General features: G+C 33.3%; 13 protein-coding genes across 32 annotated transcripts in view; 6 read left to right on the plus strand and 7 right to left on the minus strand.

The window, feature by feature from the left end:
• Positions 1–15,089: 15,089 nt before the first annotated feature.
• Positions 15,090–23,367, plus strand: LOC107912392 (sister-chromatid cohesion protein 3). Of its 2 annotated transcripts, none has more exons than XM_041106048.1 (21): positions 15,090–15,339; positions 15,439–15,667; positions 15,949–16,061; positions 16,306–16,398; positions 16,820–16,983; positions 17,077–17,313; positions 17,426–17,570; positions 17,657–17,835; positions 17,937–18,082; positions 18,171–18,289; positions 19,322–19,495; positions 19,666–19,827; positions 19,895–20,095; positions 20,180–20,317; positions 20,403–20,606; positions 20,687–20,831; positions 21,070–21,176; positions 21,330–21,467; positions 22,069–22,331; positions 22,420–22,544; positions 22,823–23,367. In XM_041106048.1, exons 1-21 carry the CDS (start codon positions 15,292–15,294, stop codon positions 23,059–23,061), a joined length of 3,369 nt encoding a protein of 1,122 aa, XP_040961982.1. In that variant the 5' UTR covers positions 15,090–15,291; the 3' UTR covers positions 23,062–23,367. The 2 variants fall into 2 exon arrangements, with proteins under 2 accessions (XP_040961982.1, XP_040961981.1); XM_041106047.1 differs by having other exon boundaries at positions 15,112–15,339; positions 16,306–16,431.
• A 635-nt stretch (positions 23,368–24,002) lies between these two features.
• On the plus strand, positions 24,003–29,018 carry LOC107912390 (protein tas). 3 transcript variants are annotated; one of them, XM_016840544.2, is made up of 12 exons: positions 24,008–24,464; positions 24,564–24,663; positions 24,757–24,865; positions 25,289–25,377; positions 26,318–26,374; positions 26,585–26,693; positions 26,773–26,877; positions 26,961–27,025; positions 27,516–27,619; positions 27,726–27,790; positions 28,186–28,240; positions 28,707–29,018. In XM_016840544.2, exons 1-12 carry the CDS (start codon positions 24,407–24,409, stop codon positions 28,865–28,867), a joined length of 1,077 nt encoding a protein of 358 aa, XP_016696033.1. In that variant the 5' UTR covers positions 24,008–24,406; the 3' UTR covers positions 28,868–29,018. The 3 variants fall into 3 exon arrangements, with proteins under 3 accessions (XP_040961984.1, XP_016696033.1, XP_016696035.1); XM_016840546.2 differs by having other exon boundaries at positions 24,009–24,464; positions 26,773–26,874; XM_041106050.1 differs by lacking the exon at positions 27,726–27,790 and having other exon boundaries at positions 24,003–24,464; positions 26,773–26,874.
• A 1,741-nt stretch (positions 29,019–30,759) lies between these two features.
• LOC107912395 (serine/threonine-protein phosphatase BSL1) lies at positions 30,760–37,912 on the plus strand. Of its 3 annotated transcripts, XM_041106051.1 has the most exons (22): positions 30,760–30,855; positions 30,965–31,367; positions 31,470–31,530; positions 31,649–31,727; positions 31,828–31,907; positions 31,997–32,091; positions 32,521–32,620; positions 32,721–32,790; positions 33,136–33,237; positions 33,356–33,437; positions 33,526–33,678; positions 34,550–34,736; positions 34,842–35,040; positions 35,119–35,283; positions 35,354–35,592; positions 36,045–36,129; positions 36,228–36,326; positions 36,403–36,602; positions 36,685–36,760; positions 36,953–37,088; positions 37,172–37,311; positions 37,404–37,912. In XM_041106051.1, exons 2-22 carry the CDS (start codon positions 31,091–31,093, stop codon positions 37,485–37,487), a joined length of 2,709 nt encoding a protein of 902 aa, XP_040961985.1. In that variant the 5' UTR covers positions 30,760–30,855; positions 30,965–31,090; the 3' UTR covers positions 37,488–37,912. The 3 variants fall into 3 exon arrangements, 2 of the variants coding, with proteins under 2 accessions (XP_040961985.1, XP_040961986.1); XR_001688141.2 differs by having other exon boundaries at positions 30,766–31,367; positions 37,150–37,311; positions 37,404–37,432; XM_041106052.1 differs by lacking the exons at positions 37,172–37,311; positions 37,404–37,912 and having other exon boundaries at positions 30,765–31,367; positions 36,940–36,975.
• A 4,464-nt stretch (positions 37,913–42,376) lies between these two features.
• On the plus strand, positions 42,377–44,832 carry LOC107912396 (gibberellin receptor GID1B). Its single transcript, XM_016840558.2, has 2 exons — positions 42,377–43,001; positions 43,413–44,832. The coding sequence occupies exons 1-2, from the start codon at positions 42,963–42,965 to the stop codon at positions 44,406–44,408; spliced, it is 1,035 nt and encodes a 344-aa protein (XP_016696047.1). The 5' UTR covers positions 42,377–42,962; the 3' UTR covers positions 44,409–44,832.
• Positions 44,833–48,073: 3,241 nt separating this feature from the next.
• On the minus strand, positions 48,074–50,493 carry LOC107912397 (histidine-containing phosphotransfer protein 5). 2 transcript variants are annotated; one of them, XM_041106053.1, is made up of 7 exons: positions 50,301–50,481; positions 49,822–49,952; positions 49,631–49,702; positions 49,377–49,448; positions 48,540–48,612; positions 48,288–48,362; positions 48,074–48,200 (listed from the first exon to the last, which is right to left on the minus strand). In XM_041106053.1, the coding sequence occupies exons 1-6, from the start codon at positions 50,361–50,363 to the stop codon at positions 48,312–48,314; spliced, it is 462 nt and encodes a 153-aa protein (XP_040961987.1). In that variant the 5' UTR covers positions 50,364–50,481; the 3' UTR covers positions 48,074–48,200; positions 48,288–48,311. The 2 variants fall into 2 exon arrangements, with proteins under 2 accessions (XP_040961987.1, XP_016696049.1); XM_016840560.2 differs by having other exon boundaries at positions 48,074–48,362; positions 50,301–50,493.
• Positions 50,494–54,583: 4,090 nt separating this feature from the next.
• Positions 54,584–57,114, minus strand: LOC107912398 (receptor-like cytosolic serine/threonine-protein kinase RBK2). The gene is made up of 7 exons (XM_016840562.2): positions 56,392–57,114; positions 56,057–56,308; positions 55,822–55,976; positions 55,649–55,728; positions 55,428–55,563; positions 55,200–55,349; positions 54,584–55,101 (listed from the first exon to the last, which is right to left on the minus strand). The coding sequence occupies exons 1-7, from the start codon at positions 56,759–56,761 to the stop codon at positions 54,973–54,975; spliced, it is 1,272 nt and encodes a 423-aa protein (XP_016696051.1). The 5' UTR covers positions 56,762–57,114; the 3' UTR covers positions 54,584–54,972.
• Positions 57,115–63,798: 6,684 nt separating this feature from the next.
• On the plus strand, positions 63,799–66,906 carry LOC107912399 (probable LRR receptor-like serine/threonine-protein kinase RKF3). The gene has a single exon (XM_016840563.2). It carries the CDS (start codon positions 63,895–63,897, stop codon positions 65,800–65,802), a length of 1,908 nt encoding a protein of 635 aa, XP_016696052.2. The 5' UTR covers positions 63,799–63,894; the 3' UTR covers positions 65,803–66,906.
• Positions 66,907–67,466: 560 nt separating this feature from the next.
• On the minus strand, positions 67,467–70,525 carry LOC107912400 (uncharacterized). Its single transcript, XM_016840564.2, has 4 exons — positions 69,270–70,525; positions 68,204–68,411; positions 67,998–68,127; positions 67,467–67,891 (listed from the first exon to the last, which is right to left on the minus strand). Exons 1-4 carry the CDS (start codon positions 70,226–70,228, stop codon positions 67,617–67,619), a joined length of 1,572 nt encoding a protein of 523 aa, XP_016696053.1. The 5' UTR covers positions 70,229–70,525; the 3' UTR covers positions 67,467–67,616.
• Positions 70,526–73,236: 2,711 nt separating this feature from the next.
• LOC107910947 (putative E3 ubiquitin-protein ligase RF298) lies at positions 73,237–91,850 on the minus strand. The gene is made up of 6 exons (XM_016838860.1): positions 91,831–91,850; positions 78,083–78,641; positions 77,869–78,035; positions 74,366–74,480; positions 74,050–74,244; positions 73,237–73,368 (listed from the first exon to the last, which is right to left on the minus strand). Exons 1-6 carry the CDS (start codon positions 91,848–91,850, stop codon positions 73,237–73,239), a joined length of 1,188 nt encoding a protein of 395 aa, XP_016694349.1.
• A 5,472-nt stretch (positions 91,851–97,322) lies between these two features.
• On the minus strand, positions 97,323–114,654 carry LOC107912401 (piezo-type mechanosensitive ion channel homolog). Of its 5 annotated transcripts, none has more exons than XM_041106054.1 (22): positions 114,469–114,654; positions 113,462–114,340; positions 112,612–112,692; positions 112,067–112,226; positions 111,819–111,976; positions 110,528–110,684; positions 110,218–110,404; positions 109,513–109,628; positions 108,770–108,854; positions 108,446–108,661; positions 108,025–108,343; positions 107,625–107,753; positions 107,327–107,500; positions 106,972–107,205; positions 104,933–106,474; positions 102,064–104,546; positions 101,522–101,917; positions 100,184–100,342; positions 98,761–99,252; positions 98,235–98,391; positions 97,998–98,142; positions 97,323–97,888 (listed from the first exon to the last, which is right to left on the minus strand). In XM_041106054.1, the coding sequence occupies exons 2-22, from the start codon at positions 113,508–113,510 to the stop codon at positions 97,753–97,755; spliced, it is 7,575 nt and encodes a 2,524-aa protein (XP_040961988.1). In that variant the 5' UTR covers positions 113,511–114,340; positions 114,469–114,654; the 3' UTR covers positions 97,323–97,752. The 5 variants fall into 5 exon arrangements, with proteins under 5 accessions (XP_040961988.1, XP_040961989.1, XP_040961990.1 ...); XM_041106055.1 differs by having other exon boundaries at positions 108,169–108,343; positions 114,469–114,651; XM_041106056.1 differs by lacking the exons at positions 112,067–112,226; positions 112,612–112,692; positions 113,462–114,340; positions 114,469–114,654 and adding an exon at positions 111,563–111,684 and having other exon boundaries at positions 111,819–111,959.
• A 773-nt stretch (positions 114,655–115,427) lies between these two features.
• LOC107912404 (probable galacturonosyltransferase-like 4) lies at positions 115,428–116,849 on the plus strand. Its single transcript, XM_016840573.2, has one exon. It carries the CDS (start codon positions 115,616–115,618, stop codon positions 116,660–116,662), a length of 1,047 nt encoding a protein of 348 aa, XP_016696062.1. The 5' UTR covers positions 115,428–115,615; the 3' UTR covers positions 116,663–116,849.
• Positions 116,850–117,253: 404 nt separating this feature from the next.
• On the minus strand, positions 117,254–122,556 carry LOC107912403 (RNA demethylase ALKBH10B). Its single transcript, XM_016840572.2, has 7 exons — positions 121,778–122,556; positions 119,807–119,937; positions 119,602–119,719; positions 119,044–119,151; positions 118,785–118,900; positions 118,498–118,652; positions 117,254–118,026 (listed from the first exon to the last, which is right to left on the minus strand). The coding sequence occupies exons 1-7, from the start codon at positions 122,328–122,330 to the stop codon at positions 117,534–117,536; spliced, it is 1,674 nt and encodes a 557-aa protein (XP_016696061.1). The 5' UTR covers positions 122,331–122,556; the 3' UTR covers positions 117,254–117,533.
• An 11,878-nt stretch (positions 122,557–134,434) lies between these two features.
• LOC107912405 (E3 ubiquitin-protein ligase SP1) overlaps positions 134,435–143,243 on the minus strand; it is a 12,508-nt gene continuing 3,699 nt past the window's right edge. The window contains exons 8-13 of one of the 10 annotated variants that reach the window (XM_041106065.1): positions 138,662–138,772; positions 138,485–138,528; positions 138,289–138,394; positions 137,294–137,390; positions 136,978–137,089; positions 136,531–136,883 (exon numbers count right to left, since the gene is read on the minus strand). In XM_041106065.1, the coding sequence (XP_040961999.1) occupies positions 137,384–137,390; positions 138,289–138,394; positions 138,485–138,528; positions 138,662–138,772 (268 nt within the window). In that variant the 3' untranslated portion in view covers positions 136,531–136,883; positions 136,978–137,089; positions 137,294–137,383. Of the gene's footprint in view, positions 135,424–136,278; positions 138,395–138,484; positions 138,529–138,661; positions 138,773–143,243 lie in introns of those variants that run through there. The other 9 variants (XM_041106061.1, XM_041106059.1, XM_041106062.1 and 6 more) reach the window with 9 other exon arrangements.

Raw genomic sequence — 143,243 nt, forward strand, 5'->3', positions numbered from 1 at the left:
ACTGTTTGAGCTTAAAACCTAAGGGAAAAACCATTTTTGAACTCAAAGTGTTTGACTCTTGATTGGTAAGCAATTTAAAGTCCTTTTCTTGTAATTTTATGTTTTTAAGATTATGAGAACTTGATTTAGCTAGCCCATGTACCGGATTGAATGGATTAATTGTATAGATCAATACTTGAATCAAACCATAGATAATCAAGGAAAAACCAAAATTATCGATTAGTCCTTGAAGATTCAACTTGTTTAGTGTTTTGTCCAGGCAAGTTTATATGGTATTTATTTATAAGTTGTTGTGTATTTGATTTGTAATTATATATGCGTTTGGTTGTGAATTGGTTCAAATTTGAGTTTTGGACTAAATTGAAAAGTAATGTTAATATGTGTAATAGATGGCCGTGTGAATTTAGTAAATGTTAGAATATGATTAGCATGCCAATATGGTCTTGTGTGTGCTTGTATGAGATTGATTACAAATGTTACTGAGGTCCAACATCTGTTGTGGATTCTCATATATATATATGACACAAGTTTAGCTTGGACAAGTAACCTAATATCATTTTTAAAGGTTTAGCTCGAACGAGTGACTTGACATATATACATATTTAGCTTGTACGAGCAACTGGTGCGGTGTAGATACTTGTGTATTAGAGTCCGTTTACTACGGTTCATCGGGTGAAATAGTTTTTATAAAACGAGAAATTAAAATGAGTTAAAATGAACTTGATGTTCAAATATAAAAATGTTGAACTGAATAATGTATTGGAATCATGACTTTGATATGTATGTGATTGAACCATTCCTTGATAGAATGGGTTTTGAGATTAGTTGTTTAAAATCATATGAATTGACATGATAAATAATTGAGATATCATATGGTTTGATTATATGTTAAAACTCACATTGTTGATGTTGTGATTTGTCATGTCTAGCCAAACTATGTCAAATTGTGATAGATTATTATATTTTATTGAATGATAAGGTAAGTTTTGTTTAATGCTTATGAACTTCCTAAGCATTTTATATACTTACCTAGTTTATTTTCCTTTCTTCTTGTAGATCGTCACCTTGCGGAACATGTTAAATCGGATCATCTTGAAGCTCACACTATCCCAAAATTAATAGTTATTCGGTCATTTTAAGTCAAAGGTTGTGGCATTTATTGTAACACCCCTAACCCGTATTCGACGCCAGAACAAGGTTATGGAGCATTACCGGACTTATAACTCAAACAATCATATATTTCATATTCATTTCTCATTCCAAACAAAATTCATTCAAATTCATTCATATAGTCCCTAATATGAGCCCTAGAGGCCTTAAATAGACATTAAAAATGGTTCGGGACTAAACCGAGTACTTAAGAAATTTTTAAGAAAACATGAAAAAAATTTTAAAGTGCAGGGGACACACGTCAGTGTGGCTAGGCTGTGTGTCTTAGGCCGTGTGGGCATTCGAAGTGGGATCACACGACCGTGTCTCAGCCCGTGTCCAACCCCGTGTAACTCACTAACTTAGGTCACACGGCCAACCCATACGCCCGTGTACCCTTCAAAATGGCCTCACATGCCCATGTGCCAAGCTATGTACTAGGCCGTTCGAAAACTGGAGGGTATACTGACTTGTGCCACACGGCCAAGCCACACGCCCGTGTGCTAAGCCGTGTGAAGCTACTGACTTGATTTCTATAGAAGTATCAGGGGACACACGGCCGTGTCACCTGGCCGTGTGTCACACACAGCTGAGACACACACTCGTGTCTTTGCCCATGTGAACAAAAATATGTCATTTTCCAAGCCATATTCCTCATCCACATTGGTACCAACCTATACACATATATTTACACATAACCATGGCATAAATAAGCACTCAGAACCAACCAATATCAAGTTTATATCATATACTATCCATACATACAACATGATACCCATAATTACATCCATTGACCATTTATAACCTAACAAAATATGCTTCCAAAATGTGCCTAGATGGTCATCACCTATATGAGGCATTGTGCCTAAAACTTAGCATGCATACTACATCTCAATTTCAACCATTTGGTACCGAAAATACCAAATCACAAACAAAGCATTCACCTAACCACTTTACACCACATATCATAAGGCCATTTACATAACAAAACATATAACATATTCAAGTCAAATCAAATGACTAAATACACAACAAAACATATAGACCACATTAGCCAAAATACCTATACATGTCATTTAACCCAAAATATAAAGTCCAAAATACCAAAATAAGAGTTTGATAGTGCAACGCGATCTCTGACAACTTCCAAACTGAGCGAGATTTCGAATCACTATAAAACACGAAAATTGAAACGGAGTAAGCAATTAAGCATAGTAAGTTCGTATGACTAATAAATACAACTTACCAAACTATCCACAATTTAGGTAAACAAAAATAAAAACATTGTAACACCCCTTACCCGTATCCGTCGCCGGAATAGGATACGAGGTATTACCAGATTTTACTGATTTTTTTTAAAACTCAATATAACCCCTTTATAAATATCTAATCCTCCCTGCAAATTTTAAACCGAGACCAAGCCAACACAACCAATTCATTTCAACATATTTTCAAGATAGATTTATTGTATTCATAAGATAATCTCATCACATGCCAAAACCAAAATTTGTTAGCCATACCAATGGCTAACCATACATTCATTCCACATTAACATCTACTTTACTAGCTTATACATGCCATTGATTTCCAAAATAAGTTTCTTTATGTACCGAGATCTTGAGGTTGATAGTGTGATGCTTCTCCGACCAAATCTGACCTCCGAGCTCTTAACACTACAAAACAAGGGAAAAAGAAACAGGATAAGCACTTTGTGCTTAGTAAGCTCATGTAACAAGAATTATACTTACCTAATATTTTCTATACAATGTAATAAACATTCATACACCCATTCCATACATTATTCCCCTATCATGCACAAACTCAACATTCAAATTAGTCCAATAATTTTCATGTATCAATAATTTATACCATGATTGATGAGCTCATCAATACCATGATTTCCATTTCCTTGTTATTTTTCCATATTTACCCCGTTGAACTACTTGGAATTTCGATGGGTTTTCAGAGGTACACTTTAGTGTACAATTTCAGGTCCGTCAATTCATATTCATGTGCGCACATTTCCATTTCAGATAGCACACTCCCGCGAACCTCATCCTTACAGCGGGATTACCAGTCCAGGCTAAATCCCCTGTAATATAAACTCACAGAGTATTGTCGGGATTACCAGTACAGGCTAAATCCCCTGCAATGACAATTACTCTAATGAGCTTGGATCTGAATTACCAGTCCAGGCTAAATTCAGACCCTAATTCGGATTACCCGTCCGGGCTAAATCCATTTTCCACATATTCTTCGAGAGGGCTATATCAGGATAGGATCACCCGTCCGGGCTAGATCCTTTTTATCGTCAATTCTTTTTCAGAGATCCATCGAATTTTCCTTTCATTCAACCGGGATTTAGTTCCTCTTTTCATCAAGTATATCAATACTATATCAATTATCATACAATAAACATACAACTCATATTCACAACAATAACAAACATTTCAAGCATTTAAGAATATAATTCAAGTTACACGAACTTACCTCGATACTTGTTCGTAAATAAAAATCTACTAATCCCAAACTTTTTCTTTTCCTCGATCTAGCTTCGTATTTGAATTTTTCAGATCTAAATAAATAAATTTAATCATTAATCTAATACATTTCATGTTCATATGTAACATTCTCTAAAATTCCATTATTATTTATAGTGCATTCAAAGTTGTCTTACTGAGTCACAGTCACTAAATTATTTATATCTTGAGCTATAGAACTCCAAATTAAGATCTGTTAATTTTCTCTAAAACTAGACTCGCATATCTTCTTACCATAAAATTTTCATAATTTTTGGCCTAGCCAATAAGTACATTTTATTCTTTAAAGTTTCCTCTGTTTCACTTGTTGACAGTTCCGACCCCTCTTAACTAAAAATTAATTATCTCATTGTATAGAATCCGGATGATGTTTTCGTTTGTTTCTTCTGAAAATAGACTCATTAATTATTCTAACCATATAAAGTATAACTCATAATAATTTTTGTATAATTTTTAATGATTTTTCCAAAGTCAGAACAGGGGAACCCGAATTCATTCTGACATTGTCTCACAAAACCTATTATATCTCATGATTTACAATTCCATTGCTTACACCATTTCTTTTATAAGAAACTAGACTCAATAAAATTTAATTTAATATTTTATTCATCCTCTAATTCAATTTATACAATTTTTGGTGATTTTTCAAAGTTAACCTACTGCTGTTGTCCAAACTGTTTTAGTGCATGAGGTTAATTACCATTTTTCCCTAAACCTTCAATAAATGATAATTTCATCCTTACTCAATTAACCTCTCAATTGAGCTGATTTTTCCTAAATTAACACATTATTCCATCACTTTAAACTACTTTATAACCATTGGAAATCATAATTTTAACATTAGACTTTAATTCCAAACTTTTTCACAATTAGGTCCTACAAATCAATTTCTATTGAAATCACCTAATAAAATCATCTCATAAACAAATTAAAGCTTCACTTTCATCCTATTTCATCATAAGCTTCCAGCACATATTCATAGCAACTTTCCATTTCATTCATAAAATCAAAAGCTAATGAATTTAGTAATAGGACCTAGTTGTAAAAGTCTTAGAAACACAAAGATTACAAGAAAAAGGCAAGCCTTAACTCACTTGGTGCAAAAATTATGAAAAACCAGCTTGAAGAAACCCTTGGGACGTTTTTGGCTTATGAGAATGCAGAAAATATGAAGAGAATTCTAGATATTCCACTTTAGTCCTAACTTTTAAAGTAATTTTTGCAATATTCCAATTTTACCCTTAATTCTTCAATTCTCCTGATTTTTCTCAACGTATGCCGCCCAAAATATCTTATTTTGGGACTATTTGCAATTTATGTTACTCCTTATTTAACAATTGAGCTATTTAATCCTTCTAGTAACTTTTACACCTTTTCAATTTAGTTTTTTTTACGTAATTGACTATCCAAACATTAAAATTTTCTAACGAATTTTTTATACCATATTACTAATATTTCATAATTATTTATAAAATTATTTTTGACTCGGTTTTACGAGATCAAAGTCTCGATACCTTATTTTTACCTAATTTCTTCAATAATTTCTTTTTCTAACTAACCACTAAATCGGTAAAATTTTTCTATCGATATTTTCATACGATTTTCCTATCATATCAATATTCATGCAAAAATATTAAAATAAATTTATCTTTAAATCGGATTTGTGGTTACGAAACCACTATTCCGATAACTTTGAATTTGGGCCATTACAAACATAGATGCAACTTAATTTGGCCCAAAACCTATCACACAATCACAATCATGTTAGCCATGTATTTATATATAAAATATAAATCACTTCTCGTATTTCACATATGTAACACCCCTACCCCGTATCCGTTGCCGAAATAGGGTTTAAGTGTATTACTAGAGTTTACCGATCAGACTCAAATATTTCATATTACTTCACATTCATATCAGAAATTAGTTATAAATTTATCATATCGTCACTTATATAAGTCCTCGAGACCCAAAACACACATTATAAACAAGTCGGGACTAAATCAGAAACTCAGAGAATTTTTAGCAAAATCTCAAAATTTTTCTAAGGTACAAGGGACAGACACCCGTATGGCCAAGCCGTGTGGCTCACACGGCTAAGTGACACACCTGTGTGTCAGGTCGTGTAGCGTTTGAAGTAGAGCACACAACAGTGTCCCCAGCCCGTGTAACTCTCTGACTTGCAATTCTTCTAGATGTAGGAGTCACACGGCCAAGTCACACGCCCACGTGCCAGGCTGTGTGAAAATTTCTGAGCATTCTATTTTAAATTTTTAATTTGCAGGGGACACACAGCTAGAACACACACTCATGTGCTAGGCGGTGTATCACACACAGCTGAGACACACGCCCGTGTCTCTGTCTGTGTGGACAAAATAAGGCCATTTCCAAGCCTTATTCTTCACCCAATGGCTAATTTCAACCAACATTAAATTTCCATCAATGGTAACATTTAACCTATACATGTCATTATTACCAAAATTAGTTTACTATTTATATATATACCGAAAAGTCTGGGGGATAGTGTGATGTAGCTCCGAACAACTTCCAACCTTTACGAGCCTCCAAGTACTATAAAATAGATGAAATAAGACAGAGTAAGCACTTAATGCTTAGTAAGTACGTACAACAAGAAATTAACTTACCATTCATTTACTTATATAATAAACACGCATAATACATCTAAAGATATTTAGCAATTAGCCTAACACATATAACCTCAACAAACATATTAGTCATGTATTTCATGTGAATAACAAGAACAAGGATGAGCTCATCAAGTATTGAGTTTCCAAGTATTTTATGCATATACAGATAACAGTTTCATTTTGATTTCACATGTTCTCATGTCAGAATTTCACTCGTTGAATCATTTGAAATCTCGATGGATACTTGGGTAGTACACCTGAAGTGTACAATACTATAAATCCACCAATTCATACCCGGGAGTGCTTTTATGAGCACTTAAACAGAAAGCTCTCTCTCAAGCACTATAACGGGAAGTTCATTGAGCCTTATAATGGGAAGCTTATCCAGACAATATAAAGGGAAGCTCACAAAGAGCCTATAACGGGTAGCTCCAAATAGCAATTAACGGGTTGCTCCGAAGAGCAATTAATGGGAAGCGCCGGATAGCCATATAATGAGAAGTTCAAGCGAGCACTAACGAGATGCTCACAAAGAGCCTTTTATCAGGAAGCTCATGAAGAGCCATATAACGGGACACTCATAAGAGCTGGGGTGTGCCCACAACACATGTAGGGTCACAACCAATCGAGATGCTTCGAAGAGCATTTAACGGGAAACTCGCAAGAACACTATAACGGGAAGCTTAAGAGGGCTTGTAACAGGATGTTCTTTCGAGCTATGGTACGTCTACAACATATGCAGGAACACTACCATTTTAGGAATCAAAACCCTATATCTATCGAATCTCATTATCCAAACGAGACATATTTATTTATTAGGGATTTTCAGTTATGAGATCAATTACATACACATATATGACATTTACACAATTCACATATTCAACACTCAATATAAGCATATAAATATACACAATTAAGTTACACGAATTTACCTCGACAATTGTGAGTGACTTGTAAACTACTAATCTGATATTTTTTCTTTTCCACGATCTAACTCCGTTTTTTATCTATCTGGATCTATACGAGTAAATTTAACATCAATTTAATATAATTTAAATTCAATTCGATCCAAGTCACATCTTAGGCAAAATTATCATTTTGCCCTTATAGTTTTAATTACTGACGATTTCATCCCTAGGCTTGGAAAATGAAATTCATGCAATTTAAATCCTTATCCCAAGCCTAGATATTTTCATATATATCAATAACAACCCATGAATTCCATGAAATTTTAGAATTTTCCATGAATTCAACAACTTTTCAATTTAATCCCTAAATCATGATTTCATCCAAAATCCTTTAATAAAATACCTTTAAATATCCTTCAACATTTCAATTTCATCTTATAATACTTATCAATGGTATCTTCCAAAACTTTCAATAAAATCAAAAACTAATGAAATGGTTAGTTGGACCTAATTGTAAAAGTCCCAAAACATAAAAATTTCAAGGAAAGAGCAAGAATTAAACTCACATGAAGAAAATATTGAAAAACCAGCTTAAACCCTCTTCAATGGCTATTTCAGAACCGAAAAATGATGATGAAAATGTCTAGAATTTCAATTTCCCTTTTATTTCACTTAAATTTAGTAAAATTTACAATTTTGCCCTTGTTTCACATCAATTCTTGATTTTTCTATGCTTATGCCGCCTCTCAGCCATCCCATGTGGGTCCAATTACCCTTTTAGTCCTCCTTTATTTACTATTTAGGCTATTTAATCACTATTTCTTTAATTAGCAAGTTTTGCACCTTTTTTAATTTAGTCTTTTTAAATTAGTTAACTACCAAAACGTTAAAATTTTCTAACGAAACTTTAATACTACCTTAATGATACACGTAAATATTTATAAAAATATTTACGGCTCAGTTAATAGGATTGAGATCTCGATACCTCTTTTCTAAATCACTTAACCTAATAAAGCCTTATAAAATATAAATTACAAATTCAAAAATATTTTAAAAACCACATTTGGCTCGTAAATATTAAATAATAAAAATTTACGAGCTTATTTATCAGATTTTATGGTCTCGAACCACTATTTTCGACATTACTGAAAATCGGGCTGTTACAACATAAATATCTGTACTAGTTCGAATCGAACTCATGTAACCTCAAATCATCATTGTGCTTGTTAAACCACTTGGAATACTATCGGATACTCGGGTATCTTGCACACTAAGTTCCAATACATGGTCAAAACCACCTCTATCTCATATCTCATATAGATGCTCACTCTCGAGCCATCACTAGGTCTGCTCACACAAGCTTTCAATCAATACATAACTACACGGCGTTGTTTACACAAGTTGTAAAGTAACCGCAACACATGCCAGAAACTCAACCACCGGTAGGACGTACGAGACCAGCTCCCAAAACACGGTAACCCCTAATGATATGTCATTTGTATCCTATCTATTCTTAAGGTTCAACCAAGATCCTTATGTTGTCGAAACTTCGTCGAATATTTTTGTGGAGTCGTATCATCACAATTATAATAATAAAACATTTAAAACACATTTAATTTAATGCTTATTAACATACGAACTTACCTCGAATTAATATGGAGAAAACTTGATCAATTAGTCCACTACTTTGTCTTTTCCCTGATTTAAATCCGAAGGTTGCTTTTCTCGATCTATATAATCAAATTTAACTAATTTAATTTACATTTTACTCAAATTAATCCAAAATTCATATTATGGAAAAATTACAATTTTACCCCTATACTTTTGACTTCTTTACAATTTAGTCCCTAGGCTCATAAAATGAAATTCATGCAATTTCATCCACATATATGCCTAGCCAAATTTACTATTGCTTATAGAATCCCACACACTCCACAAATTCACACATTTAACACACAATTTTCATATTTCACAATTTAACCTCTAATTGGTAATTTCATTAAAATTCCTTTAAAAAAAGTTGTTTATTTAACAATAAAGATTCATTTCTTCCATTAAACTTAAAAAAAAAGCAAGAATTCTCTCATGGAAAAACCATATACTTTCAACCATTTTGCAAATGAATCCCCTAATTAGCTAGGTTAAGCAACAACGATTCCCAAAACATAAAAATCAACAAAAACAAACATCAAATTCACTTACATGCAAGGGATTATTTGGCTGAAATTTTCAAGCTCTCAAAGCTCCCTTTTTGCTAGAAATTTCGGTGGAAGAAGAAACATTAAAGACTTCTTTACAATTTAGTCCCTAGGCTCGTAAAATGAAATTCATGCAATTTCATCCACATATATGCCTAGCCAAATTTACTATATGCTTATAGAATCCCACACACTCCACAAATTTACACATTTAACACACAATTTTCATATTTCACAATTTAACCTCTAATTGGTAATTTCATTAAAATTCCTTTAAAAAAAGTTGTTTATTTAACAATAAAGATTCATTTTCTTCCATTAAACTTCAAAAAAAAAACAAGAATTCTGTAACACCCCTTACCCGCATTCCTGATCGGAACAGAGTATGAGGTATTACTAAATTTTTAAAAAAAAATCGAGAGCATTTACTGCTTATTTTTGCTTAAACCTCCTGCAAGTTTTCAAACACAATTCATTATTCCAACCAAGTTCAGTTGTATAAACATACACAATTTAACCATTAATAAACACTACATTTTAAATCGAGCCATAACATATATTTACATGGTGACGCCCCATTACATAAGTCGTCTATACATGCCATAATTTCTGGAATACTAGTAGCAAAATACCTAAACGTGGATGATAGTGTAGATGATTGTCTGACTCCGTCCCAATTACGAGTTGATGGAAATCGCTATAATCCAGGGAAAAATAAAAATGAGTAAGCATAAGCATATAGCTTAGTAAGTAAACATATGACAAACAAATAAATTTCTCACATGACTACACCATAGTATAAATTTATTCACAAATAAATTTCATTGTTTGTGTAATTTCCAGCAAGCTAGTTTTCTGCGTCATGACCACTAATTTATTTTTATCCGGAGCTACAGGGCTCCAAATTGAATCCTGTAAATTTTCCCTAAAACTATACCCATATATCTTTCTATTATAAAATTTTCAGAATTTTTTGTTGAGTCAATTAGTACATTTTATTCTTTAAATCTTCCCCTGTTTCACTGCCCGACAGTCCTGACCTCCCCTTACAAAAATTCACATAACTCTCTGTAAAAGTTTCAAACAATGTTCTAGTTTGTTTCTATTAAAAATAGACTAAAAAAGGAATCCGGACATATAGATTTCAAGCCATAATTATTTTTTTAGAATTTTTGGTGATTTTCCAAAATTGGAACAGGGGATTTCGAAATCAATCCAGCCCTGTCTCAGTAAAATTCAAATATCTCCAAAAATACAACTCGTTTCCTTGCTCTATTTCTTTCATATGAAAATAGACTCATTCAGCTTCAATTTCATATATTATTTAACCTCTAATTCATTTTCCACCATTTATGGTGATTTTTTGTAGTTGCCCAACTGCTGCCATTTAAAACAGTTTTGCATTCAAATTGTCTCTTTTTGTATTTTTGATTTTCCGCCCATCTTATACATGGGTTGATTAAGTATCAAACTCAATATCCCTCCCATAAACTTGTCCACCACATATATGAATATTCACCTTCCCAATTTACTCGTTGAACACTCGGAATGTTAACCGTTATCGGTGGATTCCGCACTTAGCAACCACCAATAAATGAGGGAATCAGCACACAGCAATCCCTTGGGGGAATCAGCACTTAGCAACCCCCTTCACATTTCAGATGCGGTGGAATCAGCACTTAGCAACTACCAATGAATAGGGGAATCAGCACTTAGCAACCACTCGGGGGAATCAGCACTTAGCAACCCCCTTTCACATTTAAAATACGGTGGAATCAGCACTTAGCAACCTCCAATGAATCGGGGAATCAACACACAGCAACCCCTTTATATGCAATATGCTTCGGCCTATTCCGAGTGTTTAACCAAAAACCGTGTTTTGCAACCCCTTACCACATTTCCCAATTTAACAACATTTTTGGAATCTTGCCAAACATTTATTTTATATTCAAATAAATCTCAACACAAATCAAATAATATCAAAATAATACATTAAGTCACATGTTTACTTACCTCGGTGCAAAATATCGTAATTTTGTAATTCACTCCACTATCTTTTCTTTTCCTCGTTTAAGATAATCATCCCATCTCTCTTGATCTATAATAGCAAATTTAACTCGTTTAATGTTCACATTTATTAAAATAAACCTCCACCAAACTTTTTGAATATTTACAATTTTGCCCCCAAACTTTTACATATTTACACTTTTGTCCCTAAGCTCGGAAATTAAACTTCATCACTTATTCTTAGGTTTTATGACATGCTGAACATTTTCCCTTCTATGGCAACATCAAATTCTCACTATAACACATACTTTTGAACATTAACTATTTTTACCGATTATGTCAATTTACCCGTTTTCGTTTAAAATCGCTTAGCAAAAGTTGTTTAACATAATTTCTAGCTTCATATTCCACCATAAAATAGCAAAATAAACACATTTCACCTATGGGTATTTTTCCAAATATGAACCCTAACACGAATTATTGATAGAATAAGCTAAATTAAGTTACCGGGACTCCAAAAACGTAAAGAACATTAAAAACGGGGCTTGGAATCACTTACTATTGAGCTTGAAAGCTTAAAAACCCTAACTATGGCTTCCCCCTTGCTGATTTCGTTCACCATGAAGAAGATGAGCACATTTTGCCATCTTTTTTCCTTTTTAATTCTTTTTATTACTAAATGACTAAAATGCCCCCATTTAAAAAAAATCTATTTCACCCATTTCTTATGTCTATTTTTGTCCATCAATTAACTAATGGTCTAATTACCATATAAGGACCCCCAATTTATAATTTCATAACAATTAGACACTTCTAACATGTAGAACTCAACTTTTGCACTTTTTACAATTTAGTCCTTTTGACTAAATTGAGTGCCCAAACGTCGAAATTTTCAAACGAAATTTTTACAAAATTTTTCCGTAAAATTTTAGACCATGAAAATATAATAATAATCATATTTTCTCTCGTCAGATTTGTGGTCCCGAAACCACTATTCCGACTAGACCCAGAATCGGGCTGTTACAAATTCTCTCATGGAAAAACCATATACTTTCAACCATTTTGCAAATGAATCCCCTAATTAGCTAGGTTAAGCAACAACGATTCCTAAAACATAAAAATCAACAAAAACAAACATCAAATTCACTTACATGCAAGGGGTTATTTGGCTGAAATTTTCAAGCTCTCAAAGCTCCCTTTTTGCTAGAAATTTCGGTGGAAGAAAAAACATTAAAGATGATAACTTTAATGTTTTATTTATTTATTCATAAATTACCTAATTACAAATTTACCCTTACCTAACTTTAAAAATAACAAAATTGCCAAGCCATGCTCATCCACTATCACTTTTAATGGTAAATTTACCATATAAGGACCTCCACTTTAAATTTCTATAGCTATTTAACACTTTTAGCTAATAGAACACAACTTTTGCACTTTATGCGATTTAGTCCTTTTTCACAAATTAAGCATACAAACGGTAAATTTTCTTAACAAAAATTTTATACTATCATATTATCATGCTGTATATATTAAAATAATATTAAAATAAAATTATTGACTTCGAATTTGTGGTCCCAAAACCACTATTCCGATTTCACTGAAAACGAGCCGTTACATGTATATAATATGTAGGTGACATGAGTGTAGTTTAGTATGTGAATGTGTTTAATTGTGGCAAGTTTGTTTTAATCACTACCTATTATATTGAATTGATAAATTGGATTGTCTATGGTGTTAGACATATATGTGCTTCTATGCAAAGTATGTGATGTTCTATAACTACAAGAATGATATATGGAATGGTATGAAATGAGATAGAAATGGCAGCTTGTTTGATAGGTGTATGAAATGAAAATGGATTTAAACATTAGTAACTTGAAACATGCTTGGAAAATGTTACTTAATTTTTATGGTTGATGGTTAAACCTAAGGCTTATATGCCATAGATGTGCATAAGGTTCATAAGTTTAAGCAAATGAAGTGGAAAGATAAGTTTCAAAATGGTATGGCATAAGTATAGTTAGGAAATTTCATGACTTGATTATTAGGTTGAAATAACATTGAAATGTTTAGGTTTAATTGATGAATAAGTGTTGTTTATCATATAAGATGTTGAATTTGAAAGTCTAAGCTTGTTTAGCATGATTTGGTAAGTTTTCAATCAAGTAAATGTGATAATTTGTGAACTTATTAAAGGGTTGTTATTGTAAGCTTTGAAATAAGTACCAAATAGTCTATTTTTGCCAAAAATAGGGGCCACGTCTTGACGACCAACCTTTCTTGTTGCAACGTCAACTGATAGTAATTGACGTCATGATGCCGAGTGGCCTGAGGTTGCGATATGACATACTGTTTTGGCGACTTCACGATGTTGGCCCTAAATTTCTAAAACTTTGCAATTTGGTCGTATTTCGTGCTTGGATTGACAAAAGAGCTTTCGTAAGCTTGATTTAGACTTGGAATTGATAGTTTAACATGATTTGAATGTGATTGACACTTAATTGCACTGTAGTTACTCTGACAACAAATGTGGCATATTTTAGCTCGGACTCGATGATCAGGTTGGATGAGGGGTGTTGTAGCTATATAGGTCCCCGGGCATTTTTCTAAATTAAAAACTCAATAGTTGTTGAACTTTTACAATTTAGTCCATGAGTTTTAATTAACTATTTTCTCGGATAATTTATTTAACCGATCATTTTCATATTTTCATATGAACTTCGTAAATATTCCTATTTTTTATTTATAGACTTGGTTTATGGAAATGAAGTTCCGAAATGCGTTTTCCGACATCACTAGAAATTGAGCCGTTACATCTATAATGGTAAACATTAAAAAAAATAGAACTACTATAATGTAAACATTGAGAAATGTAAAGATAAATATATATAAAAATCCAACAAATAAAAAAACATATAAATTATTAAATGTTAAAATGAAAATAATATAAATATATATTTTAATTTAAAAATAATAATATAGACGAACCTAAAATTGACTTGAGTTAAATATTTACAAATATTGGTGGATTTGACAGAATTTAGACTCATATTTTGGATCAAACCAAATTTAAATAAGTATAAAATATATTAATATTATACTTAGTTCTAACCCAACCCCAATCTAACCATAAATACCTCTAATTGCATCCCTCGGGATTTCACTAGTAGTTTGAACTTAATTATTCCCTATATAGACAAATAGATGCGTAAGAAATCAAACCTAACAGCATGATCCAAATGCTGAGAAAAGAAAAGGAAAATCGATTTAAGAAACGAAGGGAAAAATAATACAACATTTTGATAATTACGTTCCTAAGATGACTTATTATGGTTTAATTTTAACAAAAGGGAAAATTAAATTATGGAATTTTCAGATGTTTTAAGAATTTTTTAAAGAATTATTATGAAAAAAATTAAAAGTATTAAAATGATTATTTAGGGATCAAATTAATTATTAATTATTAAAATTAACGCATTATTTCATAATTTCGTTAAAAGTAACCTAAATTAACAGATAATGATTAGAACGTAACAATCTGATATTATTATATAATATTTATGGAATTTACTCTTAAATTATGTGATAATTAATTTAATATTTAATGTGCCACATTTTTATGTTGATGAACATATTTGTGCCATTTCTTAGAAATATGGGCACCAAAGAACTATTATGTATTTTATGATTTAAGTATACAACCTCTAAATTTTTCTCTAAACCCAAACCTCAGAATCAGGAAATTCTTCATTTTTGCATTGGCGCCTATCATTCTCTCTCTATCTGCACTCAAATTTCCCGGTCAACTCCTCTTGGAAGTTACTCAAAATCACAAGCCATGGATGACGTCGTGCCTCTAGCCTCCGAAATTACCACTCGCCATTCGGTATTTCTCTACTCCCCTTCACTGTCTGTTTCTCCGCTTGTAATTTCCGTTCGTTTAGTATATCAACTAACCTAATTTTGGTGAAATTTGTGTGCACAGAAGAGGGCTAGGGTTCATGCTCTAGACGGTGGAGATGAGCCCAGCAAGGCAAACGGTAATGATAGGGAGAATCAAGAAAGGAGCAGCGACGGCAGTGATAGGAGCCCCAACCCAGGGGAAAGGGAGGGTTCACCAGATGATTTTGAAGAAATTCGTCCTAAAACTAAGCGACCTCGACCTGCTGAGGGGACTTCTGATGTCCCCAACAGATCTGAAGAGAGATTAATTGGTAATTGACTTTGAAATTTCTTTTGTTTTGGAATATTTTAATTTATATGCCCATATTGGAGATTTATAGAGTTATGAATGAAGCTTCATTATCTCAGTTTTTGTTGGCTCTACATGTTCTGCATATTTCACTATTTTTTCCATAAAATTCCTCCATTTAAGTACTATATTACAGTATAGTGTCTTCCTATGAAGAGTGTTTTCCTTGTGGCTATTTGGCCTACATCTTTTAATTTGGGGATGTGCCTATTAATATTTTTGTTTGGATGTGATTTTCATTAGAGGTTATCAAAGGTAATGGTAAACATATTTCTCAAGCTGTCAAGCAGTGGGTTGAGCGATACGAGAAGAATCCGAAACCTGCTATGGTTGAACTCTTAATGATGCTTTTTGAGGTAATTCTTGTAGAATTACGAGTAATGCTCATTAGAGAGTGGAAAACAAATAAAATAGTGAAATTCCTGACAGAGTACCGACTACCCACAATATTGTTTTACAACCTTATTGGAAAATTCTCACCTGACCCTGATACTTCTTAGTTCTCTGAATCACTAAATCGCATCATTTGGATTTTTCAACTGCATGCCTTTTTCTCAGTTTGGAGTTTTTGGCTGAAACTAAATATTTTTGATTCCACAGGCATGCGGGGCAAAGTATTACATCAGGGAAGAGTATCTGGATGAGACTGATGTTGATGATGTTGTGGTTGCTCTTGTCAACCTTGCTAGAAAAGTATCCTGTCCATATATATATATATTTGTTTATGTAATGTTTCCCATTTTTCTTCTTTGGAGGGAGGGGGATCAGTTTTTTTTTACGGAGGTTCACTGATAACAACCTGATATAGTAGCAGTATACTTTTCTGTAGCTGTAATCTGTGTAAAATGCACATATTAAGTGCTCTGTTTTTCAGAAACTTTTATGACTAGAATATTTTTATCTGCTTAATAGGTTCAAAAATTTCCAGAATACCTCTATATAAATCATTTTCCGTTTTAAAAGCATATCCTTATTCCGTTGTTTCTTGAACTCCGCATTGGTTAAAAGTATTTAATAGTTCATAGCCATCTTTTTCAAAACAACTTAATAACTCATTTAAAGTTCTAGCATCCGAAATTTCAATGTAATGTGTTGGTTTAACTATGAACTTCAGGGGGAAATTGAAGATTATCAGGGTTCAAAAAAGAAGGAATTCAAGAATTTCAAGGAGAATCTTGTTTCATTCTGGGACACTTTGGTTATTGAGTGCCAGAATGGGCCTTTGTTTGATAAAGATTTGTTTGACAAGTGTATGGATTATATAATTGCACTGTCGTGGTTAGTACATTACCATTGTGAGTATTTTATTTTGTGCTGCACTATAAGGTGACTTATTATTATATATTTTTGCCTGGTATTGACACTGAGCAGCACACCACCAAGAGTTTATCGTCTAGTTGCTTCCCTGATGGGTCTCCAGCTAGTCACATCTTTCATTTCTGTTGCAAAGAGGCTTGCTGTACAGCGTGATACTACTCAAAGACAGTTAAATGCTGAAAGGAAGAAAAGAGTTGATGGGCCTCGTGTGGAGTCACTAAATAACAGGTTATCAGCAACTCATGAGCAGAAACTTGTAATAGATGAGATGATGCGCAAAATCTTCACTGGGTAGGGCTTTTATTTATTTTATTTTTAATAAATTTAAGTATCACTTGATAAATTCATGTTTGATAACAAATTTCTTTTGTATCTAACATGTTCCATATTATGCTTTTTGAAGGTTGTTTGTGCATCGATATAGAGATGTTGATCCTAATATTCGAATGTCATGCATACAGTCACTGGGTGTTTGGATTTTGTCATATCCTACATTGTTCTTGCAGGATCTATACTTAAAGTATCTTGGATGGACTCTAAATGACAAAGTACAATTTGCTATTTGAGTTATAGGTTCTTACTTGATTTTTATTCTCACTACATTCTTCATAATACAATGTTATCGTTTCTGAAGAGTGCTGGAGTAAGAAAAGCTGCTGTCCTTGCGTTACAAAATCTCTATGAGGTGGAGGATAATGTGCCCACTCTTAGTCTTTTTACTGAAAGGTTTTCTAACCGGATGATTGAGCTTGCTGATGATGTTGATGTTTCTGTGGCTGTATGTGCCATAGGGCTTGTAAAACAATTACTTAGGTAACCTATATATTTGCTTTTAATATTTTTCCTGGATTTTGTTGCTAATTCTATTATGGAGATGTCTGTCCACTGAAATTGAATCTTTCTGTGTTTTGCAGGCATCAGCTTATACCTGATGATGATTTGGGTCCTTTGTATGATCTACTCATTGATGATCCACCAGAAATCAGGCGTGCAATAGGAGAATTAGTATATGACCACTTAATTGCGCAAAAATTTAATAGTTCCCAACCTGGCCCAAAAGGTTTTTGTTCATCTTTAGATTTAAATATCCATTGTTGACAAATGATTGTATCAATTACTGCTCATTCTTAAATGTCCTTCCTTTCTAGGCAATGAGAGTGAGATTCATCTTGGAAGAATGTTGCAGATATTACGGGAGTTTTCAACGGATCCCATTTTAAGTATATATGTTATCGATGATGTCTGGGAGTACATGAAGGCCATGAAGGTACGTTATAATTTTCCTAAAATTTGGGACGGGGAGAATGAGGTATTAGGAGGAAGGTTTGTACTTATGTTACTTGGAATTGGGTTTGAGTATTGGAACCGGGTATGTTCAATTTTTTCTAAGCTTTTCCATGTGTTTGAAGAGTCCTTGGAGGTCATATCCTCTATTCATATCCAGATATGCGTATGACTCTTTTGTTGGACACATGTGCTTCAAGAAAAATGGGGAGTTGTAGCAACATAGGTTCAAACCTACTTAATCTGAGTGATGGGCAGGGGCAAAGCCAGAAATTGTTTTTGGGGGGGCCGGAATTAAATTGTATATTTTTACGATAGTAAAAATGCAATTTCACCATTTTAATATCTATATATTTATAATTTTTAAATGATTAAATCAAAATTTTATCATTTTCAGGGGGGCCAAAATTAAATTGTATATTTTTACGATAGTAAAAATGCGATTTCACCATTTTAATATCTATATCTTTATGATTTTTAAAAGATCAAATTAAAATGCAATTTCACCATTTTAATATCTATATCTTTGCTACTTTAAATTTTTATAAATTTGCTGGATACTGGAGGCATAGGCACAAAATGGAAAATATTGATTTCCTAAGGCTGGGTATGAGAAGCAATAAGGCCTGTTGGGTAGTCTATTTGTTGCCTGGAGTGTTTATGAGGAAGAAAAATGGAAGTAATGCTTATAATTTAACAAAGAACTCGAAAGTTTCATCTGTACAAATTTATATGTTTCAAGGATATATTTTGTCCTTGTGGTGCATGTGAATGTTTGAGTTGTCCTATTTTGATATTTTAAAATGCCAAGTTTTTCTGATTGTTATTATGGTGAAAAACTAGTTAGATGGAATATTTTGGGAGTGTACTTACTGATTTTGCTTCCATCCCTACCTCTATAAATCTGGTCTACATGCTTCTGAGGAACAACTGCATATAACTTTAAAGACATTGATATTCCATAATTATATACGATCTATCATAGTTAATTTTGCAATTTGGCTTTTGCTTACAGGATTGGAAGTGTATCATCTCCATGCTTTTGGATGAGAATCCATTAATAGAGCTAACAGATGAAGACGCAACAAACCTGACTAGGCTTCTTTTTGCTTCTGTCAGAAAGGCTGTCGGAGAGAGGATTGTTCCTGCTTCTGATAATCGGAAACAATATTTCAGTAAAGCTCAAAAAGTATCTGATTTCTTTGTTTCATATTTCTTATTCTGATTCCTCACCTCATATAAGGATTTATTTACAATATTATGTTCTTATTTTGCATTATTAGTTGGTGATTTCTCTGCTCTGTATTGCCACTCATGAAGAAGACTAAAACTCAAACCATCTTTTTTCTTAAATATTAGGAAGCAATTGAAAACAATAGGCGGGATTTAACTATTGCCATGATGAAGAACTACCCATTACTTCTACGTAAATTCATGGCTGACAAGGCAAAAATTTCATCATTGGTTGAGATTATTGTATATATGAACCTTGAGCTTTATTCTCTGAAGAGACAGGAGCAGGTAGGTGATAAAGTTTTCTTGTTAGAGTCTAACAATTAAACACTAGCTGATGTGCTTTTCCTTTCAGAATTTCAGAACTACTCTTCTGCTCATCAAAGATGCATTTTTCAAGCATGGTGAGAAGGATGCATTGAGATCTTGTGTAAAGGCTATTAAATTCTGTTCCACTGAGAGTAGAGGAGAGCTGCAAGATTTTGCTCGTAACAAACTAAAGGAGCTTGAGGATGAGCTTCTTGATAAGCTTAAATCTGCAACTAAAGAAGTGATCGTATGTGTTTCCATCTGAGCCTTTTGTTCTTGGTTGTGGCCTTGATCACTAAATGTATAAGGCTGACAACTTTTAAATTTGCAGGATGGAGAGGATGAGTATTCTCTTCTTGTGAATTTAAAAAGATTGTACGAGCTTCAATTGTCAAGGCCTATATCAATTGATGAACTCTATGGAGATAGTATCACAATCTTGCACAGCTTCAGAAATTTGGATGATGAAGTAAGTTGGATGAGCGAAATTTAAAAATTGTTTAGTTTTTTATGTCCATCGCATTTGTTCTTAATCACTTCTCATTCTCATTTAGGTTGTTAGTTTTCTGCTGCTGAATATGTACTTGGATGTAGCCTGGTCTCTGCACTCTATTATAAACAGTGAAACTGTCTCTGAAGGATCCTTATCATCTCTCCTGTCTAAACGTGATACCTTGTTGGAGGAACTCGAGTATTTTCTCAATGCTCCTCCTGAAGTTGGGGAAGGGAGCAAATCAGGAAATCAGCTAGCCTGCAGGGTAATCTTTTTTCCTTAATATATGAATTTAAAAAAATCCCTGAGATTGTTTTCTCTAATGAAGTTTATGTAATGACCCAGGTTTGTACTATATTAGCAGATGTCTGGTGTCTGTTTAGGAAGACAAATTTTTCGTCAACAAAGCTTGAAAGATTAGGATATTGTCCTGATGTTTCTATACTTCAGAAGTTCTGGACCCTTTGTGAGAAGCAGCTGAAAATTTCAGGTGGGCAAATTCTTTCTTTCTTTTTCTGAGCTCAAGCTTTGAAATACTTAACATGCTACTATTGGGGGAATCACCATCTGGTTGAACCAATTGGAGCCAAGTAACCTTTATGTGCTTTCTGCATATTGTTTGCTTGCACCCTTTAGATGTTGGTTGCATATTTTGACGAGAATTCATTCAAATTTCACACTGCTGTTAATTTGCAAATTTTAGTTAAGCCTTGCATGTATATATTCAGATGACACAGAAGATGAAGATGTTAACAAAGAGTATATAGAGGAGACAAATAGAGATACAGTCATGATTGCTGCTGCAAAGTTGATTGCTAGTGATACAATCCCAAAGGTACCTGTACGCTACAGAATTTGATGTCTATTTCTTGCTTTCTAGGCAATTTTTTTCTTGTTTCAAATTATTGTTCTCTCTGAAGTCTGCTTAAAATTTTGCTTGCAATACCTTTCTTTTCTTAATTTAGATAAGCCTCAAATTTTACTGCAGGATTATCTTGCTCCTGAGATAATTTCTCATTTTGTGATGCATGGAGCTGGCATTGCAGAGATTGTTAAGAGCCTGATTACAGTTCTGAGGAAGAAAGATGATAATGTCTCTGAAATCTTTCTAGAAGCTTTGAAAAGGGTAGAATTCTTGACTTCAATTGTTTTGGTGAAATTTAGTTGATGATGCCACCTATCACGTGCTAATCTACAAATTCATTCTTTTTTGCTGCATGGGTTAATTTCAACATGTCCTGAAAAATACTTATTTGCATGTTGAACTTCCGCTGGAATTTTGTTTATATTTTTTCGTCTTGAGTTAAGCACTATGTGCTGAATGGCTGAGGTTCAACATTGAAACGAACTGGCCACTTGTTAGGTGTAATGACTAATAGGGCCTTTTATATAGGTTGTTTGAGACTATATTTACATAGAAAAGAGTGAAATAATTTATGATTGAAAATTTCTATTTTGCTCCAATATAAGAATATGTTTGTCATATTTATTGGAAATAATTAAAGTGGAATGAAACTGGAAAAGCTATTAATTGGAGTTTCGTGTGTTGTCCTCTTAAATTAATGATCTGTTCTTCAGAATTTGTAGAAATGGTATGACGGTTATAGAGCGGTAGGGCCATATTCTTTGACAAACCTAAAACTGAAATTTGGTGGAAACATTGTTATATTTCTGTCTCTGTTTGTGTATCCCTTTTAAGTTCACCCTTTTTTTTTTCTTTTCACCAGGCCTTTCTTCGACATCTGGAACTTTCAAGAAGTGATGATGAATCCATAAAAAGCGAGTCTTTTCAGGAGTGTAAGAATTTGGCTGCTCGGCTTGCTGGAATATTTGTTGGTGCTGCTCGGAACAAACACAGACCTGAGATTTTAAAGATTGTTAAGGAAGGCATTGAGTATGCTTTTGAAGACACTCCAAAGCACCTGTCTTTTCTGGAAGCTTCTGTGCTACATTTTGCGTCAAGACTTCCTGCACCTGACATACGAGACGTGTAAGAATTTCTCTGAATTCAATGTAAAACATTTTATTTCATTCTTTGAACAGGGACTGACCATAGTGCGTCACTTATTATTTTATAGTCTGAAAGATGTCCAGAAGAGGACAGAGAATGTAAATGCAGAAGAGGATCCAAGTGGGTGGCGCCCTTATAATACATTTTACGAGAGTTTGCTGGAAAAGTGTGCAAAGAATGAAGGGATCCAAGGTACTAGTGAGCTTCATTTCAATCATTCCCTGGATCATTTTTATGCGAAGTATAAATTGGCAATAGGTGGAGGCGGTCCAACTTTAATACAAGACCACTAGATATGCAATAATTAAGAAATGCGGGATAAAACCCCTTAACAAAATACATGTTCCCAAGCATTTAGGTTTTATTCTTGTGTCTTTATATATATATATATATCTGATATAAATTCTGTTGAGTACTGAGTCTGTTCTCTGGAATTTGAGTTAAGAGCTAATCACGCTGTTGTGTTGCAGATGAGAAGGAATGGACAACTACAAGACAAAGGGGTCGTCCTAGGAAGCGGCAAAATATTGAGGGGAGGAGACTTTTTGATGAGCATGGTTCAAGTGATGAAGAGGATTCAATTAACACATCAGACCAGGAAGATGCTCAGGTTGAGGGAGATGAGGAAGATGATAATGCTCCTCTGATTCATTCACTTAAGTCCACTTCTAAGTTGAGGTCATTGCGAGTCTCAAGACAGGAAAACTGAGGCAATTGAAGGTCTGGATCATCTGCAAGAGGTACAGATTATTAGCCACTTCACGTGGGTGAGGTATGAAATGTATTTTCTAGTTCCCATGCATGACTTGGAGATTGGTCCTTCGATGAAAGATTTTAGAGTGTGAATTGCAAGTGGATTGTGGAAGACGATCATAACTTAAGGATTTATGTAGTCGAACTAGATTGGGATATCATAGAATTCAAATGTAAGTTTCTGTTAGGAATGTAATATCAGGATGTTTTTACCCCTGTTAGGTTATTGTCATTGCTAATAAAAAACTCGGAGTTCCGCTCATGTGACTATAATAGTTAGGTTTTCATGCATGCACATACAATGCAAGGTCTACAAAATTTCCGATGTGCTACAGCAAGCAAAGTCCAGCGGTGGCCTATGGATTCAGCCAGGTTTTCAGCTTCTTTTGCTGGAGGTTAATCGAACCGTGAGAATTGCTTACATCCATCTATATATATATTCTTCCCTTTTGTTGGGTCATCCTGAAGAAAAACAAAAGTTTGCTCTACAATACATTCAATGAATTGAATGATGAAATTTGTTTATATGTAATAACTAGAAAGAACAAAAAGAAAGATCCATTTTTGTTGACATGGGACTAAAAAAAGAGCCGAAACGATACGGTGCTCTGGTCTAAAATCAACCATTATGTAAATTCCAAATCGGGAAGCGTTTAGGCTTTTGGGGTCTTGGCAGCTTGACATGACAAATAACAATTGATGATGGTGGGTTAGGTTAATGATGTTTGAAACTTGAATATTTTTGGAACACGTTTCACCAATTTCACTAATGGAAACACATCCTCTCAAATGCCCAGATAAACGAGGTTGTTCATCATCATCATAATTATCATCAACCCATTTAGCATAATAAAAAGAGACATTAAATGTATATAAAAATGAAATTCCACAAAACTGAAGAAGACTTGCTGCTCTCATCATCAAATTTAGTTGACTTCGATGTCAAAAAATTCCTTGAAAATCAAGATTTTGGCAGATATATAAGAAATGAAATGGGTGCTTAACGTGAATAGTTGCTTCTTCCATAATTAAAACTACAAGTCGATGTTGCTGCAGCCTCTGGCAATATGAGATGGGGGATTAAATGCCAGAGGTGCAGGGTTCAATTGCCCTGCATCTCCAAGTGGGTTTTTAATTTTACCCTTTTTAACGTATTATCAGCTGTATTTAAATTCTCAGTACGACCCAAAATCGAAGTTCGTTGCAGAGCCTGGAAAGCCTCCGTTATTCTCTAATATATATCGTTAAACGGAACATCCTTCCCGCCATTTTCACCGGGGGTTTTCTTGACATTAGGAGCAATGTCCGTTCCTCTCTTCAACCTTGCTCCTAATTTGACAGTTTCAAGACTCTGTTTAGGTTTGTCTATCCCTATTCTGTCTTCTGCATACCACCATATATCCACCAATTCAGAACTTTAATCCTCTCTCCATTTCTCTTTTGGTTTTTTATCCTCAGGAACAATGACTTTTGGGGAGCAAAACTCTCTTCCTCAGACATTACGTCTTCTAGACCAAGCTTTTGACGCCGGAATCAACTTCTTCGACTCCGCCGAAATGTACGGTGTCCCCCATGCTTCATCTCAAACCCTTTCTGAGTTTTCGGCATTCTTTTGGTTATTTATGTTCATTTTCTATCTTGTAAAGTATAGGTACCCAGTTCCTCAGCGTGCTGAGACTCAAGGGAAAAGTGAAGAATACTTTGGCCAGTGGGTTAGAAAGAGGAAAATATCCCGTGACCGTGTTGTCATTGCTACCAAGGTTACCTCTATTTCCTGCCTTATCAGATGTTACTTAGTGCTTCATGTCTTCTATTAATCATTGCCCATTCCACATTTGTACTCATCTTAGGTCTATGTTCTATTCGAGTGTGAGTGCAATTCAAACAGGTAATTTTGGGTTCATTAAAGTAGTAGTAAGAACTTCAATTAATGGGTCTGCATGCGGAAATCTTTCCTAAGTTAAATAAAACATTTCAAAAGGCAGAATAACTTTGACAAGGATTGCAGTGATTTAGTTCTGAAATTTTTAGCTGGCGTTGTGTGGACTTATGATGGTTCTCTTGGGGAACAAGACTTCCAAATCATGTATTTTCCTAACGCTACATGTGTCTTACTAGTTTTTGCCACACATTTTGAAGTTTTGCTTTTGAATATTTTATGATAAGAAGAGGTTATGAGACAGGTTGCTGGGCCATCTGGGCAAATGAGTTGGATTAGAGATGGACCAAAGTGTTTAGATGCCAAGAATATTACTGAGGCAGTAGATGGCAGGTTAGTCCCATATGTCATGGATTTTGTGTCATCAGTTGCACCAGAAATGTCTCCAGGTTGTTCCCTCTTTGAAATCATTTTGCCATGTAATGAGTGTATTATCATGTATAGCACGGGGAGCTCTATTCTTCAAATCCTAACCATCTTTGCATGTTAGGGCATGCGTTGAGTTTTAGGCCTAGTCTTAAAAGCTATGTTGCTCTGACTCTTCATTTTTTCCTTGAAGTACCCATGTCTGGCATATATTTGGGTATGGGTATGGAAATACAACTCTCCAAATATATTAACTTGGAAAAGATTGAGCAGACTTGTGTCGCAAACATACTCATATGAGTCATATCTGACACTCACTTGGATGTCCGAGTAACATAACTTAAAAAGTTTGTAACTTTGTTTCCTTCAAAATATTCCTTTTGTATTCTGAATAGTCAATTTTTTACTTGTTGAATGTGTAACCATTAATTTATAATAGTTACAATTACCCCTCTGAATCTGGCTTTTCTTTTTTGTTTTCCTAAAAAAGTGTCTAACTTGGAATCAATAGATGGTCAAACTTTTAGTGACTGAAAGTTGTCTTAGTAATGTATATATAGCTTATTATGGTTGCAAATATACCTATTTGAATTTGGTTTTCTTCAATGCCTCGTTAGAAGTCCGGGAACTATATTGCTCGGTTTTTGCAGATTGCATAAATAGCACATACGCATACAGCTTGAGTTACTTGGAAATTGTTATCTACTTAACCAACATCATATTCTGTATCACCATGAGTGCATAACACTAACACAAATGGATTTCTAGTATGAATATATATATATGTGCACTACCCATGAATACTGCAAATTGATTTCTAGGAGAATAATGGAGTGAGTGCCTGTGTCTGTGTGTGGGGATTTTGTATTCCTTTATGCTCTAATATCTTCATGTCTGGGTTTCACAGTTTAAAGCGTCTGCAGATGGACCACATTGATCTCTATCAAATCCACTGGCCTGACCGGTTTGTATATAGATCTTATCCTTTGTTTATTTCCCTGGGGGACAGTTTGGGGTTGTGGAGTTGCCATTTTTAGACAGTGTGTAAACAGAGAACAGATAAGTGACTTTTGTAGATATTGTAACAAATACTTTAGGTTTTCTTTCTTTTCTAGTTTCTTCCTCTATAATACAGGAGCCGTCATTTTAAAGTGCTTCATAGTTGTGTGTCCAGCTATGTTCCCATGTTTGGAGAAACCGAGTATGATCCAGTCCGACAATTCTCATCTGTCCCAATTGAGGAGCAACTTGATGCTCTTGGCAGAGCTGTTGATGCTGGTAAGGTAAGTGATACATGATGTGTGTTTGCCTTTACAAAATCTCACCATTGGAATTTAGTAAAACTTTTGTTTTGACTTGCAGATCAGATATATTGGACTCAGTAACGAAACGCCATATGGTGTCATGAAGTTCCTTCATTTTGCAGAAAACAATGTTTGCTACCCTAAGATTATAAGCGTGCAGGTTGTCTGTGCATTTATGGTTAAAAGCAATATGCCCTCTGTATCTCTGATTTGTATAGGTGGAGCTGATAAGCTTATATTTTTCAGAATTCATATAGCTTGCTCTGCCGAACTTTTGATTCTGGAATGGCTGAGTGCTGTCATCATGAGAGGTACACTCTGAATTTAATGTTTTTAAATTAGAATTATGGATTATTTTTAAATTTTAACTGCATCATGTATAGGATTTCAATAAAAAAATTTCATTATCTTAGAATTGTCAATCTCTTGAAATCATCTGGATAATTTATGCATTCTATGTTCTTGCATCATATCCATTTTTGTTCTGGAATAAATAATCATTCTGATCAGGATATATGATGATATGTCATAGGTACAGAATTTACATCCACCATGATATGGTATTTGCATAAGCGATTTATAGCTACTGCTCATAGTTGAAGTGCTGTAGGATTCTTTTTTTTTGCTGCTCACCATGCAAAAAGCATATATACTTATACCAGTCTTTGCTAAAAAGTTTGGGTTATATTCTAAAGAAGTTACCTTTGTTAACTCTTTTAGTTAGTTTTACTACATATGTAGATTAATGGAAAAGGTTTTTGCGTGTTTGTTTCGTTCTTATACTCCCTCAATATTTTATAGGATCTACTTGTTGGGCTACAGTCCACTTGCAATGGGCATACTTTCAGGGAAGTATTTTGCTTCAGATGGTGCTCCTTCCGATGCTCGGTTAAATCTTTTCAAAGGTTGATTAACAACTCTTGTTTTAAATTTCATTCTTTAGGGTACTTTCAGAATTATCATTGAGCTTCTTCTTTTTTTCTCTTTCTTAATCTCATTTCTGCTTTCTAGGGAGGTATTCAGAGGGTGAATCCCGATACAGCCTGGCCCGAAACACTTTAAAATTAGCTACAATGGTAAACAAAATATTGTGAGGTTTTGAACTTAGAGATTATTCCATGGCACTGTTTTTTGTACATGGAATGGAAAAATAAAATGCATATTCACATTTTGTAGTGAGTTTATTGTATGATTATTGATTCAAATGAGTTAAATGGATGACATCTATCAAGAAGGATATTGAAGGATGTTCCAAATCATGTGAACATCCTGGCAAATCAGTGTATTTGGTGGATATGTAGGTTGTCAGATAAACTTTATTGTTTGACATGGAAACCTTTTTGCATCAAAGCATACAGTTCTTTGTTTTAAGTTTTACTTTTACATGTAATTCATCTCTCTTGAGCTTAATTTTTATTTGAATTTTTGAATAAGAATTGATACTTATAATTCCATTTCCCTGTCTTTGCAGGAGTACCTTGGTATTGCAGAAAAATATGGTCTTCATCCTGTATCACTTGCAATCGGTATGTAGTTGCTACACATGCATGCACATGTTGACGTTTGCTCTCTATTGGCCAAGTAATTATGTCCATCGAATTACATGTATCCATTTGTCGGCAAGAGCTCGCTAGGATCACATACTCTGAAATTAGGTGATCCTTAATGATTCTGAAAAGTATGGTTAGATCGAAAATGACGTTTTGTTCCTCTCCCATGTTTCAAAGGCCATAACAAATCTCAAAAGTTGGAAATTTTAAGCTAGTTTTGCTATCAAGCCGTAAGGCTGGAATTCAATGAATTTACGAGTTTAAATACATACTCTTTAGTGCAAATAGCAGAAGGTTTGAGCATGGAATTAAGCAGCTTCTGTAGAGAGCTGTGATCTATTAAATATCTTAATGTTTCAAAATCAGCTAGTATGCTTTTTGCTTTTGATTTCTGTTTTACCTTAGCCATTATTGATTTTCAAGCTTTTTTTTTTTGTGGTAGCCTTTGTTTTGAATCATCCTCTGGTGGCAAGTACTGTGTTTGGGGTGACCAAATCATGGCAGCTTGAGGAAGTCATCAGTGCATGCAATGTTGAACTAACATCTGAGATAATTGCAGACATTAACAAAGTTCATGCAAAGTTTCCAAATCCATGTCCCTGATCAATATATACATGTTTTTATTTCTTTCTGATTTTGAAGGTTCTAAAATTAGGTAGAATGACAGACGCACTTTTCATATGTAAAACACTATTCCAGGAGACACTATATAAATGGCAAGTTTTGAAATATAGGTTACAATATATTTTTGGCATTTGGATGCTCTGTTGGCTATAGAGGTTGTTAGTTATAGGGTTTTTGAATATTTATTTTGATTCTATATTTAAAATACGATTTTGGAGTGTCAACTTGATTACAACATAGGGTTTGTTACACCCTATACAATACTACAAATGCAATCACTACAGTTTTGTACCAACCCATAAATAAACCAAAAGTAGTTTAAAAGAAATACCTTTATTCTTAGAAATTGTGATATTCATAAATCACAATGGGTGAAAATAAAATAATGTCATCACACGAAGTGTTATGTATAAATTTTAAGCTTATATGTTGAAAATGCAAAAAAGTTAATTAACTTTATGCATTCACCTAATTAAAATAAACAATTAAGCCTCTCAGTTAAAATATTTAAAAAATAATAAAAAAAATAAAAATGAGAAATTATAAATTATAAAATATAAAAAAATTAAATGTTAAATATTTTAAAATATTTGAAAAATATGAACTTATAAAAATGATAAATAAATATAAAAATTATAAAATCAATAAAACATATTTTAAATATTTTAAATTTTATAAAAAAAATTAAAATCCTATAAAAACCATAAGATTATAAGAAGTATTAAAATTGGTATAAACTTATAAAAAATCATAAAAATTTGAACTGAACAAAGATTAGTCGGTTGGATCAATTAGACCAAAATTGACAAAAGTATCGATTTGAAGAAAGTCATTAGACCTATTGACCTGGAATAGTTGAACCGGTTTTTTTTTGATGTTTTATTTAATTGAGTTAGACAAAACAATCGAATTGAAAAATCAATGGCCTGGTTGGTTCGACCACCGGTCCGATTATGAAAATATTGGTTAGAATATGGCATTCTGATATATGCTAAGAGTTGGATAATGAAATTTTGGTATGATAAAAATATTAAAAATAAAAAACTAGTTCAACCGCTCGGTTTCCAAGTCAATCGGTCTAATAGATTTTCCTAGACTAGTACCCTTGATTTTGGGCTAACTGGTTTAGTTCAAGTTTTTATGTTTTTTTAATAATTTTTTATAAGTTTATAAGTTCAATTTTAATATTTTTATAATTTTTATAATTCTTTACAATTTTTTTATTTTTAAGAATTCTAATACCTTTTTAATTTTAAATATTTTAAATAAGTTTATTAATTTTATAATTTTTTTATAAATTAGTAACTTTAATAAATTTATATCAATTTTAATATTTTTAAAATATAATATATTTATTTTATTTATTTTCTAATTTTAATGATTTTTAATCATTTTTATGGAAAAATATTAGATTAAACCTGAAGACACCAGATGTCATCATTTGATTGGTATGTCAATTTATTTTAGTGGTCAACATGACTAATGACAAAAAAAACATTAATAGAGGGATTTATTTGATTATTTTAATTAACAACAAAAGTTTAATTGAGTGCGTATTTAATATAAGGACTTAATTGATTTTTTTTTACATTTTTTAAGGATTTTTTGAGATGTAAACCTAAATTTTATATTTTAGAATGTAATGATGAATAACAAAATGGGTTATTGATGAATACAGAGTAGTTTTTAATAAGTAGATTGGTTTTTTTTAGAAATAAATATTTTTTTTATAAAAGTATTAAGTAAAAATTTAAATGACACGTTTTGTATTTTTTAATTTAATGAATTTGATTCAATAAGTATTTTATATTATTATAGTAAATAATGAATACACCGTTATTGTAAAAAAAAAAACGCCCATTCACTATTATATGTGGCGCGGGCAAGGAGAAGGAGATTTCTTCAGAACAGAGCACCATTTTTGTACGAAGGCAGCCACCACCGTCCACTTATTAGAAAAAAAAAACGTATAATTATCTTCCACACTCAAATTGTATCTCAATTTTAATTAAAATTAAAGAAAGAAAATAGGTTATCCAAGGACGGAATTCCGATCTTTTGGGTTCTTTTCTACAGGAACAATTGATTGATTAATTTCTTAAAGAAAGAAAAAAAGTGGACGAGAATGAGGGTCCCCAGCAAGAAATCTGGGCCCACAATGGAGCTCCGATTTTTGTATTATCGATTCTTTTGTGAGTGTTTATGATACTAGATCTGAGGATTGAACGTGTGAATATTGTTTGCATTGCAAGTGAGGGGTGGGGTGGGGTAGGGATGGGCTCGAAACCGTGGCAATCTCCGGCTCCTACTTATCGGACTTTGGAGACTTTTTGGGACACCGATGAAGATGCGCCTGGTCCCAGATGTGGTCACACCCTTACCGCCGTCGCTGCCACCAAGACACAGGGTCCTAGGCTTATTCTCTTCGGTGTTGCCACCGCCATTGAGGGTGGCGCTTCCTCTTCTTCTCTCGGAATCAGTTAATATATCTCCCCACAACCCTGTTGCTACTTTGTCTATGGATGTTTAAAAATCTCAAATACATTAGTTTTCCTTCTTTCTTTTTTTTTTCTGTGTTTAGGATTGGCTGGTGTAACCAATTCAGTGCATTCTTACGATGTTCTTACCAAAAAGTGGACAAGGTTATTATTTCCCTGATTCTTCCTTCTCTTTATTAGTTTTTTTTAATTATTTTTAAAAAAAAAATCCGAGCTGGAAATTTAAAATGATATTTTGGACGGTTTAAATTGAATTATGCAGAATACGACCAGCTGGTGACCCGCCTTCTCCCAGGGCTGCACATGCGGCAACTGTTGTTGGCACCATGGTCGTATTTCAGGTACCTACACTGCAAAATGAACTCTAAAGAATACTGCCTTTGTATCATTTGTTTTTTTGGTTTATTTTCTTTTAACTTGTTATTTATTTCTGTTGGGTAGGGTGGGATAGGTCCAGCTGGGCATTCTACTGATGATCTTTATGTGCTTGATCTAACTAATTATAAGTTTAAGTGGCATAGGTGAGTTTAAGTTCTATTTCTCATTGTAATTTGTTGTTTCTTCATAATAATCTGTTTTTTTCCCCCTTTTGGTGGTTTTCTTTGTCTAGAATGGTTGTGCAAGGGCAGGGTCCTGGACCACGCTATGGCCATGTCATGGATTTGGTTTCCCAGAGATATCTTATTACTGTAAGCGGAAATGATGGTACGAACATTCATTTTCTAGCTTTATCCCGTCCATCTTTTACTGTATTTCATTTTTGTAGAAGAGACTAGGATACGTTGTGCTTGGAATACTTGGTATGAAGAATCGGGAATGAAGCTATATGTCTTGGTCAACTTGTTCTCTCTGTTGATTACTCTTCAATCGTCTATAGTTATAGGCAACATCCTCACATTACTAAACCCTTTTTGGAAGTACTGGATGAAACACAGTTGCTTTATATTAGTATTCAATAAGATTGCGGTTTAGTATAAAAAAGACTTACATACATTACTTGTCTTGTTTTTCGGCAACTGAGATTGAAGCATGGTCAATTGTGTGCATTTTCATGTTTGTCTGGTGATTTTTCTCTTGCTCTTCTTTGTTTGTTTGCATTGAAATCTGAACAACAGTTCTTTTATTTCTAAACAGGAAAAAGAGTTCTTTCCGATGCCTGGGCTTTGGATACTGGCCAGAAACCATATATATGGCAGAAGCTAAATACTGAAGGTGATAGACCTTCTGCTAGGATGTAAGTTCATTTATTGTTAACAATATACACATTCGATTAATGTGTGTATATTTCAACAATCTGTGTTTTAAGTATTTGCATTATTTGTTCCACTCTCTAGGTATGCAACCGCTAATGCTCGCTCAGATGGTATGTTTTTGCTTTGTGGTGGAAGAGATTCTTCTGGGACGGTACGATCTACCCTCATGTAATATGTGCTTTATGCCCACCCTTTGGCGGTAAAACAGATGCTCTCTCTTACTTTTGGTTGGTTTAACTGTTGATGTCAAATGTCTTCTGGATCGAGCATATTCATTACCGTGTGCTAAATGTTTAGCATAAGTTGTGATGTTTAAGTTTTGTTATTTTAAATAGCATATATCCATGTGACTATTAGACTGAATAATCTAATTTCTTCTCTTATTAACATTCTATACCAAACTATAATTAGGCACTGAACAGTCTTTCTAGGTGGTGAGTGGGCTCTCAGTGTGAGATGTTGTTTTTCAGTTGATGGATTAAATTTTCCTCTACAGCCTATGGCAGATGCATATGGACTGCTTATGCATAGGAATGGTCAATGGGAGTGGACTCTTGCTCCTGGAGCGGCCCCTTCACCAAGGTATCAGCATGCTGCGGTAAGTAGATGCCACAGCTCTTGAATACGGTAGCTATAAATGTAAGACACAAGTTTTGTGGGCTTGCAACATTTTTTTTGTTTTATAAACAACCAACATGATTTTTACATGCTACTAGGTTTTCGTTGGTGTGCAATTGCATGTTACCGGGGGTGCTCTTAGAGGAGGACGTGCAGTAGAAGGGGAGGCAGCTATTGCAGGTAAACTTTTGATTGTCATCTCAAAATTATTGCCCACATTTTGAGTTTGATGTATCTCAATTTTATTTATATTCGCTCTGTTCTGTAGTACTGGATACTGCTGCTGGAGAGTGGTTGGATAGGAATGGGCTTGCTAAGGGACATGTTGAATATGATGCTTCTTTGGAACTTATGCGTCGTTGTCGCCATGCATCTGCATCTGTTGGTGCTCGAATATATGTTCATGGTGGTCTTAGAGGAGGTAAAGATAGTAAAATCTATCTGAAAAGCAGCATGCATGGACCTGTCTTAGTAAATGGGTTTTGTTTTGACTAATTAAGGTACTAGTAAAAGAGCAATTAAAGTTTAAGTTTTAGAAGTTTGACCTCATTGATTGTTGCAGTTGTAGATGATAAAACTAGAATAAATACATATGAAGAAGGCTTCATATATAGGCTCTATTGCTATAGTGGTCATTTTTTGGATTGCCATACAGCTAAGAAGTTAAGAGGCCACTGATATTTTCTGCTTTTGATTGGTATATATTACCTTAGTGTGTATGAATACAAAGGATCATATTATAAGTATGTGTTTCAATGTGAATTCAATTGCTTTTTCATGCCTTTTGTTTTCATTGGGTTGCTGCAACAACTGGATTTGAAAATTTACATTTGTGCAGGAAACCTTTAAAGAATAGTTTCTTCGGGTTTTGTCAGTTCCATCACTGGAGCAATTAGCTTTTGTTGGTTTGCTACAGAAGGAACTGCTATGGGCAGTATGGGAAACAGAGCACAGGAAGACATTGGTCTGTCTTCCTTTGGCTCGTAGGTACTAAGAACTTCATTATAGATTTATTCTTAGACCAAAGGAATGCATGCTTGTCTGCATACTTAAAAGAAATATTTGTATCTGAAACTATGCACACATTTGTCTTACAGCTATATGACATCTCTCCTCTTTTTAGTGAGTGATGATGCCCTACCTTGCTTTTGAATTTATTTCAGACTGACAGTTATAAAAATCGAATTGTTTATGCTATCTTACCTGTTCATTTTCATTTTTTTTTGGGGGGGTTTACACTGTTAATTTCCTTTTTTGGATGAATATGTCCTTAATCATTTAATTTTTTGCAGATACACTGTTGGATGATTTCCTAGTAGCAGAATATTCACCATTCCAGTCTGACATTAATTCTCCTGTATTAACCCCTGAGAGAGTCTTAAATTTTTCCGGCCCCGGGTTCAATAATGAATCTAATTTCACTTCATTTGAGACAACTTCAGATGATGTTCCAGATTTCCCTTCTGCTGGGGGCATGATGTATGACTTAATAATTCTTCTCTCCCCCTCTCTCTCTCATGCATGTGCGCATGCTAATATAGACACCATGGGATTATTTGTTTATGATGGATCTTTATCATATAGTATGGATGAATATTCAATGGAGAGACTGAATGAGGCTTCTGCTGCTGAAGCTGAGGCAGCAAACGCTGTATGGCAAGCTGCACAGGCTGCATCTGCTGTTCCTTCAGTAGCATCTGTATCTGATGAAAACTCACATGCTGTCGAAACAGCTTCAGATGCTAGTGAAATTGAAGCTGATGTTCGCATTCATTATAGAGCTGTATGTATATTCCAAGTCGTATTTTTGAATGGTCCTCTAGTTGTCTAACCACAGTATTCTAATGGTTTTCTTCTACAGGTTGTGGTTGCTAAAGAAGCTGTGGGCAACCTCGGTGGGATGATTCGGCAACTATCTTTGGATCAGTTTGAAAATGAGAGCAGACGGATGATTCCTTCTAGTGATCTGTCCTATCCTGCGAAAAAGTTTTATAGACAAAAGTCTCCTCAAGGCTTACATAAGAAAGCAAGCATATTATTTGCTTTTCATTTTAGCTTTTTTTTAAAAGTAGACTAATTTTATATTTCTCTTGCAGGTTATTTATACACTGCTTAGGCCCCGTAATTGGAAAGCTCCAGCTAATAGGAGGTTTTTCTTGGATTCTTACGAAGTGGGCGAGCTTTGTTTTGCTGCTGAACAGATTTTTATGCGAGAACCCTCAGTCCTTCAGTTGAAAGCTCCTATAAAAGTCTTTGGTGACCTTCATGGACAATTTGGTGATTTGATGCGTCTATTTGATGAATATGGGTTTCCTTCAACTGCAGGAGATATTACGTAATTTTGATAGCTTTGCTGCTCATTCAAGTTAGATAATTCCTTGTCAACTATCATAGTTGAAACTTTAGGCCTATAACGATTACTTGGACTCAGAATATCTAACTAACATATATATATATATAAAAGGTAGTTAAAATGTTATAAAATCTTATAAAAGATAGTTAAAACAGGGCTACTTTGATCATTTTCAGGGCAGAGTGGTGTGTCAAAACCCTACCCCGACCCAAGCTTGAAAATTTAATTGAAAACCCGACTCACTCCCGAACCCGATTTTCAACAAAAAGAACACCCGTATAGGATTGGATCAGGTCGGAACCTGTCAGGCTCTGATTATTTTGTCATCCTTAGTTAGATATAGGTACTTCAAGAAAAATGAAGAGTTGGAGCAACATAGCTAGTTCTAAACTTTTTTCCCCAAAATTGCTTAATCCTTGTGTTTTATATTTTAGGTACATTGATTATCTGTTTTTAGGAGACTATGTTGATCGAGGACAGCACAGCTTGGAGACAATAACATTGCTTCTTGCTCTTAAGGCAATCTTCTGGACCTATAAGCCTTAGTTTGACTGTAGATGTAAACCTTCTGCTATTTCTTAATGAATTCAATTGTCTTGTTTGTGATGATTATGCAGATAGAACATCCTGAAAATGTTCACTTGATTCGCGGAAACCATGAGGCTTCTGACATAAATGCACTCTTTGGTTTCCGTATTGAATGCATCGAGAGAATGGTCTGAACGAGTGTTCAATACAAGGATTAATTAACTTTTTATCCATAGAAAAATGTGCTTATTTGTCTACTTTTAGGGGGAGAATGATGGTATATGGGCATGGACACGGTTTAATCAACTATTCAATTGTATTCCACTTGCTGCTCTTATTGAAAAGAAAATTATCTGCATGCATGGTGGCATAGGAAGATCAATACATGCAGTTGAACAGATAGAGAAACTTGAGCGGCCAATAACAATGGATGCAGGATCCATTGTTTTAATGGACCTATTATGGTATTCCTTCTCTGAATGTACTAAGTTCAATTGATATATATATTTCTCGAGACTAATTTTGGCTATCCTTTTGCCTATTTAGGTCTGATCCAACTGAAAATGATAGTGTAGAAGGTTTGAGACCTAATGCCAGAGGCCCCGGTCTTGTCACTTTTGGGGTATGCATCTTTTTGGCTTTATGTGTAAAATAGTTTATCAGTTCTTATATTTAATGCATCAATCGGAAATGGAGAAAAGGCAAGGAAACCATTGTGCATTTGATTGAATCTATTATGACATTTCATATCATGCTAGATATCTTTTATTATACATGCACACGAACCTACATTGATTTCAGTCGGCACATGCAGCCTGATCGTGTGGCGGACTTCTGTAAAAAAAACAGGCTACAACTTATTATAAGGGCTCATGAATGTGTAATGGATGGGTTCGAGCGATTTGCTCACGGTCAATTGATTACTCTTTTTTCTGCAACAAACTATTGTGGTAAGTAAACCACATTGAGTAATATATCTTGTCGGTCTGGTATTTTATGCTGCCTAATCAGGTGTATATGTAATAACAACCAGGTACTGCAAACAATGCTGGAGCTATATTAGTAGTTGGTAGAGGATTGGTTGTAGTCCCAAAGTTGATCCATCCTTTGCCACCTCCCATTCATTCTCCAGAGGCATCGCCGGAGCGTGTTGGAGATGATGCATGGATGCAGGTACTTTTTATAAACTTCAGTGCATAAAGCAATACCTTCAAACTGCATGTACATCAATAATACATACATAAAATGATTATATTGCACTACAGGAGCTGAATATCCAAAGACCACCAACACCAACTAGAGGTCGTCCTCAACCTGAGGTGGATCGGAACTCACTTGCACATATATGAATGATGTCAGAACCTGATGACTTTCTGTAATTTACGAGAGTAAAGATCGATGCTTGGGTAATGAGAGTTTCAAGAAGTATAATATCAAACCACTTCCGTACACCATGTATTCGTATTCATGTTGGCAGTAGACAAGTGAAGAAGATGAGTAGAAGCTCTAGGTTTGAACCGGTAAATGTAATATACATGCATATAGTTTTATTAGTTCATCAAAGGGTTGGTATAACATCTTTTTTTCGTTGTGCAATAATACAGGTAATTTAGTCAGGGTTGGGCCAAATTATTATTATTATTTATCATAACCTAAATGGTGATTCATCTAGGGCTTTCAATTGCAGGAAGCAAATTTTGATTCTTGATTTTAACATCGTGACGCTGTTAGTGTAAACAATAAAATCATTTTATTCTATGTAAGTTTGTCATTACATTGATGAGTTCATTCTGTCAATGTTACTTGCTTTTTCTCCCTCATTCCACCTTCTATATTATTGAATTTGACTTGTGAACCCATTCAATTTCAACTAATCCTTAACTAAACCATCCATCTCTGATGGGATTGTCCTTTCGCTTTTCACACCATTAATTAACTTCACTTTTGCCTTTCATGGGAACCCGTTCTTTGTGCTTCCTTCCACCTTCTAACTCATCACCTTCCTTTCCCAACTCCTTCATTATTAGTTTTAGTGTCACCTTACCATTAAAGTTAAAAGGTTGTTCTGAAAATTTTAATATAAAAATATTTTGAAGATTATGAAATATTCATTACAAAAGTAACATTATAAAGTAAAAGATTTAATAAAAGAAAATATTTTTCAAGAAATCAAAAAGTCGAAAAGTTTTCTTTTTTAAGTTCTAGTCAAAATTTAAATTAAAAAGTTATTAATCTCATTATAGTTTTTTTTATACAATACCTAAAATTATCTATAGTCTCTCCCTAACTGCTTCAGCGCATTCGAACCTATGTCGTCCTCTATTAACAACAATATCGATGCCAATCGAGCTAAGACTCAATCGACGATTACCAATTTTTTTTAAACCATCATTGAATTGGATATTAAAATTCTTAATTTATAACTCAAAAGAAGAAATAGGACATATTCTTAACTAACAATATACATTTCTTTTAAAAAAAAATTGACATTGGAAGCTTTCAAGTTTTTTATTTATGGGATAAGAATTCAATGTTGGTTTGAACAATATATAAAAAAAAAAGGGTGAGAGTGCATGTGAAGCCTTTTTGTACATTGAACACTTACCCACATATAAATACACTGTACTTCTTCACAGTGTTAGGTATTCAACCTTTTTTGCTTTCTTTTGGGGATATAACTTCTTAATCATCCACTTGCTACTTGTTTGACTATCAATTAATCAATTTGTTTTATATATTAAATGTTTAAAGTTGGTACCACTACCAAACACATATATTTTCATTATTCCACATTTTTGTTTTCTTTAATATATAAACAATATTTAATTTTTGTTACACATATATTATACTCTTTATTTTGGGTTTCTTTTAAAAAAGAAAAAAATTAAAAAAATCAATTTTAAATTTAATCAAAATTCAGTTGTACTATGTAAAAAAAAAAAGGATTAAAATGTGAAGAGAGATTTAAGATTAGTAGGTTTTTAGATAAGTGGTACTGGTCATGCCTACACATATGCTATTATAATTATTTATTATTGCTTAAGTCTTTCAATGGGCGAAAGATGTTTGATTTCTGTTTTGACATGTTTCATGACTTTGTTATAATTTTAGTTATCATTTTTAATATATCAATGAAAATGCTATTTTGCTTTCAAGCGTATAAAAAATAAAATTTTATTATTTATATTAAATTATGACACATTTACGACTTAGGAGGATACTATGTTCCAACGCACTTAAACCTACGTCTTTCTGTATTGACAACAATATTTATACCAATCGAGTTAAAACCCAATCGATTGGTAAAAAGATTATTTAATAAAAATTGTATTCATGTCACCAAATATAAGTATGTTATAATATTCTAAATTTATAATATATAATTTTGATGATATGTAGAATAAATTTATTTCAAGTAATAATTAAGGGTGGGTTTGGATAGGCGGTGGGGTGCGGTGCGTTTAGTTTACTTTTTGTCTCACGCTACTGTATCGTTATAGTATCTAATCTCATCGTTATCGTTATTTTTACAGTAACAGTAGATAAACACGCTGTCCATCTAAACCCACACCAAACCTCTTTATATTTGTTTCTTTCTAGAAATCTTGTTGTAAGAAAAGTTTATTAGACCTTTAAAACAAACTTAGCAATACTAGACATTGTATGACTATAGAAAACATATACGATATAGAAAGATAAGTAAAACATGAGAAACACGTACAAACATAGATAAAAAAACCATTCCTTAATCATAAGTGAAAGGAGAATAAAACCTTAGCAGTAACGCGACTAGCATCACTCGAATCTAAATTATACCTGAAACGGTAAATACTTTAATTATCATACCATGCGGATCCTAATTATTCTTGGTACCATAACTAATTATATTAATTTGATGGGAATTGAATAGAGAGAAGCAGCCGAAAGGTGTTCCTAGATGCTGCTAGTTTGTTGACCTAACGCAGAAGCGGCCAAAATACTGGTGGGTCGCTCTTTAATTTAACTTTGAACCGTAGAGGGCGACACCCGGTCTAAAGCTATGCTACACGATAATACATATTATTACAAACCAAAAGCAAGTATGTTTGGTACGGGGTGTGCGTCGCACATGTTTCAGCCACTTTCCTATAACGACACTTATAATTAATTAATGTCTTTGTTATTACCAGAATTAACCCCTGTTTCGTTAGGTTTTTTCATAATCAGAAAACATCAATACTTCTTTTTCTTTAAATATATATTTTAAATTAATGTTTTACGTTAAAAATTATTAGTTAGTTGTAATTGTAAAATTGTCTGTTTGTGTTTTGGATGGATTATTGACTTTTGGTTGAATAGCCAATATTGAAGAAGATAGCCTACACACGTAACACATGTCAATTAAAATATTTAACATCAATTGAATGTGTTTGGTTAGCACGCATTCTCCTTTTATTATTATTTTTTTACAGTTTTATGATCATATAAACAGAAAAATAATACAATATTAAATCAATTGAATTAAATATTTATTATGTTTAATTTTGAATATTCTTCTCATCGTTTCGTCGCCATGAATATTTTAAATAAAATGTTGCATTTTTCGCTGCATACACAACGTCAAGGCAACAAGGGGAAAACCCCAATAAAGCCTTTCTTATTAATATTATTGTTATTCGCCACTAAACTCCCAATGCGCCTTTGAAAATTGAACCATGTAAATCATACAACCAGCTAAATTAACCAATAAAATAAAATATAGATAAATGTCACATAAATCTCGTTCTAAATCCATATATGCTTATATTCTATTCATTACTGTACAATTTATTAAATAAGAAAATAAAAATAATATTATATCCGTTAATTTTAATTTGATTCAATTCGATTTAATCATAAAAAATTAATTATACTTAAAAAATTAGCAAGTACTCCCACTTAGAGAGAAACCGAGAAAAATAGATGTTTTAATTATTAGATATTTTAATATTTAATTTATCGCAATGAAATTGGAAGCAGAATCCGATTGGGTGAGGAGCCTCATCTGCCTTGCAACTTTAAAGTACAAAGAAGCGTTGTCTCGCTTCCAATAATAAAGTAGCCGGCGGTTTCTTTCTCGTTTGTTTTGTCAACAGTCGTTTTAAGCTAACCGACATCATAGCTGGGAATTGGGATCTTTTACATCAAACAATACCAACGGCCAAGATTCACCGTCAGGATCCACTCGAGTGATGATAGATAGCTCACGGGAGAAAATCTACCAATCAATCAAAGCTCCAAAGTGAACACGTGGTCCGGAAAATAAGAAACCAGTGCGGGTGACGGTTCCACTCAAATTATTATTTAAAAAAAAATATTGGCTCTTTCATCATCATCGTATCAACTTGTTTCAGGAAGGAGAGCTTTGAGGGAAGTGTCTACGTGGGGCCCTCAAATAATGTTAGATCCATGGGCATGCCACGTGTCTCTATCCCCCCACGCTTGATAGATATACACACCTCCCATGGAAATACGACAAAATCCAAAGCCCACACATTAGATGAGATGACATCAGAAAGGAGGCAAAAAAAGAAAAGAAAAATCCAAAAAAGATAATTAATAATAGTAAAATAAATAAATAAAAAGCAAAAGCCTCCTTCCTTCCCAGGCTGACAAAAAACATTCCGCCACGCGCTTTTCACTACTGGACAAAACACGGTTCGCTCTCAGTGGCTGTTTCGTGGTTTTGATCGTGATGTTGAGGGTACTTTCGGGATTTTTCCCATTTTGGGCAAAAAACAATTTGTCGCCACGTACCTTGGCGTCGGCCGCACGCAGGAAACTCTTGTCCCCTTCTTTTCATTTGTTTTTATTTGCGAAAATTTTCCCTTCATTACAGCTATTCCCACTTCTAGGTTTAATACTACCACCATTGCCCCTTTTTTTTCCCATCAATTTCTCATTGTTTATTATATAAATTTATACATAAATTTTAGTTTATAAAATTATATACATTAAATTTTGCTTTTTGTTCAAATATATAAAATTTATTTTTAAATATATCCAAAGAAAGAAAGGAGGGACGATAGGCATAGCCTCATAAAAAATGTATTTCGACTTTCATACTCATAAAAAACATCATTGGAAAAACAAACAATAAATTATTAATAAATCTAAAAAAAATAATATAAAATAAGTTTAGTTTATAGAAGAAAGCAAATTTGAGAAGGTTAGGACCCTACATAAACAGTTAAAATCGGCCGCCCCATTTTGTCGTCTCTTTCGTCTCCGTCCTCCGATTCTTTTTATTTTTTTTCTCCTTTGACCCTCCAAAAATATTTCCCCCCCTCTCTCTCTTTTTCTTATTTACTTTCTTTAAGTCGTGTATATATATATTTGCTTTTTCTCTCTTTTATTTCCCGTCTTTTTCTTCTATTTTCTTGGTGGTTTCGTGCTTCAGAAAGGAAGTGTCTCTTCTTGTTTAGAAAAAAAAAAACCCCGAAGAACGAGGAATCAATCAAAAAGAGAAGAGAGGTGTCACGGTCATAACGAATGCACATGTGCTTAGTTTTCTTGAGGCTTTTGTATTCGCTCTTTGCTTCTCCCCTTTGAATCTGCTTCTGCTTTTAGAAAATTTCCTGAATTCTCATCTTCTAGCCTCGTGACAGACTAATACAAAGAAAAGACACCCAAGAGCAGAGAAGGAAGGACAATACACCTATGCGGTCTTGCTTTAGTTTCTTGCTACTATGAGGCTGTCTTTGTGAAGATTGGTTTTGTTTCTTCGGTGGGTTCTTTTTCTTGCATCTTTTTTCCCTTCTTTGTTTTCCGTCTTGGGGGTGTTCTGAGTCTGGTTTGTTTGAGCCATGGCTGGTAGCAATGAAGTCAACCTCAATGAATCCAAGGTATTTTCTTTCGTTTTCTTTTTGGATAGACAATTGGGGTCCATTTCGAAAATTAACTGGTGATTTTGTTTGTTTCAGCAGTAATTTTTTTCCCCTACTAAGTAGATGCTATGGGAGATTTGACTTCCATTTCTTGGAAGCGATAACTTTTTTGTTAAAAAAATTCTCTGTTTATGATTTGATCTTTCTTTTCAGGAGTGATGTTGGGTTAAACCAAATTTTGTCTAATTATGAGCTATGGATTAATTCGTGGGATTGTGCTGATTTTATGATTTCTTCGGAAACGTTCATGTTGGGATTTCATTTATTTTCTCTTCCTTGTAGTACGATCTGTCTTTTCTCAGTTTCCAAATTGATAGTCAAAACTTCTGATCGCTTGAAAATTTGGATTTTATGTAATTTCTTTTGCAGAGGGTTGTACCGTTGAATACCTGGGTCCTCATTTCTAATTTCAAGCTATCGTACAATCTACAGCGCCGTCCAGATGGAACCTTCAACAGAGACTTATCGGAGTTCCTTGACCGTCGAGTACCTGCCAATATCAACCCAGTCGATGGGGTCTTCTCCTTCGATCATGTCGACGGAGCCACCGGCCTTCTTAACCGGGTTTATCAGCCATCTCCTAAAAACGAGGCTCAATGGGGCATCGTCGACCTCGAGAAACCTTTGAGCACAACCGAGGTCGTTCCGGTCATAGTCTTCTTCCACGGCGGGAGTTTCACTCATTCCTCCGCTAACAGCGCCATCTATGACACCTTTTGTCGTCGCCTCGTCAGCATTTGCAAAGCCGTCGTTGTGTCCGTGAACTATCGTCGATCGCCCGAACACCGATACCCTTGTGCGTACGACGATGGTTGGGCGGCTCTAAAGTGGGTTAAATCAAGAACTTGGCTTCAAAGTGGAAAGGACTCTAAAGTGCACGTATACTTGGCCGGCGATAGTTCTGGTGGCAACATAGCTCACCATGTTGCGGTGAGAGCAGCAGAGGCTGACGTTGAGGTACTAGGCAACATTCTGCTTCACCCAATGTTCGGTGGGCAGATGAGAACGGAATCCGAAAAGAGATTGGACGGCAAGTACTTCGTGACGCTCCACGACCGCGATTGGTATTGGCGAGCTTATCTACCGGAAGGCGAAGATCGAGATCATCCGGCTTGTAACCCGTTCGGGCCAAGAGGTCGAACCCTCGAAGGTCTCAAGTTCCCGAAAAGTCTGGTAGTCGTGGCGGGTTTGGATCTGATTCAAGATTGGCAATTGGCATACGTTGAAGGACTTAAAAAATCGGGTCAAGAGGTGAAACTCCTTTTCTTAGAGAAAGCCACCATCGGCTTCTATTTCTTGCCTAACAACGATCACTTCTATTGCCTCATGGAGGAGATGAACAACTTCGTTCATTCTAACTGTTAATACCACTCACCCTGCCTAGTTATATAACCTCCACTTAACCATACGTAACAAAAGTTCCTTTCCCCCTTAAATTTTTTTTTTATCAATGGTGTGTAGTTATAAGCTTGTTTTGTGTTCTTACTTGAGTACTACGTTTCGTTTTTTGCGGTGGCGGTGGCCGATGAGCACCAACCAGATACAAGGAAAAGGGCCTTACTCCAGTTAGCTTCCTGCCTCAAATAACGGGAAGAGAGAAGTGTAGGGGGGGGGGGGTTATTGTGTTAATTGGTAAATTCTTAAAAGCACTAATTTCAGAACAAGGAATGGAATTTCTTTTTTCTTTTTTATATATGTGTATGTGTTGTCTTGTAATGAAGTTGTATGTTGATGTTATACTTGTACTGTGTGTTCGAAAGGTAATATATAAAAGATTTTGTTCTGTTAACATTGCTTTCTGGTCTGGGTATCAACAACATGTCTTTTAACGAACATCCAATGTTTGAGGAAATGCTGAGCCATTCAATACTTACACTGCGGATCATTGTTATGATAGTTGGCACCAAGGGTGATCTTATAGTATCTATGAAATCAATTTGTACACTAGAAGATAAATCAAGTTCATGATTTTCATCTACTATACTTTCCATATTTACTCTTTACACAGTCATATACACGCCATTCAATTATAATATTTGTCATCATACCCATTCTTTTTAATATTCTATTTAACGCGATTTTATAATAATTGTTAATATAAAAAATTACTCTTCAATTTTTTTTAAATAGTTGGAAATATATATATTTAAAGCTTAGTTGGAAAAATGTAAAGAAAGCGTGCAAAAAGATGGGGGCGTGTAGCGTGGCGGACCACATAGGCAGGCAATTTTTTTTTTCTTTGTCAGTACTCTGAAGCCCAAGACCAAAACAAACCCCAACCAATCAAAAACTTTTGGAATCATTAGTTAAAATAAAAAAAATATTTTTTTTTGTAAATGAGATGAGTGGATTATAAGTCCAAATCGTGTTTTAGCCAACTTTCCACCTTGTTTTTTTTTTTAATTTGGAATTTTCTTTTTTCTTTTTAAGGGACATCTGTCCTTGCTTTTGTTAAATAATAGGTGTAATAAATATAGTTATGGTATTTTTTTTATGTTTAAGATTTGAAGCTGTTCACATATTTTGTTTTGTTTTATTTGTTTTTACGTAATACAGAATATAAAATGTTAGTTTGGTTTGAAAGAGGAATACGGTTTGGTTTTCCGATGGGTAGAAAGTAAAAAAAGTCTTCAAAATAGTGGTTGAAAATTTTGGAGCCACTCTAAAGGGACCACCTTTTTTTTTGTGATAAATAAATATTTAAAATAAAGAATAAAAATGTTGGATTGCTTTTAAAGGGTGGTTTAATGGGGGAGCAGTAAGTGGTAGGAACAGCTAAGCCTTGGATAAGGACATAGAACTTGGAACCTGTCTCTTTTTTTTTTTTTAATATATATATAATTCGGAAATGATGTTATTAATATATCTAAATTAAAAAAAATAAAAAAAATCATAATTGATTAACTTAAAAATTTATATACAAATACAATTATTATTTGTCGTTAGTTTTTGCAGCTTCCCATCAGTAAAACAAAACACAAATCAGATGTATTCATTATTTAAGAGTTTTGTTGTTTTGCGTTTTCTTGTTTAGATAAGATTAAACATTTATAAATGCCCAATGTTCATTAATTTTGTTTTGTTGTTCTTCGTTGTCTTATTGTGAAGCTGTCTCATTGTAAATTAGCTGTTTACTTTTTTGTCTTTTATACATAATCCTTTAATACGACATGGTGGAGTGTTTCTCAACCCCCCCGCTCCCTTTTTAAAAATGATTTTCGGACAAAAATCCTTAATCTACTCGCTATATTTCCATTGCCTCACATAATTCTATTTTTTAAAAATTGGTAAATATCAAAACTGTATATTCTGTATAAATAAATAATTATATTAATTTAATATAAAATATATTTATTTATCTAAATGTGTATAATTGAATTCAAATTTCATGTATATAGTTGCACCGAATTAAAATATTTATATCAAATTATAAATTTAATATTTATTCCTTTAAAAAATAATTTATTTTAGACAGTAATTGCTTGCGGACTTTAAGCTTTGCCCCCATTCACGCTAGTCCTTATTATATTAGTACTCTTAATTATTGTTGTTATTATTTTGTTTAGCCTAACACACGCTAAGGTCTAAATTGACTATTCCCTACTCTCTTCAACTCCATCCATTTGAGGGACCATTTTATTCCATTTAAATATAAATGTCATTTTCAATTTTTTGGTCAGTCCAAGATATAATGATGTCATTTTCAGATTTAAAAATTAAATTTATGAGAACTCATGTGATTTAAATTATAATAAAATTTAAATCGAAAATATTAAAAGTTATTATAAAAATTCAGTTTCAATCTTGGTATACTAATTAAATTGTAATGACAAATAACCCCTCCAATAAAAAGTAACAGTGGGCGATAGGTAGAGGACAAGAAGAATAAAAACATGAGAAAAATACAAAAAAATAAAAGGCTGACAATTATAGCTAAAGCCCGAAAAGTAGAATGGAAAGGATTTACATTTATATAAGATAAAAAAAAACACGTGGTTGAAAAAAATTATGCGAAAGTGAAAGGTTGGCAACCACTTAGACTCATATAATTAATAAATAAATAAATAAAAACCAAGTTTTTGTGCTTATGATACATTCAAATGTAAAAGAGAAATTACAAGAAAGGGAAATTGTTAGAAAGATATTTAATTACGAAGATGGGGGGTGGAGCCTACAATGAGTATCCCGTATCTGACAACGTACCTACCATTTGGTATTTCTATCTACCTAGTATTATTACTAGTTCTTTTATGGACTTTAAATAGGAAGAGCTTTTTCCATTTGGTTGTTTTGAAAGAAAAGATATGGTACTACTAATGGCTGCCACCTTTTTATTTTGTGCTTTTAGACTTGACTATAGCTATGGCTACTTCTCTCAATGAGAGGCAGCCGTACCGGATTTGATGAAGATGGACAATGCCCTTTGCTTTCCGCTATGCTTTTTTCTCACGCTCGCTTCTGGCCTGCTTTATATTTAGCCACTTTTCTCTTGTAGTTTCGACTCAACTTAATTTAATAACTAAATCTAAAATTAACTCAACCTATAATGATCCTAAATTCGAAATCGAATTAGACTTAAAATAAATGCACCTGTTTTTAGAAAAATTAATAAATCCAACCCCTAAAATAAAAAATTATTCATTTAAGCCCTTCAAAAATTTTAAAATCTTAAAATAATAAAAATAAAATTATACTTTGACCCCTTAAAATGCTAAAATTTTAATTTAATCTTTTAAAAATGATAAAAATATAAGTTATTAAAATCACAATTTAATTCCGGCAGCTAAATTTTGTTTTTTTTGGCTTCGCCCTGTATAACATAAATTATTATTTGCCGAAATGGCCTACAGTTGGATATCCTTCAATGTAAAGTAGAATTGTGTAACATTATAGATTAGATACACTTCCATCCATGCATACAAGGTTTTTAGCCTTGTACGAAAAAATAAACCTCAACATCACCTATCTCATCCACACACTGAATCTAGTGAAAGATCAGATGTGGTTGAATCAAACAATTAAGTCATTACTAAAATAGAAACAGAACTACCATATGTGTATATATGCATTTTGCAGTTTATTCACAGCCTTACCCTATTCCTCATACAGGTTTTAGATGCAAATCTAAGCAAAACCCTTCAGTAATATGCAACATTGCTGCAATTAATTAAATACAAAACCTCATCAGAAAATGGTATCAAACAATAAGTAGTATCAGCTGTTTCAACTTTTCCTTTGCTCTACCATGAGGATGATATGAATGGTTATTTATTCCACTACTGGAATTGATCCACCAGCTGCCAGGATTTGTTGCTGCAGCTGAAACAACCAACCGTAAAGAATCCACTTAAAAAGTAGTATTGGAATAGAAATGGATAAAAATCAAACTCAAGGAATGAAGCACTTTTTTGTGAAAAATGGAAATCTGTTCTTGCAGTATCAAAAAGTCATGCAGGAACATAACAATTCCTAGTAGGAGCATGTTGTTATGTGTACCCTGAATAAGGTTTGAAGCTTGTTCTTCAGTAGGGAGTATTCATGAGTCACCTGTTGCAGGCATCTCAAACACCTGTCCCAAAACATTGTCAAGTTAACCAGTCACTTCCTTCATCGTATGATTCAAGGGAGTGCGAAGCAAAGAACTTACAGATCAGATATAAGAAAACGTTTCAACTAGAAAAATTTGTATTTAATTGATACAAGTACCAAAAAGCAAATATTTACAAATACATGAAGTTTTCATTGCATGCACACTCAATTGGAGAGTTTCCTGGATCAACATCTGGTCAGACCAACAATCTAGAAAAACTAAATTATCATATATTCATATTAGCTAAATTACTTGGTTAAGCAAAACGGAAACACTATTTGCACTTGAGACTGTTGAACATGATGCCTACTGACCAACTAGTATCTAATCTTCCCATTTAATTGATAAGGTGATGTGAATAGATAAGCTCAACATCATCTCTTCTCTATGGATGACTAAATGTTAGCTTGTCATTCTATTTTTCTTGAGCTGAGTTGAAGAGAGCAGTAACTCAGCTCTCATAGCTGAATCAAATGGCATTTCAAATATCCCTCTTTTAATCTATATTATGCTTCCTAACCAAGTGAATCGTTCATGGATGAATGCATTGTATCCCATTATGACTTACTGCCATTTTTCTCATGGAATCTAGGAAAAACATCCAAAAACCTTCAAAAAAGCATCATACAGGTTACAGTAGCATGCGAATACGCTAATTAGGTCAACATTCTAATTCAGCATTTCATGCGGTCATATAAAGAAACTAATGATGAGAAAAGATGTGAATGGAAAGCAAAGCTCACCCTTCTCGATTTTGGGCTTCACAAAAGCTTCTGAAGGCGATGCATACATCTTTAACCCTCATTGCACCTATGCTATTACCATAAACACACAAACACTCATAACAAACTTTCAAACACAATTAAAATACATTCTAATCTCTACAAGAAGCAATGAAACAACCATCTGATTTTCTAGAATGATCATTGCAAAATCCCAATTAAATAAGATAGCAAAGTCAAGTAGAAAAATCAAGCGTTTAAGTATTTATGAATACCTGGAACTACTACCCTTTAGCTGATGGACACTAGCATCCACTTGCTTGAAATCAACCCCTTGTTGTTGCTCTCTGATAGTAATAACATCACAGTTTACCAATTAGTTTCAGTTTATCCAACAAAACCCAAAAGAGGGGTTATTCTAAGAATAAAACAAGAGAAAGCAAGACAAAAACAATAAAACACTCACAAAGCTCTGGCCATGTTGTTAATAAGCTTCTCACAATCTTCAAAGAAAAGAGAAGCTACCTCAACCACAAAATCAGGGCTGTTATCATCTTGCAGTTTTTGGAGCTGAGTAAACTGATCATCCAAAAATCCCTGTTCAATAACCCATTATTAGGAAGCCTCCAAAAACCACTCCAGGGGAAAAAACAAATAAAAGCGCAGTTAATGGATACAAAAATAAGAATAAGAACCCAAAAAGTTTTTTCCTTTTCAGGTAAACTGATTTATAATCTCGGGGAAAACAAAATATGACAAGTCCCCACTCGATTTGGCTTTTTATAACAATTCTTTTACCCTTTTTTTTGTTGGAAATAATCTCAATAGAAACAATCATAGGAATGAAAACCCAAAACCCATGTACAGATTTTAATGAAAAGATAAATATTTTGGTCAAATCTAAGCAATAACGCAAAAAAAGAAGAAGAAAAAAACTATTTGGACCTCACGGTGTAGTGATGCAGAGTAGTCAATGAACTGTCTCTGCAACTGATTCACAACATCCATGGTGAACAAGCCTCCCCTGTTTTCTTTCTTTTAAGCTATTTCAATAATAATAGTAATCACTTGAAAACAGACATTAAAAGCACAGGATTTTATAGCATTGAATATACGGACCAAAAAGAGAAGCAATAGACAGACAAGCTAATAAAATCATAAGATAACCGACTTTTGTATTATTAATTAATTATTACCTAATCCGATTTTTTTAATTTATTGCGGTACGTTAAATTTATGTTAGAGAAATAAAAGGTAAACTCCATATTTCTTCTAATTAAAAATTAAATTAATAGGTACTCGTGATTGTCTTATGGTTAAGTGTGGCCTGGGTTTAAGTTGCTCTAGTCGCGGGTTTTGTCGTATTATTGTAATTCATCAAAACAAATTAAATTAATAAATTGTTAATATGACACATTAATCATTAAGTGATCGATATATATTTTTACTTTTAACTAAAATTAGAACTGAAAAATAAGCTTGGGTAAAATTTAAGACCTGTTTTTTATATGAATTGAGCCTTGGGTAATATTTTTTTTTGCTCGAGCCTGACCCGAATATATTATGTTATGTAAAAATATTATATTCTTATATTTATATTAAATCACTAATCCAATAACAATTAAACCCATCATCCAAAATATATATAAAAAAATTTACCCAACTAAATAACTCAACCCAAAATATAAAATTTTAAAAACTATATTTAATGTAATAAATATTTATTATATTTGTCATAGTGTTTTTTAATATAAATATTTTTTAATGTATCTTTAATGGGTTTATTTTAGCCTATTTTAGTGCATTTAATGTATTATATTTTAAAAAATTATTTTTAAATAAAAAATAATTTTAAAAAAATCAAATATGGACGGGCCAGATCGAGTCCGAATTTACTTTTTTTAAATTAGATTGAATTTAAACAAAAAATTAAACTTATTTTTTGAGCCGGGCCTAATCTTAAAAATTTTATATAAATACTTTGCATGAGTTGATCCCGACCCCTGAACACTTATAATTTGAACCCTGCTTCTTTTTCTTTTGTTTCTTTTTTCATACAATCTATTTTTAAATACAGTCTTCGATAAACTTCTCAAACTCATTGCAACTAGACTTGATGGCGACATACCTCTTCATTGAAGTTCATTATTATTGGTACATTGATTTTATGTTCTGATGTCGTGTTTTACACACAAAGGTTTGACATATTATGGTTTCTTGTAGGTGGAGTTTTCCGAACTCTCCCGCATCTATGATTTTGCTTTCTTCATGTGGTGAGAAAATGCTTTAACCAATGGTGTGAATATGTTGATATTGAGTTGCTACGTTTATGTTCATCTCAGCGCCATCTTGAAACTCTTTGTTGTTGTTCCAATGTCGAAGCCCACTTCCATTAGAATCATTATACATGCCCTATTTCCTTGTGTGTGCCGAATCGAATATATTCATATCTTGTGCTGTACATTTGTTCTGTTACTGACTTACTGCACTCTTATTCCGAATTAAAGCTTTTAGAGAAGTCGGTGACACTATATTTGTTTGGATAGTTTGGCAGCAAAATTTAGCTTTTAGTAGGTGTATATATGAAAGTCTGGAAGGGCATGAATATGATCCTAAAGGTATTAAGTTTCTCCAAGTCCGTCCTATGGACTTGCTCGCTCGTGTATTTCTACCAAGTGAATCGTAGTTGTTCTTCTGTTTTGCAGGTGATCGGCTTGTTCTCATCTATAACTTTGTTGACCAAGTATAGGTTCATTCATGATCAAGATATTCTCGAGTGTCCAAACCGTCTCCTTTCCTTGCTGTCTTCCCATCTCTGAATTTTGAGGTCCGTTCAAGATACAAATGTTTCTCTCTAGCTATTGGTGCTTAAAGAAAAAGATTGTATGGAAAAGAAAAACAAAAGAAAAAAAGGAGGGTGCAGACCACAGAGGGGAGAGGGAGGAAATTTTTTTTGGACTAATCATGGAGACATCTATAACTTTAGTCAGAAAAAAAAATGTCATGTGTCAATCGTTATGAGCTAATGTGTGACATCAATAATCTATTAGTGGATTAATGAAAATTTTAAAAATAATAATTAATTCAATTAATTGTCTTAATTAAAATAATTAAATTAGAAAAATAATTAGAATGACCAAAATAAGAAAAATCTTATTTTAGAATACTCATAGATATAATTTAAAAAAAAAAAACCGAAGTGCCCACGTTGAATGATTGTCTTAAAAAGATAAGAAAAAACATGAAGAGCGAATGTTCTATTTTGGACGTTCAATCCAATTCCAATGTTATTGGATAACGGTTTCCACAATTTTATGTTTTGATATTATGAAGACAAGGTGGTTGAAGCTAACCCAAATGTTGTTGGTTCCACAAACAGTTTTGATTTGATTTTGAACAGTTTTCCTAAAATTTATGATTTATCTTTTATGAGTTATTTGTCAATATCTTCAAGTAATCTGATTTGATCGTTGAAGGTTGTCTGAATAGTGACACAGCCAACATCATATCTGACAATTCGTAAATATTTGATATCGAGAATATTTTATTACAATACTCCTGATAGGCATCAAGAATATTCAACATTACAAACTTCTATTATAGTAATTGGGATAGTCAATGCGCTTGCATAATTCAAAATCTCATGCCCAACTTTAGGTATATCTTCGACCTCCACTGACATATGTGTTTTTCCGATGCCAAAACACACACTATTGTGCCAACATTTTCATTATCATAAATCCGCCACAATGTATTTACACCTCCTTTTGCTAGACCTTAGAATGCTATACTTTATATTGATTATGCACTTTATTATTTCCAACTTGGATTTTCCTCGTGATCTTCTGTTTCCTGTTGCCCAATAAAATATTATTCTTAAAGGTAATGTTAAAAGTCATATCTGATTGGAATATGACTTCAACATCAGCCAAAATCATATATCCATTCAAATGGATTTGTTTTATAAATCGATCTGTCATCTTGATAGTATCAAATATTAAAATTTAAACATTACAACCAATTTTAACAATTTCAGTAATTCTTTATTCAAAAGAATCCAACAAAATTAACATTAATTTACTTTAATTGAAAGCAAAAACAATAACGCGATTCCTATTCAACAAATGTAACAATAATAACATAATAATTGTAATAATTCATAAAAATAAATGATTCAACAAAATTAGTATTTACTACAATGACAACCATACAAAATAACAAAACTTTCTTATATCATACACATAGAACATATTCAATAATTGTAACAATAAACATAACATAATATTAACTCCAAAAATACTTACAAATTTATTATCAACATTTGTAAACACAATGAGAAAATAATATTAACTACAAAATTAAAGACAACTTTTGTACCACTAATTCATAAATTATGAAGAAAAAACATACTTAACTAATTAATTGAATTATAGGAACTTTTGTGAATAGTTTGATTGATTTTGAAAGGATTAAGGGTGAGATGATTTTGAGGGTGTTGTTTGGAAGTTTTTTTTTTCTTACTAAAAAACTATAGAATATATAGGAGAGGGAATGGGGATCAGGTATATTAAGTTTATCTAAAGTCGAAAAAGGTGTCAATTTCTATAAGTCATAAAATGTTTGAATTCAACACCTTCAGAAGTAGAGTTTCCATTTCACACCAAATTCCTATATATAACAAACCGGCCTGGCCTTGGGGGTCGTCTAGAGGTGTGGCCGCCCAGGACCTAAGGATGAAAGAGATCCAAAATATTGTTTTCTAATTTTTAAGGGGCTCAATTTTTTTTTTACTTTTAATACCAACTTTTAAGGAACCTAAAGTCCTATTTTATTATTTTGCCTAGGGCTCCAAAAATATCAAGAACAGGCCTGACAACAAAGCACATTATTCTTGAGAGAAATCCTAAAAAATTGTAGTCTAGAACATTGACACTTGTGGGTGTTGAGCTCATCGTTACATCTTTTCATTATCAACAAATGATTGAACAATAAATTTCGCACATACTATCCCACACTTACTATGAAACTTGATACCAACAAATATAGAACATATTTAGAAAATTTTTTTTGAAGAAAACTAAAATAAAAAAATAAATTATGTCCAAATAAAAAAAAAACCATGGGTGAACGAATCTAGTCGTTACGTTTCTTTTAAGAAAATGTTGTCACCAATCTAATCTTAGAAGATTTATCTCAACAAAACATAGATTTATATGCCCAATCTCACATGATAAACTAAATGATTCATTTGATGTTGCGTAGAGGTATCCTAAAGGACTTTTGTCATAAACTTACTTCAAAAGAGGAAAAGAAAACGACAGTTCTTACATTTCTGTCTCCTACAAAATTGACTAAATCATTGGATATTCTTATCTTTTGTTCTCTAAGATTCTTTTCTTTATGTACATGTCTCCAAAGACACCGACAGTCTTTACTTTTGTCCCTTCGGACTGTTTTTGGTTTTCGTTTTTCGTTCTTTCATGTCTTCTCTGAAGCATTTGTCATTTATTGAACTTGCTCTGTTTTCTGATGTAATAACTTGTTTCTAGGGCCATTTGGTTGGACCACAAACCTTGATCTTCCAAAAGTGTATTAAGCTTTTAGTTCCAAATTAATCTCAAGTCTTGGCTAAGCTTATTTCTTCTGCATTCAATGCCTCTTCAGGGAATGCTTTTCTGAAGAACGGGATCCGACATTTTCTCATGCTCTTTAAGCTATTGAGGTTGCCATTAAGAAGCTGTACAACCTGCATGACATTACATATTCAAAGTAATTGTTAGAATTGAACTTTATAGAAACCTGCTATATCGAACGCGGTTCGGTTTTGGACTTGTTTAACATAACCTGATTCATTCGAGGGCGTCGAATCGAAGAGCGATGAATGCATAAAGAAGCAGCCAAGAGGACAAGGTTCATTTGTCGCAAATTGTATTCTTCCCCGATGGCAGGATCGATTAGCTCTCTAATATCATTCTTTTTCAGCAACGGTTTTGCCTGTAAAAAAGAAAAATAAAAACGCATGACAAAATCCAAATCCTTTATCTGCCGCCTTAGAAGTTGAGAAAAACGTACCCACAATACAAGGCTTTGCTGAGAGTAATCCAAAGCTCGGCGTCCAGAGACTAGTTCAAGCAACAGTACACCAAAGGCAAAAACATCAGTTTTTTCATCCACTATGCCATGCATTAAGTACTCGGGAGCCAGATAGCTGCAAAGAAAAAAAAAAGGTAATTTAGAGTTTCTAATGGATAACAGAAAAGAAGGGTGGTTACTAGTGTGAATGCATTACAAACCCAAATGTCCCTTCGAATTTAGAAACTGTATGGTGAGTCCAATTCTCTGGTAGCCATTTTGCAAGCCCAAAGTCACAAATCTGAACAAAAATGTAAAGTTTACTAACTGAAGAATTAGATTTAGATATATCTAATTTCTTCATAAAATTTCAGCATCTGGTTCTAAAGGGTACCTGAGGTTCAAAGTCCTTGGTGAGCAAAATATTTGCGGCCTTGATATCTCTGTGGATGATTTTTCTCTTACAACCCTCGTGAAGATATCTTAAGCCTTCAGCTGCGCCTTGAGCTATTTTAAACCTGATGTCCCATTTCAGTTTCTCCTTTGAACCTGCAAGTATGTTTACTTAGATTTGGAACCTGGTTATTCAATGTACATAATCATGTATTTTAGGGACACCATGAACTGACCATAAAGAAGAGAAGCTAAGCTCCCATTTGGAGACAAGTCGAGGACAAGATGCATTCCACCTTCAATGCCATAGCCGATTAACTTAGCTGTGTTGGGATGGTTCACATGAGCCATAACCCCAAGCTCTGCCAAGAAATCCCCTATTATATCATCGGGTGTGCCCTTTGTTAGACGTTTAATGGCAACCAGCTGCCCGTTTTGTAAACTCCCTTTGTAAACTTCAGCATAACCCCCCTTTCCAATAAGATTCTCTGCCCAAAAAAGAAGCAGCAAATCAAATTCAGTAACATAAGGTGTAAAAACCAAATTCGAAATGCTAAAGGAAGTAACTGACCACTGCTGAAGTTTTTGGTGGCAATTTGAAGCTCGGAAAGAGTGAAAACCTTCACCGGAGACTTGAGATTATATGAATTGGTGTTGTTGGCAAGAAAATCCGATGAAACGGTGACGTTGTCTCTCATACTACTGCTCCTCCTCAATGAGAGCCTCAAAGATCCAAGGGGACGGAAATTGGATAATGGTTTCTTCAATTTATAACCAAAAAATTGTGCGAATTCACGCCATCGAGAGCTTTGTTTCGAGCTTCCCTCATTGGCTGAGTCTGCGGTGGATGGTTTAGAAGAACAACTGGTTTCGAATTCTTCAGTCCTGAAGAAATCCTCAAGAACCCCTGTTGGTGAACATGTATCCACTTTCTTCTCCATATCTAAAGAGGAAAACTACAACCAAAATCCATTTTTTTGCAGCATCAATGAAAAGAAACCATTGGAAATAACAGAGCACTCTGTTTTATATATTATGTAACAATGGGATTTTTTTTGGTTGAAAAGAAAGCAACCCATCAAAGAGAAAACTGATATAGAAGGGAAGCAAAAGAAGAACAAGACACTAGAACCACATAAATACGAGAAAACCCAGGAAAAAGAGAGGACAAAAAAGAAGCAAAGACAATGGACATGCCATTAAGAAGAAGCTGAGGGAGAAAGAAAGGAGGTGCACATAAATTTGCAGTCACTCTAAAGCTTTTATGAGTTATGATCACTTGCTTCTCTAACAATATTATTTCTAATGATTCCCTCTTTCTGGAAGAAAAATAATAATAATTAAATTTTATTTATTTATTATTGTAAATATTGTTAGCATTTCCGAATTTTGGTACTAAAATCTAGACGAGAAAATCACAATGTAAACAAGAAAATTTTGGTTAGTTTAAGAATTGTTTTTTTGAAATGGACAACGTTGTGAACTTGTCATGTTGCTGAAGTTTCGTTATCTCGGATAAAAAATGTTGGTGATAATAACACCGAATTGTCTTAACAACAATCAAAATTTTCATTACAAATAAAAGAAATTATGTGTGTCATTCCATTATTCATTCATGAATTAAAAAGACTTAATTAGATGGAAAAAATGATTAGCTATGGGGACATCTTTACCTCCAAATGAAGAGATTATTACAACTACATCATTTCCTCCCTGGGTTGGTAAGGAAAATATCTCATTTTTTTGCTTGTTTTGTAAGAGTTATGATAACGGCAAGGAGAGTATAATAGTATTAGTTTATAAATTGAAGTCACTTTGGAAGGTGGTTTTGATTGAGATACAATCATAATTCGGTTGTTGGCTCTTATGTTTAAACAGCTTATTTGGTTAAGAGATTAAGCAACTAGTATGCTATTTTGTGGGAACAAAATATCAAATATAGTACACTACCGGTAACAATGTCTATACCAATCAAGCTAAAATTCAATAACATTATGATATATATTTCTTAAATTTTTTTAAATAAATAAATAAATAAATAAATGGTACCGTTTCTTTGGCTCACAAAATTTTGCATTTCTATTGCTAATGTTCTCTTGTTTGGATTTTAAATATTAATTTTACATTTCCAATTGTATTGGGGAATTTTGATTACCACGTATTCCTTAAATAATGAAATATTCTAAAACTAATGCCGATTTTATAACAAAAAATTTATCGTAAAGTTTAAAATTTTATATACGGTGAATTTTTATTTATTTATTTCAACTTTTTTATTTGTACATGATAAAATAATTAATTTTTTTTATAATAATCACAATTTGGTAAAATGTTATTTATCTCAAGAACTAAACAAAAATTTTATATTCCAAGTTAAGAGATGAATGTAATATATACAATGATGTGTTAAATAATCTTTCTTTTTTGAATTGAGGCTCCCTATTCCCTAATTATAATTTAACTTTGAAACAGCAAAATGCAAATGGGTTGGCAAACGCCTTAGCAAAACCAGTGCGATGCTTGAGAAAAAAATGGATATGTCAACTCGTTTGGATAGACCGTATTTTTCAATGTTTCAATCATATCTGACCGGGACAATATTAGCTAGTAACATTGGTTGGATTCAACATTAATCTTAAAATTAATACGAATGGATTAAATTAATAAATCAAACCAATTTTTATTTTTTAATAATTTATTTAATTACATCATCCAAATTAATTAGACCGATGAACCTTCATCACAGGTACAGTTTTAGGGTGGGTTTGGATGGGCGATTGGGTGTAGTGTGGTGCGTTTAGTCTATTTTTTGTCTCACGCTACGATATCGCTACAGTATCTAATCTCACTGTCATCGCTGTTTTTACACTAACCGTAGGTAAACGTACCGCTTATCCAAACTCACCACCATTTCAACTTCCAAGGGATGACTAGTGTGTTGATTGACATTTTTGATTGAGGTGGGTGTTGATCGTAACTCTAATTAGAGATTCTTTCACTTCCTTGGTCTCTACATGAATTTTGCGGACTCCACTTTTGTGCCTCTGGGTGGAACTGGCATTATATATAGAATGGAAATTTGTCTACCCGCTTTAAGACAATGGTATAAATTCAAATGTTTTTGAAGTAAAATTTTATATACATGTTTTATAAATAGAGAAATTTTGTTTTTTTTATATATATTAGAAATTATATTATATGTGCTTGTGTAAAAATTACTTATTTAAAAGATCGGAGTGTATTTAGAAATAATATATAATAAATAATGAAATATATAGTTTAAAATTAATTAATAATAATACATGTAAGATATATAAATAAAAAATAAATTACATTGTAAGTAAAATTTTAAACAAATAAATATATCAGATTAAGTATATTAAATGCACTATAATTGTTTATAGCGGTGTTGTCGTCAATCTTAAATTAATGTCGAGTTAACTTATGAAACTAATTCAATAAAAAATATTATCAATATATATAATTGATGGAAGTAATAAAATATGTGTAATAAAATTAAAACGTACAAAAGTATTTTATGATAAAACATAAAGTTAAAGTTTCATCAATCAAAATGTTTCTCACCATATGCAAATTATTTATTGTTTTTTTCTATAAATAAAAAGATTAAAAATACTTTATTTTAAATATGGAAAGAGATTTAATTGAGTTGATATCTAATTAACTTGTGACACTAATTCGATTATGAATTTAAATAATAAAATAGATACTTAACATTTTTCCTTTCATGCTGAGATATTTAAAAAATATATATTCTCAAAATAAATCAGTCATGGATTTATGGGTTTTTCCCCAATATTTCTTTTCTTTAGAGATTTCATTATAGCTCCAATGCTCCAAAATTTGTTCTTTCTTTGATGGCTGATAATGTGATTGTTCATATTCAAGAAAAGTCAAAACTAGTTTTGTCTTTAATTAATGAATTTACTTAATTTAGAAAAAAATTTTAAAAAATATGTCAGGCAATAATATGATTGAGGTTTTAAGAAAAGAAAATAATTGAAAGAGACCAATGAAAAAAGGAGTTATTTAACTTTTCAATTTTATGGAAAAAATATTTTAATTTTTAAATTTACCATTTTTCTGTAAAATTATTTTAAAAACAATTAATTAATTTTTTTAATAAAATTATAAAAAACAATTAATTACGGCATATCAGCAAAATTAACATTTTATATTTTTTTGTAAATTTAAAGATTAAAAGAAATAAAAATAAATAAAGGCTTGAGATGAGTTTTGATGTAAATTTGGAGAATTATATAAATGAAAAAAGGTTGACGTGATGCGTAGGTGCTTACATAGCCAAAATTTATTATAATTTGAAAAATAAGAAGAAGAAAACCCTTGTTTTGATGCACCACATATTCAACTTTGTAGACTGTGAGTCCGACTGTACCTTGGACCTTATAACATTGAAAAATAATGATGGGTTGGTTTGTGAGAAAACGAAAAAGAAAGTTGATTTTGAAAACTGAAAGCATTACCCCTTCTTTTTTACATATTTTATAAACCCCTTTAATACAATCACATCACACAACAGTGTGTCTGCCACTGTGCCACACCTCACCTCACCCAAACCTGACTTTTCTATGAAAGTCTGTGTTCCTCCACCTGTTGGAAAATCCATCAATATACCAATGTTGAAGGAAATCATTCAAAATTAGTAAAAAGAAAAAAAAATTATGACAAAAAAAATAGTTGAACCGATTTATAATTTTTAAAATATTTTATTTATTATTAAACTTGTTATTGAATTGAAAATCGATGGTCAAAGTATAATTGTTGAGACCTACAAAAATGAATTTCTACTCAAAAACTATAAATTTTGTATATAATATTTAAAAAAAAGATACATTTCAATTTTTTAAAGTTGTTTGTGGAATAAAATAAGTACATTATCAGTTTACTAAATACAGATCCTAAAATAAAAACAAAAGAAGTGGTTCTAAAATAAAAACTAGAATTAAGTTTAAAACTATGTAAAGAGGGATTGCAAAATGAAATATAATAAAATTAATACAGTAAGAGTCTAGTCAAAGGTAAAATTTTAGTTTTGATTCTTAAGTTTGATCATCGATGTAAAGATAATTTTAGTGTTTTTTTAATAAATTAGTTATAGTTGTCGGCGTTGTACCTAGCAATCAATCTCTCATTACATTGTTGATAACCAAAAAGAAGCTCGTTGAAATTATTTCTTTTATCAATGAATATGATTTAACTTACCAATAGCATTAAGGACGAGAGACACCTAATTTTAACTAACAAACACACAAAAGTGGGGTTATTTAGATTAAATTGCATGTCCACATAACATGAATTGCTTACATAACTTATATCCAATCATGCTACTCGCCATAGGTATTAGAATCAATTGAACAATTACGAAATTTAATGATTCTAATTGACAAGGAAAATATTCTACGCAATTGAATACAATACTAATTTTAAACAAACCTGAATATTTGTAATTAAAATAGAAGACATGCAAATATTAAAGAAAAAAAATGGTGAAGAACAATTAAATCTCACAAGCTTTTAAAATCAAATTAAGTCCCTTTAACTAGAAAATTAGTTTAGAAAAAAAAAATAAAGTGGCTGTGTCTAGGTATGCGGCTACTAACCTAATAATGCTTATTTACAGAGTAAAATTCTAACGGAGAAAATACACGTGTCATTCATTAAACGGACAAAATTTTCTAGATTTCTTAGCTGACTTTTGTGTCACACTTCCAAGCACCTTCCCTACATTTTTTGAGTTTGAGTTGTGAAATAACTTTAGTCAGAGAGTTCAATTCCCTTCGAAATGGTATATTGTAAGCTTAAAGTAGAATTATGTAGCCCAAGTTATGATCTAAATACTGCAACAATGTAAGTTGAAAGTCTATTATGCAAAAACTTGTCAAAATTAATCTTTAAGTGCATTTTTCTCCGTCCATTTCCCTAAATACATAATAAATAATATATAAGTCTAAATAATATAATTAAGAACTTAAATAACATAAATTAAGAGGAGAAATATGACAAAAAATTGAATTTATACACTTATCAATATGATCAAGTCAACCATTAGTCCAATTTTTAAAATATTGTTTGAAATTTAAAGGTTTAGTGGATTCAGGTTTGATAAAAAGTTCACTAATCCTCTTAAAAGGTTTGTTTATTAAATAATTTTTAAATAAAATGACAATTCTACTCTCTATTAATTATTATTTTATTTATTTTTATTTTCTTTAATAAAGGGATTTAAAAATTATCCACTTACCTCTAAGGTTTGATGAAAAGCACATTACCTCTTTTAAAGTAAATGAAATGACAACTTTACCTTTTATTAATTATTTTCTATTTATTTCTGTTATCTTCAATCTTTATATTGAATAATTTTCAATTATAAATAATAAAAAATAATTAATTAAAAATATTTTCAATCACATATTATTTATATAAAATTAGGCTCGAACTGAAATTTTAAAGTTTCTAAGCCCTTAACTTTATAATTTAGCTAAGATCTTATTGGGTGTAAGTTTATTTTTAGAAAATATTATCAATAATAATTATATTTTGTCTTTTACTTTTTTGTTTTTTTAAATATTTTTATGCTTAATTATCTTTGAGATGATCTCTTTTTTCTTTAAAATTTTATTTTACATCTCAACCAATTCATTTTTCATTACAATCTGACTAATTTTTTCATAATGATAATTTAATGAGTTCATCTCAACATTAATATATAAATAAATTAAATACAAATTTAAGATTTTTAAATCTATGTATCGAACTTTAGACTTCTTACCAATCAACTTGAAATTCACACAAATTTTCTTCAAACTTGATGAAATAAATGGGCATTCTTGAAACCATGGGAGTAAATGCCTTTTTTTTACATTTTATTATATATACATTTTAATTTAATCTCTTAATAGTAATTTTTAATTCTCATCTGATTATTATAGCTGCTCCCGAATTTAATTATGTATTTTTTACATTTTATTATATATGCATAGGTCACACTTTAAAAATTTTTATTTATAAAATGATAAATTAAATTGTCACTTATCAGATTCATGAAAAATTGTCACTTAACATGATGTTTTCACAAGATAATAAAAAGTAATTTAATTCAACTATAAATTTTGAAGTATAACACGTGTCATATGTAATAATAAATTTGTCATGTGACGGGACGAATTTTTTAAAGTAAGTTAAGATTCATTTTATTTTTATAAAAAGAATTATTTAAAACATTATATGTTATAATGGAAGTCCAATTGAAAGGGAGTCGCTAAGTATTTTCACCACATTACGTGCTGGTGGTTTGTATGTGTTGCATCATAGCATGCATCTGGAAACCAGTAGGATACACATCACTTCAACTTTGTCCAACTTCATCTTTGACCTTACTTGTAAAATAATGACGGAAAAAACAAAATGATTTTGAAAATAATGGAAGACTGAGAGGAGAACCCAAGTTTGAACAACAGCAACCCAACCCACTTCCCTATTTCTCTTCCAAAGTCCAAATGCTAAAATCAATACTCTAACTCGACACCTACTAACAGGTGCCTAGGTAAGGACTCAGGAAGCAGGCAGGCGCCAATGGTCAAATTCCTTTTTAGGCCCTCCCCTAAATTAAAAGATTTTGATTTCTTTAACTCCTTTTGAAAATATTAAACTAATAACATCATGATTTTTATTATCTCAATTTTATCATTTCAACAGGTTCAATTTTTATCTACCTTAAATTATATTATTATTTTATTGTAAGATTTCAATTTAGTTGAAAAATTATTATTTATTACAAAATAATAAATATTATAATAAACGTAATTTTATTTAGGATTTAGAAAAATGGAAGTTAAACCTATGAGTAGTTGAATGTCAATAGTACCATTACTCTGAAATCTAGTGAAATACAATTCAGTGTGGCCGCCGAAGATTCAAGGGTTTAAGTCAACATTAAAATAAATAAAGGCAAAGGCCAAAAAAGCCAAAACAACTCCCACTTTTTTTCGTATTTTCTTTCCTTCAATGAATAACGCACCTCTCTCCCAACCAAATGTTCTTAAACCTTCATCTTCTCTTCTTCCTCTTCTTCATCTTACCTTCCTTCCCATCTCTCCTCGCTCAAAGCGTCCACGTTTCATCATGTCCCTTAAACGTATCCATCCTCAACCCCGTCTTCTCCGACTCCAGCCGACCCCGCTCTTCCATGGAGTGCCACCACATCCGCCAGGGTCTTCGTCTCCTCCTCTCCGACTACCTCAGGCGCACCGGCTACTTCTTTCCGCCTGCAAACACCTCCGAGTCGTGTTGGCAGTCTTATCAGTCCCTCGTCCCCGACTTCGACATCCGTTCCTCGTGCGGTTTCCAAACTGCTTGGATTTCCCAAGGTTGCATGAACTTAACCACCAAGGTTGAGTTCGAAGCTTTGATCCCCAACACTACGTTAGACGACGTCGTTTCCAATTGTAACCAGTCCTTGCAGGGTTCCGCTTGTGCTTCCTGTACTACAAGCTTGTCCAATTTGCAAACTTCGTACTTGACGGATAATTCGATCGCAAACGTCTCTGACTGTTCGGCCTACCCTTCTATTTATGCAGCTGCTGTTGCCAACTACTTGGGACCAACTGATGAAGGTACGGCCTCTTGTATATTTTCAATTCAGCTCAGTGATAATCATGGTAGCAAAGGTAAGAGTGAGCAAAGAGGTGTGATTTTGGGTGTGTTAATAGGGGTCGGTGTCGGTTTAGTCGTTTTGATTGGTGGGTCTTGGTTTGTTTATAGAAAATATCAGGATTCAAAGAGGCAGAAAGGGAGGGATAGGATCAGGAGCCTTGAGATGGGTAGTTTAGGTGGTTCAGGGTTGGCTTCATTTAGTGAAAGTACTCATTTAGTTAAGTTTACGTTCGATGAGATTAAGGAAGCCACTAGGAACTTCTCTAGAGATAACATGATTGGGAAAGGAGGCTATGGGAACGTGTACAAGGGTTACTTGCCTGATGGCTCTGAGGTTGCTTTCAAAAGGTTCAAGAATTGTTCTGCGGCTGGTGATGCCAATTTTACACATGAAGTTGAGGTTATTGCTAGTGTTAGGCATGTGAATCTTGTTGCTTTAAGGGGATACTGTACAGCTACGCCCACGACCCCATTAGAGGGTCATCAGAGGATCATTGTTTGTGATTTAATGAAGAATGGCAGTTTACATGATCATCTGTTTGATTCCATGGAAAGGAGACTTAGTTGGCCTCTTCGTCAAAAGATTGCGCTAGGGACAGCTAGAGGACTGGCTTATTTGCACTATGGGGCACAACCAGCAATCATTCATAGGGATATCAAAGCGAGTAATATTCTTTTGGATGAGAAATTTGAGGCCAAGGTAGCAGATTTTGGTCTTGCAAAGTTTACACCAGAGGGGATGACACATTTGAGCACCAGGGTAGCTGGAACAAAGGGATATGTCGCCCCTGAGTATGCATTGTATGGGCAATTGACTGAGAGGAGTGACGTGTATAGCTTTGGTGTAGTGCTTCTTGAGATGTTGAGTGGAAAGAAGGCGCTCACTATGAGTGATGACAATCAACCTTCTCTAGTGGCTGATTGGGCCTGGTCATTGGTGAGGAATGGGAAAACTTTAGATGTTATTGAAGATGGCATGCCAGAGTTGGGGCCACCAGAAGTTCTGGAGAAGTATGTATTGATAGCAGTTCTTTGCTCTCATCCGGAGTTACTATGCCGGCCATCCATGGATCAGGTTGTTAAAATGTTGGAAACAGACATTTCTGTTCACTCAATCCCTGAGCGGCCTATTCCTCTGGTAGCTCCTATAAGTGACATTGAGAAATCTATAAGCAGTAATGGCTCTAGTCAGCTCTCAAGTTCAGCTGGTTATCGGACGTTTACTTATGAAAGTAGTCATCATTCTACCAGTAAGGAGGAAGGGATAAGTTCAGGCTTTTTTGAATAGAAAGTTTTTGATAAGCACAATCTAACATAATAGGATCATTTAGCTCGCCAATGGTGCTTCCCTGATTGGTATTCTCTCCAATGGTGCTTCACTAGTTCAATTTGCATCTGCTGTTGTAAAAATACAATAGATTTACAATCAAGCTAGGTTCATTTGAATTCAAATGATATAGGATATATATATGTATATATATAAATGGTGCCACGTTTTGCAAGTATTTAATGGTGTACAGTATAGCAACTTTCTCTAGCACATCAATTAAATGATGTTCTGTGTTTTTTTGAAAATTCTTCTTGTATAAAATGTTTTTACCAAGTGCTGTAGCATGGAGTTTTGGACTTATGTAACAAAGGCTATTGCAAGAATTTGATTTCTAGACCTTGTTGCTCCATTAGTCCATTTGTAGCTTTCTGCAAGCACTGTTGCTTTTACTTAATTTTGAGTACTATTATACTATTAAAGGATGCGTATATAGAATTTGATGCAAATAAATCTGTTTGATGGCTTCTATTCTTTATAGATTTGTTCTTTTGAACAGTTGAAGGTTGGCATATTTGCAAAAGCAAATCACACGATGTTCAACAGAAAGTATGGGTGGCACGCTGCAGAACTGATGCAGTCATGCTGGTGCAAGCTTTTAAGAAAACGGGCGATGCTCGTCTTGCACATGCTTTTTCAATTCAGCAATGTGTTTCTTGAGATTTGAGAGTGAGTAGAGTGCACCCATTGCAGTTGCCGGGACTTGCATTTCGTATGTACCGAGGAGGCATAGCTTGATGATCACTGAAGATGGTTGAATTGAATCTGCTGTGTCTGAAAGTGAAATGAGCACATAAGACCATAAAGTGGTAGTTGTTCTTCTGCAATGTGGCATCTCATAGTAGATCAACAATATTTGTGAAGCTCACTGCCTTAAACATGAGCTAAAATGTCTTATGTCTATAAGAAAGTATTAATTTGCTTAGGGTCATAGGTGTAAAGTGCGCCTTGTTCATTCTCAGAGATCTGGCCTGAATTTGGGTCTAAATTGGAGGCCTTGTTTTAATTTTAACTGTATGGACCTCGATTTTCGTGGCTAAGAATAGATCTTGCAAGTTGAAGGCCTCATCGGGTCAACATTTCTATTTCTTAATTGTCAGTCAAATTTAAAGTAAAACACACTCAAAATTATGGAGTATAGAGCCAAAGGATTTGTTTCTTAATGAGAGCTTAATCTTGGAAAGGTAAATAAGACAAACCACTGAAGTAAACTACACTCGATACTTCTTGGAGTCTCGGAAACTGTGGAAACCATCGATGAAGAACATCCAAATCCAATGGATATAACCTGGTTTTGATGACTTTTTTGACACCCCAGTACCCTCATTACGGATATGGCAACGACTGACTCCATTTTCGGGCCACCACCATGTGAAATGATGCATCAAGTTTCAATAATTAGTGCAGCCCCTTGCTCCTTAAATTACTGCCTTTTGGCTGTCTTATATAGGATTGTCAGTTCAATGGTTCTCATATTTCCATTTGATTTGGATCTATAATCATAATCATGCTAAGAGTGTCTGGTATCCAGGTATATAAAGAACAAATAGTAATCAGAATTCAGTAACAATAGGCTAAGCACTCAATTTCTTTTTACTAATTTGATCATCTTTTCAGTAACTATATGAATAAACTTGATATCACTCTTTCGTTTCTATTTTAAGCTGTTAATGATATACAAAGCACATTAAGACTGCAGATTCAAAACCATCTGCCCCCTAGAGTTAATATTGAACAATAACAAAAGGTAAAAGAAAAAAGGAAAGTATCCCATCTCATGTATGTGTTTTCCACATGCATTTTAATGGAGAAGGAGAACCATTTGTAATCTTTAAAACTTTCTGTTTCTGTTTTGGTTGCCGTCTCTTTCTACTGACATTTTCTTCAAAATTATCATTTACTTTTGTCATATCAACTTTTACTATATGATGATCTGAAGTCCCTTTTGATGACAGGACCGAATACGACCCTGGAACAAACTTGTATGGTGAATTTGGTGATGCCAGTATGTAGTCTACCCGAGTTCCATACTTGCACGTTCCCTGTACACCTGCATTGAATCGAAGCAATTTTCATGTCATGTCAATGAGTGAATTTAATTGAATTTTCTGTAAACAGTTAGGAGTGGAGAAGTTCAAGGAGAATTGACTTTATACTTTGGCCTTTGGCAATCACAACTACAGGCTCACACTCCCCTGCAAAGTCCTTAGCATCAGTGTATTGTTCGTTCCTCAAAAACTTCATCACTTCAACTTTTGGTATTGGTTTCCCCATCTCTTCATAATACTATAAAAAGACAAGTTCAATTGAAACATGCAATTCAAAATCCTGACAGATAATGTTCAGGAAACTGTCTGTATACCTTTATAATATCGGTCCACCTTTCTTTGGAGTAATCGGTTTCTTCCAAGGAATTGAGGCCACCAGCTAAAATGTGTGGACCATCATTTGATTGAATTATTGCATTTATCTGCTTCATGCGCCAGTTTTCATCCAGATGATCAAGGTGTGTGCAATGGAAGTCAACTTCTCCGGTCTCGGCTACATCGATAGTTGCCTTCAACACATTCCTGTCATTGAAAATCCCAAGCAAGTCAGAAAATGAATCTCAAGCTTTGTTCATAACTAATAAAAAACGGAAATTCATACATTTCGGTCGTATTTAAGAATTGTATACATTTAGAGGAGTCTCCTTCCATTGTGTTTCATTAGTCCTTCTCAATAAGGTAATGATTTATTAACAAAGCCTACCGGTATTGCCGATATAGCATTAATCATCTCACCTAACTTCAATATACTTTCAAATCATGATTTTGTTTTCCACTGAAACAAACAAAAAATAAAGCAGAATAGTATATACCACTATATCTTCTCCACTTTTAAGTAAATACTAACAGCTATAGTTTAACTACTGATCTTTGTCATAATTTGATCATTTTCCCACTAGGAAAAACATCACCAAAAACTGTGTGTTTGGTGACATGCATTACTCTCTACCCTAACTACACCCCAGTTAGTTCATACGTAATTAAGGTTGAGTGTTACTTGGAATGATAAACTTTCCATTACTGAATCATAGCTAGGAAGTTATCTCTTATGTGAAGAAGAAAAAAACCTAAACAAATTTGGCAAAATGAACAATATAACCTGCAGCTAAAAAACAACTTAGCTGAAAACCTGAAATGATTACAAAATCACATGCTTACAGATCATTGTTGTATGAGAACTCTTGTAAGCATGTGATTGTATTTGACTTCAAAGCTGTTTGATATTTGAATTGGTCAGAGTTGAAAGAAGCTTTGATGAATTAAATTTGTGGATCTTTTTGAACTAAAATGATTTAGATGATTCAATTAAGATTAGATCAAGAACTGGAAAATTGAGTAAAAGGGCTTTATGTATAATGAAGAACAAAATAGAAGACTGACCTGAAATCTGTATCATCAAAGATTTTCTGCACTTTCCAGCGCTTAATGGGCCACTTGGAGAGCACGGCGTTGCCATATTCAGGTGCCCAACTCTCAGCAAATACGTAGTTCATCCCCAAAGCAGCAGCTAAATCAGACAATGGCTTCATTGCTTTTTCTTCCTCAGCTTTCACATCTTGCAGAGCTAATATATCAGCATCTAACTCCCTCAGGACTTCAAGCACTGTCTTTCTGCTTCTATAACTCTCGCAACCTTCTATTCCGTTTCCCATATTCGTCGGAAAAGTCACTGCTGATCTCAACGGGGCTTTACCTCTCCAAGCTTTACCCGCAGCAGCACTCGAAGAGCCATCCTTTCCCTGCTCCGCAAAGCTCAGTTGTCGATTTCGCAATAAAGAAATCTCATTATCTGGCAAGTTGATAGACACCCTTAACTTGGATTTCACGAATTTTTGCTGCTGGGAGAGATTCTCTTTGTCGTTCATGGAACTCGGATGCAGGGGAGACTGCTTTAGTATACTTTTCGGGCGATCATTTGTAGACTTTGCGCGTAAACCAAGATCCATGGAGCGCCCACCATCAACAAAACCACCATTGTCATAGTCAAAACTTGAAGACTTATCTGCTTTAGGCATTGCAGGAGCCATAGAAAACAGGGAAGCATTGAAAGTCGCTACACGTATAGGTCTCGACGAGTTTACTAAACCACCCAAATGGCCATCTTGGTGAACTTTTGAAGATCCATTGACGACAATAGCACGATCCTTGGTGATACTATCAGTACGAGCCTTGGAGTTTAATTTTCCAAGCCTTCTGATGACAACCACAGACCTAGACCGGCGGCGAATCGGCCACCGGAGGCGAGAACAGAGGCGCTTGATTCTCTTGTTAAGGAGTTTGAGCATGGTGGATAAGTGAGCGGTAAACAAAAGGGGTTCTAAAGCTGTTGAAGATTGCATGAGACAACAACAGAGTTGCAGAGTGGGTTTCAAAGAGTTGAAAGGGAAAAACTGTGTATCTTTGGTGTTTACATAAAAATGGTGGGAAAGATGATTATTAGTTTATAAACTGAGTTGGTGTCTCGGATTTCTTCTGTCAGAGGGTGGAATTAGAGGGAGAGTCTTCCGGGAAGGATTTTCTGACACGTGGCGGCAAGGCAAGGGTTGAACGTGACTTCAAGCTTTTTTTAAGACAGGGAGAGAGACAGTGAGAGGGAAGGTAAGGGAACATTTCCAACTGCTCCCTAGTGAAAATAAACAAATGCAACTTGTGTGAGTTTTTTTATTTTAAAGATTATGAGATCAGTTGGATTTAGTTTTTATATTTTTAATTATTAATATTGCTAAACAATTTAGTTGCTTATAGGAGTAAGTTTGTTTTATCATAGTTTTTAATAATTTCGTAAATATTTTTCAAAATGTAAAGTTTGTTTTAATTCCTTTATTAAAAATCTTTATACACTAAAACTCTATTTAAATCATGACATTATTAAGTTACTAATAATTTGAACAAAATATATCATGCCTAGCTGATGTCCGACTCCACTCACTCTAAAAAAATCCATGTATTTGGAATTATAGTGTGGCTACTCAATAGATTTTTTTCAACCACTCGTTTGTTAAAAAATACATGAGATTTTTCGGTGATGGTTGGAGTTTTTTATGGGTTGGATCTAGCCATGAGTAAATAAATTGGATATGATATATTTTATCCAAATTGTAATGGTATCAAGATTCGAATAAATTTTTAATGTACAAAGATTAATCTAGAACAATTTTTTGTTAAGGGACTAAAACAAACTTTAGGTAATAATATAGACTTAAAAAATTAATATTCTAAAATTAAAATTTCACATTAACTTAATAATAATAAAACTAGTAAATTAAAATGCAAAAACTAAAACCATAAATTTATCAAAAAAAAAAGAACTAAATTTATGGGAGATCATCAAATAGTGGAAAGAGGGTAAAGCCAACTAACTTCAAACCAGAAATCTTATTTGGAAAGCCGGCATGCAATTCATAAATGGAGGAGCCTAAAGCCTAGTGAAATTGGATTGATGGCTCCCAATAACAGCTTCTTTCTCATCAGTATTATAGCCTTAAACTTTCCCATTCACTATTAAATTCAAGTATTGTAAATAAAGAAAAAAATTAATCTTTTTCTTATAATTATTATGCAGAATTGAAACCTGAAAAAGACATTTTTTAATACATAACCCAGCTAGCAAGCAATGGTATTATTAGTTTGATAAGAGATCCCCAATCCAGTAAGGCCTGCCTGTATCATATAGATATATTTTAAAAAATATATTGTGACCCAGAAGTTTAAAAAGGTGGCATCCATGAAAAGTATGTCTATCTAATCAATAATTAAGTGTTTTAGGCGAAGAAGGAATATATTTAAGGAGGTGCAAAGCTGGGATTTGCTGTTATCATGAAAGACGCCAAATGCATGACATGCTTCACTTTCCTTGTTTCTTAGGGATTTCACTTTAAAATCCCAGAAAAAAAACGCATTGATAGCCTCTGCCACAAGGCCTTCTTTTGTTGGGAGATGATTCCCTTCATATCATATTTGGCTGCTACATTTTATGGTCTTCGCTCTGATGGCAAGTTTCACAGTTTTAAAACATTATTATGTTCAATCATGTAGTACGATGGAATAATTAGAGCAAAGCCAACTTGCTGTTGGGGTTGAGAATCCCCAAACCCGAATCTACCATCTAAGATATTCCATTGCATCTGTTTTTCAGCATAAGTCAGCCTGTGCCATTCATCCAAAATTTATTTCACTTTTATGTCACTAGCATTTAAAAATTAGAATTTTAATCTTAACCATTTTTCTCTGACTAAAGTAGATCTGATCATCGGTCGGGTCGGATTCTACCTGACATGTGGGAGGGTTTGAATAAAAATATAAGCTCGAAAAATGGGTTTAGACAAAAAAAATAAGAGCTGTTTAAAAAATGGGACGAGCCTCAGGTAAGGCATTTTTGGTCCGGCCCGAATTCACTAAAAGATAAAAAAAATCTGCTCTTTTTTTTAATGTTATTTTCTTATTATTTTCTTCCTATTTTGTTACCATTTTACTATTATGTTGCTACTATTTTATTGTGATTGTTTGGATATTGTATAAAACTTATTTTATTGTTAATTTTGTTATTATTTTAGAGGCATTTACTTATTAAGTTGCATTTATCTTAGTGTTATTTAAGTCTACATATTTTTAAAATTTATTCTCAATTTGTTGGGAAATATTTATTTTGATGTTTTTAGTATTTTTGATGTATTATATATATATATATAAAATATAAAAAATTAATACGGGAGGCCGAGTCGGGCTTGGGTAAAATTTTAGGCCTATTTTTTGGGCCGGGCCTAGTAAATGGACCTGAATTTTTAGTTGAACCCGGCTCATGAACACCTCTAGAGTAAAGTTATATTGACTTGAATGTGTGATTTTATTGGTTAAAGATTTGATTTCGAAGGGATGTAATTCGTGCGGAAGTGAAGATAAAACAGTAATATGTTTTTGTTATATATTTTCATTTGAGAATAACATAATTGCTCAAAGAGATTTAGAAGTTTTAATAATTTAAAATTTGATAATGGCATAGCTTCAAACTATATTACCTCTATTTCTCACCCTCAATATCGTATATTTTAAGGCCCCAAAGATGTAAATTATAGGTATGAAAAGTTTTTTTCTAATGAGTCGAAGATTTGAAATTATTTAAAGATTAAACTCGAAACAAGTTAATACATATTTATTAACTTATTATCATGATATTTGTTAGACGTTTGAAAGTACCTTTAGCTGACAGTAAGACTTTGTTTCTCTTGTCTCTCCCCTAAAAAAATTTCCTTCCTATTTATCCACAATAAATCAAATAAAATTTGATAGACAGAAGAGAGGGTGAGGTTTTTTATAATTGCAGTTACAGAATATTGGTATACATGTAAGTTCAGTTGGTCACCATATCCTGTCCAGCAGCTGGTAGTTGAAGTAGTCCAAAGCTGAAAATCTTATCTGAACATTTATGGTGCATGCAGCTGGAATTATCACATGGTTCTGCTGCATTCATTTGAGGTTCGGTCTGTATGTGGGGCATGAAGGATCAAAAAGTTAACACAAAACAGAACAGCAGAAACCTTACAGACTGTTGCTAACAAACCTGTCAGAACAGGGATCAAAATCTTTGACAATCTTCCCATTTAGCTTAACTTGTCACAGATTCATGTTGCTCCTGACTTTTCATTTTATTTTTCTAAGTTCTTGTATTTGATACTCTACACATCCATGATTTTGCTTGGTCAGTTTGGTTTCCTACATTTCACCTGAAAGTAATCTAATCATACGAACAAAATCGAGACTTCGAGGCTAAAAATTAACAAATACTTGAAGAATGTTTTAATGCCAAGCTAAACTAGATTACTTTAAGGAAAAGAACCAACTGTACAATATAGCTATGAGCTATAAACTTTTCTCTGTTACTATTTACCTCTTTTTCATAGTTTTGAACTATCGGTATAAATCCAAAAGACCCCAAAGCAAACAAAAAGTACAGTTAGTTTGGGTGGACATCCATAGAGAACCTTCTCAACCATCTATTTAGTCACTGCTCTTGCTACTGTAGTAGTCTAGCAAAATGGTTAAGCGAGATATGGCCTATGGCTCAGCAAAATGTGAACATATACGACAAATAATTGGGGCCCTACAAGCAGGGCAATCCTTCATCCCTTGTTTAGGGTGGAGTTCATTGCCGTTGGCACAGGACCTGATGAACACATGGAAGGAATACCACTATCTTCTCTTTTGATAAGCACATGACACACTCACGCTCCCATTTCAAACCTCCGCTCCCAGGATAATCGTTGATGTCAACCACCCCTTTAGAGAAAACTGGAATCTGATTCCTCTCATTGATAGAAGAGCACTGACCACTGGCAACATCAGTCTCTTCAAAGCACAGCTATTTTTGACGAATCCAACTTCATCTTCAACTCGGATAACTTGTTCTTGAGCTTTTTGATCTCCTATCCGCATTTCTGCATATCTTTTTCTGCATTCAGTTTAATCTTATCCTCCTCTACTTTTCCTGCAGCTTCAAGGCATTCTCTTTCCTTCCTTATGGAGGCAGCCTGTGCAAGAAATTTCTCCATTGTCATCCTCTCCCGTTTCCATAGCATCTGCAAAATTTCGTTGTTTCTTATGAAAATATAAGTTGAATAGAGTTAAATTTGCTTTCAAGGCATGAATAGCAAAGTGCACTTATTCTTGCACCTTCATGCCTTTTTGCTATAAACGGGGATGGAAAATTTTAAGACGAGAAGTTGCCACGAGCATTGATGGTATCTGATTTTGTAATTATGAACAATATTTTCTATTCCTACTTATTTTTCCTCTAATCCTCAAATTTAGTGGATTTCCAACATAATCCAAGCAAATATGTTAATTCAGCACATTAGAGATTAGGTTGCCGATTTAGCCTAATACTGTTGAAAATTGTCTTACAGTCTTAAACTTGAGAATAGACAACCTGACAGGGGATTTGCAATGCCATCCCTTCAACTAATTTCATGATGATTTGCAAGAAAGAGTGAAGGTTGGTCCAAAACATTTCGACAATTTTTATGGTCTGTTAGAGCTTTATACTTTATCATGTTCTTTTGGTGGCTTTTAATTTTATAATCCATCTTCTCCTCAGCCATATCATTCTAGAACCTTACTAATCCATTTAGTTAAGAGCCATATACTGGCTTTGTTACACCCCCTACCCATATTCGACACCGGAATAGGGTACGAGGCATTACCAGAACACATACACTTGTAAACGTATTGAACCGAGTTACAAAATTTTATCTAAATTAAAACTTTCAAATTATTAACATGCTTTTATAATTCTTCACAATATATCCTCAAAATATTATATTCATAATAAATAGGGCCTACGAGACCCGATATATACTCATGCAATTCAATGCTTCATTTCTTTTTATTCAATTCACAATTTCTCATGCTCACAATTCAAATCCTATCACTAGCAATTTCCATTTAATTCACGTACAATTCAATATTAGTAAGTTCAATATTAATACGTATTTACCATTTAACTCAACGTTTATTGATTATACCATTCATTAACACATTTATGAAATTCTCAATTTTGCAATGAAAATATCACTTTAGCTTAAATAACAACATCAATTAAACTCATCATCCCCTTTTTCGTCATTTTTCACTTAAAAAATGAACTTACTATTTCATTACCTTTCCACACCCGTTTCCTATGCATATCACACAAGACATAAGCATATCATTCAACCATAGTCGCAAGCTAATGCATTTAAATATAATTCTTTTTGGAACTAACCACGTGATAAATCATTTCACTAGAGATTACATAATTTAAACCTTACCACCCCTGTCATGATCACAAGCATATTTCCATTTAGGCACTTACCATCTCAATGCATAACTTACAAGTTTAACGTGGCATAATCCAACCACAACTTGGCCAAAACCTAAGCATGTACACCAAATATGTTAACCAAATAAACATATAGCATAAGCATTATAAGCATAGATGAGCACAATATTTGTTCATGTATCAAACTTACCAACATGTGTTAATTCATAAACCATTCATGACATTACTTCAAGCCATATCATATTTCAAATATACCATACACACATACTATGAAACTTTATTTTCCCACATGAGCTTAAACCATGACCAATCATGCGCAAATATAAGCATCATTCTATTTCATCGTTTATCAATCATAATCGAGCATATGACCAATTATACACAAATCATTAATATATTTTCCAATTTTCCTTCTCTTTCTCTCCATTCCACATCCTTAATTTGTATAACACACTTAAATAACATTATCCATACTTTCACTATTTTCTTATATGTAAATTCAAACTGTCTGTCAGGGTCAGAGTCACTAATTTATTTATATCTTAAGCTACCGAGCTCCAAATTAAGATTCGTTAATTTTCCCCGAAACTAGACTCACATATCTTCTTACCATAAAATTTTCAAATTTTTTGGCTCATCCAATAAGTACATTTTATTCTTTAAAGTTTCTCATATTTCACTGCTTGATAGTTCTGACCCTTCTTTATTAAAAATTAATTATTTCATAGTACAGAATTCAGATAATTTTATCGTTTGTTTCTTTTGAAAATAGACTCATTCAGAATTCTAAAAATATAAATTTTATCTCATAATTATTTTTGTAAAATTTTTAATGATTTTTCAAAGTCAGAATAGGGAATTTCGAAATCATTCTAGCCCTGTCTCACTAAAATTAAAATATCTCATAATATAAAACTATTTTGCTTGCTCTGTCTCTTTTATGTGAAAATAGACTCATTCAGATTTAATTTCATATATTATTCAGCCTCTAATTCAATTTCTACCATTTTTGGTGATTTTTCAATGTCACACAACTGTTGCTGTCTAAACTGTTTTGTTGCTAAATGTACTCTTTCATAATTTCACTTTTTCTCACTTTTCTTTTTCACTGATCAAAGTCAATTTCTCGTCTTTCTTGATTTATAATAACACATTTAACTTGTTTAACACTCACATTATTCAATTTAGTCCAAAAATTATACTTTATAAAAAGTACATTTTTGCCCCTAAAGTTTCACAAAATTATGATTTTGCCCCTAGGCCTGTAAAATATTTTTTATTCAATTTCCTTTCATTTTAGGCCTATCCGAACCATTTTCATAACTATAATAGTCCAAAATTCTCACTTATTCACACGCTTGTGACATATTTTATAACTTTTACAAATTAATTATTTTAGGCATTTTTATCGAAAATCACCTAGTAAAAATCGATTATCACACTCCAAACATTCATATTCTTCCATAAAACATAAAAATACATGCATCTCATCCATGAGAAAATTTTTAAACACAAACCCTAGCTCAAAATAACGATAAAAATAGGTAAACCGAGCTACGAGGATTTTAAAAATGTAAAGAACATTAAAAACGGGGCAAAGACGGACTTACTATGAAGCTTGAAAGCTTGAACCAAACCCTAGCCATGGCTTCCATGACATATTCGGCCAGCCCCCATGAGAAGATGATGATTTTTTTGCCTATTTTGTCTTTTTAATCCACTTTAATTACCAAATTACCAAAATGTCCCTAACTTAAAAATTTCCTATTTCACTTATCTCATGCCCATTTTTGTCCACAATTTAACCAATGGTCTAATTACCATTTAAGGGCCTCCAATTTAAAATTTTATAACAATTGGACACTTATAACATGTAGAACTCAACTTTTGCACTTTTTACAATCTAGTCCTTTTTACTAAATTGAGTGCCCAAACGTCAAAATTTTCAAACGAAATTTTCACAAAATCATTCCGTGAAATTATATAGCATAAAAATATAATAAATAAATAAATAAATAAATTTTTCCTCTTCGGATTTGTGGTCAGACCACTATTCCGACTAGGCCCAAAATTGAGCTATTACAGGCTTAACAAGGTAAAACTATATGCTGAGCAAGGCTTATTTAGCAAAATTCAATGAGTAAATTGCTTCAAGGAGAAACATACCTTAATTTGATTGTAGGATCTTTTAGCCTTGCCCACTTTCCTTTGCAGCTTAGCTGCTTTCTACTTCTCTGATACAGGCTCCTTTGTGTATCCCATGATTGAACATCCTTAAGTGCTTTCCTTTCTCTTTCCAATGCTTCTTGACAACTTGAAGCTGATGCTGCTGCCTACAATTTAGCAACCTCAATCTCCATTTTCAGCACGAATGCTCCACCTCAAGCTTTTGACCTTTAGAGTTAGCATCCTGAACCTGATTAGTTGTGTTATTCAAGGAAAACTCTATCTCAGACAGCCTCTTCATGGTGCTCTCCCCCATGATTTTCTTCTCCATTTTGAACTGTCCTGCTTCTTCCTTCTCTTGCCTCAATGATTTAATTTCATCTTGGTCCTTGCTAAGCCTACAAATAGCCTGCTTGACCTTCTGATTTGTCCATTGAGTCCAACTATGTAGCTCATTCTGCAGTTCCTGTAACCTTGGAACTAGCTTCAATATCAGTTTGTCCGTCTCATCTTGTGGGATGTATTTCCCCAGTGACTTTTCATATAGAATTCCAGCGAAGTAATCAATTGACCTAGAGGATATACAAGTGATGCCTTTGGCTTTGGGAGTAGGTTTCTTTTCTACACCATGATCAGGTGTCTTAGAAGATTTTGAGATTCTGCCTTCAGATTTGGGAACATGTTTATTTTCCGAAGATGATGATGATGATGCAAGCGCAGTATTTGTGGTACAAACTACTGATTTAGAACCATTGATAATTCTTGAATTATCCCTGCTAAATTAGTAATTTTATGTTTTAATCCTATCAAGAATGCAATTGGGATGCTATGAGTAACAAATGAGCATAAACAAACTAATTTACAGCACAGTCAATAAAGTGGGATCAAATAAAAAACTTGGAAATAGTCAAGGACTTATCAGATTTCTTTTGACTTTGTAAAAACTAGAACTAGAAAAAAAATTTGATTTTATTTTTATTTGATTCTAATTTTGTGTAGTGGGTACTTAGGCCAAATTTTGTAAGACCCCTATACCCAATCCGATCACCGAGTCAAAGCATTAAGATGTCACATTCGTTGTCGAAGTAACTACGGAAAATTTCAGATCCAATTTATCTTATTATTTAATTAATGTAGATCATTAACTAATTTTAGTAATAATTGAATTTACGATAGAACTAATTATGAGTTAAAGGAGTTCATCAAAACATCCACAATTAATCAAAGACTAAATTGTAAAGTTCATAAAATTTTTGAACTGTCATCGCGACGTTGGAGGTTTCTACGTCGTGACATGGCGAACTTGTCATCGTGACATCGTCTCCATTTCCTAGAAGTTCCACGCTTTATTTTTATTTATTTATTTTATATCATTACTTGAATCGTATTCAGATGTCATAACCACCACTTCATTTTACATATCATCCACTTACATCTATTTCTAATCTCAAATCCTCATAAAAACATGATATTCAATTAAATATAAAAAAGTTTATAAAATTAACACAAATATTAAAATTTTACAAATAAGACCATTGGAGGACTTGCACTTGCAAAATTAGTTTACCCACTTTATGTATATTTCATATTTATTTCTAAATTGTGCTAATCAATTTAATTCTTCATAAAATTTTAACAAAGAATTCACGTCAATTAACAATTATTCACTTATTATGTTATTAATTCGTTTAAACATACTCATATGTATCAATCATTCCATTACCTACAACCATTTCAAAACATCTCAAATTCATCTACTATATATATATTCATATTTTTTTCCTCCTCCTCCTCTCCATTCCACATCCTTTATTTATATATATATTTGTTAGAATATTTAGCTTTTAGTATATAACATGCTTATATGTAACATTATCTATAATTCCATTATTTACTTATGTGTTCATATCAAAGCTGTCCACTTGAGTCATAGTCACTAAATTATTTATATCTTGAGCTACAGAATTCAAAATTAAGATCCTCTTGATGTTTTTTAAACTAGACTCAAATATATATTTACCATAAAAATTTCATAATTTAGAATTTAGCCAATAAGTACAATAAAATCTTCAAATTAATCCATGTTCTGCTGTTTGACAGATTCGACATTTCTTTACTAAAAATTAATTATCTCTTAGTACGGGGTTTGGATGATGTTTCCATTTGCTTCTCTTGAAAATAGACTCATTAAGAATTTAAACATATAAATTTAAACCCCTAATTTTTTTTTACAATTTTTGATGATTTTCTAAAGTTAGAACAGAGAAACCCGAAATCAATCTGACCTTGTCTCACAAAAATTCATATATCTCATCATATGAAATTCTTTTGCTTACACCGTTTCTTCTATGTAAAAACAAACTCAATAGGATTTAGTTTCATACTTTAATTAACCTCTAATTCAATTTCTACAATTTTTGGTGAATTTTCAAATTCAAACTACTGCTGCTGTCCAAAACTATTTTAGTACAAAATGTTGATAACCAAGTTTATAACACCCTCCTTTCCTTTCTCTACAACATTTCCCATCACTTCCTCTTATTTCCCTTCACTAACATATCAAGAACACAAAACCTTATATAAGAAAAATTAACTTTAACATCATTTTCATGCTTTTTCAATAATATCAAACTTAAAAATATATTGAAATCTTGATGTTCTTACTTTGTCCTATTGATTTCAATCTTTAACTTGATTTTCTCTCTCCTCCAACTTCCATTTTCTTGAATCCAAGGTGATTTTCTTATTCTTCAGAGTCTCCTTACACTTTTCTCTCTTGGTGATTATGAAAATTTCTTGAAATTCTTGGTGAAAATGGTAGATTTTTGGTGGAAGGACCAAATTGTGAAGACAATAAAGTTTTTTTCTTCTCTCCCCCTCACTCACGTTGGAAAGATGGGAGGATCTTTTTTTTTTCATCTTCCTCTCCTTTTATACTAGCTATTTATAATAAATTATTAGTAAAATATCTCATTAAAATATTAATAAAGTAATATTTATCTAATTAAATAATTATAAAATATAATCAAAATATCTCCAACATCGTCATTACCTTCTAGAGTTCTCTCTCTTTCTAATTGACCATTTTGCTCTTTATGATCTTTTAAAATTCCATCTTTGAATCATCATTAATTTGGTAAAATTATGATTTAGTCCCTCATAATTATTTACCTATTTAATTTGGTCCCTACATGCCAATTCATATCATAGTAAATTAGATTATTTTCAATTTGCATCCTTCAACTTTCTTATTTTTACACTTTGATCCCCCTAAATTTTGAATATTTACACTTGAGCCAAAAACTTTTCACATATTTACGATTAGTCCTTACTTTAAATCAATATACTAAAATCTACTTCTTAATTATTATTATTATTTTTAATACTCCTCAATATTCTCTTTTACCATCTTTATATCATTTTCTCATTTTATCGAGAAATCAATTATACATCATGTCATGCTTTTTGATTTAACTCTATTTTGATATCTTACAACTTTCATTTTCTTTGATCTCATATTATTTACGGCCAATGAGGTTTTGAGGATGTTACAAATTTAGTAAATCATTTGTATATAAATAAGGCATCTGTGGTAGCTTAAAAACACACTTGAATTTGCTTGAGCAATTAAATAAAATTAAACCTTTTTTTTTCCTTCCAATTTATGTGTTTAGACACAACCATTCCATTTCCATTTGTTTGTTTCTTTGCAAACTAGTTTAATTGCTTTCCAAATCCCTTTCATTTTCAACTTTCACCATTTTTCATTCAAATCCACTCCATAACCAACCAAAACATGATTAGTTTCATGCTTCACAAAATTCTAACTTAGCTTTAGGCCGGTATTCTTTCCGGTCAAGAATTGTGAGATACGTATTCGTACTAAAAATCCTTCCAATCGGTATTCATTATTTTTCCTAAATATTGGGATTGACAAATTTATCCCTTAAAGTTAACTCGATTTCAAATCAAAAAGTGCGTTGGGTTGGAGTCGTGTTTGCGGACAGTTGGGGAAACGAATCGATCATGTTGTATTCGGATCTCTTAGAACAAATCAAAGGAGATAGTGATTGGGTTTAAACATCCCGAGTGGTTGAGGTCGTTAATCTGAGTTGAGTTCTTTACAGTGCAAGGCTGCCGAAATTTTGAATCAGGAACGCGTGTATCTCAGTTAGATAATCGGTAATGGTTGGTTTGCAGGTCATACCAGGACCGATAACTCAGAGGAAGAATTGGCGGTTAGGACATTCTTAGCCGCCATAACCAGCTTATTGTTTGGAGGAGAAGACTAATTTTTGAGGATCGGTTCAGAGATCAGAATTCATCGAGTCTAGGGCCAGGGCTTACTTTTTCTGTTATTAAAACTCAAATTCATCTTCTAATTTAATTTTACTTTTGATCTCTTTAATTGCTTATTTCTACTATCTTAATTATTTAATTTCTAGACATTCCCAATTCCTTTAATTTATTTTTTAGTAGGTCCCTTTGGAGTCAAGGGCACGACTATTGCTGTAACAACCCGTTTTCAGTGAAGACGGAACAGTGGTTTCGAGACCACAAATCCGATTTAGAAAGAAAAAATTATTTTAATAGTATTGCATGGTCTGCATTATGATAGGAATGACGTATGAAAATTGTAACACCCCTTACCCGAGACCGTTGCCGGAGTCGAGCACGAGACATTACCTAACTTAACTTACTAGTTCGGGGCATAAAAATTTTCTTTTAAAATTAATTTACTCACGTTCATTCAATATTTCCCTAAAAAGGAATCTCGAGACCCTAAATCATGCAATAGAAATAGTTCGGGTCCAAACCGGGAACATTAATAATTTTCCGAATACTAAAACAAATCAAAAAAGTTCATTTCACCATTCATAATAAAACTGTCCACCTGCCCAACAGTCACTAATTTAATTATAACTCAAGTTAAAAAACTCAAAATTTAGATCCGTAAATTTTTCCTAAAACTAGACTCTTATATTTTCTTACCATAAAATTTTCAGAATTTTTGGTTTGGTCAGTTAGTACAGTTTATTCTTTAAAGTCCCCCTGTTTCATTGTTCGACAGCTCTGACCCCTCTTCACTAAAAATTAATTATCTCATTGTAAAGAATTCTGATAACATTCTAATTTATTTCTATTGAACTCACTAAGGAATCTAGACATATAAATTATAACTTCCAATTCTTTCTGTACAATTTTTAATAATTTTCTAAAGTCAGAACAGGGGATTTCAAAAACTATTCTGACCCTATCTCACTAAAATTCAAATATATAAAAATATAAAACTCATTTGCTTAATCTATTTCTTTCATGTGAAAATAGACTAATACAGCTTTAATTTCATATCTTACTCATCTTCTAATTCAATTTCCACCATTTTTAGTGATTTTTCAAATTCATGTCAATGCTGCTGTCCTAAAACTATTTTAGTGGAAAATGTTAATAACTAAGTTTATAACACCTTCACTTTCTTTCAATTAAACCTTATACATGCCATATAAACCTTAAGATGCACAATATTTTACCGAAGTAATCTGGATAGTGTGCCCTGATGTGTTGATACAATCCACCGATCTCACATCAATCTACAAAGAACATTAATCATGCAGGAGTAAGCTTATGTAAGCTTAGTAAGTTCATAGGCATAGAAAATAATTCTTACCAAACATCTTATAACAATTATACAATATATAATTTCACTAATTCTTCCCTTTCTTAATCAATTTAGGAAACGCTTACGGAATTGAGTACTTCGTTTTTTAAAATGCCATAGTATAACTATGGTCTTGCACATAATCACATATCACACACCGAAGCCATAGCCCAGCCATGGTCTTACATGGAAGCATATATCACACCGATGCCATATCCCGGATATGGTCTTATACGAAAATCACATATCACATATTGCCATGGTCCAACCATGGTCTTTTCCGTCAATGCGTATGAGTCACTGAACGAAAGTACTGAATCCAATGTTCCACTAAATTAGAACTTTTATTCAAACATTTATATTTTCACAATTATCTCAGTTTAATAACATTCATATAAAATAACATACCATAGCATTCATGAAATTTCAAAGTATAATACAACATTTCCTGCCAACCACAATCTCAAACAATGAATTTACTCATTTGAGCTCAATATCAAATATCAACTTATATTCCAACATTTAGCTTCTATTGCACTTACAAATACTTGTCAAATTAAGGGTTGTCTTACGGATTTGAGTACATCGTTTGCCGGGTGCCACGATTTGCTTGAATATTTTACAATGCTATAACTCAGTATGGTTTCCTTCACTGGAATACCATACCTACTTTTCACAACACAGTATGGTTTTCTTCACTGAAACACCATACCTACTTTTCACAACTCTGTATGGTTTTCTTCACTGAAACACCATATCTACTTTTCACAACTTAGTATGGCTTTCTTCACTGAAACACCATACCTACTTTTCAAAATTTTTCCAGGGATTCACCATGGGCTTATTCATCAATTCATCACTGATTATAGAACGTATGTACTCAATCCTGCGTATCCCTTAATTTAAACTAACAATTTCATTTTATTTTTCTATTTTTACCATAATCATAATTCAACAACAATATACGAATTGATACAATATATCATTCCCACATTAACAATTAATCATAAAAATTCAGCCGTATGAACTTACTTGGGCCAATTTATAGGATTTGTAAAAGTTCAGAGACTATTTTGATACTTCCTCTTTTCCGCATTTATCTTCAGATTCCCGATATGATGAAAAATATGAAAAACCAGCTTGAAAACTCTCTCCTATGGCGTTTTGGTTGAAGAAAAATGATGTTATCTCTAAATTTTTCAAATTTGTCTTTATTTTATATGTTTAATTTGCAAAATTTCCAATTTTTCCCTTATTTCTCTTTATTTTCTTGCTGATTTTCTTGCCCAAACCATCCAGCCCATATACTTTAGGCCTAATTTTCTTTTAAATCCCTCCTTATTAGTCACTTAAACTATTTAATCACAATTTAACAAATTTTGCACTATTTTCAATTTAGTCCTTTTTAATTAATTGACTATCCAAACGTTAAAATAACGAAACTTTTATACTAACTCAATGACACTCTATAAATATTTATAAAAATATTTATGGCTCGAATTATGAATTCAAGGTCTCGACACCTCGTTTTAGACCCAATTTATCAATTAAATTCTTTTTAAATTACAAAATTCACTAAATCACAGAATTCACTAATTCAAAAATTCTTCTAAATTCACACTTGACCCATAATTATTAATTTATTAAATTTTCAAGCTTACTTGTCGGATTTAGTGATCCCAAATCACTGTTTCCGATACCACTAAAAATTAGGCTGTTACAAAAATTTTGTTAAGAAAATTTTACTGATTACATGCTTAATTGATAAAAAGACCAAATTGCATGAAACATAAAAGTTGAATTCTAGTAGCTAGAGGGATTAAATAGCTATGAAATTCAAATTTTGAGGTCCTTATAAGGCAAATAGACCATTAAGAGAAGTTAGTAGATATTTATGATGATTCATCCATGGAAATTTAAGAAAAGAAAAAGACTAAATTGGAAACTGGAAAAATAAAAGATAATAATTAAATTAAAAGACAAAATATCATTTTATATCATCATCGTCCCCAAAATTATCTATGGAAACCCTAGCTAAGAGAGAGAACTTCAAGCAAGCTTAATTGTCTATCGTTTTTAGTAATTTTTAAATTTTCGAGATCGTAATAACCTAATCTATCTATTTTGGGGATCAATTTGCAAATTTATCAAAGTATTAAAATTTTTCCATGAATGAGTATGCTGAAATTTTGAAATTTATGGTAGAAAATGAAAGGTTGTTGATAGATAAACAACTTTTGTAAAGGAAATTTTCATGAAAGTGTGATTTAGGGACTAAATTGAAAAGATGTAAATTCATGGAAAATTTTTAATTTTTGTGAAATACATGGACTGTTATTGTTATATGAAAAATTCGGCTAGGCTTGGAATAAGGATTAAATTGCATGAATTTCATTTTCCAAGCATAGGGACGAAATTGGAATTAATCAAAAGTATAGGGGTAAAATGGTACTTTTTTCTAAGATGTAAATTGGATTGAATTGAATATGAAATGTGTTAAATTGATGTTAAATTCATTTATATAGATACATAAAGATCAAATAAGGAGTTAGATTGAGAAAAAGAAAAAGCATCGGATTAGTAGAAAATCATATACGAGCAAGTGACGAGGTAAGTTTATGTAACTGAATTATGTATATTAATATGTTTGAATTGAATGTTGTATATGTGAACTGTATAAATGTCTTATGTATGAAATTGGTCACATGTTCAATAATACTTGATAAGTAATAAGTCTCATTTGAATAAATGAAATTCGATGGATACAAGATTCCCCGTATTGGTTGTGATTTTGCATATGTTGTGGACACACCATAGTTGAAAAGAGTATCCTATTATAATCCCTCTCGAGCTTCTCATTATATGGTTTCTGCGAGTATCCTGACTAGTATTATCCTGCATGTGTTACAGACATACCGTAACTCTTTATGAGCGTCCCGATATATGGCTCTTAATGAGCTTCCTGATATGGCTCGCTTGAACTTCCTGATATATGGCTATCCAGAGCTTCCTGATAATAGCTCTTCAGAGTTACCTGTTAAGCTCACATGAGCTTTCTGTTTCAAACTCTTATGAGTTTCCTGTTATAGCCCGGGTAAGCTTCCTGTTACATGGCTCATATGAGCTTCCTGTTACATGGCTCGAGAGAGTGCTTCTTGATTATATACTCTAATGAGTATCCCTGAATATGAATTGACAGATTACAATTTTGTACACTTTAAGTGTACTACATGTGTGTCCATCTATATTTCAAATAAATTCAACGGGCAAAGTTCTGACATGGGTCAAACTGAACTTGAGATGATTTGTTATGAAAATGTACATGTTGTATGGAAATATGATAAGAAAAGTATATGAATATAAAAGTTATTTTATGATGAGCTCATTCATGTTTCTTGACAATTGTGTGAATTATAATGACTAACATGTTTGATGAAGTTGGTTGTTTAGGCTATTAGCCAAATTTCTTAGATGCATTTTGTATGTTTACTTTAATGGAAATGAATGGTAAGTTAAATTTCCAGTTATACGAGCTTACTAAGCATTAAATGCTTACTTTGTTTTATCTTTCCTGTTTTATAGAACTCGGAAGCTCGTGAAGGTTGGAATTTGGTCGGAGACACATCACATTATCCCTCGGACTTCTCGGTATATAAAGCAAGCTAACTTTTGGTGTAATGGCATGTATAAGTTAAGTTAGGCATAATGATGAAATATTTTGGTTGTAACTAGCCATTGGAATGACTAGTGTAAGGCATATTTTGATGTAATTATATAAAGCCTTATCAAGTTTGATGTATGATAAAATGGTGAGATGATGGGAAGTATAAAAACCTATTGATGAATGGTTTTAAATTAGCATAATTGATAAAGTATGCTTATAAGAATAAATATGTTTTTGGTAAGTTTAAACACTTGAACATATGAGATAATATGACATGTATAAAACTTGGTATTGGCATTGATTTGAGGGTTATAAACTGGCTTGTGAATGTGTTTGGATGATGTTGTAGGTGAAAAAGGCAAATTGGGTGAGAAAAGTAGCCTGAAAATGACTTATTTTTTGTCAACACGGGCGTGCGTCTCACACGGGTGTGTGGCTGGCCGTGTAACCCAAGTTAGAGAGTTACACATGTATGGACACTGGCTGGGACATGGCTGTGTGTCTTACATCGAATGCCTACATGGCCTGAGACACAGACGTGTCAGTTACACGACCTGACCACACGAGCATGTGTCCCCTGCGCCTAAGAAAAATTTTGAAATTTCGCGAAAAATTCTTTGAGTTCCCAATCTAGTCCTGACTTGTTTCTAATGCATAAATTAGGTTTCAAGGACCCATATAAGGGACATTATGATTGAATAGGTTAGATTTCAGATATGAATAGTAAATGATACGATTTAATTATATTTGATATGTAAACTCTGGTAATGCTTCATAACCCTATTCCGGTGATGGATATGGGTTAGGGGTGTTACAATTGCCACGATTATCGGCTCAATCGAAATTTTGTTCACAAGAAAAACATGAAATTAATCATAATATTCAATCCTTGTGGACTCGACCTTATTACTCTTTACTACTATTTAGAGTTATTTTATTGTAGGAATTATTTTTTATAGTTTTTGTAACAGCCCAATTTCGACCCTAATCGGATGTAGTGGTTTTGGGACCACAAATCTAAGTCTAAAAAATATTTTAATATTATTTTCTGTGTTTATTATGTGTGAATTTACATGTGTGAAAGTTTCGTGAATTTATTTTATTGTTTGAGTGCTTAATTTGAGAATAGGGCTTAGTCGTGTATAATAAAAATTAGTGGTTAATTATGAAAGAGCCCAATTGTTGTTGTCTTTATAATTTGGAGGTTCTATGATGCAATTAGCGCACTATATAAGTTAGTGGATGGTAATGGTCAAGAATGACCTTATATTATATGTTATTTATGTATATTAGTAAAGGTTAACTTAGTAAAATAATAATAATGTTAGTATAATGATAATAAAATAAAACACAAAATAAAAAAGAACCATGCAAATGTTCATAAAATAGCTGAAACTTTAAAAGAAAAGAAAGAAAAGAGGAAAGCTAGATTCAGCACTTGTATTCTTTGATTTAGGTATGTATTTTGTTAGGTTTTTGATAATTTTTACGTTTTTGAGATCGCTGATTCGTGTTCTTCAAAACCCATGTCTTAATTTTGTGAATTGTGGATAATTTTGAAATGTGCCATTGATGAATGCTTGAGTTTTATGATGCTAGTAGGTGAAATATGAAATATATTTGTTAGATTAACATGTATTGTTTTGAATTTTTGGTGAAATTGAGTAATTAGGGTTAAATTGTGAAAATAAATTTTTCAAGGGACTAAAATGCTAAATAAATGAAAAATATAGACTTGTATGGATACTAGGAATATTTGGCCATTAGGAGTGTAGTTAAATTTTGTGTATCTTGTGTTTTGAACAAAAAGGATTAAATTGTAAAAAGTGCGAAATGTTAAGGGCAAAATTGTAATTTGCCCATTCATGTGTTTTTAGGCTAAATTGAATAGAATGATGTTTAAATAACCTTAATTTGAATATGTTTAGATCAAGAATTAAAGAAATCGAATTTGGATCGGGGAATGACAAAAGTGGTCGAGTAGCCGATTTAACAATTGACGACATCCGAGGTAAGTTTATAAGCAAATAGACGTTGTAAATTTTAGATAAATATTAATTATATATGCTGAAATGAAATATGCAATATATATATGTGGTAGTCGAATGTGTATATGTTTGAGAAGCAGGGATAGATGTGAATGTGATTTGTTGATATTTAGCACTGAGAGTGCGAGTATGAAATAGCTACGGCTATATGATTAGCACTAAGTGTGCGAATTAAATGATGAGGTTGAATAACGAGCACTAGGTGTGCGAAATTAAATAATGATGTTAAATAACGAGCACTGAGTGTGCGAAACCGAGATCAATTTGGTTAAGTGAGAGAAGAGCACTAATGGTGCAACTTTATTAATGCTTCGATAAATAATTTAGTACAAATTGTACTGATCCGATGAATGATAAATGTGACACATATGTATATGTTGGTATAAGTATGTAATATTTAATTAATATATGCTATCAAATTTAATTGGTTATGTCAATTGGGATACAAAAGTATGTGTGTGCGTAAAAAAGCCTATATATATATTCGGCCAAAGGGTAAGTATATGTGTGAAATCATAACTATGTTTTATATGCATTTATATATGAATGAGTACATTCGGTAAAGAGTGGTCTATGATTTGAAGATGAAAAATAACTATGTTATTACTTAAAGGTATATTCGGCCAAGCTGAAATTGGTTTATAGTTATATATTTGATATATAAGATTTGCAAGCTCGAATGTGTATATATGAATATGATTGCATTATTCAGTTTGTTATTGAATTATTAACGTCATTGAATTGTTTAATTGCTTATGACTTACTAAGCTGTGATAGCTTATTGTGTATTTGTGTTTCCTTCGATTTTATAGATTTTGGAAGCTAGTTACGGGCTCGGGGATCGTCAGAATAGTCAATCACACTATCGTCCATCCATCGGTACCTATAAAAGTTAAATTTAAAATCTATGGCATGTATAGGTTATACTACCCTTTTGAATATATTTTGAATGAAGTGTATATATATAATAAGCCATGCGAAAATGGCTTGTTTATTTTGACATGAATGGTTTCATGCTTTGATTAAATATTATGGTTGATGATTTGGCTATATTTCTTAAATGGTTGAGACTAATATAAGTGATGTTATGCTTTGGAAGATTTTGAATTTTGATAATTATGAATATTGATTGTGATAGACAAGTAAAGTTGATTGATATGATACGGTATAAGTATAAGCTATGTTTAAAATCATGGATGGAAATATTTTAATTTTCGGTAATTGAGATTGAATTTGAATTATCATTTACTATGTGAAAGTTGTATATTGATTTACTATGAATATAGAGTAGTTGAAATTAGTAAATTGCATAATGAGCATTGTTTATGGAATTGGTCTTGTAAATGACCTTTGATACATTGAGGGATAAATAATACATAGTAAATAAATATATATAAATAGGATCGGTCTTGGTATGTTATGCATGGAATTGTTTGAGTATTGATGAATTTGACATTGATTAAAGCATAAGTATTTAAGCTTAATTGTATTCGACTAAAGCTTGGGAAATTAGCCATATGAATAGTTATTTTATTTATTTGATGAATAATTATTTGTATGCAATTTGATAAGTAGTTTTGAGTGTAAGTGAATATACTATGAAATTATACAAATGCTTATGGCATATTCAGCCCAATGTTTTTATTTGCTTGTATTTATAAGGGTTGATATAGGTACATATGTTAAAATATAATGATTACATGTAAAATAGGTAAAATTTTAAATGTGAGTTTTATATACACATTTGTGTCATTGTTGTTTGTAATTGATTTGTTAGTCGAGTAGGCGAAATGAGGTATAACCAAAAGTGGTGTTTGAAATATTCTGCATAATTTTTAATTATGAGTTATGTGTTTACGAATATGTTCGATGCATGATATGAAATGACTCGTAATAAGTTGATATTACCTTTTTGATTTAAGACTTGGTTGGTTTAGTAGGTTGAACATGTGTATATATATGATTATTCGAATTTGAATTTGGTTCGGTAATACCTCGTAACCCTATTTTGGCAACGGTTACAGGTTAGGGGTGTTACAGTTTCGACGCCCATCAAATTTTGGCGTCGTTGCTGGGGATTGAAGATATTTTTCTAATTTTTGTTGTTTTCCTTATGACCAGATCAAAACCGGAAACTCTAGAGTTTGAACCAGAAATTGAGAAATTGGTCTGACAACTGCAAAAAAAGTCATTCGACGCGGTAAATGACCAAATCCCAAATTCGAAACCATATCTTACACCGAGGACATTTTTTCATTCGACAAACCAAACAAGATGCTGAGCAAACTATACGCTAACTCGCAACAGCACCGGATGAACAACAACCCTTATATATAACCTATCCGGTGGGAGGAACGTTGTTCGAGTTGAAGTCGGGTTTGATTCATTTACTACCCACCTTTCATGGATTACAAAACGAAAATTTGTACACTCATCTCAAAGAATTTCATATGGTGTGCACAAGCATGAAGCCTCAATGAGTAACCGAAGACCAAATTAAAGATAGAGAACTGGCCGATTCTCAAAGAATTTCATTCGTGTTTTTCCTTTCTCATTAGCCGATTCTACTAGAGAATGACTATTTTATTTACCTCCGGGATCTGTAATACATGGTCTGGCATGTCTCGTTTATTTTTTGATAGGTTCTTTTCTGCAGCTCGAGCTGTTGAACTAAGGAGGGACATTGTAGGAATCCGTCAGAATGAGACAGAGTCGCTCTACGATTATTGGGAATGGTACAAAAAGTTGTGTGCAAGTTGCCCACAACATGGACTGACTGGACAATTACTCTTGTATTATTTTTATGAGGGGTTGCTCCCGATGGAAATGAAAATGATAGATGCTACAAGTGGAGGGGCACTTGTTAATATAACTCCTCAAACAACACGAGAGTTGATTTCGACAATAGTTGCTAACTCTCAACAATTCCGACCGGCCACAGAACCCACGAGACAGGTTCATGGGTTAAGTTCTCTATCTTTAGAAGACAAAATCGACAAGCTGACTAACATTTTTCAAAAATTGCTTACAAATAAAACAGGGCCAACATGGTTGTGTGGAATTTGCGCTAAGCCAAACCACCCGACAGACTCATGTCCAATTTTACATGAGGATTCGATAGAACAAGCAAATGATGTCAGGAACTTTCCAGGACCACCCTAAAGGTGATATGACCCCTACTCGAACTCATATAATGTGGGGTGGAAAAATCACTTAAATCTAAGTTATGGGTTGAATCCTCAATTCAATCAACCTTACCAATAAAAGTCGTCTCTGAATCAACAATTACCGCCCCCAAAGTCATCTTTAGAAGCCATAGTGGAAAGGCTAGCCAATAGTACTGAGAAGTTTCAGCAGGAAACTAACATGTATTTGCAGGAGTTAGATAAGCAAGTGAGCAAGCTTGCGCTCACTATTAGCCGTTTGGAGTCCAAATGTACTGTCCTAAATTGAGTCTAATCCTCGACACAATGTAAGTGCTATGACATTAAGGAGTGGAAAGGTTTTGAAACTCGTACCTAGCACGAGTCGTGCCCACGACACTGGTCGAGATGAGAAGAAACTTGACACAGAGGCTCTAGTGGAGTCAGCACCACAAAAATCATTTGCAGTACCACCTCCGTTTCCTGGAAGGCTTGTCCAAAGCAAGAATGAGCGATAAGAGAAGGAGATCTTCGACACCTTTCGAAAGGTAAAAATCAACATACCTCTTCTTAATGCAATTAAGCAAATTCCATGATACGCAATATTCTTAAAAGAATTATGCACGAGTAAGGGGAAGCTCCTGAGCAATGAAAAGGTCAGTGTCGGAGAAAATGTCTCCGCTGTTTTATAAAAGAAAATACCACTTAAATGTAATGATCAAGGTATGTTTTCCATATCTTGCAAAATAGGTAGTGTCGGTATTAAAAAAAGCCATGTGTGATATAGGCGCATCAATTAATGTTATGCCTTTGTCAATTTATAAACTACTTAATGCAGGTCCTTTGAAAAAAACAGGTGTATTATTCAGCTTGCAGATAGATCTGTAGTGCATCCGAAAGGAGTGCTGGAGGATGTTCTTGTTAAGGTAAACGAATTGATATTTCCTGCAGACTTCTACATTATCAACATGAAGGATGACAACTCGGCCAATTCGTCTTATATACTTCTTGGGAGACCATTTTTTAGTACCATGCAAACAAAAATTGATATTTGGAGTGGAACACTCACCATGGAATTTGACGGTGAAGTGGTTAGGTTTAATGTTTATGAGGATATAGGATATTCTAGTGATAAGTTACAAATCGTGCTTTGTAGGAATGTAGATCTTGATGTTAAGCAAAAAGAATTATCGATGATAAAAAAACCAATACATGAAGCTGTCATTCGCATGAAAGCCTCGAAATTAGAGCTCAAACCATTTCTAAAACGTATAAAGATTCCAACAGAGGAAAATGCAAACTTGAACGAAGAAGCTCAAAGACGCCTCAATCCACTAATGATAGGGGAACCCGGGAAGGGCTTCAAGGATAGTGGGCAAAGGTTGAAACCTTTCTACAAGAACATCCAAGTGCGCGAGATGGAAAAAATAATTCTCAATGAGCCAAACAGATAACATTTAAGGTCGTCGAGCTAACAACGTTAAACAAAAGCGCTTTTTGAGAGGCAACCCAAATTTATTTTTAATTTATTGAATTTTTGAATTTCAGTTTAATTTGGATTGAAAACAAAATGAATAATAACCAAATTATTATTTAATTAGGTTAATGTGTTATTTTCAGGGATGTAATGAAGGTTGTGGATTTTTCAAAAATCGGATACTGATGGTGGCGAGGGCACGCCGTGCTAAGTGCTGACATTTATTTCCCTACAAACGAAACCCAACATCCCTAACCCAAATAAAAACCTCAGCACCGACAACATCGTTAGAAACACATGGGGAGTATTCTTAACCTTTTACCTTGCTTGTTGTTTGAGTTACCATACTTTATTGCATATAAAACATGCTTGAGGACAAGCATAGATTAGGTGGGGGGGATTGAAATGGTAAGTATGCATGGTTGATTGGCTTTTGCTGCATGTTTCTCTTTTGCATATATTCAATCTTATGCTGGATTTATTCGATAATTTGTTTGACATTGAGTCTCTAATCTCGTTACTTAGTTAAATTGGACAGTTGGGTAATTTCTGAATTAAAGTGTTTAAATATCTAGATTAATCGACATGTGTGTTTTAAAGTTGATATATGTAATTAGATTTTTCATGAAAGTTGATTGTTTGAAAAAAATATTATATTTGCTTGTAAATAAATAAATAAATAAAATGTAAAAAAAAAGAGACCGTTTGAACTAAGTAACCGAGATAGATTGCTTGGGTTGTCATCCTAGTTCGCGTAAAAAAGTTTGACTACATCCAAAAAAAAAAATTTACTGCATGATTAATTGAGAATAATACCTTGCAAATTTTGGTTCAAACTCAATTTAGTGAAATGATTTAATTTACATGTTTCAATTTTATGGACACTTGTTGATCAAATTAGATATTTTGAGCACTTATTTATTTATTTCCTATATTGTTTACATTGATCATGGAAACGGAAAAAAGGCTTGATTTCTAATAAGTTATTGAATAATTTTTAATTTATGAAAGTACAATATGCTTGAGGGCAAGCATGGGCTAAGTAGGGGGATTTGATAACATGTTAAATTTACATAATTTTTTGTGTTTAAATCGGTTAATTCTTGAATTGGTTCCTACTAAATTAGTGATTTTATGTTTTAATCCTATCAGGAATGTAATTGGAATGCTATGAGTAAAAAACGAGTAGAAAAAGACTAATTTGCAGCACAATCAATAAAATGGGATTTATTTATCAATTCATTTCTATATTAAATAAATATAATTATTTGTATATATAATAGATAATCTTGAAATTGTACTATATTGATAATTATGTTAATAGATTATGAAAATTAAATGAAATCAAAATTTAATGTATAAAACTGTAAAAGTCAAAGTTCATGTATTTGATCGAATCGAGTAAAAAAATTTCGAGTTAGTCGAGTTGATGAATCATATTTTAGCAACCGAACTCAATTTGAATTTTTTCAAATCAAATCGAATCGAGTAAAAAATTTTTAATCAAGTCGAGTTGAGTTAACGAATCCTATTATTTATACTCAATGTTGCATTTATATAAACCAATTATTTAACTAGTAGACGAAATACAATATTATTTAACTACATAAACAATATAATGCTTTTGCCTTTTAACTTAACGGGTAAACATTTATTAAAACAACGTAATTTTGATTTTAATTTACTGGTTTTGACTTTTAACTTTAAAAAGGTAAACATTTATCAAAACGACGTAGTTTTGTCTTTTCTTATTTTGATTTTCGGATAACTCGAATTGTGTAATTCATATTCGAGTTAAACCAAAAAACTTATTTTTTTTATTCGAGTTGATCTAAATAACTTGATTAACTCAAATAACTCAAACTATTTAATTCAAATTTTAAATTTTTTATCGAGTTTTTGAAATAGAATCGAATTTTACTCACCCTATAATTTTGAGATTAATGCCTACATTAAACCCTTAAAATTTCAGATTTAATTAAATTTAAAGAATAATAAATAAATTAACAAAATACTGTTATTAGTAATAAATTAACTTTAAAGAGTAAGTTGAAGATTAATTAACAACCTGTTAAGATTTTTATATAGAGTGAAAGGAACAGATGTTTTTAACATGAGATATGTTGACCTTATTTTATTGGAAGATAATAATAAATAAACAATTAGTGATAAAAATATTTGTAAAAGTACTCTACTATAACACATTTTAACTCCTTTTATTAAAAATAATAATAAATTAATCTCGTACCTTAGATAACTAAGCAAAGTAACCCCTCCGTTAAAATTTTTTCCTTAAATATTTGTTTTGGAGTTTATATATAAAGTATAATAGTAAATTTAACTCACAACATTTACATATTTATTCAATTTAAACCCTATTTTTTTTATTGGAAGTAAAATAAAGATTTTTGAAATTAATAAAGCTAAAGGTAAAAAAAAGCCTTAGTAACAATTAAAACCTTTTAAAATTTAAAATTATTAAAAATCATAAATAATATAAATAAAATTTATAATATATAAATAAATTATAAATTTTTTATTAAAAAATACAATATCAACCCGTTAAAATCTAATGTTTATGATGTTTTTTTAAAATTGCCCCTACTCTTTTATTAGGTCAATATTATTATTTTTATAATGATAACGATAATGATAACAAAATTTGGAATGGATGAAAATAGTTATTATTTAGTTTATTAAATAAATATCTTTTTTTGAGATTTTACATTGTATTTCGATAATTTCTCTTCATTTACTAATTAATTTGCAAATTAAGAGATAATATATGTTTTTTTTTTGAGAATTTATACATATAGATACAATGCATCATAAAACAATCACAAATACATGTTCAGTCAACTATAAAGTAAAATCAAACCAATACAAAACATAAACTAAAAATTGAAATAACTCGAACTAAAAGTGATTCAAGGATTAAAACTTACACATAACAACAATGTATGGTATAACTAGAGACCCAACCATAGCAATTGTGTAAGGTAGGATTCAAACATGAATACTCAAAGACCTAGGAACCTACCAATGCTAAGGATTTATTGACAATGAATATTTTTTTATCAAGTATTTATTACATTTGTAATTAGTTATCAAGATCATACGATATAAGTTGATATTGCATATTTTATGACAATAGACCATGATAATTACAAGTTACAAGCTTCAAATTAAAACAAATTAATAATTTAGATTATAAGAATTAATTTTATTTTTAAAAATTATATTTAATTTAAATTCAGATCATTTTTAATGATATGTTTGAGTTATTTCGAATTTAAATTAAACAGGTTTGACAATTAAATTTTTTATGTGAAATCAAAGATCAGACTTAATTATTAAAATTTTGAATTCAAATAAAAACTGTGAGTAAAATTTTCTCAATATTTTCTCACTTTTCTTTTAATAGAAAATAAGGGGGACAATGATTATACCAAACACAAAAAGCGAAATTCAAAAGATTTCATTTATTTTTCTTGGTATTCTCCATGAGGCCTAAAGTTATAAAATAATATTTGTCCACACAAGATAGGGTTTTCAACATTAGTAAAGCAATGGCCTCCTTGTATTCTACATTTGTAGAAGAGGATCTAATACTGTACAATTTATATGTACATGGCCAGAAAAACTTGAAAGTAAGAAAATGGCATATAGCAAGAACCTGAATTATCGTTGGTAACCCACAACATGGCTGTTTCTTCATGTTTTGTAGTGTAGCATTTTGCGTTTCTTCAACATGGCAAAAGAAACTATGACCACCAGAGATTTTCGTGGCTGACAAACAAGATTCACCAACCATTTCAATTGGTTGCAGTATGTCAGGCTGTTATAGTCAAATTTTGTTTCACAGAAAACTCTAGGGATTCGACATTAACAACCTAGTCGGGTTTGGTATACTCAAGCAGCATGTGAGGTGACCTATAAATCTTCACAAGGGTCCAATAAAGGACTTCTTCAACTCCAAGCTCACCTTCTGCTCTTGCAGCATATATATTTTCACAGATGGCTATCAACCTAAAGCAGAACCAGATAAATGGATATCAAGGAAATAAGAAATGAGTGAAATAGCACTTCGTGTCTTCATCCTCTCTACCTGTCTACGAGTAAGAATATGAAACATTACCTGTCACAGGAAGGCAGGTTTTCAAACGGTATCCTCATTCTTAAATCGGAACATTGAAGCCTGATAAAGCGGCCAACAGCAAGCACAAAAGTAATGTAGAGACCCCAAATGCTGAACTTGCTTAGCGTGTCTCCAAGTATACCCTCTGTTGTTAATCAGTATTAATCAGTATGTTATTAATCAGTATGTTATTAGAATAGTCATAGAACATAAAAAAATGGTTTTCCAGAACTTAACGTGGTGGTGTTTCTTCGGATACTATGACGGCTGTAGGTCCTGTCAAACCTCCGCAGCCCCTTATATGAGATGAATCGAGATCATGGAATGACCACCACTCAGAAGCTGCACGATTGATAACAAGATCCGCACTCACTGAAATAGGTCCTGAAGTAACCTGTAAATTTTGGTTGTGTCAAAAAAAAAATCATGATTATAAACCTTTTACAACTACCATTGATTTAGGGTCCTTTTTCCTCATTGACTGAAAGATCAGTAACTTAAAAGTTGCAATAATATAGTGTCTAGCATTTTTAATATTAAGGGTGGGTTTGGATGGGCGATTGGGTGCGGTGCGGTGCGTTTAGCTTACTTTTTGTCTCACGCTAAAATATCGCTACAGTATCTAATCTCATCGCCACCGCTGTTTTTACACTAACCGCAGGTAAACGCACCGCCCATCCAAACTCACCCTAAGTCACTAAAAATGAAGAAACGCTACCACTGGAAAACAGGAAAAGAAAAACAAATGAAGAGTCCTTTGTACCTCTTGCTCAAAAGATCTGACTTCACCGGAACCAGTGACACGGAAGTATCTTGGATAAAGATTATATATCCTAAAGCTGATTGTAGAACCATTGAAAACCTTTTGGACATCTGAAGGTTCTGGAAGATCCTTGGAATCAACAGGTTTCTCATATTTCACGACTTCCTTGCCCTTTGGTCGTTCTCTTGTAAGCAGCCATGTAGAAGTTATAATCATGTCCATATCCCAGTCAAGGAACTCAATAAACCTTCTCTGAACTACATCAGAGACAAGCCACAAAATAGTTGCATCAGCTTGGCAGCATATCAATTGTATATCATTCTTATTGTAGGCATCAAAATTAACATCAGAATTGAGATTATCCCATTGGAGCTTTTCACAGAGTGTTGTCTGATACAAGGTCAACCTTCCACCACCAGTACTAATATCTAGTTGAAAACTTGCATCATTAATGGGATTTGCAATATTTGTCGGATTACCACTGCTGTACATCTGGCCGAACAGACGAAAATAAAACTTATTGACTGATCAGTTTATAGATGCTACTTCCGTCTAATCATAAGTAACAATAGACCTAGACATTCATAGTCGTGTATGACTTGTAGTAACAGCTTACTGATGCCCATAGGCACATTAGTACAATATCAATGTCATCACTTTCAGCAAAAAAATTGCAACGTGTTATATTATCATATTATAAGTGTAATATCACCCAAGATTTTTCTACTACTTTAAAGTTATGATTTATTCTATGCTTTATTTACATCGGGCCACAGTAAACAGCAAATAGAAAACAGCTCTGACAGAACTACAACCTTCAAAGTGAAGATAAAAAGAACTGTGAGCATATGAGGTATGCATGATACATTCAAGCTAAGAAGAAATGTAAACGAAAGGAATAGGTACTATCATGTATAATGATCTAGATTTTTTTTTTCTTTAAAAGAAGGGGGCATGAATTATTGGTAATGGGTCGAATTAATATATTAAACGTTCTTCACATCCTTTACAATATATCTTCACATTAAATTTTCCTCATTTCCATATTAGCACATCCATAAATTATAAAAACTGAAGCTTCTCTTTGGTTCTCCGGGCACAACAATACGTGCACTTTTAGAGAAAATCAGTAACTAATACATCTGAGAACATGAATGTTTATAAGGTTTCAAGCAGAAGATTGTTAAGTCCAGTATTTGATTTACATATTCAGTGGTGCTGGACACCGAGAATATGGGCACGCAAATTCATAAAGTTCAAAAATAAAAAACAGATTCTAGCAGACCAGGAATGTAAAGGACTAAGAAGCTAATAAACAAAAGGAGCCCCTCCCAAGAAAGTTTCTCAAATGGTTTCAAGGTAGGAGGTACTACACATAATAGCATATTATGTAAATAGTATATCTAGTTATGAAGTCCCTTACCAGCATAGGAGTCCAGATAACACAAATTAATATAAAGAACAGACAGATCCCATTGCAACACTTGGTCATTTTTTTTTGCTTCTGTCCTTGTCTGTGCGTAGCTCTATTCAACACCGCATCACATTTGGCAAGGTACAGACTTGCATTTATGTCTTCCAGCTAAGAAGAAAGCAACATGTCAGCTTGCAAATATCAGCAAGAAATCGATTCAATGAAAGATTGCTTGCTTAGCTCAAAACAACTTTTCTGTAAAAGTATGTAAAACAAAAATAAGTCTCAGGTAAAAGCTAGTATATATATTATTGTTGCAATAAGGTCATAGCAATTGACAATGATACTTCTTTGTTTTCAGAATAATTTCCCGAGTCCATTAACTTATTTGTTTCTGTTTCATTTTTGGGCCAGGAAAAGTAATCAGTTTATGGTAGTAATAGCATGCTCAGTTGAATGAAGCCATGCAACAAGCTCTTTTCTTAGTTCTGCAATTGTTATTTTGGGAAGTTCAGTATGTATTGTTGAAGAGCAGAATCGAACTTTCTTCACGTTCTCTGCCCTTGGAGAATTGGGCAATATTTTCTAGTTTTGTCTAAGTTTTTCTGCCTATGGTTTAGAGGTTTAACATGAAAATAAGGGCACAACGACAAACCCCCATTTAACTGATGTGGGATAACAAAAATTACAACAGAAACAAATGTACCAACTACCAGGGTAACAAAGTGACAGAATAATGAATAGCAAATAAATAATGGGGTAATGACCTAGCTTCGTATTATATGTCAGGCATCCAACCTAAGTTAATTGCTTGTTTGTAGAGAGTCATAGTCCTTGCAAGAAAATAAAATTCTAGGATTTTGATTAAAGAAACAACCTGCTGACTACTTTGGTTTATTGAAGGCATAGTAACTTTCTCTCACACACACACAAGCGAGCAGGCATCTTCATTATTCTTCAAATTAATCACAACTAAAACCAATTTTCTCCTTCTGATAATTTTCTTTTTTTAAAGAAAAAAACAAAAAAACTGTTTCTCCCTGGAGCCTCCAAAAGCCAGTCTTGTCACCCAAGAAACAAACCTAGATTGAGTCAATAACCCAAGTGCACATACTTAAGAAATAATCACTGTTAGAATTTTCTGGAACTCCAGAAACCAAAATGGTCCTAAATCTGTATGTTTCTGCCCCTTTAGTCTCTAAAGCTTAGCCCTTTCCCTACCCTAAAAAATTAAATTTCTCGACTCTAAGCTGATATATTACAGTTGGTGTATAATTTCCAGAAGGGCAGGCAACTAAATCAACTTGAATTTTAGCACACAGCTTTAAAAAAAGGTTACAGACTTACTTTGAGCCAGTCATACATGGTCAAAGATGTCATCGTGCATGACCAATCGAGTACACATCGTAATTCATAAAGAAATGGTAGAGCCCGATAAAGCCTATAGCCCAAGTAATTAATTCTTGAAACCCTGCTGGTCAAAAACTGCCAATACAAGGTGGCTTTCTGAGGAATTCCATGTCGAATTTGTACACCCTGAAGTGCTAAAGAAACTGCTTTAGCAAGAAATATCGCACGGAGTGCTAGTTTTCCAGCATGCTGGTCTGAAGGTTTCATCCGCCAAGCATACCTTGTAATCGAATATGTGAAGAGAACGAGGTTGAAAAGGTAGAAAATAACTTTTCCTGCTGCGAATGAACATAGATAAAGTACACGATCAACAACGATCAAGAAAAAGATGATCTGCATGGAAGGATTTGACCCAATTAGGATTTAGATCACAAGATATTAGGTACAATAGCCAAGAGAGCAGGCGAAGAAAACGATAACTTAGCCATGAGAAATACTAATGTAATTCAGGTAAGAATAGAAAGAAGAAATAGACTTACCATTAAGATAATTACGAACTCTATAGGAAATTGATCTTCTAGCTGATAAACATTTAAAATTTCACTGTTGTTCTTTATGAGAGATTGGTAGAACATTGCGACTAAGAAAAAAACAGTAAGATCAGCAACAAAAATGTAAGCGTAGAGATCAAATTCCCTTTTTCCACCACCAACTGCAGAGAGTATTTGGTAAGGGAATCCCATCTCTTCAACAAGCCCAGCATGCTTTGCCTTGCGAATTTCTTTTGCCACATCAGCTGCTGGAGTTAAAGACTTGTACCAATCTGCTGATGTGCATCCTGTCAAGCGAGATGCATAAACCACCTCAAAAACAATCAAAGCTACATTTTGGTTTTCTTGACTTCTTTTAATGCTTTGAACCTGAACCCTACTAGCAAATGGGCAATGACCAGAGATTTTTTTAGTACATCTTTCATCATGAACTATCCCGAGTAGTCGGTTTATACCAGACTCGACCCTTTCTGGCTGTACCCCATCATCTGGCCATAAGTGAACATCCATTGACAGTTGAACAAAATAAGGAGGAGTTTCTGCTCCCTGTATCAATGATTTCCAGTACCAGAAGAATCTTCTAGTTACCTGTTTCACCATATTTATTACATATTGGAGCAACTTTGACACCCTTTTGCTCCAGCTGTAGTTCACAAGAACCTCTTTTCTATAATGAGAACTCCTCCTATGGAAGTTAAAGTCAGTAGAGAACATCCATTCACCATCTTTTGCACTTATAGAGCTCTGTATGAGGGTAAATAAGTAGACAAGAAATAGAGGCAATGAACACACAACAAAAGATGACTTGATTTCACAAGTAGGAAATCCTATGTTACGAAGTAGGTCTGAATTGATACTCAAACCACAATGCTGGATTGCAATTTGGTACATGTACTGAAACAAAATGTAAGCCTCAGTGTAAATGAGCATAATAACCCAGAAGATATAAGTTGGTCCATTATTCACACATAGAGCATACAAGAAAAGAGCTGCAAGATACACCATAGAAAGCAAACCGAAGTTCCACAGAAAGACAAGGACGAATAAGCAGTAGCACACAACATTGTTATTAGACTGCATTTGGGACCATATATGGCATAAGATCCTTCCCAGCTGCAAACTTGTAGTATTGGAAATTTTATCAGATTGCAGAGAAGAAGAACGATTCAAATTCATATTCTGCATCTTTTGGCTCTCAGTCTCATCATATGCCTCACCCTTGACAGACGAGTGCTCATTCATATCAGAATCATCAGGTTTAATGTTCAAGAAATTGACAAGGTTATTAACAGCCTGATTTCCAATGGACTGTACCTGAGAAACACCATCACCTAAGAGGTGTACAGCAGAAATTAAAGGATTGTCCTTTGATTGGCTTTTCCCCCTTTTCTCTGTATCGAAAATAGCATGATCAGCATCATGCTCAATTTCGGTGATCTCACAAGGTCTATGTTCCATGGAATTCTTTGGAGATTCCACTACTTCAGGATTTTCTCCTTTAATACAAGCAGCACATGCATGTGCTTCAGGAGGGGCTACAATATCCTCCTTAATAGTTTGCTCTCGCTCCCAAAGAGTGCTTTCCTCTTTGTCAGGAGGCCCAATATCCCTATTTGAAGTAAGAGAAACACTCCTCTGTAGGCTTTCATCATCAGGAGAAACATCACTCAGACTTGCAATTGAGTTCATGTTATGAAGCTGTATTTGCAAGTTAAGCATCTCAGATTTCATCTTCTCCACTTGCACGTTGCGCTGATGTTTCTTCTCCTCAGATTCACGACTCTGTTGTAACTGTGCAGTTTTCCATGCAGCTTTTTTCTCTTGCTCGCGTACAATGGCACCAATTTGCTCTGCTTCAAGATATCGTGACACGTAATCAGACTCTTGGGAGGAAAACATATATGACTGAAGGGATACCAACATAAAAATGATAATCTCAACAAGTACAGATCTGGTATTAATTCGAAACCCATAGTCATACTTATAAAATCCAATGACATCGTATATGTAGTTCACAGAGTTGCACTTCCCAGAACTAAACTCCCCTACAAAAGGAGATTGATAGGCAAGAGAAAGAACAATGACCACGGAGTTGTAGATACGCAAGAACTTGAACATTTTATTCTTCTTCTTGAGAATTTCAAGCCTCATCCGAAAAAAAACAAGAGCAAAAGCAAGATAACCAAGGTGCAGAATATCATACTCAAGAGTTCCAGTAATCAAAATCAGTACCAGGACAAGGTCCAATAGATGGCAATAACAATAAAGTCTTACGTAGTCAAGAAAAGTCCACATGCTTTTCATTTCAAAAGAGAGATCTCGCCAAACAAATAAATTTTTATGCTGAGACATCATTTTCCGATAGGTTGACTGCGAGAAATAGGATGAGTGATCTGCATGAAGTTTGAAACTAGCCAGCAGAAAGACCAAAAAGTAGCTGATAAGCATTCGGGGATCATCAATGATCAGTCCTACAGGTAAAGGGGAAATCATTAGCAGATGATAGAACTTTATTTGAAGTGCAATTGGTCCAAAATTAAAACTGATAGATAAACTTGGACTGTTGACACTTGACAGGAATAACACCACCTCTTCCAAGCAGAAGTGAAAAAGCTAATTTAGAAAGCAGTCTAAAAATCGTTCTAATCCCCGCATGAAATACATATACCATACTTCTTTCTGACAAAAAAAATAAAAAAGATTAAGACATGTACAAGTAGATTATAGGATAATAATAAAACCAAAATCATTAAAACAAGTCAAATTTTCTTCTAATAGTAAAAAGAAAAGTATAAACTGTCCTTTCCTTGTCTACCCCATTTAAGGTGCAATTATAAATCGATTAAGAGAGCAATACCCAGCCAACAGCTCCTGCAATACTGGAAATATGAAGCTGAGTTATTCCAGCAGTCATGGCAGCGGATTTCAGTCTGACTCTGTTGATTTGGAGGAAACATACTCTTCCAGATGGCAATATACTCAAGGATGAGAATGGAAGCAAACAAGAATACAAGCACTGGCCATAATTTACGTATTATCCAGCGATTCAAAAGAACACAAGCAGCAACTAATGCAATATATAGCATAGATAAGGCATTCAACAAAGCGAAACTTGCAAGAAGCAAAGCAATCATATTAATCTCAAGACCAAGAAGGTTAAACATGTTTTCTATCCAGAATTTCAAATATATTTTTAAGAGAGCCTTCTGAGTCTCGAATCTTTCTTCTCTTAGTGCAAGGATCCTCTTCCTGTTCCACTTGTGAATCTCCTTGGTACTTCCCCAAAAATATCCAAATGAAAATTTTCTCCCACTGCTAACCTCAGAGCCTCCTGCTTTCGAGGATGCAGGACGAAGCGCTTGAGATAAAGCAAGGCTCAAAGATGCCCACGAACTGTTTGCTGGTCTGGCTTGTCTTATAGGTACCGTTCCAATAGTAGATGGTTTATCTTCCCCATTAGACACGAAGCCATTGGTGAAGGCATCCTCTGCTGACAAAAATAAAGGACAAGGTTCTTCCCACTTGCCTTTATTTGAAATACCGGTTGGCATATTATCCAACCAAAAGAAGACATTGTACTGAAGGACACATGCAGTAATTACCAGCACCTTTCCCCTCAAGGCCGATTCTACACCCCAAAATCCCAGCTCATATACTCGGAGACCCAAAATGAGTGACAGATCAGAATGTTTTTGCCCTGGAAACATTCCAGCTTGTTTACCCCACATCTGAAAAAGATACTCTGTTGTGACCAGAAATCCAGTATAAACTAAGCATGATTTGGATGGGATCCGAGAAGCCTTAGGTAAAGTTGAACATATGACAAGGCCAAGTAGATACAAGAATCCAAAAGCACAAATTGGAGACAGAGACGCATAGAATAATGAGACAAACAGGATCTTCTGGCTGTGCCAAATCAGAAATCGCTTGGCAAAGCCAAGTACCCCAGAATCTAAAGGATTGGAAAAATTAGTCCTGTAGTACTTGTTCTTCCTCCTTTCATAGCTATAAAGTTGCATCACAATTAAAACTGCTAGAGATTGCCAAATATTATCCAACAATGAAGCTTCAGATTCATAACCCAAATAAAAGTACAGATCCATAAATCCAGACAACCAAATCCTAAAGCTGGTAAAACTGCTTAAGCTATAGACAAAAATGAACACCATGACAGCATATGTTTTTAATGGAAACCATAAGTGCCTTTTTGTTCTCTCACCAAGTTGTCTTCCGATAATCCAAACAAGAAGAAGGAAGATGTATCCAAATGATATATAGTTGGGTGTCACCATGAAAACTGTAAGAAGAATAGTCAGCAAAGCGATGTAGGTTCCACATGATCGATATATTGATAAAAATTTCTGCCCAATTCCACTAAGGAATGATGCTATCGTTCTCTCTGAAATAACATAAAAAAAAATACATACACAATGCTGTCAATAGAGCTGTAGTGCTAAAAGGGTACTGGAAATATTGGTTTACAGATCAGTAAAATCACCAACACATTAAAACAAATAAAAGGGCTTAGATAGAGTCTTATTGAAGATTTCTAGAAGTACAATTTCAAGAGAAAGCAGTCATATCAAAATCAGGGTAAGAACCAGCTACAGAGCAATCTAAAAACATTCTCTATCATGTTTAGATCCATAAAACCTGCTAATCTTAGTCATACCAACTTCTTTTAGTTTCAGTTTGCTATAACCTTTGAGCGTATTGTCAATCATGCAAAATATCAAGTACTCTATCCAGAGTATGATCACAGATATGCAAATAACATTGTCAATCATATTACTAAGTTTCTGACACATTATGAACATAAAATTTACATATTCATTTCACATAAGCTAAAACAAAGGACTATTGGGTAAAATTTTCTTAGCATAAAGGAGATTATACCATAAGAAGGATTATCATAGCAGAAGGATGTGTTTGGGGATACATATACTGACAAGAGGACAGATTTGTTTAAACCAGCTCTCAAGATGCTGAACCCAACAGGAGGACAAGGGGTGTGCTGCACAATTGCTGAGAATGAAAAAAGCACCTCAAACCCATGGTTATGTATTGCACAAAAGCAACCGAGCAAAGCTATTTCCAGAAAGTTCCACGAGCTGTGATGTTTAAGGACACCTGAATCAATTTAGAGAAGATAGTTTACTCCGTTTCTCTTTCTTGGGTCAACAACAAAAAGCCCTGAAGAAAGCTAATTAATAGCCAATAATCAAATTAACTGACCTAAACAAAAGCATACCTAACTGCGACATGATTTCAAAAATTGAGGAGCATTTTTGCTCCAAAGCATTAGAGATCAAATCAATCTGAAGAAGGTACAATAATGCGAAGTGAGCTTCACAAAGAAGAATCAGAGACCGGCGTATATTTCTGCTGATGTTGTGGCTCAAAAGATAGATCAAAAAGAAAATTACTGAAGCAGAGGTAAGAACATAAAACCAATTAGAAAGTTCCTATAAGAACATTGGAAAAAATCCTTATGCTAAATTATTATTCTTAACTAAGAACTAGAACTGACAAGGTTCAATAAAACATACTATATATAGCATGGATAAATCCGGGTTTCATTGCTATGATAAATATCAGAGCAAGCATGATAGCTCGAGAACATTTTCGCAATCCCCATGCAATTGTAGCCACAATGAATACCTTGGTCTCTCCATCCACTGAAAAGAGATATGAGGAAGTGATTATATAGATTAAAATATAATTGTCATCCTTTTGTATCCATAAGTAATCTCAAAATAGATAAGAATTAGGAAGGACGCAGTCTAAAGACTATACCAGAGTAGTAGACATAATTAAATAAAATCTTAGAACATAATGAGTTTTATCTGCTGTCAGGAAGTGAGGACATGAAAACAAAATTTTCGAATGATATCTTAACAGAAAAATTAACAACTCTTCAAGCTCGCTGTTGTAAAATAGAAATCTCACTCTGTAAATGCACAACTTCAGAATTACGTCCCTGCTGAGGAATTCTAAAGATATATTTGGATTCCTGAAGACAACCTAATAATGGTCCTCTCATGCAAATGCCAAAAGAGAATTCAATAGCACTCAGAATATAGATCTTCATACCTTCCCCAGGAGAGTTGTTTGATGATAGTGCATCCTTATCAGATAAGTAGACGAAAACAGAGTTATTTACAAGATTACCCAAAGCAACCAAAATTCCTAGACAAAATTGTGCAAGCAAGAAAAACCCTGGTATGGGATAATGCCAAAATCCAACCATCTCCCAAATTCCCATATCCTGCATGTGCCCAAACATTGATAAAAACATAAGAAAAATGAAATTTGAACTATTTAAATGTATGATAATGAAGAATTTGGAAACCTCCAAAGGAGAGAGTACCTTCCCAAAATTCCTATTCAAGAATGCAAATGCTACATTGAATATATAGGTACTAACAGCCCACGAGAGAATGAAGACAAGAAGGAGCCCATTTAACCGGTGTAAACGAAACAGCGAAGGAAGGGCATACAGAATGTAGCCAACATATGCAAGTAGCCCAAAAGCACATATACTTGCAAAATGAAAACTCCAAAAGGAAAGGGCAAACAAGGATACCTGTAAAAAAATTTCCACTAACAAATTACATATAAACCTTAATATTGATAAAATCAAATAAAGACCTAGGAGAGTTTAGCAACATCTAGTAAAAGGTAGCAATCATACTGGAAAACCATAAGTGAAAAAGTTGATGGTGAAAGTCCGGAAAGCTGCCTTTCGTAGTAAAACATTGGTATGCCGTACACCAGATCTGGAGAATTAGCTATACTCATTATAGAACTCAAAGGAACCGATTGTTTAGAGCACGAACTTTTCCTTTTTCTCAAAACAAAGAAGCAGAAGCACAAATAGTGCACGAACATCTTGTGTGGTGTAGTTTATCAAAATGAAAACACATATGTTGGTAAAAAATCAGCAAATAAAGCTAGCCTAAAAGAAAACTGGAATTAAATAAATGCTGGAAATTCAAATTTTCAAATTATTCAAAATGATGGCTTCTCAAATATAATTGTGATCCAATTCATAATTTTGAAACAGAAAAGTTGTCCTTTTTCTTTTCTTGATATGCTATCACTCACGCCAGCATCTTCTTTTCGGGAAAACTCTATTCAACATAGAAAAGCTTGCTCAATATGGTACAGCATAGATATACACTTTTAGGTTAAGGATAGGAGAATTTCCAGAACAGATATAGCAGTACAAATGGTTGTTTGAATTAAAAAGCTACTTCTAGATTAAAGATGCAAGAAAGGAATAAATCTATGAATAAAACAAGTACCCTTGAGTTTGAGATTATGGTGTATGCATAAATCTTTTCTCTGTCCTTTTAAGAATTCGAAGCAGATAACACAGGAATAATCAGAAATAATATATATATGTATGTATGTATTTATGTATGTGTGTGTTACCTTGATTGACGAATGAAGAATGAATGCTTTGAGGGAAGTAGTTGCTCTGTCAAGTTACTTTCTTGCATGGACATGATAAAATCCATTTCCTCCAAATCATATTTGACATAGGATAGCTGCACTACAAGTTGGAATGCTTAAATAGAAGAATTATACACCCAGACCAAAACAGTCAATAAATATATAAAAGTTAAACAACAGTTTTAATGTAAGACCACATATAGGAAACCCAAAACTTAGCAGATGTGGGATAACACCACTTAAGTGACACTCTCCCCTCACGTGTAGCTCACAGGGCCTACATGTAGACAACCTCACCAAAGCTCATCAAGGCTCTGATACCATGTTAAGCATCCAACCTAACCAAATGGTGGTAGATGGAAAGACTTGACTTTAAAAACCCAATATTCAATAGATGTGAGATAACACCGATTAACAGTTTTCAACAAATATGCATAATTCATATGCATATTGAGAAATTAAAGGAAAAGGAAAAAGAACACTTCAAAACATATTAAATTTGTAATATCAAGAAAATACTATATCATAATTCATAAGGATAAATGTCAGACACAAGATAGACCACAATGAAGTAGCTTGCAGAATCCAAAATTCTAAGAAGAGGGAAGAGTGTTTTGCACTTCATTTAAAGGTTCAGATAGAACCTTACGGAATCAAATCTATAGTAATACAACTCACACATACCATGATGTAAAAAAGTACAAGAGAAACAGCAGAGCATATTTCAGGCCACTCAGATGTTGAAGATATTTTGAATAGACCAACAAAATCAGCAATCCTCGGTAACATATCTGAAAACTCTAAAGGGATCTGGTACACATAAAGCAAGATGATGTTGAAACCTGCATAAAGCTGGAGAGCCTTCCAGAACCTAGAGAAGAAACTACCAGAACGTAAGCTACTTAAAGTATTAACAAATTGTAAAAGCAAATTCATTGAAGAAGATAGTAGATGGAACACTGGTCGGTAGTGTGCAAAAAGTGTAGGCAATCACCTGAATAGTCCTAGAAAATTGCTTGTCAAAGACCAATCCACTAGCCCAACACAACTACTAACAAAAAAAGGCAAAGAAATCCAAGAGGGATGGCTAATTCCCGCAACCAGCTGAATAGGAGGTAGAAGCAAACAGGAAGTAACTCTAAGATGGGAACCTTTCAAGAAGCAAACCACGGAAATAATTCTATCAGTTCTAATTTAAATATAAATATGTAGGGTAATAAGCAAAAATAAAATAACAACTACATCTGTGATTTTTAGAAACTGAAGAGAAAACAAAACATTAGGAAAGAAATTATTTAAATTCAACTTTTTTATCTTTTTCCTTACTGTAAGAGACCCACACAAGTACCAATTCCTTTACAAAAAAGAAGGCTTAACGGGCACTGAGATTTATATGTAAGAAGTATAAAGCTGACTGAATTCAGCTAATCAGGAAGATGATTTCAGTTGTCTAACCCATGAAATAGCACCTATCAGGCTGACACCTTATGTATTATTTAGTTCATTCTGAAAATAAATTGATATCACCAATTTTTCAAGGATGTAACTCATAGATATTGTTGGCAGATTAGACAAAAATGATTTAATCCAGACAAATCAGTTTGGAAGAGTTTGTATTAATTAGAAATATTCAAACTCTCCTTATTTGGTTCTTTAGATTAGGATTAGATTTATTTTTTAAATAAAAAGCAGACTTGATTGTTATCATAAGTCAGCATCCAGCCTATATAAATGTAATTCTGCCACAGTGAATAAAAACATCCTAGATTGTTTCTTTCAAATCTGTTTTCAGATATAGCAGAGCTATAATGCATAAAATACAAAGCATTTGTGCTTAAGGGAAACTCAACATAGTATTTATTACCATATGAAAACTTAACATCTGACACTATCATATGAGACAAATTGTTGTTTTAAAGGTTCTAGTAGCTAATTCATAAGCATTCAAGTAGGCTACACAGCTCAATAATTTCACCCCCAGTCCAGAAGGCAAAAGAGATATATTCCTAAGGTCACAAAAATGTACTACCATTGATCCATAATGAAAACAAGACTTTGCAGCTGCTTTAGAAGGGAGTGATTGGGAGGAGAGGTGTTGAACATGATTGAATCACTAACAACGTGAATAAAATCAGCTCTTGCTCATATCCTCTGCATGATAAGCGAATCACAAAACATGCATATGGATTGGTTAAATGGATCCTTTTCTGGGGTGGGGAGAGTACATAGTGCAACAATATAACTACATGAAAAACAATTAGAAACGTAAGGATATACTTACAAACCTAGACGTTCGATAGCGGTTAAGAAATTACTCCAACAAGAACACCGCCATTGGACAAGACCAAATCTGTTATCATGTATATCAAGCACAGCAACAATCACCACTAGCAGTTGTACAGCCAAGAAATAAATCACAGTAGGAGATTTCCAAGATTGGATTCTGCAAAAGCATGCCCAAAGAGACAAATTAACAGATATGCAGAGGCATTGAAGGGACAAAGGAGTTAGAGAAAACAAAATATATTCTTACATCATAAAACCAATTAGTTTCATCCACCAAGCCTCTCCTACACTCTGTTTATAACCTTCAACCGCCCATACAACAAGATATACAGCTTGTGAGGAAAAAACAAGTAGGGAAAAGATGATAACAGGCCAAAGTAACAAATATTGCCTCCGGAAACGAAATCCTACAAGAAATTAGTCCCATGTTACTTTTTATGAACTGATGACAACTTCAAATAAAGCATTAAATGAACAATGATCAGAAACAGAAACTAAGCTTTTAAAGTGCAAGAAGTCTATAAAATATCTCAAACCCATTTTCTAATTTTCTTAAAATATGTATCAGAAAGACTTGGGATTATGTTAGCATCGAAGATTGTTGCCACTGAAACTTCAATTGTGACCTTTGAAAAGTTCATTAGAAATAAACTTCAGCAAACCGAAAGCACCAACCAAATATAAATCTAAAGCAAAAATGTCAAATAAGTATGACCCTGATGAATTATAGACTATTAGAACAGTAGAACTGCAACAATAAAGCAAAACTTTACAGCAAATTTCCATCGTTACCTATTTTGGGTGCAGCATACTGAATAAGAAGGAAAGCTATCAAATCAACAAGAGAGATCAAACTCCAATTGCTCAATGCAGCTTCAAGAAAGGAAAAACAGGTCAAAACCAGTAATTACTTAGATGGCATAGCACATATATAGATATATATATCTGTATGGGCCTATGCTAAAAAATTTGAAGTTTCTAGACAGAAACTCAGAAAAGATTACAAATGATAAACTCGACAGTGGGTTAAGATTTTTCTCCATGTGAGTCTTCTATGCAGACCCTTTTATCAGTAAGTTCTCTATTTACAGCTCTCTGAGCTTCTATTAACTAAAGTAAACTCTATATGGTAACTTTGCTTAAAACCAGGTCTCAGAGCCCATTAATAACCAACCCGCACCTTGGCAACAAGAGTAACAATGAAGTAATTACTTTCGAGTGACTTTAAACTAATAGAACACTTCTACACTTGTTATCTTTTAAGGTTTCTAGTGAAGAAAATCAGCTGATAAATAATATGCAGAATTGTAAAAGAAGACTGGTTGATTTACTGGGTCACAAGCTAGTTTTAGACTAGGTTCAAATATCCATGAATAATATTTCACTGATCTCAAAACTTGAAACTTATCCAGGTGACTGAATTATAACAATAGACACAAACTCATAGAAGTAGCTCACATAAATGCGTACACATAATGGATTCCAACACGGAAGCAACATTCAAAAACGAAGTGATCTTAAAAGGAGAAAAAATATAGTAAATTAAAAAGAAACTTTCATTCTCTTAGATATAAAGATAATCAATTCTAAAGGCAAAAAATGGAAATTTAGGTAATGAGAATAAGTAACAAAGCTTACATACCCGTTAGAAGCAGCAGAGGCAGGAGAAACCCAGCAAGAAAATTTCCCATGAGATTTCTCTCTTTAATACCACCAACACCAGATCACATCAAAACAAAGCCAAAATCCGTTCAAGGGTTTTTCAGTTCCATTAAAATCTACGAAAACCCATTTGGCTCCAAATCAAAATTTTCCGGGAAGAAAAATTGGATTTTTGAATTGACACCCAAGAAAGTTCAAGTCGTGTGAAGAAACGGAAATTAGTTACTTGAGTTTCAAACATTATGAGTAAAAATCAAAACGTGAAAATCTCATCCAAAAAAATATAAATATTTATATTTATAAATATATAAAAAAAATGATTTTCTTATGCCCTAAATCTCCATAAACATGGGAAACTACTAACGGCCAACTACTGATCCTAACAGAATAATATCTCGCATTCATACGAGGAAACATAACGTAGTTTGAAGCGGGTTTTAAGGCAAACTGAGCCGGGTTGGTCAGAGCTATGCAGTACAAGAGCCAACGGTGTCGTTTAACAGTTTGAGAATTTCTGCATTTTTCAATGAAAATTGTTAATCATTCAAAATGTACTCGTCCAGGTCAACGCCTCTTTGCACCGATGGCGTTTCAAAGTTCCCTTTATCCTCTTCTTCTTTCAATTTCTTAAACAGCAACAATCCCAAGTTTCCTCGGCAAATACACATCAAATGAAACAGAATTCACTAAAACATCAGAAGAACATGATCAATTGAACATCATTTATGCTGCATAGGATTTTGTTAGAATTTGAGTGAGTAGCTTCAGCCTTCAGCTTACGTTGATGGTTCATATTTGAGTGCAGAAGAAACTGACCTCTAAACAGTACATCAGAGAATCACGATATCATGCGTTGATGCTAAGGTTGAAAAAGAAACAAAGGAGGAGCCATGTCAGTGGTAAATAACACTCGAAAGAATGGAAGTGGAAGGAGAAAATGGAATGCAACCATGGCCACAATGCAGCCAACTACAGCTAATGGTTAACCTCTGCAATGTTCTGGCCTGGACAGCTTGGTCACCTGTGGCTCGTCAGTCACCACTTGCTGGACATCTTACATCTTACTCTACTTTTTCTTTTCACACTTTTCTCAAAGAATAATCCCTGCAAACCTTATGTTGTTGGATAAAACACCATGTAATACAAGTTTACATATATTGCTATCCACTTGCGTAAAATTAATTTAAAATTTGAATTTCTATGTCTAAAACAGTGGAAGAATTTACAGGACAAAGAAAAGAAAGATGACCTTCCTTTATTTAGGCCTAATAATTGCTTTTTGTGACTAAATATGATACGGACAATTTGCTATTATAATTGAACTTCTTCTTCTTTCTCTCTTTCTATATTAAGCATAAAATGAGCAGACTTTTGCCTGGTAAAAAATCACTTGAAACTTCTATGCATGTTATTGACAAAGATACTTCATTCCTGTAAGACTCAAATCCCATTACAAGTTTCTTGATTGAAAGTATTGTAGCAACATGTTCTCATTTTAGAAAGAAAAGAAGAAAAAATAAAACAAAAGAATAAAGTTTCAGCTATGATTTGATGGTCTTGAACATAGGTTTTTTCTTAAATGTAAACAATAATGCTCATTTCCAGTTCATTACAGGCCAACCCTAGCTTGCTATGGTGATGTTTCTATTAATTTGTTTAAACATTTTTACCTAATAAAACTAAAATTTCTTACCCTAAAAAAAACTAATATTTCAGTTTTGTTTCTGTATATAATATGAATAATCTTAGATGATCTTAATTTATATTTTTCCTTATTGGGAAAATGCTTTTTAGTTTTGAATAAAGTGACTTTAAGGAAAAATATGTAAACAACTATAAAATTTTATCCACCAAAGAAATACAAAAATCAGAATATGGGTTTTATTTTATTTTATCATTTATTTGGTTTGATTTACACCTCTGTTGTTTCCTTTAGAGTCCGAGGATTCTTCTTTTCCTCACATTGTCTACCAAATTCCCTCCTTCCCATGTCTTAAAATGTAAACAAAAAAACAAACCAGGTTTTCAAACATCAGTTCATTGTTGTCGTACATTCAACAATGGTTGATATTCTCTCCCCTCTTTGCCCCTGATTCCCTTCCCTACCGCACCCTCTCCATCCATCTAAGGCAGGATGGTCGCTCTCCCTTTCCTCGGCCGCCTGTCTTTCCTCCTCCTCATTGCCACCACTACAACCACTGCCTTTGCCATCGGAATCCACCATGGCAGCATCATCCGGAAACCTTCTTCGGGTGTTTCAAACTTTAGGGAGGCCCCTAAGTTTCGCAACGGGGACGTTTGTGGGACTAATGCTTCTGAAAGAATCCACATTGCCATGACATTGGATGTAAACTACCTGAGGGGCACCATGGCCGCTGTTCTCTCCGTCCTCATGCATTCAACCTGCCCCGAAAACACGGAGTTCCATTTCCTGTGGGGAAAATACGAGCCCGAGGTGCTCGTTAGCATCAATTCAACCTTCCCTTACCTCAACTTCAGACTTTACCACTTCGACTCCGACCGTGTTCGTGGCAAGATATCAAGGTCTATTCGCCAAGCATTGGACCAGCCTTTGAACTACGCCAGGATTTACCTTGCCGACATGCTACCACCAGACGTTAAACGTGTTTTATACTTGGATTCCGACCTTGTCGTGGTGGACGATATCGTGAAACTCTGGGAAGTTGATTTGGAAGGCAAAGTGTTGGCGGCACCAGAATATTGCCATGCCAATTTCACCAAGTATTTCACGGACTTGTTTTGGTCGGACAAGGAGTTGTCTAGTACATTTAATGGAAGAAAGCCATGTTATTTCAACACTGGAGTCATGGTGGTAGATGTTGATAAGTGGAGACAAGGCGGGTATACGCCGAAAGTGGAGGAATGGATGGCGCTGCAAAAACAGAAGAGGATATACACCTTGGGTTCATTGCCACCATTTTTGTTGGTGTTAGCTGGTAATATAAAAGCTGTTCATCATAGGTGGAACCAACATGGACTAGGGGGTGACAACCTTGAGGGTAAATGTAGGAGTTTGCATCCCGGGCCTATTAGTTTGTTGCATTGGAGTGGTAAAGGGAAGCCTTGGTTGAGACTGGACTCGAGGAAACCCTGCGCTGTTGATCATCTTTGGGCACCGTATGATCTTTATGGCTCACCAGATCACTCTTTGGAAGAATAAGGGAAACTGAGAACTCCAATCCAGTCTTCTTTTAACCATGGCCACAACAAGCCCTTTAACTTTTCATTCTACATATATTCCCAGAACCATAACTTTGAAGTCTCAGTAGGAAAGGGATAAGATTATGTTTCGATAATAAATAAATAAAAATGAGAGGGGGAAAGAGTGAGTGAGGATTTGTATATTATTTACTTATTGTTTTAACATCATGGTTCCTTGAAAGATACTTGCAAAAATCAAATGCGTTTATTGTATTATAGTGCATGAATGAATGTTAATATCATACATTTTAGATTTAGCCTCTACCAGAGTTCCCATGTATCTCCGAATTCAACAATTTGTTGCTTTTTTCTATTTCTTTTTCCTTTTCATCTGTTAAGCATTTCATTGTATTATCCATTAGAAATCAACTAAGAAACCAATTCATTATTTGTCAGTAACACTGGTTGTCATGGTTTTTGTTATAAGGTGGATCTCAGTAAAATCTGGCATATCAATTTCTAGCAAAAGTTAATGACAGATTAGTCAAAATCAAGTCATTTATGTGCGTTTGTATATCCAGGTCAAGATATAAAATAGATAACCACAATCTGTAAAAGAAGATTAATTATAAATGACTGATAACTTAATACAAAATTAATGCCTTGTCAGTAGAGCTAATTCACACTCCAACTTAAAAAGCTTAGCTACCTCTAGAAAAGCCCTACCATGACATTCAACAAGTCCTTCACGAATTGATTGAACCTAAGTTTGCTGTGAAAAAGAAAAAAAAAAATGGAGGGGAAAAACAAACCAACTCTTACAGTACTTCAGCTGCATGAACAATGCATTCAACAGGTTATATTGCTTTTGCCTTAGGGCTGTCTCAATCTTAACTTATACCGAATTTCCCTTCAATGTTGATACCTGGTTCAGAAGTTGATTCTGCTATATGTGTCTCAGCAGGAGGCAATGCAAGCATGTTTCCTTTCTGGGCACGCGGTGGAAGGTGCTTGGTAGGCTTTCTCGATAGCATATTCCAGGGCAAGAAGACCCCAGTACCGCCACAGGGAAGTTTTTTGGGGCTCATTACCATTGGACTCACAGGAGTTAGCATGACAACAGGACCTCGGAGGACTCCCAGTTTTGGCATCATATCCAATGCTTCATAGCCATTAAGAGCTCCGTTGGACATTTCATATGGAACTGGCACACTTGGTTGCCATAGTGGCATTGCACCAGCCTGGGGAACAGTTGGTGGTGAATGGCCTTGGTTGGTATCAGGCCGAACTCGGAAGAATGTAATGCTAACCCTCTTGCTTGGAGATGGGCACATGACATGTCTTGCCATGTCAGAACTGTTTCCTCTCATTACTAAAAGGGATCTGCAGAATATGTTACAAACTTGCTTGTCAAGTAAGAGTTATTACCATAAAGAACACATACAAAGAGCCGGAAACACACTTTGAAGATAAACATGATCATTCTAAGATTTTGTTGCAACCAAAACATCATGGAAGTGCTAACGTACATAAATGAGAAGCTGCTCCGTTTAATGTTAGTTTTTCAAAGTTTAATGCTAGCTAGCGATATAATCAGCAATGGAACATCACTCTAACCAATCTAGAATAACACAATGTCACTCCGACACTCAAAGTTTGCCTCATATTCAATAAGGAGTGAGCTCTGAAACAGAACTTCCAGCATTTTTAATTCCAATCCTAAGCAGTTTCATCAGTATCATCTTTTATCATGGTTTACCATTGGTGGTTTCATTTTCAGTCTGATATTATGCCTTCATATCAAACAAATATTTAAGCTATTTCCACCAATGCAAATCAAATATAAAAGCATACCCTTCTTTCAATGGAAGTTGGAGTGCCCCTCTATACTTCCCTTCACTATCACTCACAAGTGTGCGGCCAAAAGCCATTGTTGATTCAGAGAGGAGAAGAGTGGAGATGGGTTGGTCCAAATGTGGCGGTTTAAGAAATGGCTGTGAATATTCACCCTGCATTAAAGACACATAACTATATCAATTCTGTCCTCACTCCAATTTTAATTTAAGACCAGAACCAAGATCGCATATCCACTACAACAAATGATGGGGAAATGGGAAGAATAAAGCAGCAAAAAAGTATACCTCGTCAAAGAAGTTAATGATGCAACCATTTGGTTTCTTATATTCAGGTATAAGTTGCCACTGGACCAGATGTTTTATAACACCTTGCAGAAGAGCCGGGATTGGTTCTATATTGACTGTAAAAACATGTTAAAGAATAAAAAGAAAAAGTAAATCTGAGAGCGCTTCATTGCGCCAGTCATCTCCTCTTAAGGATAAAAAATGAAGACACTACTATAGAATGCAAACCATATCATTAATTCATACTGGTAGGTCTTACTTGTCGGATTGGACTCCTCTCTAACGTGTCTAAAAATAGGAACACCAAGCTGAATCAGCTCTCGCTTGTTGCCTTTAATTTGTTTGTTGAATAAAATGAAAGTCTCACCTGCAGTTATCCAGAAAAGCGAGAATGAATCAGGAAGTTCAGAAACAAGGACTTGACCAACAAATTGCAGTAGCCATCATTTATTTTCTAAACAAATTCTTCAATATTAGTTTAAAAAAATATACTAAGTTAAGGCAATCAAAAGGTGCAGGTAATGCTGGATACTACAGATGTGATAAACAATTGCAAATTGATGAAAAAAAGGGTAAAACTGATGATTGTTAAATCCCCTGTATTATACCTTCTGAAAACTCTTCAACCAGTACTACTGATTAACATCAAATTCCCTGTATAACTTCTGATAATTATTAAATTGATCAAGCAGGATACATGAAAGATTATACCTTTCCGAAACAAAGCTACAACAAAAGGGATTAACTATTTCAAGTCATCATTTAAATATTCAAAAACAGGCTCAATTTGGCAAGGCTTTAAAGTGGGATTTTGCACCTGACAGCTCCCCGTTATGGCCGGCAGATCTAAGCTCACTCACGAAGTCACTGAGCTTAGCCAGCTCTATATCCGTGAACACTTCCTCATACAGCTTCAGTCCTTTAACAACATTCACCTGCATTGCAGTACCAGAATTCATTTTATATATATATGTTTTCCCTCTAATTATGTTTCTTCACTATATTGTGAAAGGTGAACTCACCATGTGGCCTTTTACATGCTCCTTGGCGGAAAAACCATTTGTCAACTTGATCTGAGACGGGCGTGCATCGCATTCTTCATGGTTAGAACAAATGTCAATGTTTTCCTCAACATGTTGAACTTCCTGAGATCCTGCATTGCCAGAATAAGTGAATTCAACTATAATTATAGAATGAAAGGAATGATAGGGTCAAATTTGAATTTATTGTCACATTTGTCAGATCATAGACAAAACAGCATATGAAAAACACCAATCTCTCAGACAAAGTAGCCTGTTCTGTCATAGTAAAAGACCAACCACATTTTCCCTTCTTTCATTCTTTTTCAATAAACTAACCTTCTATAAAAGGTTGCTATCTAAATTATTAGTCTAGTACTTACAAAAAGTTAATTGTTAAACAGCATGATATTTGAAACGCAAGTTAATGTTATACTAGGCAATAATTGAAACAATTAAATTAGGTAAGCTTGGCAACTCCTAATCTGTCATTTCAGAGGTGGAGCCGAGTTGTTATCTTTATTACCATATTGGTTACTAATTTTTATCACTCTAGTTTTAGTCTTTTAGAGGCTAAGCTAACAATCATGTAAAGACAGAAACTCCAACTTGCCCCATGTCGGATAGCAGAACCGGATATCCAAACACCACTGGTTTTCTTTTTGTTTCCCCTGACACACCAAAAATGAGTTGACCCAGCTGGACTCAGAAACTCAGTTTGGGAATTGGGAATAGACTTGTCTGAAAACTCTATAGCTTCTTTTATTACAACAAAAAATGTCAAACAAAAAAAAAAAGCAAGAGACCCAACAACAACCACAGCCACCACCCCAAGCAAGGCCCACGTGAAATCAGCGAACGGCAGCAGTGATGTCAACCATAAAGATCAAACGGTTAGGATCAGACGCCGCCTACCATTAAAATCATTGCACGCATCTCAAGGCAACGACCCTCCAAAGATCAACGTACTGAGAATAACACTGTAACATGGAGTGCTGCTGCAGCTGACCTTTATTTTTTCATCTCTCTTTCTCCATGCCTTCACCTCGAAATCCTCAAAAACACCCCACTTAAACCACACGGGAAACATATCAACCATATATTATTACTACTACCGTCTAAAAGCCGAAAATTTTAATAAAAGATTTCAACTTTGTTTAGAACTATATGCTTGTATATATTGAGCTCGTGAATGGTACGACATTTCTTTTAAAGAAAAGCGTGAGCTTGAAAAACCTTTGTTAAAGGGGCAAATTTTATGCAGATGGAATAGGGTAAAACGACATCCATCATCATCATTGGACCCCCAATCGTCCAATAACAACATAAAACAAAATTCTAAATTCTAACCTACCCCCTTCGTTGATTTCAAAGTCAGGGGGAATTTTGGAAAGGCTTTGGAAACTTTGAATAATTTATCCGTGGAAAAATGAGTTTTTGTTTGGTTCCTCGGAAAATGGAGGAAAAATAAGGTTGAATGCGTTTGCTTTATACCAACATAAGCTTTCACTTTCTCGCTTTACCAAACACATGAGATTCGAGATTCAACGCCTGAGGCCTCTCTGCCTTTCACGTAGCCAAAGAAGATGCCAAAAAAAAGGTAATCTTTTGATTAAAAAAGGAAGGAGATTTCAAGAATTCAAGTAATGAAATAGAGAAGGACCGGATCGGATCGGATTGGAAAGAAAAAACTGGTGGCATGGCATTTATTGAAGGAAACGGAGCTACTTTCGTAAAAAAAAATTAGCACAGTGACTGTGATAAGAAAAATCCCAGTAACTCGGCCCGAAATTACGTCACGAATTCCAACAAGACAACTCCAAATTTACACAAACGCGCACGAAAGGTAAAAGCTTTACCTAACGATCAAACTTGACAATCAAACAGACAAGCAACACGTAATGAATATATATATAAAAGAATCAACCTTTACGATCGAAGTGATATTTGTTTTTCTTTTGATTATGAATTTACCTGAATCAGTAATATCACTGTCAAGGGAATCTTCTTCTTCTTCGCCGCCAAGTTCTCCATTTCCTTCATTTTCCATGATTTTCTGGGAAACTTTCTCTTTCTCGTCATCCAAACAACCGCCTTCTCCTTCTCCTTCTGCTTCTCCTTCTTCTACTCCTCCACCACCACGTGTCACGTCCTCCTTGCCGAATCCGTCCCCTCCTACGGTCTTCTTGTCAGCCACCTTTTTCAGCTCCTCCGCCACATCAGCAATGGAGTGGTACTTCTGCATCTGCAGCACCGGGATCCAGTTCAGCCTCCTCCTGTGGATAGCCGTGAACACCGCTTCGTACTCCGACCCTCCACCACGACCTCCTTGAAGTTGCGCCAAGTGAGCGCAAAGAGCATCGATGATGGCATTGGCCGCCGCGAATTCTCCTCGGAACCAAGAAATGATGGTGTCCTTAGCCAACACGTCAGAAACCGCCGGCACAGCTTGCACCAGCGGCACTATGGCAGACCCCACCGCTTGAGCCCGTTCCCTCGGCGATGCTGGCCCCGCCGCCATTGGCATCTCTCCCTTTTTTTTCTACTAACTCTACCCTTTCCGCTTAACTAATCACCACTCTAACCAAATATAGGGAAAACCCGCGACACTTTTTCGTTTCGGATGCTCCGAACTATTGGGTTTTTGGAGAATTACCAGTCAACCGATATTTCAGCTGTTTCGTTGAGAGAGTGAAGAAAAAAAAAGAGCTTAAAAGCAAAATGGTGGGGTGGCTTTTGGTTTGGTTGGTGTTGCAGCCGAGGTTGGTTTATAACATGTTTGGAAATTTCAAGAGTGACATGTCCGTACTTATGGGGACCACGGGAAGGGGTGACGTGGAGATCTCTGTGAACAGATGACGTGGCATACCCAAATCAACGAATTTGTTAAGTTTTACGCTAATTAGTTAGTTAATTCATTCATTTTATTTTATTTCCTAATATGATGAATCGGTGATGTAATATTTTATTGAAATAGTAATAGTTTTATAGAAAAATAAAAAGTTTTTTTAATTAATGGAATTAAAATTTAAGGATCACTTTTGGTCAAAAAAAATAGTTTAATAGGTATTTAATGGGAAAAACTCTATAGTTAGGCGCCAATTTTTTTTATAATTTATGACTTCACTAATATATTATTTATATTATTAATAAAGTCTTTAATTAAGTTTTGTAACGAGTTAAGTGCTAATTCAATTGTAAAATTATAAAAATTACTTTCTGTATTTAAAATAAATTATATTATTCGAGGGTATATTACTCTTTTTAAAAAAAAAAGAGAGAATAAAAATATGTGTATTGTGGGATTTGGACATATGTCAATTACATTGGAAAAACTTTAAATTTACCATTCAACAAATACTTTGTTTTGATTTACTTACACATTTAAATTTACTAGGCACATTTTATTGCTTATGTGTTGTTATAGTTATTAGTTTCAAACATTGCGTCCATTATTTATTATAGATTATTTTTAAACACATTTGTATTCAAAATTTATAATTTTTACATGAATACACGTGTGATAAATTTTTTAATTTAAATTAATGTTTTTATGTACATTCAAAAATTTATAGTGCGACAAGTGGCCAAGCGTTTTTTTTTTTACTTTTCAGTATTTATAACATTAAAATAATAGTTGAAACCTACTATTAATTGCTATAAATAATATTTTCATCTAATTTTAGAATTAATTTAATTTTGTAATGAATTCTTTTTTATTTTGAAACTAATTCTATTAAAGTTATTTTTTATTTACATTTATAATGTCTCATTTTTTACTATTTTTATAATTTGTAGATTTTAAATATTTGATGTATCGTTTTACTTTTTTTTCATCTGTTTTTTGTTATTATTTCGGTAAAAAATTAAATTATCATAGAATCAAAATTATTCTAATATTAACTATCAATATTTTAAAATTAAATGTATATATTATTGTGTTTTAATTTGTTAATCATATTATTCCCAAAAAAAATATAAATAAAGAAAACTAATCTTATATATAATATTTAAAAGTAAAGCTTCTCAGAAAAAAAAATCTTAATAATAAAATTTATGTATTTATTTACTTTTACTTTATAGTTTTCTTTATATGGAATTATTTTGTATGCAATAATCATTTAATTAATTCAATGCTGTGTATCAATTGTATGACAATAAATTTGTTTATTAATTGTATGGAAATATATAAAATAATAAATACGTGTAAATAAAAAATAATGTATACTTTTTTCAAACGAATTATATGGAAAGATGAAAACTCATGTTAAATGATAATACATGAACCTTTTTATTAAGGAATATGTTTTTATTGTCTTACTTTTTTTTCTTTAAATGAATTATGGAAACATTAGAAATCTTTTATATATATATATAACACAATAAAATTAATTTTTTGTATAATAATCATTCAAATTAACTAATAACAAGTCTAGAAAAGTGATACCAACGACATCAGCCATTTACAAGATGATGACACCCTATGGTAGGTACTTCTATATACAAACATCATCGAAAGACTATCCTTAAATGGTGCTTACTTTGTATCCGATTTTTTTTTTAGATTTAATTAGTACCTGAATTTAAAAATAGTAAGTTAATTTAATATTTTTTTTAGGTATCTGACTAACATCATCAAAAAAATTGACGTGCTGTGTAACACCCCTTACTCGAGACCGTCGCCGGAATCGAGTACGAGATGTCATCCAATTTAACTTACCAATTCGGAGCATAAAAATTTGCTTTTAAAATTAAATTCACTATTCACAACAAAACTGTCCACCTGCGTGACTGTCACTAATTTAATTATAGCTCGAGTTACAGAACTCGAATTTAAATCCGTAAATTTTCCCTAAAACTAGACTCATATTCCCACTTACCATGTAATTTTCAGAATTTTTGACTTAGCCAATTAGTACAATTTATTCATTAAATTATCCCCTGTTTCACAGCTCGACAGATCTGACCTCTTGCCACTAAAAATCAATTATCTCATTGTACAGAATTCATATAAGGTTATAGTCTATTTCTTTTGAAAATAGACTCACTAAGGAATCTACACATATAAATTATGACCTATAATTCTTTCTGTACAATTTATAATGATTTTCTAAAGTCAGAACAGGGGACTTCAAAAACCATTCTGACCCTGTCTCACTAAAATTTAAATATCTCAAAATATAAAATTCCTTTACCTACACCGTTTCTTTCATGTAAAAATAGACTTGATAAGCTTTAATTCTATATATCATTCACCCTCTAATTCCATTTCTACTATTTATGGTGATTTTTCACATTCACGTCACTGCTGCTGTCAAAGAAACTGCTTCTTTGAATTAGTTACCATTTAAACATACATAACACCAAAACATATTCTTTAATAACTACTTCAATAGCTAACATTAGCCATATCATTTGAACATGCTCAAAATGATTAAGACTCTATACATGCCATAGTTTAAACATTTTGAAAAGCACATAATACCGAGATGGCTATGATAGTGTGATACGAGCTCCGACGGTCCACTATTCGATCAAGTTCAAATCACTATAAAACAAAGGAAAGAAAGAGATGTGTAAGCTATAAATAGCTTAGTAAGTTACATGTAAACAATAATTACTCATTTAATAATTAACACTTTTAACATATAACTAATCAAAACATTTCTTAGCAATTTCAATCACTTACACATGCACAATCTTACCAATTCACTTGCATATACATTTTCACACTTAACATTTCATATTCATTTTAATTCATTATTAATCCCGTTGAACACTTGGAATATACACGGATACGTAGAGATTTAGCACATAAGTGCCACATTGATATGTAGCCGAAGCTACCACTGATATGTAGCCGAAGCTACCACTGATATGTAGCCATAGCTACCACTGAAATGTAGCCGAAGCTACCACTGATCAATAACACTGGAAATGTCCACGGGCCTGCTCACACAAGCTGTCAGGTGTCTGCAACACATGCTAGATCACCCAGCACCCGGGACTCACTGTAACACTGTAACACTGGTCTCTAGTGACATGTCACTTGTATCCAATTCTATTCCTAAGTTCAACCGGGAATTTACACTTAACACTTTATTTTCAACACTTTATCACTTGAATAATTCATGAACAATTTTCCTTCCACATTCAATATTAATTCACATATCAAATATAATTCACAATTTATACAAATATAACTATTATTTACATATAACTTACCTCGGATGCAAAACGACTATTTTTATAATTTAGTCGATAACTTTCTCTTTTCCCCGATCACTTGCACTATTTCTTCTTTCTTGATCTATATTAACACAATTTAATACATTTTATCAATATTCCATTCAAATACAATTCATACACAATATTTTGACACATTTACATTTTTCCCCATAACTTTTCAAAAATTCCACTTTTGTCCCTAAGCTCGTAAAATCAAATTCACTAAATTTCTTAAATTTCAAACTTCACTAAATCATATTTCATGCTCATAACTGCCCTCAATTTCACAAAATCACAACTTTATGCACACTTTACCATCTTTCACAATTTAGCCCTTTTTCAACATTTTCATTGAAATTCATCTAGTAAAACTTGTAATTAACACTTCAAACATTCATTATCTAACATCACTAATCAGTTTACAATTATATCATGAATGGGTCAATTTTTTAAACTTTAATTTCATTTAAATTAAATGGTAGAAACATGAAATTCAAGCTTCAATAAGCATAAAAATACGAAAATAATTAAAAACGGGGCAAGAAATCACTTACAATTGAGCTTAGGAAGTTCAAGAACCCTAGCTATGGTGACATGAATTTTTTTGGCAGCAAACGTCTGATTTTAAGAAGATGAACACTTGTTTTCATCTTTATTTTGTCTTTTATTCAATTGGGACAAAAATGCCCTTGACCCATTACTTAGATATTTTTCTAGAAATACCCTTTTGTGTCCATAACACTAATTTATGGTCTAATTGCCACATAAACACTTCCAATTTCATGCAATAATTCAATTAAGTCATTTAATCACTAATTAGACACACTTTGCATTTTTCTCAATTTAGTCCTAAAAATTCAATTAAGCACTAAAGCATTAAAATTTCTTATCCATATTTTCACACAATATTTCCATCAATCAGTAACTAATAAAAATTTATAAAATTAAACTATTTCACTTCGGATTTGTGGTTACGAAACCACTATTCCGATTAGGCCCTATTTCGGGCTATCACATGCTGATATGATATTGTCGACCAATATTACGGTGACACATAAGGGTGTTCAAATTTCAGTTAAAATCAAATTAATTGTTCGAACCAATCTAATTAGGTTAATCGGTCGATTAACCAATCTAATTCGGTAGAAGGTCGGTTAATGATATTTTGGAAGTTTGATTATCGATTAATTCGGTTCGAAACCAAGTAATTAACCGAATTAACTGAACTTAATAGTTAATAATACAAATTATATGTAGTTTTAATTTGATTAATTCAGTCAAATGAACATTATCAATTTATTTTTTATATGTTTTATACTTGTTTTAATCAAAAAAATAAAACCATATAAATTTCAGTTAATTCGGTTAACCGACCGGATTAATCAAAATATTTCGATTCAGTTAACGGTTAAAGGATTAAAATTTTTGATTAATTCTAATTCGGTTCAATTAACCACTTAAACACCCCTAATGACACATGGCTTAACACGTTGCAAAAAATAAATAATTTTATTTTTTATTCTTATTTTTGCCACGTATTTAAATGTGAGGCCACCACTTACACAATACTATTGGTCATTAATGTTATATCATCGTATTTTAACGTTGTTAATCAAATACCTAAAAAAAATACCAAATTAGTTTATGATTCTCAAATTTAGATACTAAATAAACACAAATTGCTATGTTGAATTACCTCCTTATATATTAATCCAAATATTAATAATCCAAGTTCCATAATAACCCCGAATTACGCCATCTACCCCAACTATCTCATGTGCCAGATTAGAGGTGATCATGGGCCGAGCTGGGCCCAGAAAAAATTTCGGCCTGCGTCCTAGGCCTGAGACCGGCCCGGCCTTTTTTTTAATGAACACCAAAAATTTATTTTTAAAAAAAAGTATTTTAAAAATATTTTAAAATAAAAAATAAAAAAATATATATTTATTATATATTCGGGCCGGGCTGGGCCATGTTCGGGCCAAAAAAGTGGTGCCCAAGGCCCAGCCCGTTTTCTAAACGGGCATCATTTTTTTGTATAAACCCATATTTCGGGCTTATATTTTTACCTGAACCCTCCCATATTTCGGGAGGGCCATCAGGCCAGGCCAGGCCGCCCGGCCCATGATCACCTCTATGCGAGATCCCAACTTCTATTAACATTTAGCTTACACCAACCTTGTGGTGGTTTCTCCCAATTTAGTAGTACATTGCATCTACTCTTTAATAACGCTTGATCAATCACCTCAAATAGCGCAATGGAGAGCAAAAAGTATAATGAATGTTATTGTATTAAAAATTAGATTGTATTTTTGTTATTTTTATTAAAAAATAAGAAAGTAGTCCCTGGTCCTCATGTTAAAAAATTCATTCATTTTCACTATTAAAAATTTATCTGTGCATGTTAAAATGAGATACACATGGCACACTACGTGTAATTATTTGATTGTTTTGTTAGCTACACCACTTTTTAACAACAGAAATTGATGAAATTTTTAATAAAAATGATCAATGTCTTCTTTAATCTAATGTACAAAGAATGATTTACTCATTTTTTGAATAAATAAGGTAACATGCAATCTAACTCTTAATACAATAATTATTTTAATTTATTATATGTAAAAGATATTCTAAATAGCACATATTTTATTTATTTTTTAATTTATTATTTTGAAATTAAATTGAAAGAATAATTTTTTATTTTTTATTTTTAGTTATACAATTGTATAACTATAATTTGCATTAATAAACATGATATGAAAAATTAGTGTATAATCAAACACATATAAAAAATTAAATTTTCTTATAATTATACAATAATTCGTTACACTTGCTTGTAACTACTATATGAAGTAAAAAGACACCCTAAGTTTATATAATAATATAAATTTGAAGGTGTTAATTTTGAAAAAATGAAAAAGAAAAGTTTGTGGAATTTATTGTGGGTTGATTTTTCCCCCCTAAAAGCGGTAGCTTATTAAATAAATGCATATCATGAAGTAAATATTAATTTAGTGTAAATGTGAAGCTAAGGGGACAAACGCATGGGTAAAACATGAGTTGAGGTCCCTGGCTAATGCATGACCTTAATTATTAATAATACTTTGAGAAATCAAGCAATTATATTCGGTATTGTTAGTAAATGTAATTTAATCCTCATTGCCTTTTATAAAATTGGCCAAGAAAATTGAAGGTATATTCTTTCACAAATTTATTAATGTGAATTCGGGACTTGTGCTCGGAATGTGGAAGCAAGAAAGCTTGCAAGAAGGAAAAACAGGTGCGCTGCGAGGTATCGAAGTTGGTACTTCAAGTTAGAGGTGAAGTTAAAAAAACTTTTTAGGAATACCAAAATTAAATTGTAATTTTATGATAATAAAAATGTAACTTTATCATTTTAATAGTTTATATTTTTATAATTTTTAAAGGATTAAATTAAATTTTATCAGTTTTAAGAAGATCAAAGTATAATTTTATCTTTACTAATTCAAAGAGAGACGACCCACTTCCAGCCCCCTAGCTTTAAGCACTCTTTAAATTTTGAGTAAAGAAGATGAATAAAGAAACAATGAACTAAACTCAGAGAGAATACTCAGATGTCTTTTGTACTTATCTCTCTTTTATTATTCGCCTATTCTCGTGATAATCTTTTTAATTTTGAGGTCAAAGGTGTATTAGGATTGATTCATCCATTTGCACATTTTATCTATTCTAACCATATCGAACCTTATTTCAACTTGATCTTTTGTGACATCCAGATATCTTTTTTGTTTATTCTTTTAAATTTAGTTTAAATACATTGGACGCTTTTTTCTTTTAATTTCTTTTCGAGGAACATAATTTTTATTTTTAATTTTTATAGGTAAAAAATTACATTATACCCAATAATAATTTTTTACATATGGACAAATAAATTTATACTATGTTTCATTTTTTTAATACAAAGTTATATATTATTGTGATAGGGGGTTATATATAAGTCAAAATACTAACAAATGACATGGACGACAAAAGAAGATGGCAAGCGGTGTGTGGGACCAAGTTCCATCATTCAGCTAGGGAAAGGAGGAGGGTTCGTTTTTTGGTGACCTGGTCCTTGGACAAAGGGAAACCTCCATTCCAATTCCGTTCTTGCCTTAATACTCGACGGAAGGGAAAAGTGTACGAGCCGGATTCTTCCACTGCCCGTTGTTCAGCGTCCGGCTTTGCGTCTCTTTCGTGATGATTTGGCCCACAACTTTCTTTTTATTTTGACGGACTTTGTTTATATCATGCGTATGTTTGTAAATTTAATTTTTTAATAGTTGTATTATTTACGTTTTAAAATCTCGATTCTGAATGTAGTTATTAAATTTATTAAATTATATTATATTATTTTTAAAATTTTATGTAATAAATATGTTATATTCTAATTTAATATTTAAAAAAAATTATAATTTAATCATAACATAGGAATAATAGCATAATTTTACCTAATATATTTAACTATTATCATTTGGGTGAGGATTAAGATTTCAAAATTCAAAAATTATAATAATTAAAAGTGATTAAATTAGGGTAGAATGACTAAATTTACAATGTATTTTGATATAACATAAAACATATTTATAACATAATGATTCAATTATAAATATGTGTGATTGTGTCGGGTTTAAGAAAAAGAAGAAGAAGAAGAAGATAAGCGTTACAATTTAAAGGTTTTTATGGTAGGTTGATAAAAGAAAAAACCAAAAACATTCCAAAAACACACAATATAGTGATTTAATTATAGATTTAACAGCTCAAATTTCATTGTTTGTACAACTAAGCTAACAACCATTCCATTAAATGCAAGAAGAATATCATATTTAATTGCCGCTTTCAATTTACAAAACAGCAAGCCTCCACCGTAATGTCACTTTCTTTACTCTCTTTTTGCAATAAAAGAATAAAACATGACAAAACCTATCTTTTATTTATTTCCTATAAGGGAATTTCCTCCTCTTTACAGCTTTATATTAGATTCTCATTTTACATCAAGAATCCCGGGGAAATAATAATACTAAAAGAATGGTTGTGGACTTGTGGCTCAATTTTGGAAGCCCCAAGAAAGAACAAAGTAAAATATTCAAATGGAGTGGTAAGTAAAAAAGGATGGCTGCCTCCCATTCCCCCCTCATTTTTCCATTTTAATAACAATAATAAAAACGAATCAAACTTACCACATCCAAAATCGATTGATACATCAATCTGAAATAAAACATGTTTAAACCGTAATAAAAAATTAATTGAATTAAATTTTATAATTTATTTCAACGGAAAAAACAGGTACAGTATCGAACATTACAAGTTCGGGTCTTTTTTTTAGTATTTACAGTTACAGCACAAAATTCTAGACGGGAAAAAGGATTCCAATTTCCATACTCCTAGAAATCTATAATCTTTTAATTTTCAGAGTCGAAGCAAGAAAGGGGCAAAAGAAAGAAAGAAAGAAAGAATCTGATGAAGGACCATATAATTTAATTTTTGAACAAATAATAAATATTTGTTTTCCTAAAGGGGGCTGCCTAAGGGTAAGGATTCTAGTTTTCCCAAACAAGAAGCTTTTAGAACACCAACCATATATATATAATAATAAAATACCTATTAAACTTGAGTAATAATTTATGTTGTTTTAAATAAAATTTTGGGTCTAAATTTTTTTAAAAAAAATGTGTTTAAAGTCTAAGCAAATTCGATTTGAAGTTGAATATAATTATTGAATTATTTAAAGTAAGTTTGAATGGGGTGCAATTTATTTAGCTTATTTTTATCTCACACTATAATTTCGTTATAGTGTCTAATTATATATTAATCGTAACTAAATACACCATCTATCTACACTCATATATGTAACATGTTTGACTTTAAGCAAGCTTTAACCACTTTTGTTTTTTTTAAGAACAGAGAAGACTGAAGAAGAAAATTGGGTTGCATGCAGTAACATGTCATCAACTAACCGATTCGCATTTATTTAAATAAACCAAAAAAGAGAAAAACGCCTGAGGCCTGACTTCTATTGATAATAATAAAGATAATTTATGCTGCAACAACAGCCAGCACCATACTTTTTATTTAGAAAACAGAAAGTATATATATATTTGATTCAACCAATAATTATATTTTTTAAAAAAAGCTTGATGTTTGGTTATAAAAGTTTTATGCAAATAGAACCCTTTTTCTATATAATTAATGAAAAATTGCATGTATAGGACCACCGGCATTACCAGCTTTGGCAGCACTTTTCTTTCTTTATAATTAACTACATCTAGTTTGCTAGCATCTGACTTTCGATTCAGGGTTTCATTTCAGCCTATATAATTAATACTAATTCTTTTTCAACTGACATATATATTATTAATCAAAGCATAATTTATTAGTGTCATGTTATCAGAGCTGCTTCCTACACATTAATCATGAATTTTGGATTAAGCAGTAGTTGAATTATGTTAGATTTAGATGTACTTTGTTCAGGTTTAGGCCGAGAGAAAAAAAATAGCAAAAAATGGTGCAGTGTCGGGTCAGGAGCTGCGTCATAGTTGTTTAAGAAGGTCAAACCTTATTTTAATTAGAGATAGGGATAAGGGTGGTGAGGGGGCAAAGGCAAATGCATGGACTTTGCTCCCTCAGGCCACCCAAAGGTCTTCTCTTGTATGCTTTTAAAAATTACTTGACTGTTCCTTGCCTGCAATATTCATGAAGCTGGAAGCTGTTTTCATTGAGATTAAAGAACACATAAAATGTTGACTGAACCACAAGTGGAATTGTAAATTATTTGTGTTCAAATACTTAATCAAAACAGTCTGGGATTCAATCTCACAACTACCATTTACCCCTTGAGAAAAAGTCATGTGCTAATGAGATGCTTAATATACCAGTTAGAGGAACAGCCCAGGGGAGCTGATGAATGGAAAAAAAAAGATGGGGTTTGAGCTTAACAAACAAGGGATACCTTGAATGCAGTTTGGGCCAAGATAGTGTGAGAGAACTCAAAAGGACTGTTGACAAATCCAAGCTAGTGGACTTTCTCTCGCACAGTTTTTGTTTTCCCTCCCTCCTCTTACTTTTGCTAATTCATTGAAATGATTTTGGTATGTAATTTAATATTTTTAAAACTAGATCATCTACAATACCGGTAACACTGAAATTCTCAGTTGAATCAGTTTATAGTTCAAAAAAATACAGCTATAATATATTTTATTTAAATACCTTTTCTTACACTTTATTGATAACACTTGCAAAATCTTCTTATTTCACATAATACATTTCAAATCTATCATTAATTTTTTAATTTAAATTTAAATACCAATCTTCAAGAGTTAATCAAAATTTTCTCATCTCCTACTTTATTGGTTTTTTTTACTGGTTTTCTAGTTTTTGTTTTTTTTTCTCTAATTTTATATTTTGTTCTGGTTCGATAACATTCTAGTTAAATATATAAATTTTAATTCATATTTGATGATGGATCGGATTTAGAGAAGAACTTAAATGCTTTTAAGTTTTTAGAAGACGAAAGTAAGTTTGATGATTAAAATTTGTGCTCCGAAATGTTCTCCAATACTTAAGTTAATCCAAAGAATTTTGCAATTAAAAAAAAGGGAAATAATATTGTAAAGAAAAAAGATGATAAAGAAAGAAGATGAGATAAAAAAAAAAAAAGAGAGAACCTCTTTGAACAGATAATACTTGTGTCTTACCCCTTTACTCTAAGGCTATCTCTTATTTATTATTGATCTCCAAATATCTTGACATAGTGGGTTGATTTTTAACCATATTGGATGGCCTCATTTATGATTGACAACCATCATGACTAATATTTTGGTGTAGCAATTTCCACCTTTAGGTCGGAGATAGATTGTAAAATGGTTTGGTAAAGACTTGCATCAAGTTGCTTATAGGATACGATAAACTGGTCATTTAAGCATCTTGTGGATAGGTGATCAATTATAGTTTGTTTATTTGATATGACTTTGTTGCTCGAGGGATTAAGCTCTATTAATTATATGAGAACAAATCTGCGGAAGACAAATTGTTTGACTTGATAGCATCACCCAAGTGATTGACTATAAAACACTAGTTGTTGCTTAGGCCTCTTTTATGCTAATGAAAATGTCAACTATTGTCCCTACGGTTTATTAAATTTGTACATAACGTTTAAGAATGAGATTTCTTTCGAGTATATATGCATTGATCATGATTTTCGTTGTTAATATGAGAATTCATCTACTTGATTTTGAGAGCTAGTTTCTGTAAGTTAGACTAAGTAATATGCTTTCTGTAGCTTGTCTTGCATTTGTTGTCAAAGATCGGAAGGCATGTAGTATTTCCTTTTCTTAGTTCTCATTGTTGTATACAATTCCTTAGGTTATGCTTGTTGGAAAGTGGTAAAACATTATATAAAAAAATTTATTAAATCAATAATGGGTAGAGTACAAAAGCATATTAAGTGTTTATTGGAAAACACACACATATATATGTATGTATGTTCCAAATATATTTGACAACATAGACATCACCCGACATTATGGAATACGATACGCCCGCAGAAAATAAAAATCCATAATTATTCATCGAACCTATTAAGCAGAAGTATATGTAGAATCTCCAGTTTATTCATTGTTTATAAAGGACTCATCATCACTTTTCTATCCTCGATACTTGAGGTAACTCTAAGCGGAAAAGTGATGATTCTTACCATATTCCACCACAGCCTTGCCCAAATCCTGCTCCTCATCATCAACAAGTGACAACTTTTTCTTCGTTTGTTCGATAAATTCATCGAAAGTTTTGTAATTTTTGGTTGGTTTCTTGGCTTCCTCCACCTTGGTGGTTTGATGTTGTTCATTTCGGATTGGGATTGGCGACCTATTAGGCTTGGACTTATTTCGTGGCTGCTCACCATTATGAGTGGAGGGCTTTTGTGTTTCCACCTGTTGACCCTCCCAGCCAAGTGGTGATTGGCGGGTTGAAGCATTCAAGGTGGTTGCTATTGGCTTTGGTTTCTCAGTAGAAGTATAGTCAAACTTGATGGGAATTGCCGCTGCTTCTTCAGTGGTTGTAGGTTTAGGGTATTGTGAAGATGCCATTTGGGTTTTGACAGGGTTTTGTAATAGTGGAGTTCGAGCATGGCTGATGGTTGATTGATGTTGGGGGATTGTGATACTATGGGTTGTGCGGAAAGCAGGACACAAAGTGATTGCTCTAAATAGTTTCTCACACACACCCTCGGGGGAGGAATCCATTGACGGTAATATGAATTGAAAGGGAAATTGGATAAGTCTTGTTTTTGGTGAAGGAACAAGCAGGTACCGGGAGGCAGATATCTACTTAACATGGCCAACCCACAAACCTGTTTTATACTTATCAATAAGGTCCTGTACAGAGACCAGTGAGAATCACACATTAACAAAGTGGAAAACAAGGTCTAATTTTGCCCCCAGTCTCTATACTTTTCAGACTTTTGAAATTTAGTCATTTTGCTTTTAATTCCAAAATTTTAACCTCTACTTGTTTGATTTAAAAATTAAAGTAATTTATATCATTGTTAATTGACTTCTATTAAATTTGACTGCCATCAATTGAACTTTAACTTTTAATCCCATCTTTGAATATTAAAATGCAACATATTCAAATTTAACAGAAGTTGATTAAGTGTTTATCAATTAGATTTTAAATTTTAAATAAGACAAATAGGGGACTAAATTTCAAAAGCATGAAAAGTCAAAGGATGGAGGGCATAATTAAACCCCCAAAACAATAAAACTATTGCATGGTGTAAAAACAAAATCTAGGAAGCTAACTAGTTGCTGTAAATTTTAGTACTGATGTGATAGATGGGAAATGAGGGGATCATATTCTCCTCTTTTTCTATGCTTCAATTTCTCAGCTCCAACCATGAACCACAATCTAACCAAATGTGTACAACTTAGGAAGTAAGAATCTTCCTTTTTGACAATGCAATGAAAGAACTGAGAAAGAGACAAAAGGTTGATGAATTTGTGATGAGAAATGGAGAGGGTATCGGATTCAGTATCTAGGTTTAAATTGAAAAATGGACATGTGAGTTAAAACTATTGATGAGGTTGACAACAACATTCAGGGCAATGGCGTCACCCTGCTCATGCTCTTCTTTCTTACGTCACAAAACCTACTGGCCCATTTCACGAGCAGAAACCACTCAAATTTCCTGGAAAATTATAGAAAGTGGAATATTACAGTCTGAAAGTTACCTCGGAATGGAAGAAAGAGTGTTGGTGACGTTGGATTCTGGACAGCCTTTTGACTTCGTTAAAATTTGACTTCTTGCAACTTCCATTATTCGTTTCCCAAAACTAGCACAGCACCTGGCACACGTTGCACGTTGCATCTCATGTTTCTCGTGTTCTGTTAGTCAGCTCTTTCTTCACTGGGTTATTTTATTTTTATGGAAGATGCTTCATTAAAAAAATCATTAATGGAAAGTCACGTGAAATTTCAAAGGGTGAAAAAGAAAGAGCACTAACTGCTCATTCTTTCATAATCTCATTTTCCTTACAAATCCATTGAGCAATACAATCGGATAGATCTTACCATCAGTACTAAGAGAAGTGAAATAAGCAAGATGATGGACCGGATTGTTACCGGTCTGCAATACATGATCAAAACAAATAGACGTAAAACTCGAAGACAACTGTAATCTCCTCAACTAAATTTCTCAGGCTGGACAATAGTTGTTCATTGCCTGTAGGAAACTTAAATACTGAATCAGCTTCTACCTCAGACTTGTTCCACCTGCAATTCCTTTAAACACTTCATTCCAAGGAAGACTGCTTAAGCTTCTAGTTTCACCCAGCATCTAGAAAACAATATACAAATTTTCAAGTTTCAATTAAGCTTCTACCTCCAAGGTTTCATGGAAATTTCCTGATGCTTGAAACCAAACCTCAAACCTCTAATGTAGGAAAGCACGACCGAGAGCTGTCCCTAATAAGATCAACAAAGCTCCAGAGGGACAATAGTTGAGGGAGCTGAACGGTTCATACAGATCTCATCTATTTCCTCCTTAATACGAGTAACAAACAATATTTATACTTAAATTTCAGGGTTGGGAAAATATAAACCCTCTGCATCTGTCATTCAATTGCAACCATTTATCATTTGAAATAATGCTTGAATGATAAATCTAAATATTTGAAAGGGCCTTAAGCTTATTATTTTACAGAAGTGATTACTAGTTTATAGGATTCTAAACTATTGAAAGCTTACCTCTGACCAAAAATGAATACCCCGATTTCCCAGCTGGTATGATCACAACTTAATAAATTTCATAAGTAGAGTTTCAATGGCGGAAGACTTTTACAACCTGCTCAATTCGTCTCCGGCAAAGCAGACAGTTGGTTAAGGGTAAAGAGCATGCCATACAACAGCACATATGACCACACTTGCATATCATAAGCAATAGGTCATTCATTCATTATGAGTGAACAATTCCAAAGGAGCGAAACTTTAAACAGAACCAAGTATGTAATGTGTCTGAGTTTAAAGTTGGAAATGAAGAAACAAAACTTCAGAAGCCAAAATTTGTATGTTGACAGTGTCTATTATCTCACATGCTAAAACAAGATGAAAGAAAGAATCTACAAACACTTTATGTATAGGTCACAGGGAATTCAAGGGGAACAGGGAATTTAAGTGTTACCAGAGCCCCTCTTAGCTGATTCCAGTCACAACCCAGAAACAAGGGAGGGAAAAAGAAAAAGAATGGTAAAGATGATGAAGAGTTGGAACAACAGTACTTGACCATTTCACATTGAGGTAGAATAACTTTGAATTTATGCAAAATAAAGATGTTGCTGCTTTCTACTTGATAAGCCTTTAAGAAAATCAAGAAGACCATCTAGTTCCAGAACAAGGTAAACATCTTACTTGCAACTCACAGTATGAAACAGAGGCAACACAAATCTTATGCAGAAGAAGCGACTGATTCAGTATTAGTTCATGTAGTAGACTGGATATTGACAGAATTAATTTGGTAGATGATAGCTTTTTTTTTCCTAATCTCAGCATAAGCATTGCTACACAGAGTTCATTATGGACACAGATGCATAAACTAAAGTCAGACAAACAGCCTTGATTCTCACAGCAACTAGTATCCCATTAAATTTAGTACTAATGAACCAACAAGCATAGAAATCACGACTAAGAAGGCAATTTAACTACTTTATATGCTTTAAATAAGAAAATATAACTAGTGGACTTACTGTATGAAAACAGCATTGTACTCTTGCTCAAGGCATATTACACATAGATCTGGCATTACGCAGTCTTGATTGGTCCCTGTTCCATTTTCAGCTTTCAAAGTTGAATCTACAGAAATTATTGAGATACCAACACATTATACAGACAAAACCATGAAAGAACAAAATTTTGGAGACGTTTAGAAAGCTAGAGGATTACCTTCATGATCTGATCCTGCTCTCTTAGCTGCAGCAGCAAGAACCCTGAATGAACAAAATTTCACAATTCAGTTTGTTATTACAGAACATAACAAAAGCGGACACATAAATACATGCCTATTACAAAGAGCTTGGTCAATTTATATAATGTTTAGCAACAGACAATCATCAAGCATACCTTCGCCGCAATTCCCACCGGCGTCTTCTCTCCAAATAATAATGGATTGCATGCTTGGTGATTAGAAAGACACCAAAGATGGTCAGTCCAAATGATGCATACTTGTACCACCTAATGAATAACTGATACGGGGTTGCGCGCGGACCAAGATCGAGTTGCCAAGTCACGAGAAACTCCTACGAAAACCCTAAACAATTAGATCTGAAACGAAACAGAAAATTAAAAGATTAGATTTTTGAATTTTCAGATCTGAAATAAAATCCCCAAATCAGCAAAGAATCAAATTGAGAATAGAAATAAGTGTTAGGGTTCTTGAAACCCTCAAGGAGATTGTGATTCTGCCCAATTGAACACCAAGATAGTTTTCCCCAAATTTCGACAATCTAATTTCACCCAAAAAGAGTATGGAAAAACCCTAGAAATTGGGGATTTTTGGGCTGATTCCTTAAGATAGAAAAAGGCTGAAAACACAATAAGAACAGAAAATAGATTAGATAATGATTCAGCACAAGTAGAAATAAAGAAAGAATTGACAGTAAGAAATTAAAAGATAAGTCCTAAGAAGCCTTGAAATCTCGAAAGATCTCACAACTCCCTTCAAACGGCTCTAATCTCCCCTCCAAAGAATATCAATGGCAAGAAGAAGGTTGAAGATGGCTCCCACAATCAAAAAGATTGTTAAAACAACTTCTAAAGAAAACTCAAGAGAAAATCCTTGAAGAACTCAAAGAGAATTTTCACTCAAATCAAATCTGAAATTTTCAATGTAATTGTAATGTTATGTAGGGTGGCTGGCCAAGCCATATAAATAGGCCTTTCAAATGTTTTCCTAATTTAATTAGAACACTAAAACTACAACTAAAAAAAACTCCTAATTATTTTAATATGGAAATTCGGCCAAGGGTCTTTTATTTGGGACTCTTGGATAAACATTTAAACTAAGTAAAATAAATAAATAAATAAATAAAAATAAAACTTTACAACTTGGGCCACTTTGACAATTTGGCCTGATTTTCAACTAAGTATGGATGGATTTCTTGATTGAGCTGGGAATTTGCTTATTGGGCCTCGCCTTCAAGAATTTGGGCTTTTGTGACTCGTATCATTCCCCCCTTCCTCAAAAAGATTCGTCCTCGAATCTGAAAAATCAAATGAACTCGACTTTCCTCTATCGAACGGGACTAATGGCAATTGAGTCCACTGAGAAGAATAGCCATGAGATAGTAAATAGCAACGGAAATAAGCTTGTAGTCCAATCATAAGCATAATAGAACAGGTATAACGCATGTGAATGGACAGATTCAGATTACCATGGAAACAATCTAATTTACTCACCACTGCCTCGTCAAATATTTGAAATAAAGATGGACATGTTTTAAGGCATTCAGTCGTCTCACATTGTTCCCACAAACCATGAATAAATTGTGAGTAATAAATCAAATGGTAAACATAATCGTCACAAGTAGGTATTTGAAAAGATTCACATGGTGCACAGAGTTGCATAATCATACCATGCATTAATCGACGGTCTATAGATTCACTCACACATGCATTATCAAAAACAAGAATCTTTTTATCAACCATCAAAACAGATAGATCATCAATAAATAAAATAGGACAGTCAAGCACGTTTCGATCTAAGTGTTCATCAACACGATCTTTATCACTATCCGAGGAGTACAAAAGTGTTTCAAAGGTTTCAAGCATCTTACCTCGATAAGCAGAAGAATAATGGTCGATTTTACCTTTTTCATTTAAAACAAACCTTCGCTCATCGGGGGCATAGTGTAGTCGAATCTCCGTTGTTGAGTTAACCTTTGTCAAATGGAACTCAAACTTCATGTACAACCACATAAACTGTTTAAGGCACGAATATAAATTGAAAACAAATTTGGAAAATTTCGTTACCTTATTCTCCAAAACAGATTTGGACAAATTCGAGGATTTTACACAAGGTAAATCAAGAGAATAACAAATCACGCTTCTTTTCGTAATGACTTTATCAACCACAATCGAAGAGTAACAATTAATTGGATCAAAATGAGGGGATCTTTTAAGAACTAAGTCACCAAAAGTTTTATCAATAATTTTCAAATCTGCACTGGACTCGGTTTCTAAAATTTCCTTACCTCGCTTACCTTCGGGATCATGTAGTGTGATTTCATCTTTGCCTAAGTTGATCGTATGAAAGCGTCTTTCATTTGAGAGGTATTGAAGTTGAAAGTTATCTTTCGATCTTTCAGGAACCTGAAAAGTAGCAACACAAGAAAAATTCATATCTTGGTTAGTGGAAACATTCCTCACTAGCCTTTCCTCGTCTTTTTCTTTTGTTTCTTTTTCTAACTCATTTTCTCTTCTTTCTTCAACTTCTTTTTCAAATTTCTTTTCTGTTTCACATTCCTTTTCACTCTCAATCTCTTTTTGCTCTTTTTCATTCTCTTTTTCTTTTCCTCACTTGTTTTAACAGAATTTCTCAGTTTGATTTGGTCCTCATGGACTTGTTCCGGAGTGAGCGGCACTAAGGTAAGTTTCTTTCCTTGATGCTTGAAAGAATACCTATTGGTACGACCATCGTGAGTGACTTTTCGATCCAGTTGCCATGGTTCTCCTAGCAACAAATGGCAGGCTTGAATAGGCATTACGTCGCACACAACTTCGTCTTGATACTTACCGATAGAAAAGGCAATGCGCACTTGTTGAGTGACCCTAAATTGGCCTTCGTTGCTAAGCCCTTGTAGTTGATAAGGTTGTGGATGCTTGGTAGTGGTTAAGCAAAGCTTTCCACCATCGTCGTGCTGGCTATGTTCGAGCAACTTTCACCATCAATAATAACTCTACAAAGCTTACCTTGTACATGGCAGCGAGTATGAAAGAGATGTTCTCGTTGCTGCTCGCTCCTTGGTTTTGCCAAAGATGATTGTCCACGATCATGAAAATCATCATCCATTCTAGTGACACGTCGAGGGCCGCGCCTTTGGGGTTGGTTATCCCTATCTTCCTTAATTGGATCTCGATATTGATGTTTTTGATTCACTCGTACCTCATTCAAAGTAGTATTCAATGCTTGAAGTGTAGCATTTATTTGTGTGATTGCAGCAGTATGTCCATCTAACTGTTGTTGGACTTTCATAAGTGCATCATTATTATCACCTTTAGACATCTTCAAAACCTGTAAAAAATAAACACTCAACACTCAAAAATAAAAGTTAGCAAACCTCACCATTAATCACTCAAAAGAAAATTCAAATTCTCAATGAGGTCGAATTCAATCTTGTGAGTTCTTTATCAGAGTTTATATCAACCAATTAGAGAGTGTGAACCAAACTACCAAAGAATCCTAATTTGCACTAGGATGCCAAAAACTGACGAGACACCAATTGATTCGTGTTGCACCGAGGAAGAAGTTGTGCACACGTTTAAATCCTACTAACACAAGAAACAAGAAGGTGTTAGATAACGTAAAGGAAGAATAAAGGTAAACAAATGAAAACCTACAGCTAAGAATCAATAAAAATTGCTGAAAACAGAAAACCCGAAAAACTGCGGAGTAACTTGACAACTTCGTTCGAGGTGTTCCCGATCTCCAAAAATCAAGAAATTAAATCTGGAGTGTCCTTATATATTGAATTTTTGATCTGGAAATTTTGGGCACCAAATTCAACCCGCTAAATCTTTTTTTAAATTTTATTGAATTTCGTATTTTTTGATTTTTTGACTTTTTTGACTGATTTTTTTGCGGGAATAATTTTTTTATATTCAATCACAGTGCCAAAAATATGTATGTAAAATTTCAGATCAATCGGACAATGTTTACCCACTCAAATGAATTTTTTTAAACAATTTTTCTGGGTAAAACTGCCGTTTATGCTTTAAAAAATAGAGATCAGTTTAGAAATCAACCAAGAACACCCAAAATCTGATACCAAATGATACGGGGTTGCGCGCGGACCAAGATCGAGTTGCCAAGTCACGAGAAACTCCTACGAAAACCCTAAACAATTAGATCTGAAACGAAACAGAAAATTAAAAGATTAGATTTTTGAATTTTCAGATCTGAAATAAAATCCCCAAATCAGCAAAGAATCAAATTGAGAATAGAAATAAGTGTTAGGGTTCTTGAAACCCTCAAGGAGATTGTGATTCTGCCCAATTGAACACCAAGATAGTTTTCCCCAAATTTCGACAATCTAATTTCACCCAAAAGAGTATGGAAAAACCCTAGAAATTGGGGATTTTTGGGCTGATTCCTTAAGATAGAAAAAGGCTGAAAACACAATAAGAACAGAAAATAGATTAGATAATGATTCAGCACAAGTAGAAATAAAGAAAGAATTGACAGTAAGAAATTAAAAGATAAGTCCTAAGAAGCCTTGAAATCTCGAAAGATCTCACAACTCCCTTCAAACGGCTCTAATCTCCCCTCCAAAGAATATCAATGGCAAGAAGAAGGTTGAAGATGGCTCCCACAATCAAAAAGATTGTTAAAACAACTTCTAAAGAAAACTCAAGAGAAAATCCTTGAAGAACTCAAAGAGAATTTTCACTCAAATCAAATCTGAAATTTTCAATGTAATTGTAATGT

Source organism: Gossypium hirsutum, chromosome D11, assembly GCF_007990345.1.
Source record: "Gossypium hirsutum isolate 1008001.06 chromosome D11, Gossypium_hirsutum_v2.1, whole genome shotgun sequence".
NCBI lineage: Eukaryota > Viridiplantae > Streptophyta > Magnoliopsida > Malvales > Malvaceae > Gossypium > Gossypium hirsutum.

Bases quoted from the DNA above. Each gene is read 5' to 3' on its own strand.
- LOC107912404 (XM_016840573.2), top strand. From the start codon at position 115,616: ATGGTCGCTCTCCCTTTCCTCGGCCGCCTGTCTTTCCTCCTCCTCATT.
- LOC107912401 (XM_041106054.1), bottom strand. From the start codon at position 113,510: ATGGGAAATTTTCTTGCTGGGTTTCTCCTGCCTCTGCTGCTTCTAACG. The intron at 107,501-107,624 runs GTATGTTTTATT...CCTCTGCTTCAG, and splicing joins ATTTATCCATGCTATATATA to TAATTTTCTTTTTGATCTAT. The intron at 97,889-97,997 runs GTAATGTTTCAT...GTTCTGCTTTAG, and splicing joins AACCTGCCTTCCTGTGACAG to GTTGATAGCCATCTGTGAAA.
- LOC107912399 (XM_016840563.2), top strand. From the start codon at position 63,895: ATGTTCTTAAACCTTCATCTTCTCTTCTTCCTCTTCTTCATCTTACCT.
- LOC107912397 (XM_016840560.2), bottom strand. From the start codon at position 50,363: ATGGATGTTGTGAATCAGTTGCAGAGACAGTTCATTGACTACTCTGCA. The intron at 49,449-49,630 runs GTATTCATAAAT...TTATGGTAATAG, and splicing joins CTAAAGGGTAGTAGTTCCAG to CATAGGTGCAATGAGGGTTA. The intron at 48,613-49,376 runs GTGAGCTTTGCT...GTTTTGGGACAG, and splicing joins GAAGCCCAAAATCGAGAAGG to GTGTTTGAGATGCCTGCAAC.
- LOC107910947 (XM_016838860.1), bottom strand. From the start codon at position 91,850: ATGTATTACAGATCCCGGAG. The intron at 78,642-91,830 runs GTAAATAAAATA...CTAATTTAGCAG, and splicing joins ATGTATTACAGATCCCGGAG to GGATAATTCAAGAATTATCA. The intron at 74,481-77,868 runs GTATGTTTCTCC...TATTTTCATAAG, and splicing joins GATCCTACAATCAAATTAAG to AAACAACGAAATTTTGCAGA.
- LOC107912398 (XM_016840562.2), bottom strand. From the start codon at position 56,761: ATGGAGAAGAAAGTGGATACATGTTCACCAACAGGGGTTCTTGAGGAT. The intron at 55,564-55,648 runs GTTTGTAATGCA...TTTTCTTTGCAG, and splicing joins AAATTCGAAGGGACATTTGG to CTATCTGGCTCCCGAGTACT. The intron at 55,350-55,427 runs GTACGTTTTTCT...TCTTTTTTACAG, and splicing joins AGCAAAGCCTTGTATTGTGG to GCAAAACCGTTGCTGAAAAA.
- LOC107912400 (XM_016840564.2), bottom strand. From the start codon at position 70,228: ATGCAATCTTCAACAGCTTTAGAACCCCTTTTGTTTACCGCTCACTTA. The intron at 68,128-68,203 runs GTATACAGACAG...GTCTTTTTATAG, and splicing joins GGTGGACCGATATTATAAAG to TATTATGAAGAGATGGGGAA. The intron at 67,892-67,997 runs GTATAAAGTCAA...GATTCAATGCAG, and splicing joins TGTGATTGCCAAAGGCCAAA to GTGTACAGGGAACGTGCAAG.
- LOC107912396 (XM_016840558.2), top strand. From the start codon at position 42,963: ATGGCTGGTAGCAATGAAGTCAACCTCAATGAATCCAAG. The intron at 43,002-43,412 runs GTATTTTCTTTC...TTTCTTTTGCAG, and splicing joins TCAACCTCAATGAATCCAAG to AGGGTTGTACCGTTGAATAC.
- LOC107912395 (XM_041106051.1), top strand. From the start codon at position 31,091: ATGATACTAGATCTGAGGATTGAACGTGTGAATATTGTTTGCATTGCA. The intron at 32,791-33,135 runs GTACGATCTACC...TTTCCTCTACAG, and splicing joins GAAGAGATTCTTCTGGGACG to CCTATGGCAGATGCATATGG. The intron at 36,761-36,952 runs GTATGCATCTTT...CGGCACATGCAG, and splicing joins CCGGTCTTGTCACTTTTGGG to CCTGATCGTGTGGCGGACTT.
- LOC107912403 (XM_016840572.2), bottom strand. From the start codon at position 122,330: ATGCCAATGGCGGCGGGGCCAGCATCGCCGAGGGAACGGGCTCAAGCG. The intron at 119,152-119,601 runs GTGCAAAATCCC...GGATAACTGCAG, and splicing joins CCATAACGGGGAGCTGTCAG to GTGAGACTTTCATTTTATTC. The intron at 118,653-118,784 runs GTATACTTTTTT...TCTTTAATGCAG, and splicing joins TCATTAACTTCTTTGACGAG to GGTGAATATTCACAGCCATT.
- LOC107912390 (XM_016840544.2), top strand. From the start codon at position 24,407: ATGTCCGTTCCTCTCTTCAACCTTGCTCCTAATTTGACAGTTTCAAGA. The intron at 25,378-26,317 runs GTTAGTCCCATA...TGGGTTTCACAG, and splicing joins ACTGAGGCAGTAGATGGCAG to TTTAAAGCGTCTGCAGATGG. The intron at 26,375-26,584 runs GTTTGTATATAG...TTGTGTGTCCAG, and splicing joins CAAATCCACTGGCCTGACCG to CTATGTTCCCATGTTTGGAG.
- LOC107912392 (XM_041106047.1), top strand. From the start codon at position 15,292: ATGGATGACGTCGTGCCTCTAGCCTCCGAAATTACCACTCGCCATTCG. The intron at 16,984-17,076 runs GTTAGTACATTA...GACACTGAGCAG, and splicing joins TATATAATTGCACTGTCGTG to CACACCACCAAGAGTTTATC. The intron at 22,545-22,822 runs GTACTAGTGAGC...GTTGTGTTGCAG, and splicing joins AAAGAATGAAGGGATCCAAG to ATGAGAAGGAATGGACAACT.